The sequence below is a fragment of the Coregonus clupeaformis genome, chromosome 3, assembly GCF_020615455.1.
Source record: "Coregonus clupeaformis isolate EN_2021a chromosome 3, ASM2061545v1, whole genome shotgun sequence".
NCBI lineage: Eukaryota > Metazoa > Chordata > Actinopteri > Salmoniformes > Salmonidae > Coregonus > Coregonus clupeaformis.
Window position 1 is genome coordinate 36107695 of NC_059194.1, and position 144179 is coordinate 36251873.

The following is a 144179-nucleotide window of genomic DNA, read 5'->3' on the forward strand; positions in this document are numbered from 1 at the left end:
TTTCCAAAACATAGCAAAGTTTAAGACATAGATTTCATGTTGTAACGTTAACAGGGTACACAAAAGTAGTTCAAATTAATGTTTTCATTTTATTAGCTAAACAAAACTTGTTTAAACAGCAAAATTGTTGCGGAAATCAGCATTGTTTGCATAGCGATGATGAAAATAAATGTATTTAGGCTGTAATGATCTCCAAAATTCTAATCATTAGGTCATCACACCGTTCATATAGCAACGGACGCTAATAGTTTATCGAATCCCATTGTGACGCAGAGGGGGACACTATTTGGCCGGGGGACATTATTTGGCATGACAGGCCCAATAGCGGTGGTTATGCCTGGAACCGGCCCTGCCACTGAGTGTTAATTTAACTCTTTACAGAGTTATTTTAACTCCTGAAATGATACACTGAAAAATCAACAATAGTTAACACTGGCCAATTTGCTGTGTATGGGATCATCAGTCACTTTCCAAAGCAGCTAAAGAGTTAGAAGTCTGCAGCACGGCTCTCCGTACCATCCTACTCAAGCCAAGTGGAATCAACGCATGCAAGTCCACTAACTGTTTGGACAGAGAGGCAAATCCCACATGCACGGAGGAGTTTAAACACAGCCTGGGATTCCATAATGGACAACTGCAGTAAACCATCACTGTTATCTTTGCAACCACATGGTTCCCAGCCTTACTGGATCACTGGCACACTGCTCATGATCTCATGCTGCCTCCACCAAGGGATCAGCGTGTTTGCAAACAATCTTTGGGCACATAATCTGGGCAAGTTAGTGTGGCATATTTCAAACAATTGATCAGGGTGTTGTTGGATGTTGCTAGTGTATGCTTAGTGCTTGGGTCTTATTGTGGCTGCGACTGGAAAACTGGACTGTATCTGATGGATGCTGCCAATGGTTGCTTGGAACCCAGACAAAAATCTGATCTTGGATCTTTTGTTTGTTTGTTCAAATGTAGGCAACATTTGTTAGTCTGGGACAACACAATATGGAAGCATTGGCATAACTGCTCTCTGCAATGAATGGCCATTTTTCCCCCGTAGAAAATGATTTCTCATGTTATTCCTCAAATAGCCAAAGTTACAGAAACAACAAAACTTCCATTCAGGATACATACTTTTACTTCAGTTTATGTCTATAGGAAATGCACATTTGCTACATTTTAAACTGTAAAATCCCCTCATAGGCCCCTGCTGCTACAATCGTCATGTTGTCTGTGGGAGTGAACATTGGGAAGGCATCAACCAGTGTTTTACTGCATAATTAGAGTACAGTATTGAGATAAATATGGCTCTGTCTGGAGAGTGCTGCATAGCAAGGGGGCGTACAATCAGCCCCCATATTAATGACCCAAAGAACATTATATTGACTAACTTACAGTATATATAACAAATCAGCGTCATGTTTGTTTTTCAAGTGGTTTAAAGTTAGAATCCGTAATTGAAACAATAACAAAGCATCACCCCACCTCTATTTTGGTATAAAGCTAAGGGATGGGCCTGGAGAAATATAACCACTCTCAAATTCATAGACTAAACTATGGATGCAAAGACTGACCATGCATGATAGTTTTAACCATATTGAGGCTATACAGTGTTTGTTTGCATTTATATTGTTTACAAACATTGGAGTAAAATAAGCTTATATTTTGGGTTCTCATGGGGTACGACAGTTAAACTAAGCTCATGAGGTATTTATAAGTTATATTCTTCAAGAATCAATGGGTATATGTCATTAATCATGAAGTCTCAAAAGGTATGTAGCAACTAAGGATTCTAGCTTTGATGGCAAACTAATAGATAAACCTCTTTGAATTCCTTTTATTCTGGGTCTCTGTGATGATAACTACAGGCAGTGCAGATTTTTGCACACAAATAAATATATTGACTAAACAAAGGAAATAACAACAAAAGCCCCACAAGGGATAGTGTTACTGAAGCCCTAAAAAGATATGTGGACAGAGAGGCCTGATGAAAAATCTTGGCTGACTACACAGAGGCAATAACAAGTCCACACAGTTGTGAGAGGCTAGGAGGCAATGGAGGGGATGCCAGACTCCTGGGGGACTCCATAATGTGTTTTTCACCACAGCTTCTCCTCTTCACAAATGTTGTCACACCCAGACGCATCTCCTCCCAAAACTCCGCCTGTCATAATTTCCCGCCAACTTTATTCACCAAGTAGCAAAGTGCAACTCTGGAGTTTGGTACTCTTGATGTATTTTCAATATTCCTCATTCACAAACTAACTCTAGGGAGATGGGAGAGTTGATCCATCCTAACAGTTGTCAGTCACACAGACATAAACCTTTGTTTTGCAGCCTACCCCTCTCAGAGCCACAGCAAGAGGGTAGCTTTGTTAGGTGTCAAGACTCTCCGCCATGAGGAAAGCCAATAAACGCTAAGGTACATTGGAGATAATATAAGGCAAGTACTGGAAACAATAGAACACTATGAAAAATCTGGGCATTTGATCAAGTACGACTGGAGTTTATATATAAATGCCTGGAGCATTTCAAATTTGGAGAATCTCCTATAAGATGGGTTAAAATCATGTATAGTAACCCTAGGTGTAAAGTAGTAAATAATGTCTATTTCTCAGAAAGTTTTAAGCTGTCAAGAGGAGTAAAACTGGGTTGTCCACTTTCGGCATATCTATTTATTATGGCCATCGAAATGTTAGCTATTAAAATCAGATCCAACAATAATATCAAGGGATTAGAAATCCAGGGCTTAAAAATAAATGTGTCATTGTACACTAATGATTCATGTTGTCAGGGTGTCAGTGTGATGCAGTAGGACGAAGTCAGGCGCAGGACACAGAGGTAATCGAAAACGTACTTTACTCGTAGGTAATGTAAATAACATAACCTCCACGCAGGGAGGAAACAAACCCGCTCACCAGACGACAACCAAACACGCTCAACATACAGTGGGAGCCAGAGGGTTAAATAGGGAAGTAATCAATACCTAATCGGAACCAGGTGTGAACAACAAAGACAAGACAAGTAGAACACAGAAACATAGATCGGTAGCAGCTAGTACTCTGGTGACGACGAACGCCGAAGCCTGCCTGAGCAAGAAGGAGGAGCAGCCTCGGCTGAATCCGTGGCAGTACCCCCCCCTTGACGCGCGGCTCCAGCCTCGGGAACAGCCAGGAGGACGCGCCGCAGGGCGAGTCGGATGACGACGGTGGAAATCCCTCAACATGGAGGGATCGAGGATGTCCCTCCTAGGGACCCAGCACCGTTCCTCAGGACAGTACCCCTCCCACTCCATGAGATACTGCAGGACCCCCACCTGACGCCTCGAATCCAGGATGGTACGGACCGAGTACGCCGGTGCCCCCTTGATGTCCAGTGGGGGACGGAGGAACCTTCCGTATCTCAGACTCCTGGAGTGGACCAGCTACCACCGGCCTGAGGAGAGACACATGGAACGAGGGGTTAATACGGTAATTCAGAGGAAGCTGTAACCTATAACAAACCTTGTTCAATCTCCTCAGGACTTTAAATGGCCCCACAAACCGCCGACCCCAGCTTCTGGCAGGGGAGACGAAGGGGCAGGTTTCGGGTCGAGAGCCATAACACCCGCTCGGCACATAACACCCGCTCGATGTCCGCGTCAACCTCCCACACCACCAGTGCCACCAGACACGACGCCGGAAGTATGGGAGTAGGCTCAATGGACCTCTCCTCTGTGTCATACAGTCGGGACAGGGCGTCTGCTATAGCATTCTGGGAACCTGGTCTGTAAGTAAGAGTAAACACAAAACGAGTGAAGAACATGGCCCACCTTGCCTGGCGAGGGTTCAATCTCCTCGCCGCCCGGATGTACTCCAGATTGTGATGGTCAGTCAAAATGAGGAAAGGGTGTTTAGCCCCCTCAAGCCAATGCCTCCACACTTTAAGAGCCTTAACCACAGCTAACAGCTCCCGGTCCCCCACATCATAGTTGTGCTGCGCCAGACTGAGCTTCTTAGATAAGAAAGCACAGGGGCGGATCTTTGGTGACGTACCCGAGCGCTGAGACAGTACAGCTCCTATCCCAGCCTCGGACGGGTCCACCTCAACCTGGAATGTTAAGGAGGGATCCGGATGAGCCAGCACTGGAGCCGAGGTAAACAGGTCCTTCAGATGACAAAAAGCCCTGTCCACCTCAGCTGACCACTGCAGTCGCACCGGTCCCCCCTTCAGCAAGGAGATAATGGGAGCCGCTACCTGGATAAACCTCCGGTAGTACTCGGCAAAACCCAAAAATCGCTGCACCTCCTTCACCGTGGTTGGAGTCGGCCAATTACGCACAGCCAAAATGCGGTCAATCTTCATCTCCACCCCTGACGTGGACAGGCGGTGCCCTAGGAAGGAGATGGACTCTTGGAAGAACAGACATTTCTCCACCTTCACATACAGGTCATGCTCCAACAGTCGACTGAGCACTTGACGTATCAGGGACACATGCTCGGCCCGTGTAGCGGAGCATATGAGAATGTCATCAATATACACCACTACACCCTGTCCGTGCAGGTCCCTGAAAATCTCATCAACAAAGGATTGGAAGACTGATGGGGGGACCGGTGCGACTGCAGCATTCATCAACCCGTATGGCATGACGAGGTACTCATAGTGCCCAGAAGTGGTACTGAATGCTGTCTTCCACTCATCTCCCTCCCGGATACGCACCAGGTTGTACACGCTCCTGAGATCCAATTTTGTGAAGAAGCGCGCCCCGTGCAATGACTCCGTCATACTAGCAATGAGCGGTAGTGGATAACTGTACTTGATAGTGATCTGATTGAGACCCCGGTAGTCAATGCACGGGCGTAAACCTCCATCCTTCTTCTTCACAAAAAAGAAACTTGAGGAGAAATGTGAAGTGGATGGCCGAATGTATCCCTGTCTCCATAGCCGCCGTCTCTTCCTGTAACAGGGGATACACGTGACTCCGGGGAAGTGCAGTGCCTACCTGGAGATTTATCGTACAATCCCCCTGTCGATGGGGTGGTAATTGAGTCGCCTTCTTCAGAAGGCGAGAGACAAATCGGCATATTCGGGGGGAATGTGCATGGTGGAGACCCGGTTTGGACTTTCCACCGTAGTTGCCCCTATGGAAACACCTACACACATCCCCAAGCATTGACTTGACCATCACTTGAGAGCCCTCTGTTGCCATGAAATTGTGGGGTCATGAGAAGTTAACCAGGGAAGCCCCAACACCACTAGAAACGCAGGAGAATCAATCAGATAGAGACTAATTTTGACCCCCATGCGTTTTCATCCAGAGTGGAGCTGTGACCTCCCTAATCAGGCCTGACCCTAAAGGGCGACTCTCTAAGGCGTGTACAGGGAAGGGCACATCAACAGGAACAATAGGAATCCCTAAACTACGGGAAAACTGACGATCAATAAAGTTCCTTGCTGCGCCTGAATCAACGAGCGCCTTATGCTGAGAATGAGGGGAAAACTCTGGAAATACAATATCAATACACATATGCGCAACAGGGAGCTCTGGGTGAGTCGAGTGCCTACTCACCTGAGACGGGCCTCCAGTGCTCTGCCTACTGCCTCGATTCCTGAAAGACCCTCCCCAGCACCGACCAGCAGTGTGTCCTCCGCGCCACAGTTGGTGCAGGAGATGGCCCTCCTTCCGGTCTCCCTAAGTGCAGCACCTCCGAGCTCCATAGGAGTAGGGTCGGAGGTGCTGGGGGATGGAATGGACGGCCCCTGATCCGGACGTCCGCAGGTTGCCAACAGGTTATCCAGCCTTATCGACATGTCCACTAGTTGGTCCAGGTTAAGGGTGGTGTCCCTGCAGGCCAGTTCCCGACGAACATCCTCCCGGAGGCTGCATCGGTAGTTGTCGATCAGGGCCCTCTCATTCCATCCTGCGCTGGCAGCCAGTCCTGAAGTCCTGAGGGCTCCTCTTACCCTGTCTGAGGTGGAATAGACGTTCCCCCCGCCGCTCTCCCGTCTGGTGGATGATCGAATACTGCCCGAAAGCGGCGGGTGAAATCCTCATAGCGTACTGACGCTGCGTCTATTCCTCCCCACTCTGCGTTGGCCCACTCGAGCGCTCTTCCAGACAGACAGGAGATGAGGGCGGACACGCTCGAGGGAGCCGGGTGAATGATAGCCAGGTAGAGCTCTACCTGGAGCAGAAAACCCTGGCACCCAGCAGCTGTACCATCGTATGCCCTCGGGAGCGAGAGCCGAATCACACTGGACCCAGGTGACGAAGGAGTGGACAGCGGTGTGGGTGGTTGTGTAGTTGGAGGAGGTTTAGGACCACCACCTCTCTCCCATCGCTCCATAGTGTTCAACACACGCTCCATTGCGGTGCCGAGAGTCTGGATCATGGTCGCCTGCTGTTGGATACGTTCCTCCATTGATCCGGACTAAATGAATGTACCTGCTGACTCCATATTTAGGTGCTTGTTTCTGTCAGGGTGTCAGTGTGATGCGGTAGGATGAAGTCAGGCACAGGACACAGAGCTAATCGAAAACGTACTTTACTCGTAGGTAACGTAAATAACATAACCTCCACGCAGGGAGGAAACAAACCCGCTCACCAGACGACAACCAAACACGCTCAACATACAGTGGGAGCCAGAGGGTTAAATAGGGAAGTAATCAATACCTAATCGGAACCAGGTGTGAACAACAAAGACAAGACAAGTAGAACACAGAAACATAGATCGGTAGCAGCTAGTACTCTGGTGACGACGAACGCCGAAGCCTGCCTGAGCAAGAAGGAGGAGCAGCCTCGGCTGAATCCGTGACAGTACCCCCCCCCTTGACGCGCGGCTCCAGCCTCGGGAACAGCCAGGAGGACGCGCCGCAGGGCGAGTCGGATGACGACGGTGGAAATCCCTCAACATGGAGGGATCGAGGATGTCCCTCCTAGGGACCCAGCACCGTTCCTCAGGACAGTACCCCTCCCACTCCATGAGATACTGCAGGACCCCCACCTGACGCCTCGAATCCAGGATGGTACGGACCGAGTACGCCGGTGCCCCCTTGATGTCCAGTGGGGGACGGAGGAACCTTCCGTATCTCAGACTCCTGGAGTGGACCAGCTACCACCGGCCTGAGGAGAGACACATGGAACGAGGGGTTAATACGGTAATTCAGAGGAAGCTGTAACCTATAACAAACCTTGTTCAATCTCCTCAGGACTTTAAATGGCCCCACAAACCGCCGACCCAGCTTCTGGCAGGGGAGACGAAGGGGCAGGTTTCGGGTCGAGAGCCATAACACCCGCTCGGCACATAACACCCGCTCGATGTCCGCGTCAACCTCCCACACCACCAGTGCCACCAGACACAACGCCGGAAGTATGGGAGTAGGCTCAATGGACCTCTCCTCTGTGTCATACAGTCGGGACAGGGCGTCTGCTATAGCATTCTGGGAACCTGGTCTGTAAGTAAGAGTAAACACAAAACGAGTGAAGAACATGGCCCACCTTGCCTGGCGAGGGTTCAATCTCCTCGCCGCCCGGATGTACTCCAGATTGTGATGGTCAGTCAAAATGAGGAAAGGGTGTTTAGCCCCCTCAAGCCAATGCCTCCACACTTTCAGAGCCTTAACCACAGCTAACAGCTCCCGGTCCCCCACATCATAGTTGTGCTGCGCCAGACTGAGCTTCTTAGATAAGAAAGCACAGGGGCGGATCTTTGGTGACGTACCCGAGCGCTGAGACAGTACAGCTCCTATCCCAGCCTCGGACGGGTCCACCTCAACCTGGAATGTTAAGGAGGGATCCGGATGAGCCAGCACTGGAGCCGAGGTAAACAGGTCCTTCAGATGACAAAAAGCCCTGTCCACCTCAGCTGACCACTGCAGTCGCACCGGTCCCCCCTTCAGCAAGGAGATAATGGGAGCCGCTACCTGGATAAACCTCCGGTAGTACTCGGCAAAACCCAAAAATCGCTGCACCTCCTTCACCGTGGTTGGAGTCGGCCAATTACGCACAGCCAAAATGCGGTCAATCTCCATCTCCACCCCTGACGTGGACAGGCGGTGCCCTAGGAAGGAGATGGACTCTTGGAAGAACAGACATTTCTCCACCTTCACATACAGGTCATGCTCCAACAGTCGACCAAGCACTTGACGTATCAGGGACACATGCTCGGCCCGTGTAGCGGAGCATATGAGAATGTCATCAATATACACCATTACACCCTGTCCGTGCAGGTCCCTGAAAATCTCATCAACAAAGGATTGGAAGACTGATGGAGCATTCATCAACCCGTATGGCATGACGAGGTACTCATAGTGCCCAGAAGTGGTACTGAATGCTGTCTTCCACTCATCTCCCTCCCGGATACGCACCAGGTTGTACACGCTCCTGAGATCCAATTTTGTGTAGAAGCGCGCCCCGTGCAATGACTCCGTCATACTAGCAATGAGCGGTAGTGGATAACTGTACTTGATAGTGATCTGATTGAGACCCCGGTAGTCAATGCACGGGCGTAAACCTCCATCCTTCTTCTTCACAAAAAAGAAACTTGAGGAGAAATGTGAAGTGGATGGCCGAATGTATCCCTGTCTCCATAGCCGCCGTCTCTTCCTGTAACAGGGGATACACGTGACTCCGGGGAAGTGCAGTGCCTACCTGGAGATTTATCGTACAATCCCCCTGTCGATGGGGTGGTAATTGAGTCGCCTTCTTCAGAAGGCGAGAGACAAATCGGCATATTCGGGGGGAATGTGCATGGTGGAGACCCGGTTTGGACTTTCCACCGTAGTTGCCCCTATGGAAACACCTACACACATCCCCAAGCATTGACTTGACCATCACTTGAGAGCCCTCTGTTGCCATGAAATTGTGGGGTCATGAGAAGTTAACCAGGGAAGCCCCAACACCACTAGAAACGCAGGAGAATCAATCAGATAGAGACTAATTTTGATCCCCATGCGTTTTCATCCAGAGTGGAGCTGTGACCTCCCTAATCAGACCTGACCCTAAAGGGCGACTCTCTAAGGCGTGTACAGGGAAGGGCACATCAACAGGAACAATAGGAATCCCTAAACTACGGGAAAACTGACGATCAATAAAGTTCCTTGCTGCGCCTGAATCAACGAGCGCCTTATGCTGAGAATGAGGGGAAAACTCTGGAAATACAATATCAATACACATATGCGCAACAGGGAGCTCTGGGTGAGTCGAGTGCCTACTCACCTGAGACGGGGCCTCCAGTGCTCTGCCTACTGCCTCGATTCCTGAAAGACCCTCCCCAGCACCGACCAGCAGTGTGTCCTCCGCGCCACAGTTGGTGCAGGAGATGGCCCTCCTTCCGGTCTCCCTAAGTGCAGCACCTCCGAGCTCCATAGGAGTAGGGTCGGAGGTGCTGGGGGATGGAATGGACGGCCCCTGATCCGGACGTCCGCGGGTTGCCAACAGGTTATCCAGCCTTATCGACATGTCCACTAGTTGGTCCAGGTTAAGGGTGGTGTCCCTGCAGGCCAGTTCCCGACGAACATCCTCCCGGAGGCTGCATCGGTAGTTGTCGATCAGGGCCCTCTCATTCCATCCTGCGCTGGCAGCCAGTCCTGAAGTCCTGAGGGCTCCTCTTACCCTGTCTGAGGTGGAATAGACGTTCCCCCGCCGCTCTCCCGTCTGGTGGATGATCGAATACTGCCCGAAAGCGGCGGGTGAAATCCTCATAGCGTACTGACGCTGCGTCTATTCCTCCCCACTCTGCGTTGGCCCACTCGAGCGCTCTTCCAGACAGACAGGAGATGAGGGCGGACACGCTCGAGGGAGCCGGGTGAATGATAGCCAGGTAGAGCTCTACCTGGAGCAGAAAACCCTGGCACCCGGCAGCTGTACCATCGTATGCCCTCGGGAGCGAGAGCCGAATCACACTGGACCCAGGTGACGAAGGAGTGGACAGCGGTGTGGGTGGTTGTGTAGTTGGAGGAGGTTTAGGACCACCACCTCTCTCCCATCGCTCCATAGTGTTCAACACACGCTCCATTGCGGTGCCGAGAGTCTGGATCATGGTCGCCTGCTGTTGGATACGTTCCTCCATTGATCCGGACTAAATGAATGTACCTGCTGACTCCATATTTAGGTGCTTGTTTCTGTCAGGGTGTCAGTGTGATGCGGTAGGATGAAGTCAGGCACAGGACACAGAGCTAATCGAAAACGTACTTTACTCGTAGGTAACGTAAATAACATAACCTCCACGCTGGGAGGAAACAAACCCGCTCACCAGACGACAACCAAACATGAACAAACACGCACAACATACAGTGGGAGCCAGAGGGTTAAATAGGGAAGTAATCAATACCTAATGGGAACCAGGTGTGAACAACAAAGACAAGACAAGTAGAACACAGAAACATAGATCGGTAGCAGCTAGTACTCCGGTGACGACGAACGCCGAAGACTGCCCGAGCAAGGAGGAGGAGCAGCCTCAGCTGAATCCGTGACACATGTTTTCATTTAAATCCACAACTTGAATCCCTCCACAGCCTCATAGAGGATCTAGATACATTTTCTAACCGCTCTGGATTACAATCAAATTATGATAAATGTACTATATTACGTATTGGATCACTAAAAAATAAAACATTTACATTACCACAGTCTGCAAATAAAATGGTGTGATGGTGATGTGGATATACTCGGAATACATATCCCAAATGAAATCAATGATCTCACTCCAATACATTTTAATAGAAAGTTTGCAAAAATAGATAAGATCTTGCTACCATAGAAAGGTAAATATCTCCCGAGTGGCGCAGTGGCTAGCTGTGCCACTAGAGATCCTGGTTCGAATCCAGGCTCTGTCGTAGCCGGCCGCGACCGGGAGACCCATGGGGCGGCGCACAATTGGCCCAGCGTGGTCCAGGGTATGGGAGGGAATGGCCGGCAGGGATGTAGCTCAGTTGGTAGAGCATGGCGTTTAAAACGCCAGGGTTGTGGGTTCGATTCCCACGGGGGGCCAGTATGAAATAAAAAAATATATATATATATAAGAGCGTCTGCTAAATGGATAAACTCTGGATAAGAGCGTCTGCTAAATGTCTGAAATGTAAATACCTGTCTATTTGTGGAAAAATCACTCTGATTAACTCTTTAGTATTAACCCAGTTTACCTATTTGCTTATGGTCTTGCCTACTAGTGAACAGTTTTTTAAATTATATGAGAAAAAATTATTCAATTTGATTTGGAATGGCAAGCCAGACAAAATTAAACAGGCCTATTTATATAATGAATATGAATTAGGAGGACAGTAATTATTAAATATTAAAGTAAATTAGTAAGATTGTCTCACCCAATGTTCAAGAATGGCCTTTTTGCCTTTAATATCACTATTTCTAAAACAAGCCATAGAAAGTTGGTTGCAATTTCAATTTAATCGTCCAGAAACGACAGAACAAATACTGCAACAAATATTGTGGTTAAACTCAAATATACTAGTTGATAAAAAAAACATTCTTTTTTGAAAAAAGTGTTTAAAAAAGGTACAATCTTCGTAAATGTTAACATACAGTGGGGAAAAAAAGTATTTAGTCAGCCACCAATTGTGCAAGTTCTCCCACTTAAAAAGATGAGAGAGGCCTGTAATTTTCATCATAGGTACACGTCAACTATGACAGACAAAATGAGAAAAAAAATCCAGAAAATCACATTGTAGGATTTTTTATGAATTTATTTGCAAATTATGGTGGAAAATAAGTATTTGGTCAATAGCAAAAGTTTCTCAATACTTTGTTATATACCCTTTGGTGGCAATGACACAGGTCAAACGTTTTCTGTAAGTCTACGCAAGGTTTTCACACACTGTTGCTGGTATTTTGGCCCATTCCTCCATGCAGATCTCCTCTAGAGCAGTGATGTTTTGGGGCTGTCGCTGGGCAACACAGACTTTCAACTCCCTCCAAATATTTTTTATGGGGTTGAGATCTGGAGACTGGCTAGGCCACTCCAGGACCTTGAAATGCTTCTTACGAAGCCACTCCTTCGTTGCCCGGGCGGTGTGTTTGGGATCATTGTCATGCTGAAAGACCCAGCCACGTTTCATCTTCAATGCCCTTGCTGATGGAAGGAGGTTTTCACTCAAAATCTCACGATACATGGCCCAATTCATTCTTTCCTTTACACAGATCAGTCGTCCTGGTCCCTTTGCAGAAAAACAGCCACAAAGCATGATGTTTCCACCCCCATGGTGCACAGTAGGTATGGTGTTATTTGGATGCAACTCAGCATTCTTTGTCCTCCAAACATGACGAGTTGAGTTTTTACCAAAAATATATATTTTGGTTTCAACTGACCATATGACATTCTCCCAATCCTCTTCTGGATCATCCAAATGCACTCTAGCAAACTTCAGACGGGCCTGGACATGTACTGGCTTAAGCAGGGGGACACGTCTGGCACTGCAGGATTTGAGTCCCTGGCGGCGTAGTGTGTTACTGATAGTAGGCTTTGTTACTTTGGTCCCAGCTCTCTGCAGGTCATTCACTTGGTCCCCCCATGTGGTTCTGAGATTTTTGCTCACCGTTCTTGTGATCATTTTGACCCCACGGGGTGAGATCTTGCGTGGAGCCCCAGATCGAGGGAGATTATCAGTGGTCTTGTATGTCTTCCATTTCCTAATAATTGCTCCCACAGTTGATTTCTTCAAACTAAGCTGCTTACCTATTGCAGATTCAGTCTTCCCAGCCTGGTGCAGGTCTACAATTGTGTTTCTGGTGTCCTTTGACAGCTCTTTGGTCTTGGCCATAGTAGAGCTTGGAGTGTGACTGTTTGAGGTTGTGGACAGGTGTCTTTTATACTGATAACAAGTTCAAACAGGTGCCATTAATACAGGTAACAAGTGGAGGACAGAGGAGCCTCTTAAAGAAGAAGTTACAGGTCTGTGAGAGCCAGAAATCTTGCTTGTTTGTAGGTGACCAAATACTTATTTTCCACCATAATTTGCAAATAAATTCATTAAAAATCCTACAATGTGATTTTCTGGAATATTTTTTCTCAATTTGTCTGTCATAGTTGACGTGTACCTATGATGAAAATTACAGGCCTCTCTCATCTTTTTAAGTGGGAGAACTTGCACAATTGGTGGCTGACTAAATACTTTTTTTCCCCCACTGTATATGTATGTATATGTATTTATATGTATGTACGTATAAGTACAGTGGGGAGAACAAGTATTTGATACACTGCATATTTTGCAGGTTTTCCTACTTACAAAGCATGTAGAGGTCTGTAATTTTTGTCATAGGTACACTTCAACTGTGAGAGACGGAATGTAAAACAAAAATCCAGAAAATCACATTGTATGATTTTTAAGTAATGAATTTGCATTTTATTGCATGACATAAGTATTTGATCACCTACCAACCAGTAAGAATTCCGGCTCTCACATATGTCACGAACCGGCTCAAGTTCGTAACAAAAGGGAGACACGTGGAGACAAGGAGTACTCAAAGTATATATTTATTAATTAAAGTAAACTAAATCAAATAACAATGGTGTGTGTAATCAGTAATCAGTAGTGTACGTGAGTGTTTGCATGCATAAATGTAATATGGAAAAGTGTTGAAAAGTGCCAAAGCAAACAACCCAAAAAGGCCTCAAAAATATCACAACCAAGATCAAAGTAACTGCCTGGAGAGAGTCTCCCTAATGAATGTGGAAGAGGTCCATTTATCCTGGGACACACCCGGCCCAGGTGTTTCCCATGTAGCTGACGACCCTCCCAACTCCGCCCCACCGGCATCCTAACAAGGAAACAAGAACAAAGAGAGAATACGGCAGACAGAGTGGGAGGGTCGTCACACCCCCCCATAAGACCGGGGACCAACAAGGACCCCGGACCAACGTACCAGCCCCTGCGTCCCAAACTGACAAATTGTACATGTTCACACCTCCACTTGCCCCACCCATCATCCTCCTCTCCAGACCTCAGCAACCTTTACACAGGAAGCAACCTTTAAGAGGAAAGAAGAACACAAGACTAGGAGGGGACAAACAGGAAAGATAGAACATGACAAAATCAAACAATGGTCGGTCACATCAATATTCATGAACAGGGCGCACGTCACCCTGCCCAACCACCTTTCCAAGGTATACCACAGTCGCCTGAGCAAACTCACATTCAGCCAAATTCATCGTGAGGCGACCCGCAGCCAGACGTCCGAACAAGGCCTGAATACGGGACAGATGCTCCTCCCAAGCATCTGCATATATCACTACATCGTCCAGATAAACAGCGCAACCGGCCAGACCAGAGACAACCCTGTTCATAAATCGCTGAAAAGTGGCAGGCGCATTACGCAGTCCGAAACTCATAACCGAATACGAGTACAGACCAACAGGTGTAATAAAGGCAGAGATTTCACGTGCCCTACTCATCAGTGGCACCTGCCAATACCCCTTTAACAGGTCAAATTTGCTCACAAACGTAGCTGCGCCGACTTGACCAACGCAGTCCTCCATCCGAGGAAGAGGAAATGAATCCGGCCCAGTGACATCGTTTACCTTACGGTAGTCCGTACAAAATCTATTTGTTCCATCCGATTTACTGCCCAAGATACAGGGAGAAGCCCAACTGGAGAAAGAAGGATCTGCTATTTTACTCTCCAGCATGTACCTGACCTCAGCATCCAGACAACGCAGTTTCTCTGAAGAAACTCTATAGAACCGTTGACGAATGGGGTCAGCATCTCCAATGTCAATATCATGTTCTATTAAGTTTGTACGTGTAGGTGTATCCAAAAACAACCCTGGAAATCTCCGAATCAAACCAACCCTCTCTTTCCGCTCATCAACAGGTAGATGAGTAAGAAGGCTATCTACAATCTCCAGTGTCTCTGAATTTTTCAATCTACCCTGCAGTATGCAATCGTCAGGACCAGAAACATCTTCCTGCTCCTGCACAGACCTAGCATGACCAGAACTCAGGGAATAAACAATATCAGCCAAAAGAACAGCCTTACCGTCCTCTGTAGACTCCCCCTGTTCAGTCTCAGAGGAACGTGCATAATAGGGTTTTAACAAATTTACATGGCACAGTTGGTGTGCTTTCCTCCGTTCTGGAGTGGCAACTAGATAATTTTGCTCAGTGTACTGGCGCACCACTGTATATGAACCTTGAAACTTGGCTTGAAAAGGAGAACCAACAATTGGCAGCAGAGCCAGAACCTGATCACCTGGACTAAAGTGATGAGGCTCAGCTCGGCGATCATATATGCTCTTCATCCTGTCCTGTGAAGATGATAGCTCCTCTTTAGCCATTTCACCAGCGGCATACAAGCGTCGCCGAAAATCACCCACATATGATAACAGGGACTGAGGAGGCTCGGGAGACTTCCAGTCATCCTGGAGAACAGATAAAAGCCCACGCACCCGATGTCCAAACACTAGGTCATTTGGGCTAAAACCCGTGCTCTCCTGTGAAACCTCCCTAGCAGCTAACAGTAACCAAGGCAACCCCTCCTCCCAATCCTTATCCATCTCAGTACAATAAGCTCTCAACAAAGACTTAAGTGTTTGATGGAAACGTTCCAGTGCTCCTTGACTTTGGGCATGATAAGCGCTAGACAAGTTGTGTTTAATATGGAGTTGTTGGAGAACCTGTCCAAAGAGATTAGAGGTGAAATTAGATCCTTGATCACTTTGAATGACCTTAGGGATTCCAAACAGTGAGAGAAACTGAGTCAAAGCTTAGACCGGAGAGGGTAGGCAACAGGAAACCTAGTGGTCTGACACATCACAGTCAACAAATAATTACTACCCTTTCTAGAACGAGGCAGAGGACCAACACAGTCAATAATCAAATACTCAAAAGGTTTACTGAGTACAGGAATAGGGAACAGTGGTACCGGCTTAATAGCTTGATTAGGTTTACCAGTTAATTGACAGGTGTGACAAGTTTTGATGAAATCAGAAACATCCCTCTTTAATCTTGGCCAAAAAAAATGTCGTAATATGCGATTGTAGGTTTTTCTCACACCCATATGCCCAGCAACGTCGTTGTGAGAAGTTGTCAGCACCAACTCACGAAGCCTAACTGGTACCACAACCTGACTAATCGCCTCCCCCAGAAAACAACTACCATGAGACATCCACTTCCTCATCAGGACCTCCTCTTGGAGAAAATAGCCCTGTGCGACATCTCCCAACTGTTCTACAGGCACAATCTGGTCCCGCAACTCTTCTAATGTAGGGTCAGCCCGTTGCGCCTCGATTAAATCGGAGCGGGATACGGATAACGGGATAACAGGGAAAACAGTAACAGACTTCTTTATGGTATTCTCGTTAGCCAGTTCCGTGACCAAGTCATCAGGGATCATAGAACGCGTCACTGCACACGCAGAAAACACCTCTGGGAAATTCTGCGCACTCTCATCAGGAATCCCTACAATTGAAGGCTTAGTAGAAACCGCTAAAGATGGAAACACGATAGGCCACACACGCTCCCCAGCCAAGTTATTTCCAAGGATCACGTCAACACCCTCAATAGGCAATGAAGGACGCACCCCCACAACAACCTCACCTTTCACCAGTCCACAATCCAACATCAGTTTATGCAATGGAACTGACAGAGTGTTCAAACCTATTCCCCTAATTAGAACACTATTCCCCGAATCAGTCTCCGCAGAGAAGGGTAACACAGATTCCAACACAAATGATTCAGAGGCACCTGTATCTCTTAGGATCTTTACTGGCACTAGGTTCTTACTTCCTACCATAGACACAAAACCCTCCGTAACAAAAGGTAAATAGTCGGGATCAATATAGCCCTTCACATGGCTCTGAGCATGAGACAATGCGTCAGGAGTGAACTGATGTGGAACAGGCGCTGCTAACGCTATAGGCCTCGATTTACCATAAGCACCTGTACTGAATTTACCCCTAGACCTAAGAATCGGACATTCATTTTTCCAATGACCTAATTCTCGACAGTAGTGACACTCTTGACCAAAGTCAGTTTTACCACGGGTATCAGGCTCAACCCCAGTTGAATGAAACTCTGCCCGGAACCGAAGTATCTCGGCGAGCGAGGCCCAAATCTCTGCAAACACCCCCACTCACTCCGAATACGGGGTTCTGCAAAAAAATGTGTGTGAGTCAACACATATTCATCTGCCAAAACCGCAGCTTCAGCGACAGTCTTTATTTTTCGTTCGTTAATGTACGTCGCTATACGATCAGGGATTGTGTCCTTAAATTGTTCTAACATAATCAGATCACACAGCCCTTGGAAAGTCATAACTGCAGAGGCGGAACACCAGCGATTGAACTGTGAAGATAATATTCGCGCAAACTCAACATGAGTCTGCTGATCATCCCTTTTAAAGTTCTAAATCGTTGGCGGTAAGCCTCAGGGACCAATTCATAACTCTGTAACACAGCCGTTTTAACCTTCTCATAACTAACACTGTCTGCTACACTAAGAGCTGAATATGCTTCTTGCGCTTTACCAGTCAGCACACACTGCAACATCAAAGTGCGATCAGAATCAGGCCAACTCCTAGCGTCAGCAACACGCTCAAACAACGAAAAGAATGTCTCCGGGTCCTTTTCATTAAACTGGGGCAACAACCGTAGAATTCCCAACAATATCAAATGTGTCTGGATTACGACCAAAAGAGGAACGACCCCTAGGTAACTCTGGGTCATCTTCCCAGAGCAAACTCTCCCCTGAGAGCTTTCCTTCCCTAACCAACTCTAGTCGCTCTTGTTGCAGCTTGATTTTAGCACGCTCCATATCCTGTTTAAATTCCAATTCCCTTTCATATTTTACACGATCATGCTCCATTTTAGCTTGTTCATGCTCCATTTGTAACAGAAGCAGTTCCTTCTGCTGTTCAAAAAAGAAGACTACTATGACTAACCGATGGAGCGGTCATTGTAACATATCGGGGAGACAACGTGTCCTCAGCAGAGGCTGCCCCAGTGGTAACATCCAGAATACCACTCTCCATCAAATTGGCCTTCAATATTAACCTAATAGAATTTTTTAGACGTTTATCACTAATTTCAACCTTGTAGTGTTCAGCAACCTTCAACAGCTGTTCTTTAGTACATAATTCTAACAGTTCTTCTGATGGAAAGCGAATGAACTCGTCTACATTAGACGCCATAATCAGGGAAAAAAAAATTAAATATATATATATATATCATAATAATCTTTCTCAACCCCTCTGCTGAGCACACCAGACACAAGAGAAATACAATCACACCGAGCACCACAGAAAAGAGCTGGGATATGGAGCTTCCCCAAAACCTACAATAACTCAACCCTAGTCTTCGTGCAGATTTGCGGTGGGTAATTACGCACTGTAGCCCGCTGGCAAGGAATTAAACCCCCCAGCACGCTGGTAGATTTCCCCAAGCCACGGATGTGCCCCCGAGACAACTGCTCAGTCCACTGACACCACACAAAAATAACAAACATTTAACCATGCCCAACGTATCCCAAAACAAAACACGTCACTAAGCCTATCAGGGGAAAAAAGCTATAGCTCCGGGTAGCAAATGTCACTACCCTACCCAATCTCCCACTGAGGTACACAGCCGATTGTACTCACCTCAGACCGATGTCCCAACAGCGAGTAGAGCAAGAGTTTCCAGGCTGGGCAGGGACTGAAACTAACCAATGTACTCTCTCCAACGCAGTACAAAACCCAAAGGCAACCAATACTGGCCTATCAAACTCAAACAAACTAACAAAATTTACAAAGAAAAACCCTACAGAATTGGACATTAACTCCACGTTCTCCCAAACACAACCAGTTCAAAATCCCGGACGAACCCCCCACTTGTCACGAACCGGCTCAAGTTCGTAACAAAGGGAGACACGTGGAGACAAGGAGTACTCAAAGTATATATTTATTAATTAAAGTAAACTAAATCAAATAACAATGGTGTGTGTAATCAGTAATCAGTAGTGTACGTGAGTGTTTGCATGCATAAATGTAATATGGAAAAGTGTTGAAAAGTGCCAAAGCAAACAACCCAAAAAGGCCTCAAAAATATCACAACCAAGATCAAAGTAACTGCCTGGAGAGAGTCTCCCTAATGAATGTGGAAGAGGTCCATTTATCCTGGGACACACCCGGCCCAGGTGTTTCCCATGTAGCTGACGACCCTCCCAACTCCGCCCACCGGCATCCTAACAAGGAAACAAGAACAAAGAGAGAATACGGCAGACAGAGTGGGAGGGTCGTCACACATACCTGTTAGTTTTTCTTTAAGAAGCCCTCCTGTTCTCCACTCTTTACCTGTATTAACTGCACCTGTTTGAACTCGTTACCTGTATAAACGACACCTGTCCACATACTCAATCAAACAGACTCCAACCTCTCCACAATGGCCAAGACCAGAGAGCTGTGTAAGGACATCAGGGATAAAATTGTAGACCTGCACAAGGCTGGGATGTGCTACAGGACAATAGGCAAGCAGCTTGGTGAGAAGGCAACAACTGTTGGTGCAATTATTAGAAAATGGAAGAAGTTCAAGATGACGGTCAATCACCCTCGGTCTGGGGCTCCATGCAAGATCTCACCACGTCGGGCATCAATGATCATGAGGAAGGTGAGGGATCAGCCCAGAACTACATGGCAGGACCTGGTCAATGACCTGAAGAGAGCTGGGACCACAGTCTCAAAGAAAACCATTAGTAACACACTACGCCGTCATGGATTAAAATCCTGCAGCGCACGCAAGGTCCCCCTGCTCAAGCCAGCGCATGTCCAGGCCCGTCTGAAGTTTGCCAATGACCATCTTGATGATCCAAAGGAGGAATGGGAGAAGGTCATGTGGTCTGATGAGACAAAAATAGAGCTTTTTGGTCTAAACTCCCCTCACCGTGTTTGGAGGAAGAAGAAGGATGAGTACAACCCCAAGAACACCATCCCAACCATGAAGCATGGAGGTGGAAACATCATTCTTTGGGGATGCTTTTCTGCAAAGGGGACAGGACGACTGCACCGTATTGAGGGGAGGATGGATGGGGCCATGTATCGCGAGATCTTGGCCACAACCTCCTTCCCTCAGTAAGAGCATTGAAGATGGGTCATGGCTGGGTTTTCCAGCATGACAACGACCCGAAACACACAGCCAGGGCAACTAAGGAGTGGCTCCGTAAGAAGCATCTCAAGGTCCTGGAGTGGCCTAGCCAGTCTCCAGACCTGAACCAAATATAAAATCTTTGGAGGGAGCTGAAAGTCCGTATTGCCCAGCGACAGCCCCGAAACCTGAAGGATCTGGAGAAGGTCTGTATGGAGGAGTGGGCCAAAATCCCTGCTGCAGTGTGTGCAAACCTGGTCAAGACCTACAGGAAACGTATGATCTCTGTAATTGCAAACAAAGGTTTCTGTACCAAATATTAAGTTCTGCTTTTCTGATGTATCAAATACTTACATCATTCAATAAAATGCAAATGATTTACTTAAAAATCATACAATGTGATTTTCTGGATTTTTGTTTTAGATTCCGTCTCTCACAGTTGAAGTGTACCTATGATAAAAATTACAGACCTCTACATGCTTTGTAAGTAGGAAAACCTGCAAAATCGGCAGTGTATCAAAGACTTGTTCTCCCCACTGTATATGTATATCTATATTTGCAAGAAAAAAATAATAGGGGATTGGAAGTGATGCAGACAATTATATTGATGGAAGTTACAATCTATCTGCAATAGTAAAGCTGATTTCTAGTCTATGTCTATAGGCAGCAGCCTCTAATGTGCTAGTGATGGCTGTTTAACAGTCTGATGGCCTTGAGATGGAAGCTGTTTTTCAGTCTCTCGGTCCCAGCTTCGATGAACCTGTACTGACCTGAGCGGGGTGAACAGGTAGTGGCTTGGGTGGTTGATGTCCTTGATGATCATTTTGGCCTTCCTGTGACATTGGGTGCTGTAGGTGTCCTGGAGGGCAGGTAGTTTGCCCACGGTAATGCGTTGTGCAGACTGCACCACCCTCTGGAGAACCTTGCAGTTGCGGGCAGTGCAGTTGCCGTACCAGGCAGTGATACAGCCCGACAGGATGCTCTCAATTGTGCATCTGTAAAAGTTTGTGAGGATTTGATGTGCCAAGCCAAATTTAATAGCCTCCTGAGGTTGAAGAGGCTCTTCTGCGCCTTCTTCACCACACTGTCTGTGTGGGTGGTCCATTTCAGTTTTTCACTGATGTGTACGCCAAGGAACTTGAAGCTTTCCACCTGCTCCAATGCGGTCCCGTCGATGTGGATAGGTGGGTTCACCCTCTGCTGTTTCCTGAAGTCCACGATCATCTCCTTTGTTTTGTTGACGTTGAGTGAGAGTTTATTTTCCTGGCACCACACTCCCAGAGTCCACACTTCCTCCGTGTAGGCTGTCTCGTCATTGTTGGTAATCAAGCCTACTACTGTTGTGTCGTCTGCAAACTTGATGATTGAGTTGAAGGCGTGCTTGGCCACGCAGTCATGCTTGAACAGGGAATACAGGAGTGGGCTGAGCATGCATCCTTGTGGGGCCCCAGTGTTGAGGATCAGCGAAGTGGAGGTGTTGTTTCCTACCTTCACAACCTGGGGGCAGCCCGTCAGGAAGTCCAGGACCCAGTTGCACAGGGCGAGGTTCAGACCCAGGGCCTCGAGCTTAATGATGAGCTTGGAGGGTACTATAGTGTTGAGTGCTGAGATATAGTCAAAGAACAGCATTCTTACATAGGTATTCCTCTTGTCCAGATGGGATAGGGTAGTGTGCAGAGGGATGGTGATTGCATCATCTGTGTATCTATTGGGGCAAATTGAAGTGGGTCTAGGGTGGCAGGTAAGGTAGAGGTGATATGATCCTTGACTAGTCTCTCAAAGCACTTCATGATGACAGTGATGAGTGCTACTGGGCGATAGTCATTTAGTTCAATTACCTTTGCTTTCTTGGGTACAGGAACAATGGTGGCCATGTTGAAGCATTTGGGGACAGCAGACTGGGATAGGGAGAGAATGAATATGTCCGTAAACACACCAGTCAGCTGGTCTGCGCATGCTCTGAGCAGGCGGCTAGGGATGCCATCTGGGCCTACAGCCTTGCGAGGGTTAACACATTTAAATAGTTTACTCACTTTCGACCACAGAGAAGGAGAGCCCACAGTCCTTGGTAGCGGGCCGCGTCGGTGGCACTGTGTTATCCTCAAAGCGGGCGAAGAAGGTGTTTAGCTTCTCCGGAAGCAAGACGTCGGTCTCGGCGACGTGGCTGGTTTTCCTTTTGTAGTACACATACGTCTCGTGGCTGAGCAATTGAATTGCGACTCCACTTTTTCTCTATACTGACGTTTTGCTTGTTTGATTGCCTTGCAGAGTGGCAAGTACAGTTGAAGTCGGAAGTTTGCATACACTTAGGTTGGAATCATTAAAACTTGTTTTTCAACCACTCCACATATTTCTTGTTAATAAACTATAGTTTTGGCAAGTTGGCTAGGAAATCTACTTTGTGCATGACACAAGTAATTTTTCCAACAATTGTTTACAGACAGACTATTTCACTGTATCACAATTCCAGTGGGTTAGAAGTTGACAATGCCTTTAAATAGCTTGGAAAATTAAAGAAAATGATATCATGGCTTTAGAAGCTTCTCATAGGCGAATTGACATCATTTGAGTCAATTAGAGGTGTACCTGTGGATGGATTTCAAGGCCTACCTTCAAACTTAGTGCCTCTTTGCTTGACATCATGGGAAAATCAAAAGAAATCAGCCAAGATCTCAGAAAAAAAATTGTAGACCTCCACAAGTCTGGTTCATCCTTGGGATCAATTTGTTGGAGGAAACAGGTACAATGTATCTATATCCACAGTAAAACTATATCGTCCTATATCGATATAACCTGAAGGCCGCTCAGCAAGGAAGAAGCCACTCCTCCAAAACTGGCATAAAAAGCTAGACTACGGTTTGCATCTGCACATGGGGACAAATAACGTACTTTTTGGAGAAATGTCCTCTGGTCTGATGAAACAAAAATATAACTGTTTGGCCATAATGACCATCTGTATGTTTCGAGGAAAAAGGGGGTACCTTGCAAGCCGAAGAACACCATCCCAACCGTGAAGCACGGGGGTGGCAGCATCATGCTGTGGGGGTGCTTTGCTGCAGGAGGGACTGGTGCACTTCACAAAATAGATGGCATCATGAGGAAGGAAAATTATGTGGATATACTGAAGCAACATCTCAAGACAGGAAGGTAAAGCTTAGTCACGAATGGGTCTTCCAAATGGACAATGACCCCAAGCATACTTCCAGAGTTGTGGCAAAATGGCAAAAAGGACAACAAAGTCCAGGTATTGGAGTCGCCATCATAAAGCCCTGACCTCAATCCTATAGAATATGTGTGGGCAGAACTGAAAAAGTGTGTGCGAGCAAGGAGGCCTACAAACCTGACTCAGTTACACCAGCTCTGTCAGGAGGAATGGGCCAAAATTCACCCAACTTATTGTGGGAAGTTTGTGGAAGGCTACCGAAACGTTTGACCCAAGTTAAACAATTTAAAGGCAATGCTACCAAATACTAATTGAATGTATGTAAACTTCTGACCCACTGGGAATGTGATGAAAGAAATAAAAGCTGAAATAAATCATTCTCTATACTATTATTCTGACATTTGACATTCTTAAAATAAAGTGGTGATCCTAACTGACCTAAGACAGGGAATTTTGACTAGGATTAAATATCAGGAATTGTAAAAAACTGAGTTTAAATGTATTTGGCTAAGGTGTAGGTAAACTTCCGTCTTCAACTGTAGATGCCGGGGACTTCCGGGTTTCCTCGGAGGCGAGGTGGGAACCGTGGATGAGCGACTGTGACTGGGAACAGACTTCCTCTCCCTCCTACGTTCCTGTAGCCGCCCATCAATCCATATGGTCAAGGCTATGAGAGAGTCGATATCCATGGGAAGCTCCTGGACTGCGAGCTCGTCGAACAGGGATTCCGGGTTCCAGGCACTCTCGGTGGCCAAAGTATGAAAATCTACCGTGTAGTCTGCCATACTACGGGAGTCTTGACGCAGTTGAAGTAACTTCCGAGCATCCTCTCTCCCGGACAACGGAGAATTGAACACCTTTCTTACCTCCGTCACAAACTCCTCCAGACTGAGGCATATGGTGGAATGTTGCTGCCACACTGCCGTAGCCCAGGCGAGTGCCCTCCCGGACATCAGCGTTATCAGGTATGCTATCTTGGAGCGATCCGAGAGAAACGAAGAGGGCTGCAGCTCGAAGATGAGGGAGCACTGGGAGAGAAACGCCCGGCAGGTTAATAATAATAATAATAATAATTAATCATTTAGCAGACGCTCTTATCCAGAGCGACTTACAGGAGCAATTAGGGTTAAGTGCCTTGCTCAAGGGCACATCGACAGATTTTTCACATAGTCGGCTCGGAGATTAGAACCAGCGACCTTTCGGTTACTGGCACAACGCTCTTAACCACTAAGCTACCTGCCGCCCTATTGATGGGTATTAATGGATCTTCAGCGTAGCACTCAAGAGGTGTTCTCTGGAAGCCAGGGTAGGCTGGGGAGAAGCTCCGCTGGTAGTAGGGTTACTGAAAGTCAGTGAGGTTACCGTTGTGGCTCGCTGCCTAGTAGATAATCCACGGAATTGCTCCAGCAATGCATTGAAAGCGTGTTCACGGCGTTCTGCCAAGGTCTGGAGTCCTTCCAGAAGGTTTTGAAGTAACTCCTCGTGTCTTCCAATGGTGGCTCCTTGGAATGAGACAGCGTTGCGGAGCTGGTCCGAGTCTGCTGGGTCAGTCATGGCCAGTTCGTACTATCCCGGCTCAGGATAAAACCCAGATGCAGACACAGGAGGCGATAGTACGAATCTCAGATATTTATTATAACACAGGGGGCAGGCAAACGGCAGGTCGAGGGCAGGCAGAAGTTCGTAATCCAGGTCAGAGTCAGGCAGGTACAGGACTGCAGGCAGGCTCAGGGTCAGGACAGGCAGAAAGGTCAGAACCGGGAAGACTAGAAACAAAACTTGAGAACAGGAAAACGGGAAACATGATGGTACAACCTGACAAAACGAACTGGCAACAGAAACGCAGGTATAAATACACAGGGGTTAATAGGGAAACATGGGAGACACCTTGTGGGGGTTGGAGACAAGCACAAGACAGGTGAAACAGATCAGGGTGTGACACTATACATGACCCTAAGCATGATGGGATGTTAATTTCTTAATTAACTCATGAACCACACCTGTTTGGAAGCACCTGCTTTCAATATACTTTGTATCCCTCATAAGTGTTTCCATTATTTTGGCAGTTACCTGTAATACACCTAACAGTGATATATTAAAAGTGAAGTGTGTACATGCCTTCCCAGGGATCGGATTAAGTCCTATTAATATGCTCCAACATGAAAATTGTATTCTGATTAAAAAACATTGTGGAAATATATTGTATATGGAACTCTTTTTCAAGTGCATGTCAACTGAAGCTAAATTACTATTGTGTTCTCCCTCCACATTTGAAATAAAGTAACCCTACAAGAATCCAAATTTTCTATCTGCTATACAATATACTTGAAGAAATGCAACAATCTCTGCCTCTGTTTGTTACATTACCTAGCTGTGTAGTGCATCTTGTGCTCTGGGTGCTTGAATGACAGTAATTGTGCTGTTTGGGGCCACTCTGGGAGATAGTGAAAGGCGTGGAGAGGCTAGAGATGAGTGGATAAAGACCACAGGGTCACAGTCATTTTACTAGAGCTGTTCTGTCTATGTGCAGTACCAACCAAAAGTTTGGACACAGCTACTCATTCCAAGGTTTTTCTTTATTTTTACTATTTTCTACAGTGTAGAATAATAGTGAAGACATCACAACTATGAAATAACACATAGGGAATCATGTAGTAACCAATTTTTTTTTAAACAAATCAAAATAGATTTTATATTTGAGATTATTCAAAGTAGCCACACTTTGCCTTGATGACAGCTTTGCACACTCTTGGTATTCTCTCAACCAGGTGTGCCTTGTTAAAAGTTAATTTGTGGAATTTATTTCCATCTTAATGTGTTTGAGCCAATCTGTGTTGTGACAAGGTAGGGGTGGTATACAGAAGATAGCCCTATTTGGTAGAAGACCAAGTCCATATTATGGCAAGAACAGCTCAAATAAGCAAAAAGAAACGACAGTCCATCATTACTTTAAGACATGAAGGTCAGTCAATATGGACAATTTCAAGAACATTGAAAGTGTATTCAAGTGCAGTCGCAAAAACCATCAAGCGCTATGTTGAAACTGGCTCTCATGAGGACTGCCAAAGGAGAGGAAGACCCAGAGTTACCTCTGCTGCAGAGGATAAATTCATTAGAGTTAACTGCACCTCAGATTGCAGCCCTGAAACTAGTCACATATGTGGAAACTCCTTCAAGACTGTTGGAAAAGCATTTCTTATGAAGCTGGTTGAGAGAATGCCAAGAGTGTGCAAATCTGTCATCAAGGCAAAGTGTGGCTACTTTGAAGAATCTCAAATATAAAATATATTTTCATTTGTTTAACACTTTTTTGGTTACTACATGTGTTATTTCATAGGTTTGATGTCTTCTCTATTATTCTACAATGTAGAAAATAGTAGAGATAAAGAAAAAGCCTTGAATGAGTAGGTGTGTCCAAACTCTTGACTGGAACTGTATATTCCAGGTGATCTAGCTACCTTGCCTGAGCACACTTCATTCCACTGCTTATTACCTGTAGGGAGGACAGTCCACACAATCATGAACTTTTGGAATAGTGTCCAGTGGCTATTTGGTTATCTAAACAAAATCACAGTAGCAGAAGTTTAGGAAACTTTCAGAAAACGTGCCTTTAGGAGATGGCAGTCTTTGTGCTTTCGCTATGATACCCTTCCCGTCCCCTCTAATTAGTTGGATGTGTCACTAAAGGTTGAATGTATCATCTTTGCTGAATGGAACCCAACTCCGCCTCAGCTGATCCACTTCATTTAGCCTCCATTGATTTTATGTTGCCCTAGTTTAGATCATGTTCACCAGGTTACTAGATATGCTGCACTTTGTTTAAGTGGAAAGACCCATGTTTGCCTACAACTTCCTTTAAGGTAATTTGTATACAGTATTGATGACAATCCTCTGTAATTGCCACGTCTCGGTTGACCATAAATGTCTATGTGATACAACATGGTGATTTCCTTTCGAATTCTTACCTATACAATGGGAAGACTTCAAATTAAACATTGTGTACAGAGACAGGGTGACGGTGTGAGTGTATGAGAAGTTGGAGCTGAGGGGAGTCTTAGAAGCTGGGTAATGAATGTTTCTTTGTTGATGTCACTCTCCCTGTGAGTGAGAGCACTTTGTTTATTTTGTGGAAGTGAGAGCTAATAACCTCATCAATGTGGAGCACCGGAGTATGAAGTTTCATCTAAGGAATGGATCCATCTGTGCATCTCTCCCTAATACTGGAAGCATAAAAAACGGACAACTGACAACAAGCATAATGAACCATTGTGAAAAAACCCTGACATAATGAAAACTAAAAAGAACACTTCAATGGATAAACAAGGAGGGCAAATTGGTGAAGAGAAGCTAACATGGGGAAGTTAATTAATGTTTAAGAGTATACATGAACCTGTGGGCTTGTTTGCTGAGCACCCCAGTAATTACTGCAATTGGAGGGAGTTATCACACACACTAAATGCTACTATGTATAGTAAATATGAAATTTCATTTTTTAAATTATTAATACATTTGCAATTTCGAGTCTCATAGCAAAGCGTCTGAAAACGTATGTAAATAAGGAAAACATGTATTTTGTTATGGGGGTTGGTCAGTATGTGGTATTGTGTGTAGATTGATGAGGGGGGAAAAAAACGATTGAATACATTTTAGAATAAGGCCGTAACGTAACAAAATGTGTCACTAATAGAAAATGTTACTCGTTCTTGATACACACGGGAAACTGTTGAGTGTGAAAAACCCAGCAGCGTTGCAGTTCTTGACACACTCAAACCATTGGGCCTGGCACCTACTACCATACCCTGTTCAGAAGTACTTCAAACCTTTGTCTTGCCCATTCACCCTCTGAATTGCACATATACACAATCCATGTCTTAATTGTCTCAAGGCTTAAAAATCCTTCCTTAACCTGTCTCCTCCCCTTCATCTACACTGATTGAAGTGGATTTAACAAGTGACATCAATAAAGGATCATAGCTTTCACCTAGATTCACCTGGTCAGTCTATGTCATGGAAACAGCAGATGTTCCTAATGTTTTGTACACTCAGAGTACATGTAACCAGGTCAAAAATCCTGACCTACAGTTCGCAAAGCTCCCACTTGGGCAAATAGAGCCTGCGAGAAGAGCCCTGTGGTTTCAAGCTATTTGGCATGGAACAGAAATTGTGGGGACCCGGTGTCCAAGTAGGCTACATGTAGCTATGTGTGTGGAAAACATTTAATTACAGGTAAGACATTTAACTAGTTTAGTATAGTTAGTTTGTAACTCACTACTTGCATCTGTATAGTCTGTTTGTTTGTGTGTTGGTCTTGGCTAGCTTAATGTTTCAGTTGTGTGGTGTCGAGACAACGATACTGATATGCTGTGTTGATAAGAAATCCGCTGACACTGTACTTTGATTATAAAGGTTTATTATATGAAAAGATTTCAGTGTCAATTTACAGACGTTTGCAGAGTCTGGAGAACAACTAAACCAATCTCAAATATTAATATTCTCTCCGTCCTTTGTTCAAAACCTGGTATATATCCTATGTAACATAAGATGGGTGGTTTTAGATAGACCAATCCCTGGCCTCTCACATATCCAAGTGTCCTCTATTTCAGGGGGCCCCTGAAAAGCAAAGTAGAGTTCATTTAACCAACAATATGAAAACCTCAGCCAAAGCTATAAATTGTTCAGATACTACATATTTCCCCCCTTCGACACTAATTAAGTCCTGAAAACAAAAAGAATAGGATTATGACACACCTTGTGTAACTTTAGCAATAAAACCAAGTTTATGGAGTGTGAACACATTTTTATGAAGTGTAAACAAATTGCTATGGCGTGTAAGAGTGAAAAACCTGTCTGGCAGCTTTCTTTCCAAATATCCATCAATCAATCAAGACAGGAAAGTTCTCTCACGGCCCCTCTGCCCCAGGCGACCACCTAAGTACTCCAGATCAATTTATAAATCTTTATCAATGCATTTTAAGCTATGATGCAATCGAATACACATGAAAACCTCAGAAAACAAAATACCATCAAAAACCCCTCCACATTCAGGCTGGTCAACCCATCGGACACTCCTTTGGATTCTCTCTGTCCCTGCCTAGACCCAATATCCCTAAGCATCCACGAAAAAAACTAAAACATCTGAGGTCCCCACATGTACCCAACAACAGAAAACATAATTCTTCAAAAAATGTATACAGAAAGAATATGACACAAATTATGTATTACACATGCAAATATGTATATAAATCATTGCAGACACTGGAATGTAGTCCACTACACTGCATCTCCTCAGCAGTGTCGACTTTCAATGCAACGTCGATGATGGAATCTGAACATTTCCACACCTTCCTTGTTCAACTTCCTCCAGTCCATTCATATTGTCCATGTTTGAGTATTTGAAATCCACTCTACACATTCCCCCATATGCGTCTGGATGAAAAGAAAACACCAACCAGTATCTTTTGCAAAGCAACACATGCAAATTAAAACATCAATATCAACAATAATATAAAAATGATATATAAAATGAATCACATTCCATTTCCCCCCTTTGATTCATAAGAAAACACTAAACATCACAACAAAATGCAAAGAAATGTGAAAATTATCGCACAATCAGATATTCAAAATTTCTTAGAGTTACTTCAACCCTAGTTTTCCTAACCTTTTGATCTGACTTTTTTTCCCAATTTTTGAAAAATCTATTTCACTGATTTATCCAAAAATCTCTTTCCCATTAGCTGAGGATATATTTCGATCGGGAAATCCCCACCTGCTTATGACTTCTTTACACAAAAACTTGGCAACCCACTTAGCTTATTTTCGCTTGGTTGCACATGCCTACAGCCATCGTAAAAATCTATCTACAACCACCAGCATATATCTTTTCCCTTCAACTGGTTTTATCATATCAACAAATTTGATAACCAACTCACACATAGGACCTCTCGGTGTAGGAATGTGACCAGGAAGAACAGTCACACCCTTGCGAACATTATTTTTCAGACAGATTGTGCACCTGCCTATGACATAGTCAACCTTTTCAAGCAAATATGGTGCCCAAAAACCATACTCCTTTGTGATCTTTCTCCTAAACTCCCCCCTTGCAAAATGGGCTAACCCATGTGCTTCCTGAATCATCAGACCTAATAGGTCTAGAGGCACTACTATCAACCCCTCATGATTTCTCCAAAGACCCGTAGCATCTTTGACAGCACCTCGGTCTAGCCATAACTGTTTGTCAATCATAGAAGCAGCTCCCTGCATCAAAATCACATCCTTAAGTGTAATTTTGTCTTCCAAGTCCACTCCATGAGTGACCAGAAAAACCTTGCCCAATTTGTCCGCTCCTTCATCAACAGCTTTGTTCCCTTGTGTGACTTTTGACACATCTGTTTTATGAGCTGCACACTTAGCTATCGCTATCTCTTTAGGCTTCATCATAGCATGCAACAGTTTCATTATTTGCGCATGATGTTGTATCGGAGAACCATCCGTTTTCTTAAACCCTCGACCTTTCCATACTGCTCCAAACAAATGACATACACTACAGTGGGGAGAACAAGTATTTGATACACTGCCGATTTTGCAGGTTTTCCTACTTACAAAGCATGTAGAGGTCTGTCATTTTTATCATAGGTACACTTCAACTGTGAGGGACGGAATCTAAAACAAAAATCCAGAAAATCACATTGTATGATTTTTAAGTAATTAATTTGCATTTTATTGCATGACATAAGTATTTGATCACCTACCAACCAGTAAGAATTCCGGCTCTCACAGACCTGTTAGTTTTTCTTTAAGAAGCACTCCTGCTCTCCACTCATTACCTGTATTAACTGCACCTGTTTGAACTCGTTACCTGTATAAAAGACACCTGTCCACAAACTCAATCAAACAGACTCCAACCTCTCCACAATGGCCAAGACAAGAGAGCTGTGTAACGACATCAGGGATACAATTGTAGACCTGCACAAGGCTGGGATGGGCTACAGGACAATAGGCAAGCAGCTTGGTGAGAAGGCAACAACTGTTGGCGCAATTATTAGAAAATGGAAGAAGTTCAAGATGACGTTCAATCATCCTCGGTCTGGGGTCCATGCAAGATCTCACCTCGTGGGGCATCAATGATCATGAGGAAGGTGAGGGATCAGCCCAGAACTACACGGCAGGACCTGGTCAATGACCTGAAGAGAGCTGGGACCACAGTCTCAAAGAAAACCATTAGTAACACACTACGCCGTCATGGATTAAAATCCTGCAGCGCACGCAAGGTCCCCCTGCTCAAGCCAGCGCATGTCCAGGTCCATCTGAAGTTTCCCAATGACCATCTGGATGATCCAGAGGAGGAATGGGAGAAGGTCATGTGGTCTGATGAGACATAAATATAGCTTTTTGGTCTAACCTCCACTCGCCGTGTTTGGAGGAAGAAGAAGGATGAGTACAACCCCAAGAACACCATCCCAACCCTGAAGCATGGAGGTGGAAACATCATTCTTAGGGGTTGCTTTTCTGCAAAGGGGACAGGACGACTGCACCGTATTGAGGGGAGGATGGATGGGGCCATGTATCGTGAGATCTTGGCCAACAACCTCCTTCCCTCAGTAAGAGCATTGAAGATGGGTCGTGGCTGGATCTTCCAGCATGACAATGACCCGAAACACATAGCCAGGGCAACTAAGGAGTGGCTCCGTAAGAAGCATCTCAAGGTCCTGGAGTGGCCTAGCCAGTCTCCAGACCTGAACCCAATAGAAAATCTTTGGAGGGAGCTGAATGTCCGTTTTGCCCAGCGACAGCCCCGAAACCTGAAGGGTCTGAAGAAGGTCTGTATGGAGGAGTGGGCCAAACTCCCTGCTGCAGTGTGTGCAAACCTGGTCAAGACCTACAGGAAACGTATGATCTCTGTAATTGCAAACAAAGGTTTCTGTACCAAATATTAAGTTATGCTTTTCTGATGTATCAAATACTTATGTCATGCAATAAAATGCAAATGAATTACTTAAAAATCATACAATGTGATTTTCTGGATTTTTGTTTTAGATTCCGTCTCTCACAGTTGAAGTGTACCAATGATAAAAAGTACAGACCTCTACATGCTTTGTAAGTAGGAAAACCTGCAAAATTGGCAGTATACTTGTTCTCCCCACTGTATGTGCATATGCTGAATCAATATATATCGTCACTCGCTTTCCTTCTGCTAACAAACATGCTTCTGTTAGCCCCACAAGTTCAGCAAGTTGTGCGGACGCAGGCTGTGGTATTACTTCAGTATTTTCAACAACAAATCCAGTTTATTGGGCTTTAACTACTGCATAGCCAGCACACAATTTATCTCCCACACGATAACAAGACCCATCAGTCCAATACTCCAGGTCTGCCTCACGTAATGGAAGGGCTTGCAAATCTGATCTAAGCCTCCAGTATTTCTCTGCTTCTTGAACACAATTATGTGGCTCACCATCCTCTGAAGTTGGCAAATTCTCGGCTGGATTCACCGTATCACACCTCACTAGGCATAGTCAATGTATATTTTCCATAGTTCAGAAGATTTCTGAGACTATGATGGTTAAGGATTGTTACTGGGTAACCCATCGTAACAGATTATGCTTTGTCATACATTAAATATACTCCCACCATTGCTCTGTAGCACAGTGGTAGCCCTAGTTCTACTTCTGAATAGGCAGTAGAGTAGTAGGAAATAGGTTGAGGATTCCTCCCTGTACCTATCGGCTGACAAAGAACTGCACAAGCATATTTACCTCCAGTAGAAGTAGACACATACAGTGGGGGAAAAAAGTATTTAGTCAGCCACCAATTGTGCATGTTCTCCCACTTAAAAAGATGAGAGAGGCCTGTAATTTTCATCATAGGTACACGTCAACTATGACAGACAAATTGAGGGAAAAAAATCAGGAAAATCACATTGTAGGATTTTTTATGAATTTATTTGCAAATTATGGTGGAAAATAAGTATTTGGTCACCTACAAACAAGCAAGATTTCTGGCTCTCACAGACCTGTAACTTCTTCTTTAAGAGGCTCCTCTGTCCTCCACTCGTTACCTGTATTAATGGCACCTGTTTGAACTTGTTATCAGTATAAAAGACACCTGTCCACAACCTCAAACTGTCACACTCCAAACTTCACTATGGCCAAGACCAAAGAGCTGTCAAAGGACACCAGAAACAAAATTGTAGACCTGCACCAGGCTGGGAAGACTGAATCTGCAATAGGTAAGCAGCTTGGTTTGAAGAAATCAACTGTGGGAGCAATTATTAGGAAATGGAAGACATACAAGACCACTGATAATCTCCCCTCGATCTGGGGCTCCACGCAAGATCTCACCCCGTGGGGTCAAAATGATCACAAGAACGGTGAGCAAAAATCCCAGAACCACACGGGGGGACCTAGTGAATGACCTGCAGAGAGCTGGGACCAAAGTAACAAAGCCTACCATCAGTAACACACTACGCCGCCAGGGACTCAAATCCTGCAGTGCCAGACGTGTCCCCCTGCTTAAGCCAGTACATGTCCAGGCCCGTCTGAAGTTTGCTAGAGTGCATTTGGATGATCCAGAAGAGGATTGGGAGAATGTCATATGGTCAGATGAAACCAAAATATAACTTTTGGTAAAAACTCAACTCGTCGTGTTTGGAGGACAAAGAATGCTGAGTTGCATCCAAAGAACACCATACCTACTGTGAAGCATGGAGGTGGAAACATCATGCTTTGGGGCTGTTTTTCTGCAAAGGGACCAGGACGACTGATCCGTGTAAAGGAAAAAATGAATGGGGCCATGTATCGTGAGATTTTGAGTGAAAACCTCCTTCCATCAGCAAGGGCATTGAAGATGAAACGTGGCTGGGTCTTTCAGCATGACAATGATCCCAAACACACCGCCCGGGCCACGAAGGAGTGGCTTCATAAGAAGCATTTCAAGGTCCTGGAGTGGCCTAGCCAGTCTCCAGATCTCAACCCCATAGAACATCTTTGGAGGGAGTTGAAAGTCCGTGTTGTCCAGCGACAGCCCCAAAACATCACTGCTCTAGAGGAGATCTGCATGGAGGAATTGGCCAAAATACCAGCAACAGTGTGTGAAAACCTTGTGAAGACTTACAGAAAATGTTTGACCTGTGTCATTGCCAACAAAGGGTATATAACAAAGTATTGAGAAACTTTTGTTATTGACCAAATACTTATTTTCCACCATAATTTGCAAATAAATTCATTAAAAATCCTACAATGTTATTTTCTGGAATTTTTTTTCTCAATTTGTCTGTCATAGTTGACGTGTACCTATGATGAAAATTACAGGCCTTTCTCATCTTTTTAAGTGGGAGAACTTGCACAATTGGTGGCTGACTAAATACTTTTTTTTCCACACTGTATAACAAGAAATTCTTAGAGTAGTCTGGTAGTGTGAGTGCCGGTGCCTCTTGTAACCTCTGTTTGATCGTTTCAAATGCCACAAGGCTTTCCTGTGTCCAGGAAAGATTGCTATGGAGTTGACCACTCCCAGTATCCTTAACCATAGCTCTCAAAGGTCCCTACTTCATTCACTGCTCTCAAATCATGAACCATACGATAAGTCTCATCGGGTTTCTTCAAAGGCAACAAATGCGTGTTACTCTGAGGATTTTTTATTGTCTTCAAAACACCTGCTTTCGAAAGTCCTTCAATGTGTGGTTCAATCCCTTGGATTGCTTCATCTTTCAATGGATACTGATTCTTCCATGGAGGTCTGGCTCCTGGTCGAAGTTCGACTTTCACCGTTTGGGCTGATTTCACAAGTCCAATATCGGTACTGTGTTGAGACCACAAACCTTCTGGAACTTGTTGCAACATCTCCTCTTTCATAGGGTCTGATTCCATCTTCACACTGCAAATAGATTCATGTGTCATCCGTACAGCTTGTGGCTGTCCTTGTCCTTGAGCCGAAATCATGATTTTGAGAAATCACTGATCTTCACTCCTCCAAATCGCCAAATTATCTTTCATCGGTACAAAAACAGCTTTCTCTGCTTCTGTCATCATTTCTCCTATATGCTTCTGCTCATAGTCTTCAGAAACCAACAAGGTCACATGTGGCACACTCTTCTCAATCTCAAATTATTTATCCAGATAATCGTCTGTGTTTATCTTCATAGCTGCTCCTTGTGGTCCTAAAATTATGCAACATGAGTTGAGTTGAACTTTCTTTGGTTGATGACTCAACCATTCCTCTGAGTTCGATTGGGCAGCATTCTTGAAATACTTGAGCGTACAATGAAATGGATATTCAGGAAGCCTCGCATCTGGCATGTTTGCCACAATGAATTTCTCCCATATCTTAGCCTGCTTCAAAAAATCTGCACTGAGATTTCCAATCCAAAATACTGAAGAAGGGTCAATCTCTGTCGTCATCAACAATTGGTAAACCTTTTCTTTTGGCACTTCTACCAGACAGCCGTCTGGCGTACATTTTATTGTACAATTCAATCTACACAATGCATCTCTTCCCAACAATGCAATAGGTGTATGTTCCTATACCAGTATGGGTATTGTAATTTTCGGATTTTTATAGCAGAGCTCAATTGGTTCCGTAAGAGGAATCAGCTGTTTCACTCCCTCAAATCCAATTGTCTAAATCAGTTGATTGGACATAGTGTGATGTGTAGCATCTTCAGGCCTAACACAGTTGAAAGCAGCTCCGCTATCCGCCATCACTTCCAATGGTCAGTTGTTTACTTTCACCTCAATTGTTGGATCTTTTTCCGGTCCTGATGCTACCAGCTGACACCCCCCTTTCGGATCTTCTGGGCACCTCTAGAATCCTGGCTCCAGGCCCCTATAAGGGTTCACCGGTCCTCCAAATGATCTTGACTGGCCCCTGTATCTTCCTCTGAAATTCCTCTGGTGTTTCTTCCTGGCCCATTACACTCACGGGCAAAGTGACCAACCTGTCCACAATTATAACACACTTCTGAAGATTGCTGGAAGTATGGATTAAATCTTCCTCCTCTTCCTCTTCCTAAACCTTCTCGTCCTCTTCCTCTCCAATTCTGTGTCTGTCCGGAAACTGGCTGTGGATATGAAACAACTGGTCCCACTAGTGGTGGCTAGGACAATTGCAGTTGGAACTGGTTCGGTTGAAGCTGTAGCAGTGATTGTTGATTTGGTGAACACTGATTCTGCATAACCAAAGCCTATTTCTTCTCCTTCTTATTCTCCACTAGTTGTATTTGATTGAGTTTTCTGAGAGTTTCTTGGTCCTGTTCTTTCTGGTTGTGTTCCATTTTCCTGTATAGATCCACTTGATGGGCTATATGATTTATATAGACACCTTTTGTCATGCTTCCAAGTCCAACCACCTCTGCCAGTTTGCTCCTTACTGGTGAGGGCAGCCCCATCTGCAGTTTAGCTCGCAAAAAAATTGACTGCTCTATTTGACTCACATCTGGATCATTTCCGGTAATATTTCTCCACACTTGATGAACTCTTGACACATAGGCTCTCGGCTTTTCTTGTTGTCCTAGTGGGTTAATCAGAATATTGTCAGGATGCACATTTGTTGGAAACGTATCTTTCAGTGCTCTCCACAGCCTATTTCTACTTGCAGCTAACAACTCAGGATCATTCACCGCAGTCCCCATATATCGATTAAGTCCAGCTCTCTGAAAAATGTCTTCCATACCTGGAATCCCAAGGAGATTAGCCAAAAGTCTCTTAATGTCTCCTATGGCAGACTGTGTTCCCACCGTAATTTCTTCCAACTTTGAAATCCAAGGATATGCTCCATCAGAGTAGGCAGCTTCTCAAGTATATCTGACATATCGGTATTCTGCAAAGGCTTATACTCCAGGTTCTGTCCTCAAATTATCACTGGCATCATCTTCTTCCTTGTGCTCCCTTTTCTTGGCCGCAATGTGTACTTCCTCTCCAATTTTTGGGATTATTTTTTCAGCAGATTTTCCTTCTGTATCTTCAACTTCTTGAGTTGTTATTCCAATTCTCTTACTTCTTCTAAATTATTTGCGTTATCCAAGCATGATATGCATCGATCCATATCTCTTTCTATTTCTTCTGTGCTAGTCATTGTAGGATAAAATCCTCTTGAACATGAAGCACCTTTAATCTCCAAATTTTCATCGCTGTCTCCATCTTCACTTTCATCAGAGGTCGAATTTCTTGTATCCTTCTTCTTCCAACTTTCATCACCCCTTCTTTCCGCTCTAGCCAACCTCCGTCTGATCACAGGGTCATATCCACCCATGATCTCTTCTGAATCACTCTGATCATCATCATCATCATCATCATCTTCAAATTACATCCTCCTGAACCTCACTCTACCTTAGTTTCCAGACATGTCGTTTTCTTCTTACTTTTGGAGTTTGGATTCATCTTAATGGTCGTTTCTGCTTGTCCTCTCTCTATTATTCGTTCATCTTCATCTCTGATGCAATAATCACCCTCCTGAATGATCACTGGAAGTTGAGGATAGACATCCTTAAACTCTATTTCTTCCTCGTAAGGTGGGGGTCTTTTTGCTGAATCCTTATGTGAGAAAGGTGTATTGACTTCTGCTATTAGTTTTTCTGTTATCTTCGCCTCTTTTGCCATTTTCTCTATACCTCTGTCTCTTTTATCTTTTGTATCTTTTATCAGTTTTTGTCAATGTCAGGCCAACGTTTATTTCATTTTCCAGATAACCTTGCAATACCATTAACTAATGGATTACTATTTTGTACTACATCAACAGGAGTAATTACTTTCATAGTTTTTATGTCCTTTTTCCCCATTGTAACAACTCTTTTATATTCCTTTATTGTGAATTATTGTATTATTATTATTATTATTATTATTATTATTATTATTTTAAACTAATTAATTTGTAAACTAAAAAATACTTTAAGCTATGTAGCTTATCATTCCCTCCAATTTTTTTTTTCTTTTCTTCTATCAAATTATTGATTAGTGGCAATCTAACCACATCCGATAAAGAAAGGTAAAGGAAACTAGTCAACTTCAGAGCAATCAAAAAAGAAAGACCTGTAATCCAGCAACACTACAGCACCCACAAACCAATTGCTTAATAAGCACCCAATCACTTTAATTTTACAGAATAATCTCAGTGCTGGATTTCCAACACAATTCTAATCAAAACAAACCATGCACAAAAAACTTCAATGTGTAATTCTCAATCACATCAATTGATCAGTCTGTTGCCAAGTCCCTGTTAAATGGTCACAACATGAAATATTTTAGGCATACACAAACAGATAAATGCCCTTTATCTATAATATCCTGTAAGGGAAAGTAAGTTTGTAGATAGAACAGTACTGGCCTTAATTGGACTGGATCCGGGACAGCCCACGCTGTCGCGTGACGCACTGGTCAGCACCTCCTCTCTCTCTGTCTCCTCCCTCTCGTCTCTCACATCACAGGAGAACAAAAGAAGCAGACAAAAATGTAGTATTTTATGTATTCACTGGGTTATTTCAACCATACAATACCCTTTTAGACATACCTATGTTCACATTCGCGCTGAGAAATAAGCAAACAGCTTAACTCAGGAATATTATAAATAGCGCAATAACATTTTTATTTATTTATTTTTAATCCGTCAACATAACTCTCATTTATAAATTCAATGGATCGCAATCAAATAGTTTCATAGTTAAGCAACAGCCACTTAACAAACAGAAAACTTTATTCGTGTGTACTCAAATCTCCCCCTTTCTTTTTCAGCTCTAAGTCTGCGTCTCCCAGCAGCTCAGTGCAGGCAGGGGAGTGGCATATTTGCTCTGTGTAACTCTAAACTCATAAAATCCCACACATGCGCAGCTCATTTACTAGTTCGATTTCAAGGTGAGAGGAGCTCTCCCACAGTAACTTTTCTCTAAGTCAGACAGCAGACAGACCAGCTGTCCCTCCGTTCTTTCCAACACAGACAAACAGTAACACTGAACAAAACGCACAAAATATAGAACACAAATCCTACTTCGAAGTTTTTTAATGTAACTATAGTCTATTTTCTCTCTCCTCTTTCTTCACCCATTCTACTCCAATCCGCAGATTTTATACTCATTTTCTTATCCATTACAAATCATCTCTATACAATCATAACGTCCTCCCGGGGGCTCATAGATTTTAACAATCATAACGTCCTCCCTGGGGCTCATAGATTTTAACAATCATAACGTTCTCTCAAATGGAGACTCATAAGGTTTTAACCGTAATTAACACACACTCTCTTTCTCTCACACACATAATCAACAAGAAGGCATCCATTCATACTGCATGCTTCCGTCACTCCTATTTCCTTTATAGTCCTTCCTAAATTTGTGCTACCTTGAGTTGCAGATATTCAATGAGAGGCTACTTCGGATATATACCTCGTCAACTATATACCGAGAGGTAACATACAACTGAATGTGTATTCTACAATCTCCAGTCCCTTGGACTGACCTGAAAATGCACCTAGTGACTCTCCAGGATTTGTGGCCCATCTTAATGATCGCCTCGTTTGAGGGCTTCCGTAGATCAGCGACGTCCTAACAGTATAAATTTTTCCTTAGTTCCTTGTCCTATTCCTTCATTCTATTCCTTTCCCCTTTAATTTTATTCAAGCCAATTTCCCTGGGCCCAGTGTTATCAATTTATTTTTTCCTTAGATCTTGTATTATATTCACACTCCCCCCTGTTTGCGTTGTTTTCAACGCAAACAAATGTAGAAATTTAGAACGGATTCTCATCCCACAGCAAATGACAGCAAAGCGCACACACAAGTTCTTAACGGTGCATCCCCCAACGCACACACACAGCCACACGAACTGACCAGTGCCCAAAGTGGTGAGAAAGCTCACCCTTATCCGCCGGACTCTGGAGCGAGAGTCAGCTCCGGAGCCCATGATGCAACGCTGAAATAGACGCAACACGTCCCAAAATCCTTGTCGCCAATTCCTGTGGTGTCGAGACAACGATGCTGATATGCTGTGTTGATAAGAAATCCGCTGACACTGTACTTTGATTATAAAGTTTTATTATATCAAAAGATTTCAGCGTCAATTTACAGACTTTTGCAGAGTCTGGAGAACAACTAATCCAATCTCAAATATGATTATTCTCTCCGTCCTTTGTTCAAAACCTTGTATATATCCTATGTAACATAAGATGGGTGGTTTTAGATAGACCAATCCCTGGCCTCTCACATATCCAAGTGTCCTCTATTTCAGGGGGGCCCTGTAGTAATGCTTTCCAGATGTTTCAGCAAAGTAGAGTTCATTTAACCAACAATATGAAAACCTCAGCCAAAGCTATAAATTGTTCAGATACTACTACTACTCACGTGGCTGCTAGCACCATAATGAAAAGGGGCATGAGGGAAGCCCTACAACATTACGTTTTTCTAATTACTGAGAACGCTCAGGACCAGGCAATGTTGAAAAGTAATCTTTAGACATGTTGTACTTTTCTTCAATATAGGTTTGTAATTGACTTAAACAAGCAGACAACAAGAAAATTGCATTTGCTGTGAGCCAATGGGGTAACCATGGTCACCATGGGTTGTTTTCCCCCAAGACAGGTGGGGCTGCAACGTTCTATTTAATACAGACTGGGACTATAGAGTGTAGACACACATGTTATTGGTGTGTGTTCAAGTGTATTGGAAAGTATAATCAGAGGACATTTGCTTGAAACTGGGCAATACTCACAGTGAACCTCACTGGGTATTCAGTAGTGATGAGCAGAAATGCAACAAAGGGTTATTTTACAGATTATTTGCAAATTAATTATCCTGCAGAGAGAGAGAAAGACTTTAGCAGAAGAAAAAAAACATACACAGCTGCATTTATCACGATTGGGAGCGGACTGGAGTGCTGGATGCTGTGATGAGGGGGAAAAAGTGCTAGAGCTATTGTTAAAATAACATTTTAGTCTGAGCTTGTACCTTCATAAAGCAATATGGCCCAGGAGGCTGTGGTATATTGTGATTATTTCATGTAAGGGGTGTTCATAGATACGACTGTTCCATAAACATGTTACATTCCTGAAGATTTTAGGATCGACACGTGTTCATGCCAACAACAATTCTGAATACTGTACATACAGTACTGAATACATTCGGAAAGTATTCACAGCCCTTGACTTTTTCCACATTTTGTTGTGTTACAAAGTGGGACTAAAATTGATTTAATTGTACTTTTTTGTCAACAATTTACACAAAATACTCTAATGTCAAAGTGGAAGAAAAATTCTAACATTTGTAACAATATATATATATATATATATATATATATATATATGAAAAATAAATAAGTATTCAACCCCCTAAGTCAATCAATACCTGGGCAGCGATTACAGCTGTGAGTCTTTCTGGGTAAGTCTCTTAGAGCTTTCCACACCTGGATTGTGCAACATTTGCACATTATTAACTTAAAAAATCTTAAAGCTCTGTTAAATTGGTTGTTGATCATTGCTAGGCAACCATTTTCAGGTCTTGCCATAAAATGTCAAGCAGATTTAAGTCCAAACTGTAACTAGGCCACTCAGGATCATTCACTGTCTTCTTGGTAAGCAACTCCAGTGTAGATTTGGCCTTGTGTTTAGGTTATTTTCCTGGTGGATTCATCTCCCAGTGTCTGAGGGAAAGCAGGCTGAACCATGTTTTCCTTAAGGATTTTGCCTGTGCTTAGCTCCATCCGTTTAATTTATATATTGTAAAACTCCCCAGTTCTTAACGATTACAACCACAACGATTGCATAACATAATGCATCCACTACCATGCTTGAAAATATGGAGAATGGTACTCAGTAATGTGTTGTAGTGGATTTGCCCCAAACATAACACTTTGTATTCAGGACTCAAAGTGAATTGCTTTGCCACATTTTTTGCAATATTACTTTGGTGCCTTATTTCAAACAGGATGCATGTTTTGGAATATTTTTATTATGAACAAGCTTGCTTCTTTTAACTCTGTCAATTAGGTTAGTATTGTGGAGTAACTACAATGTTGTTGATCCATCCTAAGTTTCCTCCCATCACAGCATTTAAACTCTGTAACTGTTTTAAAGTCACCATTGGACTCATGGTGAAATCCCTGAGCGGTTTCCTTCCTCTCCGGCAACTGAGTTAAGAAGGACTCCTGTATCTTTGTAGTGACTGGGTGTATTGATACACCATCCAAAGTGTAATCAATAACTTCACCATTCTCAAAGGGATATTCAATGTCTTTTTTCTTCTTCTTTTTTTTTACCCATTTACCAATAGGTGACTTCTTTGCAAGGCATTGGAAAACCTCCCTGGTCTTTGTTGTTGAATCTGTGTTTGAAATTCACTGCTCGACTGAGGGACCTTACGGATAATTGTATATGTGGGTACAGAGATTATATAGTCATTCAACAATCATGTCAAACACTATTATTGCACACAGAGTCCATGCAACTTATTATGTGACTTGTTAAGCAATTTTTTACTCCTGAACTTATTTAGGCTTGCCATAACAAAGAGGTTGAATACTTGTTGACTCAAAACATTTCAGCTTTTCTTTTTTTATTAATTTGTAAACATTTCTAAAAACGTAATTCCACTTTGACATTATGGTAAATTGTGTGTAGGCCAGTCACAAAAAAATCTCAATTTAATCCATTTTAAATTCAGGCTGTAACACAACAAAATGTGCAAAAAGTAAAGGGGTGTAAATACTTTCTGAAGGCACTGTATTACTATAATTCACATCCATTGATGCAGAATGCACAATTTTGTCAGGCATCATATTGGACGGATCAGAGGTAGGCATCATACTAAGAACAGAGAGAAAGCCCTGGAGTTACCCAGTGAGGGAGTGAGGAGAGAGAGGCACCATTCTCGTGTGTGCAGCCTGATGCGTAAAGAGCTGTCAAACACAGAGGGAGAGAGTGGCAGGGATCGGTGAGCAATTCCTGCAGCGATCCTTCACACCAGGGACCACACATTACTTCAGTGGACTTCAAGGGGAGTGCCCGCCACTGATATCTGTTTAGTGAGTTTGGCAATGCACTCAATGGTTTCTTCTTTTCACCTCAAATACTCTTCACACTTTCTCTCTCAGCTAGGGCCAGTCAATCTGAAAAAGAATAACACATTTACATAAAATGAAGAGGCGATCTGAGTCCTCATGTTGCACCAGAGTATTCATTTCATGGATTGCTCGGAAGCACAGAATCAATGGTTTGGCTACCTACCAAGGACACATGGTTATACAGTATTTTCAGAACTAATGGTTGCATTGTCACAGTAGGGAGGTCTGCTTAATTGGTTTCTTTCAGTCAATCTGTCACAGGGATTTTTCTCCTCAGAGGGACTGAGAGCTACATTGTGTATGGTTTCAAAATGTCCTTGTAATAAATGCATGGTTTGTGTTTAGAATACATGCTATATTCACAAGTCTGTGGTATTAGATGTAAGATATTTCACTGTTGTCACAGATCCCCCCGGTACTGCTAATCATTCAGTTCATCAGCGCCAGAGGTCTACATCACCGGCCTTATAGGCCTTCTGACCTGGTTCATTACCACCAACACCAGACTGTTTTGTCTCATTACGCACACATGGTTCCCATTCCCCCTGATTAGTATGTTTATATATGTGCCTTCTGTTCCCCATTGTCCTTGTCGATTATTGTCCCATGTCCGTTGGTCTCGTTTACCAGTTTACATGCCAAGTTTATATGTTTGTTTTGGGCTTCCGCCGTGTCGTTTTCCATGGCGTACCTTATGTTGGGTTGAATAATAATAAAAAAACATGACGTATTCCTTCGCCTGTCTTCTATCAGTATACAATGTGACAGAATAATCGACCCAAAATGGAGATAGCTGGAAAGGCAGAGCTGACAACCATCGTAGAGACAGTCCAGCATCACGAGGACTGTGGACAGCGTGCTGGCAAACATCCTGCGGTTGAAGGGGAAAGTGCAGTCCCTCCAGTCTCCAGTACTGGTTCCGGCACCAGCCCCAACACGACCACTACCTGCCTCCGTCCCATCTGAGCCGATCCGCGGAATACCCCTGTCCCTCCTGGAGCGCTTTGACGGCGCGCCAGCGAGATGCAAGGGATTCCTTCTGCAATGCGACCTGTACCTCGCTTGCTACGCCGAGGCAGTCTCCGGGAGAGACACGGTTGACACAGTCATCTCAGCACTGACCGGAAGGGCCCTGGACTGGGGTGTTACAGTCTGGGAAACGAGCCGACCCGAGGTCGAGTACTATGAGCGCTTCATCCTCCTCTTCCGCTCGGTGTTTGATCATCCTGTGGAGGGCCAAGAGGAGGGTGAGCGTCTACTCCGACTATGCCAGGGATCTAGGACCGCCTCGGAGTTTGTCCTGGAGTTCCGGACCATCGCGGCCTCCACCGGATGGAACGAGTCGGCTCTGGAAACCATTTTCCACAGCGGACTGCAGGAGGAGGTACAGATGGAGTTAGCCTGCCATGATGACAACCTGTCACTCGACCAGCTCATCAGCATGGCGATCCGGTTGGACAACATCCTGCGGTCCCGACGAAGACCTGCACGGAATCCGGAGCCCTGGCTACACCTGCTACGTGGCCAGAGCCGACGGAGGAGTCTGGGTTGTTCGCAGGAGTGTCAGGGGAGGTGTCTCGTGGTGTCTGTCAACACCACTATGGTGGATAGTCCGGACCACGCCACTCAAGTGGATTTACCAGAGGAATACCAGGATCTGGAACGGGTTTTCTCTAAGACCCAGGCTACACGCCTGCCTCCTCATCGCCCCTGGGACTGTGCCATTGACCTGCTGTCTGACGCAGTCCTCCTGAGAGGACACGTCTATTCCATCTCCTACGCGGAGACAGAGGCCATTGAGACCTACATACAGGAGAGCCTCCAGCAGGGTTTTATCCACCTCTCTACATCACCAGCATCCTCAAGCTTCTTTTTTGTTAAGAAGAAAGATGGGGGACTGCGCTCTTGCAATGATTATCGAACACTGAACAAAGCCAAGGTTAAGTTAAGCTATTCTTTACCCCTCATCCCAACCATCATCGAACAAATGCACGGAGCACAGTACTTCACGAAACTGGACTTGAGGAGCGGCTACAATCTGGTGCGCATTCGTGCAGGCGACGAATAGAAAACTGCCTTTTCCAACTCCACGGGGCATTACGAGTATCTCGTAATGCCCTTTGGCCTGTCTAATGCTCCTTCAGTCTTCCAGGCCTTTTTTAACGAAGTGTTTTGGGATATGCTGGGACGGGGTGTAGTGGTTTATATAGATGACATTTTGATCTATTCTGCTGACCGAGCCCAGCATGTCTCATTAGTCAGGTCTGTGTTGAGTAGACTGTTGGAGCATAATCTCTATGTTAAACAAGATAATTGTTTGTTTTTACAGCGGCCCGTGTCCTTTTTGGGCAGCCTCATGTCCACAGAGGGAGTGGAGATGAAGGAGCAACGTGTCAGCGCAGTCAGGTCATGGCCCATCTCCAACTCCGTGAAAGCAGTCCAGCGATTCCTGGGATTCGCCAGCTATTTCCGGAGGTTCATCCGGGGCTTCAGCACAGCCTCTTACCTCCCTGCTGAGAGGAGGTCCCCAGCGGCTTTGTTGGACGGCGGAGGCGGAGAGGGCGTTCGAGACGCTGAATGCACACTTCACCACTGCTCCCGTGCTGGCACATCCCGACCCCTCACTCCCCTTCATCATCGAGGTGGATGCCTCCGAAATAGGAGTCGGGGCAGTGCTGTTCCTCTGAACCCCTCCAAAACTGCGGCCCTGCGCCTTCTACTCCAAGCAGCTGAGCCCCGCCCAGAGGAACTACGACATAGGGGACCGGGAACTCTTGGCGGTCAAGAAGGCTCTGAAGGCGTGGAGGCACTGGCTGGAGGTGTGGAGGCCCTTTCCTGGTGTGGACGGACCACCGCAACCTGGAGTACATCAGGGCAGTGAATAGGCTAAACCCGAGACAGGCCAGGAGGGCTCTATTCTTCACCAGGTTCCAATTCACGCTTTACTATAGGCCAGGCTCGAAGAATGTGAAGGCGGACGCCCTGTCTCGCCTCATTGACGCAGAGGAGAGGCAAGGAGAGGAGACCCCCATCGTCCCTCCGTTCAGTATCATTGCGAGGCCCTGCGCATGGAACCCGCACCTGAAACGGTACCCGGAGAACCGCGCCTACGTGTCCACTGGTGTGTGGGACCGCCTCCTTTCCTGTGCGCACACAGCGCCTGTGTCGGGTCATCCTGGGATAGGCCGTACCATTACCTGCCTGACCTAGAAGTACTGGTGGCCCACCTTGGCTAGGGACATCCGGGTTTACATCACTTCCTGCTCCATCTGTGCTCAGTCTAAGACACCCAGACACCTCAGTTATGGAAAGCTCCTTCCCCTGCCGGTTTATCAACGACCCTGGTCTCATCTCTCGTTGGAGTTTGTCACTGACCTTCTCCCCTCCTAGGGGAACCCCACCGTTCTCGTCGTTGTGGACCGGTTTTCCAAAGCTTGTCGCCTCCTTCATCTGTCTGGGCTTCCGTTGGCCATGCAAACCGCGGAGGCTCTTTTTACACACGTCTTCCGGCCGTGGTCCTCAGTTCACCTCACGCGTATGGAAAGCATTCATGGAACACCTGGGGGGTCACGGTCAGTCTCACCTCCGGGTAACATCCTCAAGCTAATGGGCAGGTGGAGAGGGTCAATCAGGAAGTGGGCAGGTTTCTGAGGTGTTACTGTCAGGACCGGCCGGAGGAGTGGGCGGATTTTCAACCTTGGCCTGAGTACGCGCAGAATTCCCTCCTCCGCTAACCTCACTCCTTTCCAGTGCATGTTGGGGTATAATCCGGCCCTGGCACCTTGGCATCCGAGCCAGACCGAGGCCCCTACAGTGGATGAGTGGTTTTGGCGTGCTGAGGAGATCTGGAACGCTGCACACACTCGTCTCCAAATCAAAATATATTTTATATTTGAGATTCTTCAAAGTAGCCTTTGCCTTGATGACAGCTTTGCACACTCTTTGCATTCTCTCAACCAGCTTAATGAGGTAGTCACCTGGAATGCATTTCAATTAACAGGTGTGCCTTCTTAAATGTTAATTTGTGGAATTTATTTCCTTCTTAATGCATTTGAGCAAATCAGTTGTGTTGTGACAAGGTAGGGGGGTATACAGAAGATATCCCTATTTGGTAAAACACCAAGTCCATATTATGGGAAGAACAGCTCAAATAAGCAAAGAGAAATGACAGTACATCATCACTTTAAGACATGAAGGTCAGTCAATACAAACAATTTGAAGAACTTTGAAAGTATCTTTAAGTGCAGTCGCAAAAACCATCAAGCGCTATGATGAAACTGGCTCTGATGAGGACCGTCACAGGAATGGAGTTACCTCTGCTGCAGAGGATACGTTCAGTAGAGTTACCAGCCTCAGAAATTGCAGCCCAAATAAATGCTTCACAGAGTTCAAGTCACAGAAACATCTCAACATAAACTGTTCAGAGGGGACTGTGTGAATCAGGCCTTCATTGTCAAATTGCTACAAATAAACCACTACTAAAGGACACCAATACGAAGAAAAAACCTGCTTGGGCCAAGAAACATGAGCAATGGACATTAGACCGGTAGAAATGTGTTCTTTGGTCTAGAGTCCAAATTGGAGATTTTTGGTTCCAACCGCCGTGTCTTTATGAGACGCGGTGTGGGTGAACTGATGATCTCCGCATGTGTAGTTCCCACCACAAAGCATGGAGGAGTTGTTGATATGGTGTGGGGGTGCTTTGCTGGTGACACTGTCTGTGATTTAATTAGACTTCAAGGCACACTTAACCAGCATGGCTACCACAGGATTCTGCAGCGATACGCCATCCCATTTGGTTTGGGCTTAGTGGGACTATCATTTGTTTTTCAACAGGACAATGACCCAAAACACACCTCCAGGCTGTGTAAGGGCTATTTTACCAAGAAGGAGAGTGATGGAGTGCTGCATCAGATGACCTGGCCTCCACAATCCCCCGACCTCAACCCAATTGAGATGGTTTGGGATGAGTCGGACAGCAGAGTAAAGGAAAAACAGCCAACAAGTGCTCAGCATATGTGGGAACTCCTTCAAGACTGTTGGAAAAGCATTCCAGGTGAAGCTGGTTGAGAGAAGGCCAAGAGTGTGCAAAGCAGTCATCAAGGCAAAGGGTGGATATTTGAAGAATCTCAAATATAAAATATATTTTGATTTGTTTAAAACTTTTTTGTTTACTACATGATTCCGTATGTGTTATTTCGTAGTTTTGATGCCTTCACTATTATTCGACAATGTAAAAAATAGTAAAAATAAAGAAAAATCCTTGAATGAGTAGGTGTGTCCAAACTGTTGACTGGTAGTGTACGTGTTTGTTTTGGGCTTCGTACACGTCGTTTTCCATGACGTACCTTATATTGGGTTGAAAAATATAAAAAAACGATTACGTATTCCTGCTCTTGTTTTCTATCAGTATACAACGTGACAACTGTGGTTGTTTCAAATAGCACAGTGTTTGTTTTGGATATATGTCAGTGTTTATAGATGGGAAGGAACCTGTTTGAAGAGCACTCACTGTTCTGACAGAGAATAGTAATTGTGATGGCACGTTTACATTCTGTCTCGTTCAGTCCATCTCCCACATTATCATCCATATTACTCAGAGCTAGCACTCTACCCCCTTTCACCATTCTAATGCAACCTGTTATCGTCTTTATTGGCACCAAAAGTATCTTCCATCTGCTCAATATGATAGCCTGTAGTTCCATTACCATTCTTAATACATTGCTGAGACACACATGGGGTCAGCCTCCAATAGTCTTAATATCTCTAGGCATAAACCAACTCCATCTCATTGTGAGAACTCTCATTGACAAACTGTCTGCACACAATCTGGGCTCATTGACTATCTGGGCTTGCAAATACAGACTCCATGCCCCAGTGCAATTAATGGGTCTATCATCAGTCCAGGCCTATCTGCTGCCTGCATGAGAATGATGTTAGTCATACAGTGTGGGGTGTTCTATGAAGGTTGATAAGTGTGGATTTCCTTTAGTGGGACAAACAAAATGTCAATAGTATCATTGCTGGTAGCTGGACTATAGAGGGAAGAGATGTTTTAGTCACTGACTCACTGCAACTATTAATCTCTCTCAGGTTGATTTAGTTAGCATGGCATTAAGTTGAGCAGCTGGCTATGTGTTTGGCAATGTGACTTGAAATCTTTATTTTGTAACTAAAGGAACCTCAACTAAAGCCTTGTTCACACTGGCAGTTTGAACTGACTCAAACTGCCAGTGTGAACTCAAATCAATTTTTTCTTTGCATATCGGATTTGAATCTGATATTTTTCCTGCAGTCTGAACAGCTAAAAAGCACATGGAAACCTTCGTAGGTGGTTTAGAATCAGATTCAAATTTGAGTTATTTGCCCTCAAGTGGTTTTTAGACTGTTATTTGGCATATCTTGTTGCTTGCTAGCTACTCTGTTAAGGGTTTGACAAGAACATGTGGTAGCTAACCAGCTTGTTAATCGTTTACAAACAAATTAGTGAATGTGCTAGCAAGCTAAACAGCTACCTACCTAGCTAGTTGACTGCTGTGGCTAGCCAGAAAGGACTCATTTTGAAAGTTGGATAATCTTATCCTTTGAGGCTTTAAAAATGTTCTTAAACTATGATTTCTAACATTCAAAGCAACTGGGAGTCTTCGATGTTGTCACCTTAGCTTGCTACACAACAACTTCTGACGGCGTGAGAGGAAGCACCATCACCAATCGGCCTACGCGACTGCACACACCTGCCATTACCATGACAGTGTAGCCATGTCAACAAATGATTACAGTCTAAACACACTCAAATCTGATTTGTTCACATCTTGCTGTTTGGACAGTCAGCATTCCAAAACAGATTTGAAAAACAAAACAGATTTGAGTATTAAAGGGCAACTCTGCCACTGTTCAAAAGTATATATTTTTATTTCCAGCACCAAACCAGTGTCTACATATGTGAAAACAGTGCATTTCTATGATCTGTGGTTAAGAAGAAATGTCCTAGAAAATGCTTCTCTGTGACATCACAGGGTAGGATTAAAGGTAAGAAAACTAGTTTTTTTGCCAGAGAGAGGGTATTTTCGTATAGTGTTTGAAAATCACTGTTTTTAAAAAGTTGTTATAATGTACAACATTATATATTTTTCTACAAAACATAGAAATACGCAGTTTTCACATATGTAGACGGTGATGGAGATAATGAATATGAGGTTGAAAAGTGGCGGAGTTACCCTTTAAGGCCTGCAGTGTGAACAAGGCCTAAGTAATTTGAACTCAACTGTCCCTCCAACTATATAATTTCTCTTCTCTATTGTTCTCTGTTCATTGGCAACTAAAGTCTTGCAATTGGGTCACATTAAGTAAATTGAATTACTGGTGAGGTAGTAATTCTCCATCTCTAAACAGGCTCAATAACCAAAACACCCAATTAATCCCTTGAATTGCCTTATTAACAGTTGAGTAGAAGTTCAGTAGGGATCAATGGAGAGCCACTGTGTGTGTGTGTGCGTGTGTGTGTGTGTGTGTGTGTGTGTGTGTGTGTGTGTGTGTGTGTGTGTGTGTGTGTGAGTTAGTGTGTGTGTCCTACGCGTGAGTATGTGAGTTTGTGTTTGAACTAAAGTCCCTGGCAAATATGAGGCAAATGGTAATGGATCCATGAGGCTCATTATATCCAAAGAGTTTTGACAATGCTTCAAAGCAAGGTTAATAAACCACATCCTCATCAAATTATGTCCAGACAATTATTTTTCATGATTTGTTTATTAATTTAAAAGTATCATGCAGCTCCACAAATAGGCCTACCGGCTGTGGTTAACCCTCCTGAAGTTGTGGGGAATCAACTGTCCACAAACACTTATTGAGTTCAGGCCGCCTGCTACTCACAGTAATAATAATATCTTTCTAATGTGTCCTTCTAGTTTATGCCTTTATTTTGCCTTTTAACCTGGAACCTGAATATTGTCAGAATATCCTAATAATATAACAAGCTATACACGAACAAAAGCTCTCCAAAACACTGACCATGTATGAAGGATGAATATGATCACGTTCCCAGGTATAACAACCCAGTATAATATACCTGGAACTGGTTAATATTCAACATTCACAGTGATCGATTAGCTCAGGATTCTGTAGAGCCTGTATAGGTAGAGCTCGTTATATTATTTAACAAATATTTATAAACATTTGTGGAGAATTTGCAACTTTTTCCCTCAGTAATTTCCTCCGAACAACAACATTAAGCTGGCACCATGTACACATACAGTGCATTCGGAAAGTATTCAGACCCATTCACTTTTTCAACATTTTGTTACGTTACAGCCTTATTCTAAAATAGATTCAGTTATTTTTTTTCCTCATCAATCTACACCGAATACCCCATAATGACAAAGCGAAAACAGGTTGACATTTTTGCAAATGTATAAAAAATAAAAAACAAAAGCCTTATTTACATAAGTATTCAGACCTTTTGCTATGAGACTCGACGTCGAGCTCAGGTGCATCCTGTTTCCATTGATCATCCTTTAGATGTTTCTACAATTTGATTGGAGTCCACCTGTGGTAAATTCAATTGATTGGACATGATTTGGAAAGGCCCACACCTGTCTATGTAAGGTCCCACAGTTGAAGGTGCATGTCAGAGCAAAAACCAAGCCATGAGGTTGAAGGAATTGTCCGTAGAGCTCCAAGACAGGATTGTGTTGAGGCACAGATCTGGGGAAGAGTACCAAAACAATTCTGCAGCATTGAAGGTCCCCAAGAACCCAGTGGCCTCCAGCATTCTTAAATGGAATTAGTTTGGAACCACCAAGACTCTCACTAGAGTTGGCCGCCCGGCCAAACTGAGCAATCGGGAGAGAAGGGCCTTGGTCAGGGAGGTGACCAAAAACCCGATGGTCACTCTGATTGAACTCTTTGGCCTGAATGCCAAGCGTCACGTCTGGAGGAAATCAGGCAACGCTCATCACCTGGCCAATACCATCCCTAAGGTGGTGGTGGCAGCATCATGCTGTGGGGATGTTTTTCAGTGGCAGGGACTGGGAGACTATTTGGGATCGAGGGGAAAATGAACGGAGCAAAGTACAGAGAGATCCTTGATGAAAACCTGCTCCAGAGCACTCAGGACCTCAGACTGGGGCGAAGGTTCACCTTCCAACAGGACAATGACCCTAAGCACACAGCCAAGATAATGCAGGAGTGGCTTCGGGACAAGTCTCTGAATGTCCTTGAGTGGTCCAGCCAGAGCCCCGACTTGAACCCGATCGAACATCTCGGGAGTGACCTGAAAATAGCGGTGCAGTGACACTCCCCATCCAACCTGACAGAGCTTGAGAGGATCTGCAGAGAAGAATGGGAGAAACTCCCCAAAGACAGGTGTGCCAAGCTTGTAGCGTCATACCCAAGAAGACTCAAGGCTGTAATCGCTGCCAAAGGTGCTTCAACAAAGTACTGAGTAAAGGGTCTGAATACTTATGTAAATGTGATATTTCAGTTTATTTGTAATAAATTAGCAAACGTTTATAGAAAACAGTTTTTGCTTTGTCATTATGGGGTATAGTGTGTAGATTGATGAGGGGGAGAAAACTATTTAATCCATTTTAGAATAAGGCTGTAACGTAACAAAATGTGGAAAAAGTGAAGGGGTCTGAATACTTTCCGAATGCACTGTATAAACATGGATACCAACAGTTCTGGAAATAGGCAGAGAGTCTACCACCCTCCCCCCTCTAGAGAATACAATAACATGGGTGAAAAATTGTTCACTGTTCATTAACCCTGCAACACATTTCATTTGTGATGTTTCCACAGGCCAATAAACCTCCAATCACTTTCCACCATATCAAAACACAACTCCAACTCCCACCACTCTGTTCAAGGGGTACATTCAACATAAAGGTCTCTAATATGCTTTCATACAGTAAAGTATTCCCTTACTCCTCTTACACAACCACTCCATCTCATTTCCAACTGTACTTTTTTTATGTAGCCTACACACAGCACACGTTTGACCTGTGCACTCAGTAAGCCAACATACCTGGATGTACAGGGTCTGAAATATAAAATACATATCATAGTCATACATAATGGAAGAACCTTAATGCGACAAACTACAATACTGTATGCTCACCTGCTGGTACACACACACAAGTTCAGCAGGCAAGTAAATGCTAACATTTCTAATGGTCTGGTTTAGGGATAAATGGAGGGCTGTGCCAGACGGTGTACAGCACTTTAACATGTTTTCCTGTTTTGCCACCGAGTAGCTTACATTACCCTCCAGACCTCCACACACTGAACATGTTGTAACATGTCTGGGGTCCACCTGGGTCATATACCTAATTCTCTCACCAGGGACCAGGGCCCTGATCCACCCCTCACTTCTAGCAGACAGCCAAGATGCTCAGTCACACTCAACTCATTCTCACCTAGACTGTCAAATCTCCCTCTGCTTAGTCCCTTAGCCCCTGCCTCAAATGTAACAGTGCCTCTTAATTGAAGCTGATGTGGCCGAGGAAACTACGGAAAGCCATTCATTTCCAATGGAAGAGAAGCAAAGGGGGAAGGGGACCATTGGGCGACTCAAGCATGGGCGAGGGATGTGAACAGGGTGGGATCAAAATTTGGGGAAAGCTGAAATACTCTGTGACATTGCTGCGTGCTTGACCAATCAAAGCTAGCTACTGGATTGGTTGTTGATACCTAGCACTACCTAGCGTGCTTGCTAGCTTGCTAGCCCCCACATGAGGGCAAAGCTACATGGGTTATTTTCTGCTTATGCATTTTCATTTCGATGCCAAACCCACCACTGTGTGTGGCCAAAGTGCTCTATTTTCATGGCATCTGACCAAAAAGTGATAGTTCCAATCCAATAATTTTGACACATATATTTTTTGTATATATCCTTTTATTTAATTTTTTTATTTTTAACTTTTATTTTTTTATTGAATATTTAAAACATGCAATAAACTTGCAGTGAAGCCGCTCAACAACTACATAACATTAGTCATCTACAGTGAGGGAAAAAAGTAATTGATCCCCTGCTGATTTTGTACGTTTGCCCACTGACAAAACATGATCAGTTTATAATTTTAATGGTAGGTTGATTTGAACAGTGAGAGACAGAATAACAACAAAAAAATCCAGAAAAACGCATGTCAAAAATGTTATAAATTGATTTGCATTTTAATTAGGGAAATAAGTATTTGACCCCTCTGCAAAACTTGACTTAGTACTTGGTGGCAAAACCATTGTTGGCAATCACAGAGGTCAGATGTTTCTTGTAGTTGGCCACCAGGTTTGCACACATCTCAGGAGGGATTTTGTTCCACTCCTCTTTGCAGATCTTCTCCAAGTCATTAAGGTTTCGAGGCTGACGTTTGGCAACTCGAACCTTCAGGTCCCTCCACAGATTTTCTATGGGATCAAGGTCTGGAGACTGGTTAGGCCACTCCAGGACCTTAATGTGCTTCTTCTTGAGCCACTCCTTTGTTGCCTTGGCCATGTGTTTTGGGTCATTGTCATGCTGGAATACCCATCCACGACCCATTTTCAATGCCCTGGCTGAGGGAAGGAGGTTCTCACCCAAGATTTGACGGTACATGGCCCTGTCCATCGTCCCTTTGATGCGGTGAAGTTGTCCTGTCCCCCTAGCAGAAAAACACCCCCAAAGCATAATGTTTCCAACTCCATGTTTGACGGTGGGGATGGTGTTCTTGGGGTCATAGGCAGCATTCCTCCTCCTCCAAACCCGGCGAGTTGGGTTGATGTTAAAGAGCTCCATTTTGGTCTCATCTGACCACAACACTTTCACCCAGTTCTCCTCTGAATCATTCAGATGATCATTGGCAAACTTCAGACGGGCCTGTATATGTGCTTTCTTGAGCAGGGGGACCTTGCGGGCGCTGCAGGATTTCTGTCCTTTTGTTTTCCAATTGTTTTCTTGGTGACTATGGTCCCAGCTGCCTTGAAATCATTGACAAGATCCTCACGTGTAGTTCTGGGCTGATTCCTCACTGTTCTCATGATCATTGCAACTCCACGAGGTGAGATCTTGCATGGAGCCCCAGGCCAATGGAGATTGACAGTTATTTTGTGTTTCTTCTTCATTTGCGAATAATCGCACCAACTGTTGTCACCTTCTCACCAAGCTGCTTGGCGATTGTCTTGTAGCCCATTCCAGCCTTGTGTAGGTCTACAATCTTGTCCCTGACATCCTTGGAGAGCTCTTTGGTCTTGGCCATGGTGGAGAGTTTGAAATCTGATTGATTGCGATCCATCAGCCACCGGCCCAAGCTCCCAACCGCCAGGCCACCAGCCCTCCAAGATCCCCCCACAGTTCCCCATCAGCCTCAGGCAAAAAGGCATTAGCTGTAACAACACTGCCCCTAAGTGTCATTCAAACTTACTTTTTGTTATGTTTTATTTTGACTTTCATCTTTGACCATCATTCTATCCCCCGCCCAACAACTCCACTCCCACTTGTCTCCAATTCCACATCCCAACCCTCAGCTTCCCTCAGCCCATCCCACCTTTCTCTGCTGGCCACCCTCTTCGGATTTCTACGCACCATATATCTTTCAACTATGCTGTGATGTTTAACATACAATTTCAATCTATCTAATCGAATAGAATCCACAGATTGTGAGTTGAAGATAAATACTTTTACTAAAAGTATTAGTATATTAGTAATTGACTGAGCCGGTCTCTCCAGATCTCCCAACAGTCCTATTTCTAGGGTCAGTTTTAAATCAATGTAATGCATTTTCAGCCATTCCTGAAACTGAGACCAGAAACAGGCTACCTTAGGGCAATACCAAAATAAATACTGTATCCTCACAACAAAATCTGCAGAGCTTCGATGATTGTATGCCCCAAATATTCAACATTTTGTTGGTGGCAAGAATTCTATATAATAATTTTAGCAGAAAAGCACGAAGTCTTGAATATTCCGTCGTTTTATACATCAACTCATACACCCTATACCATGGAATCGGTACATCAAAAATGTCTCCCCAACTATTTTGCAATCTGTCTGGCACAGCTGTCAATATCCTGGTCCTCAAATGAAACTGGTATACTTTCCTATTTATGCTATTTTTATTCCTCCGCCAGTTTTGATCCTTTATATTGGGCAGACAGACCAGTTCCCTACCTCCTCCCGCTGCCACCTGCTTCCTCCATTTTTGGGGTAATGCTGTAATCACTTGGTTGTAATCTTGGATTGAGCAGACCTTACCATACATTTCTGTTAACTCCATGAAAGACATAACTCTACCATTCCAATTTACAATATCATTTAAAAACAAAATACCCTTTTCAAACATCTTTCCCATAAATACAGGTATTTTATCAACCAGCACATTTGAGTTCAGCCATAATATTTGTTCTATCTTTTCAGGGGGATGCAATTGAAACTGTACTTTTTATTTATTGGTTTTAGATCACAACAGAATCACAACAAATTATATATAGAGAGAGTCTACCACCCTCCCCCAACCTTAAAATAAAAGAGTTAACCTAAAACAGGCAAACAATCAGCATTTCATAAGACACTGTAATTGGTACTATGGTAAAAGTCTTTGTTGACCCTAATACATTATAATAAGACTAAAATAATACAAATTGGTGTCCTTTGTTTAGCTTTGGCTTGGACAGTGGAAATGTATCTGAAGTGTTATTCTTTTCATTTATATACATATTTTTTGTTAGTTCAATCTCCTGATATCTACTGTACATTGCGTTTTCACCATCTTTTCATGCATGACACACACATGCACACACACACACGCAGATACGCACCCACTCATCCACACACACATTTGCACTTCTACACTCGCATACAGTGCATTCGGAAAGTATTCAGACCCCTTCACTGTTTCCACATTTTGTTTCATTACAGCCTTATTCTAAAATTGATTAAATCGTTTTTTCCCCTCATCAATCTACAGACAATAACCCCTAATGACAAAGCAAAAACAGGTTTTTAGAAATTATTGCAAATTATTACAAATAAAAAACACATCACATTTACATAACTATTCAGACCCTTTACTCAGTACTTTGTTGTAGAACCTTGGCAGCGATTACAGCCTCAAGTCTTCCTGGGTATGACCCTACAAGCTTGGCACACCTGTTTTTGGGGAGTTTCTCCCATTCTTCTCTGCAGATCCTCTCAAGCTCTGTTGGATCGATGGGGAGCGTCGCTACACAGCTATTTTCAGGTCTCTCCAGAGATGTTCGATCGTCCGGGCTCTGGCTGGGCCATTCAAGGACATTCAGAGACTTGTCCCGAAGCCACTCCTGCATTGTCTTGGCTGCGTGCTTAGGATCGTTGTCCTGTTGGAAGGTGAACCTTCACCCCAGTCTGAGGTCCTGAGCGCTCTGGAGCAGGTTTTCATCAAGGATCTCTCTGTACTTTGCTCCATTCATCTTTCTTTCGATCCTGACTAGTCTCCCAGTCCCTGCCACTGAAAAACATCCCCACAGCATGATTCTGCCACCACCACCATGCTTCACCGTAGGGATGATGCCAGGTTTCCTCCAGACGTGACGCTTGGTATTCAGGCCAAGGTGTTCAATCTTTGTTTCATCAGACCAGAGAATCTTGTTTCTCATGGTCTGAGAGTCCTTTAGGTGCCTTTAGGCAAACTCCAAGCAGGCTGTCATGTGCCTTTTACTGAGGAGTGGCTTCCGTCTGGCCACTCTACCATAAAGGCCTGATTGGTGGAGTGCTGCAGAGATAATTGTCCTTCTGGAAGGTTCTCCCATCTCCACAGAGGAACTCTGGTGCTCTATCAGAGTGACCATCGGGTTGTTGGTCACCTCCCTGACCAAGGCCCTTCTTCCCCGATTGTTCAGTCTTGGTGGTTCAAGGCCATTGTGTTCTTGGGGACTTTCAATGCTGCAGAAAGGTTTTGGGACCCTTCACCAGATCTGTGCCTCAACACAATCCTGTCTCGGAGCTCTACTGACAATTCCTTTGACCTCATGGCTTGGTTTTTGCTCTGACATGCACTGTCAACTGTGGGACCTTATATAGACAGGTTTGTGCCTTTCCAAATCATGTCCAATCAATTGAATTTACCATAGATGGACTCCAATCAAGTTTTCGAAACATCTCAAGGATGATCAATGGAAACAGGATGCACCTGAGCTCAATTTCGAGTCTCATAGCAAAGGGGCTGAATACTTATGTAAATAAGGTATTTCTGTATTGTACCAGTTTTCCGCTTTGTCATAATGGGCTATTGTGTGTAGATTGATGAGGGAAAAATATGATTTAATCAATTTTAGAATAAGGCTGTAACGTAACAAAATGCGGAAAAAGTCAAGGGGTCTGAATACTTTCCCATTCACACACACACGTTTCCACTCACATCCAACCATTTAAAACATACATTTGATCTCCTGTTAGGGCCTATAAATGTCATTTTTTTATTGCATCTCAAATAGAGTAATTTGGTTTCTTATTCTTTGAGTTATCATTTTATTAATTGTTTCTTTCCAATTGCTTATTTTTGGTGCCAGCGGGTTAAGCCAGTTTCTAGTTATCTGTTGAAGTGCTGTTATTCTCACAATTCTGAAGAGGTACTTATCAGAGTTGAGGACAAGTTACATTTTACATTTTAGTCATTTAGCAGACGCTCTTATCCAGAGCGACTTACAGTTAGTGAGTGCATACATTTTCATACTGGCCCCCCCATGGGAAACGAACCCACAACCCTGGCGTTGCAATTGCCATGCTCTACCAACTGACCTACAGGGGACAAGTTACTACACTGCTCAAAAAAATAAAGGGAACACTTAAACAACACAATGTAACTCCAAGTCAATCACACTTCTGTGAAATCAAACTGTCCACTTAGGAAGCAACACTGATTGACAATACATTTCACATGCTGTTGTGCAAATGGAATAGACAACAGGTGGAAATTATAGACAATTAGCAAGACACCCCCAATAATGGACTGGTTTTGCAGTTGGTGACCACAGACCACTTCTCAGTTCCTATGCTTCCTGGCTGATGTTTTGGTCACTTTTGAATGCTGGCGGTGCTTTCACTCTAGTGATAGCATGAGACGGAGTCTACAACCCACACAAGTGGCTCAGGTAGTGCAGCTCATCCAGGATGGCACATCAATGCGAGCTGTGGGAAGAAGGTTTGCTGTGTTTGTAAGCGTAGTGTCCAGAGCATGGAGGCGCTACCAGGAGACAGGCCAGTACATCAGGAGACGTGGAGGAGGCTGTAGGAGGGCAACAACCCAGCAGCAGGACTGCTACCTCCGCCTTTGTGCAAGGAGGAGCAGGAGGAGCACTGCCAGAGCCCTGCAAAATGACCTCCAGCAGGCCACAAATGTGCATGTGTCTGCTCAAATGGTCAGAAACAGACTCCATGAGGGTGGTATGAGGGCCCGACGTCCACAGGTGGGGGTTGTGCTTACAGCCCAACACCGTGCAGGACGTTTGGCATTTGCCAGAGAACACCAAGATTGGCAAATTCGCCACTGGCGCCCTGTGCTCTTCACAGATGAAAGCAGGTTCACACTGAGCACGTGACAGACGTTAAACAGAGTCTGGAGACGCTGTGGAGAACGTTCTGCTGCCTGCAACATCCTCCAGCATGACCGGTTTGGCGGTGGGTCAGTCATGGTGTGGGGTGGCATTTCTTTGGGGGGCCGCACAGCCCTCCATGTGCTCGCCAGAGGTAGCCTGACTGCCATTAGGTACCGAGATGAGATCCTCAGACCCCTTGTGAGACCATATGCTGGTGCGGTTGGCCCTGGGTTCCTCCTAATGCAAGACAATGCTAGACCTCATGTGGCTGGAGTGTGTCAGCAGTTCCTGCAAGAGGAAGGCATTGATGCTATGGACTGGCCCGCCCGTTCCCCAGACCTGAATCCAATTGAGCACATCTGGGACATCATGTCTCGCTCCATCCACCAACGGCACGTTGCACCACAGACTGTCCAGGAGTTGGCGGATGCTTTAGTCCAGGTCTGGGAGGAGATACCTCAGGAGACCATCCGCCACCTCATCAGGAGCATGCCCAGGTATTGTAGGGAGGTCATACAGGCACGTGGAGGCCACACACACTACTGAGCCTCATTTTGACTTGTTTTAAGGACATTACATCAAAGTTGGATCAGCCTGTAGTGTGGTTTTCCACTTTAATTTTGAGGGTGACTCCAAATCCAGACCTCCATGGGTTGATAAATTTGATTTCCATTGATAATTTTTCTGTGATTTTGTTGTCAGCACATTCAACTATCTAAAGATAAAAGTATTTAATAAGATTATTTCATTCATTCAGATCTAGGATGTGTTATTTTAGTGTTCCCTTTAGTTTTTTTGAGCAGTGTACTATACTATTCTCATCTTTTGTTTCTTCTCCGTTAATTCTGTATATGTTTCCCAGCACATTCTTAGCGTTGACCTTTTTACATGTCTTTGCTATATATCTAATTAAAGGATGTATATCACTAAGCATCATAAAACAGAGTTCTGGAGGTTGTACAGTATGTTTTTGTATCTATCCCCTTGTCTGTGAACATCTGATAATTATTGGTCAGTCCTTTTTCAGCCCATAATTTAAATGTATCCTCAATCATACTTGGCTAAAAGTCGCCGTCCATTACAATAGATTAGGTCTGTTTGAATGCATTTTGTTTTGGTGATCTTTGTCCAGACCTTTATGGTGTTATTTATACAGTTATTTTCTTTCTTTCTAGTGTGTATATTGATTGTCTTCATAAATATAGTTGTACCTACTGTTTTTTCCATTTGTTGGATTTCCATCGGTCTCCATTTAGCTATTGATGCCGGGTTCATCCATACAATAATATATTTTAGTTGGGCGGCTATGTAATATTTCATTAGGTTTGGTAATGCTAGTCCCCCTTGCTTGTTTGCATTATTTTATTGTTTTAAGTTTGACACAGTCTTTTCTTCCTCCCCAAATATATGTACTTAGTAGTTTGTCCCACTGTAAAAAAATAAATAAGGTATTACTTGCTAAACAAAATCTCTTTCTCTGAGCAATTATATTAGTATAAAATAATATAATTGCCAATTTGTTGGCATACAATATAGCTCAGTATTTTAAATATTTTTTTGACACAATCATTTTTGCTTATTTTTATCAAGGGTGTCAATAATTGCGGACCCCACTGTATACCTTTGTTTATTCGATCTGGTCACTAACATAGGCTTACGGCATTGCACCAAATTATTGTCTCAAAAACATCTAATATGTGTTTCAGAACCAAAAAGTTGCGCATGTAGACTGTTGACCTATGACCAGTCATCAGCATTGGCGCGCAAAGGCGTGTATACATATTCAGATTAGTGACCAGAAAAGCAATTTTCTCCTGTTTTGCCTGGCAAAAACAGAGTTGCCTATGTTCATATTGTCCATATAAAATATAATTTAGCAATCTGCTACAGACACATATTTTCCAGAACAATAGGCTATCTGGAGATTTCATTGATCATTTTCATATCTCAGATAAACCTAGTTTTATTATTACCTGACTTTAGCTTGAAACTTACTGATTCATGTTACCATAACAGAACGCATAATGTACTTTACATGTATAAGTAATGTATATGTTGGGGTCAATGAAGGGTAGATGGGAACTAGGAATATGGAAAGTTACGGAGAGCAGAAGCTTCATTTTCTGTTCCATGTTTCTGAGGAGACACATGAAAGGCAATTGTTAGTCTCTGATAAGGCAGGCCAGTCGCGGAACTAGGGAGGAGTGAGGAATGCGTCTTGAGGTCAAATCAACAGATGAAGTGAGAAGAAACCTCTGGGAGGGGGAGGCCCATCACAATGTCTCTCCTACTGCAGTACTATCTCACACATACATTCCAAGCTCACAAAGGTGTTAGTAACAGGCAGGGCTGTGACTACACCAGTGAGAGGAACCAATTAAATTCCTGACTAGCAGCAGAGATGTATTGGTTGCCTAGATGTGTAAGGAGTTGACCACGCCTATTAGAAGGTTATAAATATATGTGCTTCTGTAATCATGCCTTGTCTTTGCAGCTGTATGACCCAGTGGGTGAAGAAACTTGGTTTGAGCTTTTTCTAGCTGTTCAGAACCTAATAGTTGGCGTTGTCAACAGGATTCACCACGATTTACAGTCGAACTGGAGAGTCCGAATCAGTGGAGCAGGAGCCCTCTGCGTCACAATGGGATTCGATAAACTATTAGCGTCCATTGCTATATCAACGGTGTGATGACCTAATGATTAGAATTTTGGAGATCATTACAGCCTAAATGATGTTCCTTTCATCATCGCTATGCAAGCAGGGCTGATTTCCGTGACAATTTCGCTGTTTAAAGTTTAAAGTTTTGTTTCGCTAATAAAATGAAAACATTCATTCGAACTACATTTGGGTACCTTGTTAACATTAGAACATGAAATCCATGTCTTAAACATTGCTACGTTTTGGAAATGGCAAAGAAAAAGTGAAATCTGTTTGACACATTAAAGTTATTTACCTTACAGATCACGAAGTCAGCTAATTTCCACTCCATTCATATGAAAATCTGTTTTGATTTCACTGGCTTGTCTGGCTGTCATATTTTTATTTGAACCTGCCCATCACTTATCTACACTGAAATAATATAATTTTAGTAGTGCTCTATTATGATTTTTTTAAAATCTATCTCGCATAGCTCATTAGTACACCCTTGTGGTTGAATATATATGCATCTATTATAGGTCCTAGGATTCAACAATGAATAATGTGAACAAATAAATACCATCAAAGTATACCTTACAACTTACATTAATGAACACCCTGTGAAACAGCTGTGAAAACCAACCTGACAATGTTTTAAGATTTTAAAACATAAACTTTGAGTTATTGGTACAGTTGTGTCATTAATTTATTTTCACAGATTTCTTGTACACTCACATGGCAATCATAGACTAAAATACTGAATTCTGGTTTGTGGAATATAGAGGATGTGGTTGCTGTGTGGGTGGGAGGTTCTGCCTGTCACTTGTTCTCAACAGGCAGCCAGTCTCGGAAGGGGGACTTGAAGAGGGAGACTGCAAAGTCGAGGCATTGCTGCTCTCTTTGTTCTGAGTGTTTGCTGTGCTATTGAATATGTTGAATATATTGAAATATGTCTGATTATGTACCATGGAAAAACAAAAACAAATTGTACAAAATAAATATAACAAACCATTGGTGACAGAATATAACCTTTAACAAGCCCAGCTTCCAGTGCCCCAGTTTCCAGTGCCCCAGCTTCCACCAACCCCTAGTGGTAAGATCCTGCATTAGGCTTCTAGGTCATTCAATGTATAATCAGCAAGTTGATGGTAAATTTGACACACATTCAAGTATGTGGGTGAAGAAAAGCTTACAGTTAATGCAAGTACTAATCTTCAATTGTAGAGACTGCATGAAATCATAACCAAATGACAGTTGATATGACAAGAAAATACCACACCCATCTGATCTTGACATACTTGATTATTAGTCACATTACCAAAGTGTAACAGTTCTTTTTTTTCTATTAGCAACTTCAAGAGCCAGTGTCTTTGAAAATACCCTACAAGGTACGTAATGTTTCAAGTCTGATAAACAAGCCTACTTTCTCAAAGTTTTGTTCCCACCAACTGTATGGGATGGACAGGAAAATATGTTATGTGTGTACTGTAAATGTGGTAACGGTTTGACATCTGTGATATTCTCTGAAGTTGCAGATGCAGAGGACTTGAGGCCATGTGCCACCTTAAGCCAGAGCAACAGTAAGTGTCTGGTTGTAATTTATTAGGGTAAACAATTGAATTGTATGAAGTATTATAGCTTTACAAACCTTTCAAAGCCACTCAATAGAATACAATTACCATCACATTTTTGCATATGATGTTATTTAAAGTCTTATTACTACGTTGTGCATAATGTTAGGTGCTGTGTATGGGTGAAACTTGTACTGACAACAGTAGTGAAATCACCATATTCTTCTGGGGTAAAACACAAGTGTGATGCCATGTTTGTAAATATCTGTATGTATTTGCTATCAAACTAAAAGCATTAGGATGTATTTTTGTTGGGATTCATTAACCTTCCCACTGAGCTCCTGACTGACATCCCTTCACTTTTGGTTCTGTGCCAGTTTCAAAAGCATGCAAAGTATGTCTTAATGTTTTTCCTTCTGTTTTCTCAGTTAGTCCAAGTGGCAGCCAGGAAGAAGCTGGCCAAGACAGAGCATCAGAATCAGGTTTCTTTAGCCATCAAGATATTGATCTTGAAATCGTAAATGTAGAAAGTATAGCACCATTAATTTAAATAGCACCATTAATTTGTACTTTTATTTTAGACAAAGAGCTGCCATCCCTGCTTGATGAGCCCATGGCTTCTGAGATGCCCGCTGGATACATTAAAGGTATATTATGCTAGCCTATATGTTACAAAATGTTGCTTCTCTTGTATTATCAACATCAATTCCAAATTGTATGGCTGTCAGCAGCTATATGGTTATCAATACTACTAATATATATGAAGGGTGGATATTTTGATCGAGGTATTTCACATGGCCTTGATACATGTCCTGCCTGGAACTCATGGCTTGTATCGTAACTCTGCTTGCAGCTAGACTGTTGAGTATTTATTATTTTGCAGATCTTCAAGCAGTGGAGATGAGGATAATGGTGGAACTGGAGATGATCCGTACAGAGTTCAAGACCGCTCTGAACCAAGTTATGGAGGCCATAGAGGCCCGGCAGCCAAAGGAGTCAGAGTCCTTGGGGCAACTTGAAATGCTGCAAAACACTGCAGAAACAAATGAGGAACTGAAGGATATCTGGGAAACACTTAAAGACTCACAATATCGAAAGGAAATTGTAGGGATGGCCATTTAAAATGTATCTGTTTGTAAAGTTTTTGAAATCTATATTACGTATTTTAACAGCAATTGACAAAAATAATTAGCTGTTTATCAAGAGCCACTTGAATGCGACCATATTTGAGAGAAGATTGCAACCTGCAATATTATTGAATCCAAATATCTTCATGTCAATGAAATGCAGTTGTCATATATGCCATATGCCTATTTAGTGTTTGGATAGATTTCTCAATTAACCCTTAACTTATCTTAAGAAGAAACGACAAGTTTTAGCCCATGATTACATGATACACTGCAAAAAAGATTTCTCATAACTGTCAATCAGAACTTAGCTGAGGAACACACAAATGAGTGGGATTTTTATTTCTTTATTTTTTATCAGATCCGATACCTGACCCTCTGCTGTGGCCAAGACCTGGGCTCAGGAATCAGATGAATGGAACAGAGGAGCTGTGGACAGGGGAGTTGTCGACAGGCTACTGCTTGAAGGGCAGGATGGGGAAGAGGGCCTTTAATGAACTATCAATCTATGATGCTGTCACAAGTAAGTAAATGCACAAGTTTAGAACGTTATTTATTATTATTTAGTAGATAGCATTATTGGTCAAGTGATGGTAAGTCAAATGTGTATTTATTAAAATGTCAAATGAATTAAATCAGTAACAAGGCAGTTACAAACTAAATGTGAAATCCTACCACCAGTTAAGATCGGAGAGAGAGGACAAAAGAAAGGTGAAGGAGAGAGGTCTCATGGCCAAAACTGCCTATGAGGAAAGAGAGGGACAATACCCAACCTCTGTCTCAGCCAGCATACAGTATATGCCATTGTCACCCCTCCGCCGTTCGCCCTAGGCTACAAAGTTAAACAGGTCATATCTAGTATGCCACCAATATATCCCTCTCGTAAACGGGAAAAATAGCGATATGGGTTGCGAGAGGCGGAGGATGGGCACATTACAAGCCCCAAGTACGTATCCAAATTCAGCATCACCATCAGCCACTAAGCGTGAGCGAAACGCGTAGTATTATAAAAGAAGCACCGGACCCAGTAAAGGAGGGACAGGAATTTATCCGTTTCTTGAGAAAACAGGGTAGAATATTTGGGATCCATTCTGGTGATTGTATGCTCGCATTGTATGCTCGCTCTTGCCAAGGGCCATGTTGCCTACACTTGCACAGGGATATCGAACGCCGACGTGGTCCTCCGGATATGACGCGTGTGACCCAGCGACAGCAAATGACGCAATTGAGGGATTCTTAACCGCAGTTGGGAATATATTGTTTCAACCAGATGCAGGTAAAATTAGTGAATGTAAACAGGGTCCGAAAGAAGGCGTGCGCGATTATGTGGATCGGATGGATGCTGCGTTACGTACTAATCTGGTAATGGGGGATAGGTAAGATAAAAATGCAGGAATTTGTACATTTGCTTTGATGGCAGGTTTGAAAACTTAACAAAACAGCTATTGCAGGGGTAGTGGACCAACATTCTCACTGGAATGAAATAGTTCAGGCGGCCTTGAGTGAAATCTAATTCCGCTCATTTCGCAGCAGTGCAAGTCACTAACAGTGGTTTTAACGGCCAGGGTATGACGAAGAAACAGGGAGGAAAAAGTAGCAAAGAAAATACCAAAGTGCAGGGCGATAGATCCCTGTTTTAGATGTGGGGCCGTCGGACATTGAAGGAATGAGTGTACAGTAGTACTGGTGCCTATCACACCCGCTCCCTCTGGAGAGAATGCTGTGATGCAGTTGTTTGTCGCTCTAACAAAGGAGCAACCATAGACCCTCTTGAGGGCAGTGGGGCAGGGGCACTCAACATAGGAGTGTCTGGCCTGCATTCGGTCGATTGTCATTTGGCGAGATTACAGTTTCTATGTGGAGGGGGACGTAGGAGGCCACGTCTCAAACAACTTTGTAATATATACCGGCACTCAAATATCACTGATTCCGTACGATGAGAAATTTGCTAAATTTGCGGGGAAAAGTATAACATTCAGCAGGGTAACAGGGGCAGAATCGAAAGCGATACAGCTATTACCTGTCACGCCCTGATCTGTTTCACCTGTCTTGTGCTTGTCTCTACCCCCCATCAGGTGTCTCCCATTTGTCCCCATTATCCCCTGTGTATTTATACCAGTGTTTTCTGTTTGTCTGTTGCCAGTTAGTCTTGTCCCGTCAAGTCCCACCAGTGTTTTCCCGTATTTCCTGTGCTCTAGTTTTTGCTTTTCCTTGTCTTCCCAGTTCTGACCTTTCTGCCTGTCCTGACGCTGATCCTGCCTGCCGTCCTGTACCTGCCTGACTCTGTCACGATTTAACTGGATATGAACCCAAATGCAGACAACTACACCGAGCCAGAGAAGGTTTAACAGGTTTATTACAAAGTTAAATTGTCCAGGTTTCCAAAAATAGGGGAAGAGCAAGTCCAGGTCTACAGGGAGGGTAACAGATCCAGGTTCTGAGCCAGAGTGGTACCGTAACGTCCTAGTGTCCGTGGTGAGTCCAAAAGGGAGGTCCAGTAGTGGAAAGCAGGATGGTGGTGGCAGGAGTGAAGCGGAGGCAGGAGTCAGGTTCCAATAATCTGTGGCACAGGATAAATGTAAATAGAACAGGCCAAAAACACAAAGAGCGAAAACAAGCAGGTTGAGTCAGCAGCGAGACTAACATGGTCGTCTTGACTATGATCTGACGATGAGTGGCAAGTTTGACCGGGTCTTTAAGGCTGAGGTGATTATGGTGAATGAGCTGCAGCTGGAACCCGGAGGGGGAGAGCAGAGAGAGAGAGCTACCTTGCAGCAGTAGGCCTAACAGTACCCCCCCTCTACGGACGCCACCCGGCGGCCGACAAGGTTTATCAGGATGTAACCGGTGAAAATCACGGACCAGAGCAGGATCCACAATGAAGCTCCTGGGAACCCAGGAACGTTCCTCAGGACCATAACCCTCCCAATCCACCAGGTACTGGAAACCACGACCCCGGCGGCGAACATCCAGAAGTCGCCGGACAGTGTAGACAGGACCCCCACCCACGACCCTGGGCAGAGGAGGGGGACGAGAGGGCGGGCACAGAGGGCTAACAGACACAGGCTTAATCTGGGACACATGAAAAGTGGAATGAACCCGTAGGGAGGCAGGAAGCTGTAGTTTAACCGCGCAGGGGTTAACAATAGACAGTATTTTGAACGGTCCTATAAAACGCGGCGCCATCTTCTTAGATTCCACTTTTAATGGAAGATCACGTGACTTAAGCCATACCTCTTGACCAGGAGCGTAACCGGGAGCCTGGGACCGGTGACGGTTGGCTTACCTCTGCATGTACGACAAAGCTCGGGACAGAGCTACCCTGGCCTTTCTCCAGACCTTGAAGCAGCGGCGCATGTGGGACTGCACCGAGGGTACCGCCAGTTCCCTCTCTTGAGAAGGGAACAGGGGAGGTTGATGACCAAGAGCACACAGAAAGGGAGACAAACCAGAGGAAGCGTTAGTCAAGGTGTTATGAGCATATTCCACCCAGGGGAGCATGGAGCTCCATGACCCAGGGTTAGACCCTGTGACACAGCGGAGAGCGATCTCCATCTCCTGGTTCGCTCTCTCGGCTTGCCTGTTGGTCTGGGGGTGACATCCAGAGGACAAGCTGGATGTGATGCCCAAAGCTTTACAGAAAGCTTTCCATACCTGGGAGACAAACTGGGGACCCCTGTCAGAGACAATATCAGTGGGGAGACCATGAGAGCGGAACACATATTCAACCAAAATATCAGCAGTTTCTCTGGCAGTGGGCAGTTTAGGTAGGGCCAAAAAATTAGCAAACTTAGAAAAACGATCAATTACAGTAAGAATGACAGTCTTTCCAGACGAGGGGGAAGTCCAGTGACAAAATCCAATGCAATGTGGGACCAGGGACGGCTGGGTATTGGCAGAGGTCGTAGATGACCAGCGCTGGCCTGGGTGGGAGTTCTTACTTCGTGCACATACCGTACAAGCAGCAATGAAGGCTCGAGTGTCCGCCTCCATCCTGGGCCACCAGAACTTCCGTCGCAAAAGTCAAGGGTCCGAGTAACTCCAGGGTGACAGGTAAGGGGAGACGAGTGAGCCCACTGAAGTACCTGGGAGCGAACAGACTCAGGGACAAACAACCGGTTAGGAGGACCGCTCCCAGGGTCAGCTTGTAGATGTTGAGCCTGTCTAACAATCCCTTCGATGTCACATGTAATGGCAGCAATACTGCAGGTAGGAGTCAAGATGTTATCAGGGTTACTACCAGTATCAACAGCAGAATGAACACGAGACAGGGCGTCAGGCTTGACGTTGCGTGACCCAGGACGGTAAGACAGTGAAAAATTGAATCTACCAAAAAATAGTGCCCACCTGGCTTGACGGGGATTGAGCTGCTTCGCTGACTGGATGTATGCAAGATTTTTATGATCCGTCCAAACGATGAAGGATTGTTCCGCCCCCTCCAACCAACTCAAGAGCCAGCTTAACGGTGAGCAGTTCACGATTGCCAACATCATAATTCCTCTCTGCCTGAGAAAGTTTTCGTGAAAGAAAAGCACAGGGATGCAGTTTGTTATCTTCAGGTGAACGTTATGACAACACCGCACCTACCCCAGTGTCGGATGCGTCCACCTCCACGACAAACTGGCGGTCGGGGTCAGGCTGCATCAGAATGGGAGCCGAGGCGAAGCGATGTTTCAGCTCTTCGAACGCTGATTCGGCCCCTTCATTCCAAGCGAACGGTAGTGAGATGGTGAGAGCGGTGAGTGGCGCAGCAATGCGGCTGTAGTCCTTGATGAACCTCCTGTAGAAGTTCGCAAACCCCAGGAATCGTTGAAGTTGTTTGCGGATGGAGGGGGCTGGCCAGTCCGTGACAGCAGAGATCTTAGCTGGGACCATCCGCAACTCCCCCTGAGCTATTATGTAACCCAAAAAAGAGGTTTCAGACACATGAAATTCACATTTCTCCATCTTCACAAATAGTTTGTTCTCCAACAACCTTTGCAACACCTGGCGCACATGCAGTTCATGTTCCTGGGAGGACTTTGAGTAAATCAGGATATCATCCAGATAGACAAAAACAAAACGATTCAACATGTCCCGAAGGACATCATTCACTAGTGCCTGAAAAACAGCAGGGGCATTAGACAAACCAAAAGGCATAACCAGATTCTCAAAATGTCCCAAGGGTGTGTTGAAGGCAGTCTTCCATTCATCGCCTTTACGAACGCGCACCAGGTGATACGCATTTCGTAGATCCAGTTTCGTAAAGATAGTTGCACCATGAAGGAGGGGAAAAGCAGAAATAATTAAAGGCAGAGAATATTTGTTCTTAATGGTGATGTTGTTAAGTCCACGGAAATCAATACAGGGTCTGAGGTTCTTATCCTTCTTCCCAACAAAAAAGAATCCCGCTCCTACAGGTGACGAGGAAGGACGAATAATACCTGCCGCCAAGGAGTCCCGAATGTAGTTCTCCATAGCCTCCGTCTCCGGGCGGGAGAGATTGTACAGGCGACTGTTAGGGAGAGGGGCTCCTGCCTGGAGGTCAATGGCGCAGTCGTATGGCCGGTGAGGAGGAAGAGAAGTAGCTCTGTGTTTGCAGAAAACGGATGCCAGGTCATGATACACGTCAGGGACAGCAGAGAGATCCATGGACTCCAGTGGAGGTTGAGGAACAGTGCTGGCAGGGGTCTGAGCAGAACACAAACAGTTAACATGACAAAATGTGCTCCATGAAACAATTCTACCTGTCACCCAATCAATGTGTGGATTGCGTCTTATGAGCCAGGGGATACCAAGGACCAGGGGGGTCTGTGGGCAGTCAATTATGTGAAATTGAATGTTCTCCTGATGATTACCCGACACTCTGAGACAAACAGGGGCAGTCTGATGAGTAATAGGGGTCAACATTGTCCATTTAGACCCTTAGCCTGCAGCGGACGGTCCATAGGAACAGTCTCTAAATCCATTTGTTGAGCCAACTCTCGATCCAAAAAGCTTTCATCGGCACCAGAGTCAACCAACGCACTAACAGGGAAATTCTGGGACTGCCACTGGAGGGATGCCTGGAGCAGAATGCGGGGAGAAGAGGAAGAATCCGCTGCTCGGCTCACCAAAACTTCTCCCATTAATGATGAGCCGGCCCTTTTCACGGACGAACTGGGCAGGAAGGAACGAAATGACCAGCTTCTCCACAATACAGGCAGACATGAGCCTGAATTCGACGTGCACGCTCCACTGAGGACAACCGTGCACGACCCACCTCCATGGCTTCGGGTTCAGTGCTCCTAGTATTGACTCGGGAATACTCGGCCTTCTACGTAGGGAAGAGGCGGGTAGGAGTTGGTTGACGACAGACAGGTTGCTTGGAACTAACACTCCTCTCCCGGCGGCGCTCCCAAATCCGATTATCCAACCTGATGGTGAGTGAAATAAGATTATCCAGCGTAGGCGATTCATCATATGACACCAATTCATCTTTCAAAGTCTCAGACAAAGCATTAATGAACACTCCTTGTAATGCCTCGTCATTCCAACCACTCACTGCCGCTAAAGTCCGAAACTCCACTGCCATCTCCGCCACACTGCGAGACCCCTGCCGAAGAGAAAACAACCGTTTAGCAGCCTCCTTGCCCCGTACGGGTTGGTCGAAAACCTTCCTCATCTCAGTGGTGAAGGCAACGTAAGAGTTGCAAACGTCCGACTGACTCTCCCAGACAGCGGATCCCCAAGAACGAGCGGAACCGCTAGTAGAGTTGATAAGGTAGGCAATACGGGCTCTTTCTGAGGCGTAGGTGAGGGGCTGTTGTTCAAACACTAACGAGCATTGAGTCAAAAAATCACCACAGGTTCCCATGTTCCCGTCATAGCGCTCTGGAGCAGGAACAAAAGGCTCTCTAATCTGGGCTGGAGGAGCAGGAAAAACAGGCGGAGTGGGAGAAGGAGCAGTTTGTATGCCATGAACGAGGGGTGCATTATTAACTTGGGTAGTAAGGGCAGACACTTGGTTGGTGAGTAATTGAACCTGATTAAGCAGCATCTGACTGTTCTCAGAAATAGTCCTAAACAAAGTATCATGTTGGCCAAGTAAAATGCCCTGATTGGCTATGGCAGTCCGAATTTGAGTGCACTCTGGGGTGGTATCTGAGCTACTGTCTGCTGGGTTCATGTTTGGGTCAGATCATACTGTCACGATTTAACTGGATATGAACCCAAATGCAGACAACTAAACCGAGCCAGAGAAGGTTTAACAGGTTTATTACAAAGTTAAATTGTCCAGGTTTCCGAAAATAGGGGAAGAGCAAGTCCAGGTCTGCAGGGAGGGTAACAGATCCAGGTTCTGCGCAGGAGTGGTACCGTAACGTCCTAGTGTCCGTGGTGAGTCCAAAAGCGAGGTCCAGTAGTGGAAAGCAGGATGGTGGTGGCAGGAGTGAAGCGGAGGCAGGAGTCAGGTTCCAATAATCTGTGGCACAGGATAAATGTAAATAGAACAGGCCAAAAACACAAAGAGCGAAAACAAGCAGGTTGAGTCAGCAGCGAGACTAACATGGTCGTCTTGACTATGATCTGACGATGAGTGGCAAGTTTGACCGGGTCTTTAAGGCTGAGGTGATTATGGTGAATGAGCTGCAGCTGGAACCCTGACTCCCGCACACCAGACTTCACTCCTGCAATTAAGAACAGACAGAGGGGAGGGGGAGAGCAGAGAGAGAGAGCTACCTAGCAGCAGCAGGCCTAACAGACTCTGATTTGGATTACGACTCTTTGCCTGCCTGGACTTACCTTTTGCCTGCCCCTTGTACTATAATAAACTCTGAGACTCGTACTATCCACCTCCTATCTGCCTCCTGTGTCTGCATCTGGGTCTTAGCCTGAGCCATGATAGTACGAACTGGCCATGACTGAACCAGCAGACTCGGACCGGTTCTGCGATGCCGTCTCCTCCCACGGAGCCACCATTTGAAGACACGAGGACTTACTTCACAACCTTATGGAAGGATTCCAGACCTTGGCGGAACGCCACGACTGTGCTTTCCATAGAGCTGGAGCAAGTCCACATATTTTCTATTAGGCAGCCAGCCACTACCATAATTCCAATGACTCTCAGAAACCCCGCCACCAGCGGCGCTTCTTCCCTGCCTATCCCGGTGTCCCGAGAACCTCGCTTACCTCCTCCGGAGCGCTACAGTGGAGAATCTGGAAACTGCCAGGCTTTTCTCTCCCAGTGCTCCCTCATCTTCGAGCTGCAGCCTTCTTCGTTCCTCTCGGACCGCTCGAAGATAGCGTACCTCATAATGCTGATGTCCGGGACATAATGCTGATATCCGGGAGGGCACTCACCTGAACAATGGCGGTGTGGGAGCAACAGTCCACCGTTTGCCTCAGTCTGGAGGAGTTCGTGGCAGAGGTATGAACAATTTTTGATTCTCCGTTGTCCGGGAGAGAGGCTGCTCGTCAGCTGCTCCAACTACGTCAAGACCCCCGTAGTGTGACAGACTACGTGGTGGATTTTCGCACAATTGCAGCTGAGAGTGGCTGGAACCCGGAAGCCCTGTTTGACATGTTTCTTTATGGATTATCGGAGGTGATTAAAGACGAGCACACAGCCCGGGAGCTGTCCATGGACCTCGACTCCCTCATAGCCTTGACCATCTGAACGTTGTGCGGCTATGGGAACGTAGTAGGGAGAGGGAGTCTGTTCCCTGCTGCCCTCGCTCGTCCTCGATTTCCACCTCGCATCCGAGGAATCCCGGAAATCCCCGTAGTCTACACTTCAGAGTGAATTCGATGTCACCTGAGTTCTCTCGGAAATCACAGAGTGTTGCCGACTCACCTCCTCCGGAGCCTATGCAACTTGGCAGAGCTAGATTGTCTCCTGCTGAACGATTACACAGACTGAACACCAAGAGCTTCTGTATTGTGGGACTACATCATTACATTTGTACCTGTCCTGTACAAAGATCTGGTTCATCAGGAGGTGTGTGTACGCTGGTGGGCATTACGGAGAATGTCCAGTCTCCCCTTACTTGTCCACCTCTCCATGCCATCCTGCTGTGGTGTGACTGGTCCAAATCTCTCCGGGTACTCATTGACTCTGGGGCCGACAAGAGTTTTATGGACGCAACCCTTGTGTCTGAGTTGGGAATCCCCACTCAATCCCTCTCCATTCCTATAGACGTCAGAGTGCTGGATGGTTGTTCTATTGGCAGAGTCACCCACAACACGGTTCCTATCAACCTGCGTGTGTCAGGCAACCATAGCGAGTCGAACCAGTTTCTACTTATCGAATCCCCTCAGGTACCCGATTTGTTGGGGTTTTCATGCCTCCAGAGACACAATACCCTTGTGGACTGGACTGTGGGTTCGATCAAAGGTTGGAGCCCGTTCTGCCACTGCTCATTGCCTGAAGTAAGCGCAGCCTGCCCCGGGACGTCTTCCTGCAGGATTGGGTAAAGCCTTGAACCTCTCCGACGTTCCAGAAGAAATACCAGGACCTCCTGGAGGTTTTCAGCAAGGCCCGTGCCACCTCGCTTCCTCCGCATTGGTCCTATGACTGCGCCATCAAACTTTTCCCAGGCACCACACCGCCTCGGGGGAAACTTTATTCCCTGTTGGGTCCGGAGACCAAGGAGATGAAAACGTACATTGAGGACTTCCTGGCAGCAAGGTGTATCCATCCGTCTGCCTCCCCCGCCGGCGCAGGGTTCTTCTTTGTGGAGAAGGATAAAACCCTGAGCCCGTGTATCGACTACCAGGGCCTGAATGACATCACGGTAAAAAAACGTTACGCGCTTCCACTCATTGCCTCGGCTTTCGAGCATCTCCAGGGGGCTACCATCTTCTCCAAGTTGGACCTCCGGAACGCCTACCATCTGGTACAGATACGGGAGGGGGACAAGTGGAAGACTGCCTTTAACATGGCTAGGGGCACTACGAAAAACTGGTGATGCCATTTGGACTGACAAACGCTCCTGCCGTGTTTCAGGCCCTGTTAACGATGTTCTCCATGACATGTTGAACCAGTTCGTGTTCGTCTACCTCAATAACATTTTCTCCATATCCGACAAGTCCTCCAGCGTCTTCTGGAGAACCAGCTGTTTGTCAAAGCGGAAAAATGCAAATTCCATCGCACCACCAGCTTCTTCCTTGGATACATCATCGCCGCTGGCAGTATACAGATGGATCCTGGAAAGGTGAGAGCGGTGTTGAATTGGCCTCAACCCACCTCCAGAGTGCAGCTGCAACACTTCTTGGAGTTTGCCAATTTCTACTGCCGGTTCATCCGGGGTTACAGCACCCTGGCTTCCCCCCTTTCAGCACTCACCTCTCCCAATGTCCCGTTCACGTGGACTCCAGCTGCAGACCGGGCGTTGTTGGACCTCAAGCACCGATTCACAACCGCCCTCAAGCAACAATTCACGACCGCCCCCATCCTAATCCATCCGGATCAGTCCCGGCAGTTCGTAGTGAGGGTTGATGCCTCGAATGTCGGAGTGGGGTCTGTCCTGTCCCAGCATTCGGCTCAAGACCAAAAGCTGCATCCCTGAGCTTTCCTCTCTCATCGTCTCAACACCACTGAAAGGAATTATGACGTGGGTAACTGAGAACTACTCACAGTGAAGATGGCGTTGAAGCAGTGGAGGCACTGGTTAGAGGGGGAGGAACACCATTTCATAGTGTGGACGGATCACAAGAACCTGGAATATCTCCACACCACCAGGTGCCTCAACTCCAGGCAAGCTCGATGGGCTCAGCTATTCCCTTGGTTCAACTTCACCATCTCCTAACGCCGGGGTACAAGAACATGAAGCCAGATGTGTTTTCACACCTTTCTGGCCCCGCTGCTACACCATTGGACCCCGAGACTATCTTCACTACCTCTTGTCTCGTGGCTGCACTCATCTGGGGTATAGAGAACCAGGTCCATGAGGCACAGCATTCCCAGCCGGACCCCGGGGGAAGGGGCCCGGTTAACCAGATGTTTTTCCCGGACTCTGCCCGTTCCCCGGTTCTGGAATGGGCTAATTCCTCAGGACTGGCCTGCCATCCTGGCTTCCGTCCGACACTGGCCTTTGTACGACGACGTTGTCGGTGGCCCACCTTGGTTCCTGACGTCTCCGCATTCATCGCCGCCTACACCGTGTGTGCTCAGAACAAAACTCTGCGGCAAGCTCCGGCTGGCCTCCCTCAACCTCTTCCCAATCCTCACCACCCCTGGTCCCATATATCCCTGGACTTTGTCACAGGTCTCACTCCTTCAGATGGCAACACCACTATCCTCACTGTGGTGGAAAGGATTTCCAAAGCCACCCACTTCATTCCCCTTCCCAAGTTACCCTCAACCAAGGAAACGGCCCTGCTCATGGTGCAGCAGGTCTTCCGGATCCAATGACTTCTGGTGGACATGGTCCTCAGTTCTCGTCCCGGTTCTGGAAGGCGTTCTGCAGCCTCATAGGGGCATTGGCCAGCCTGTCCTTCAGTTTTCACCCCCAATCCAACGGCCAGTCGGAGCGAGCCAATCAGGACCTGGAGATGATTCTTCATTGCCTCGTCTTCGCCAACCCTACCACGTGGAGCCAGCAACTCGTGTGGGTGGAATACGCTCGCAACACCCTTGCCTGCTCGGCCTTGGGTCTCTCGCCATTCGAGTGTTCCATGGGTTATCAGCCCCCGCTCTTCCCTGAGCAAGAGAAAGAGGTCAGCATACCTTCTGCCCAGATGTTCGTCCGTCACTGTCACCGTACCTGGAAGAGAGCCCGGGTCACTCTTCTCAAGACCACCTCCAGGTATCGATGACAGGCGGACCGCCACCGGGCCCCTGCTACCGTCTTGGGCAGAGGGTATGGCTGTCCACTCGGGATCTGCCCCTCCGGGTGGAGTCCCGCAAACTTTTCCCCCATTTTATCGGCCCTTTCCCCATCTCTAAGATTCTTAGCCTCTCTGCTGTCCGTCTCCTGTTGCCCCGCACCCTCCGTATTCATCCCACATTCCATGTGTCTAGAATGAAACCCCTGTCTCACAGCCACTTTGACTCCTGTTTCCAGGCCTGTGCTCTAGTTTTTGCTTTTCATACTCTTCACAGTTCTGACCTTTCTGCCTGTCCTGACCCTGATCCTGCCTGCCGTCCTGTACCTGCCTGACTCTGATTTGGATTACGACTCTTTGCCTGGCTTGACCTACCGATTGCCTGCCGTCCTGTACCTGCCTGACTCTGATTTGGATTATGACTCTTTGCCTGCATGGACTTATCTTTTGTCTGCCCCATGTACTATAATAAACTCTGAGACTCGTACTATCCGCCTCCTGTGTCTGCATCTGGGTCTTAGCATTGTTGTTAACACAAAATGTTAATAGTGCGAGATGGACAAAATGGGAGTTAACATTAAATGGGGAAAAATCTACAATTCCATAAAATTGGTGCAATCCTGCATCGTTAATGCCATTGCCTGGGGAGGGTGAATCGTACATATTTGACCCTATCGCGAAAGAAGAGGTTCTATTCACCAGCGAAAGAAGAGGTTCTATTCACCAGTGATACCCTACAGTGCCGCAACTAAAGGAGTGAAGTGGTCAGGGAAGGTTCTAGACACCAGCAGGCCAAGGGCCTGGGGAAAGATAGCTTGTTTGGGTAATTATACTCTGGACAATATCATGAGGGGTGGAATATGGGAACCAAACTGTTCTTACGGTCAAGCGTCAGGGGGAAGAAGAGGCAAATCAGCAGATGAAGGCACACTTACAGACTCGTTTAGGGGCTGAACTAGTGACGGAGACAGAAATTCATCAGTGCAAATGGTATGATGAGGGAGTCACAGGACAGTCCTATGGGGTGTTAGTGGCAGAGTATGGCAGGACCGATATCAGTGCATTCTATGGAGTCCCAAAAACCAAGGCATTAATGTTACAGGGAATTGGGAAAGCTGAATTGAATGTGACTGAGGCGGAGATCTGTGTGGCTCATAGATTAAGGAAGTGAGTAATAGAGTCTCTGGGGAACGATACCACTCCTCTGTGTGTGGTGATTCAGGGGATAGCTCGCAGTAGAGGAAGGTCAGCTAACTGTGCACAATATAGAGACTATTATGAGGATAAATTGAACGACATGCATGCCCGGATCATGGTGGTAGTAGCAGAGACAGTGTTGTCATTTCAGTCGCTATTGTCAACTTTCAGTGAGGGGTTCCGAGAGGAAGGCACAACTCTTGAGAGACTAGCCACAGATCCCTGTATACAGGAAGCCACCTCACCGGAAGGGAAGATTGCTGTGGTAGTAGCAGCACATCTGCTGCAGAGTGTAATTAAGAAACATGTGTCTCAGAGTTTTGTACGGTTGGACACTCTCCACACGCCACTAATCTCTCCCCCATTCCTAACGACCAGAAAACACTTGACCTTCCTTCCAGAAGATTGGGACCAAGTAACGGTAAAAGGAAAGTGTCAGAAGGTTGCTGCTTATCAACCATTGGGACACAAAGTTTACAGTGTAACGAGAGTGTTCACAGAGGTGGGGTGTAGATCGGCCTTGGGACGAGAGATGTGTACCTAACCTGAGCACAGGGAAGTATTATCCACAGATACCGACTGTAGCAGTTGGGTTGGGAGACTGGAAGGGAGTATCTGAAAGATTCAGTCTTGGACCTATCGACCACCATGGCAATAGGAGATCAGGAGCAGGGGACAGATGCAGTGCAATAGCTATTCTCACGGCAGTAACTGTGGGAACAGTCACTGAATCAAATCAAATCACATTTTATTTGTCACATACACGTGTTTAGCAGATGTTATTGCGGGTGTAGTGAAATACTTGTGCTTCTAGCTTCGACAGTGCAGTAACATCTAACAAGTAATAATCAACAATTTCACAACATACAGTGGGGAGAACAAGTATTTGATACACTGCCGATTTTGCAGGTTTTCCTACTTACAAAGCATGTAGAGGTCTGTAATTTGTATCATAGGTACACTTCAACTGTGAGAGACGGAATCTAAAACAAAAATCCAGAAAATCACAATGTATGATTTTTAAGTAATTAATTTGCATTTTATTGCATGACATAAGTATTTGATCACCTACCAACCAGTTCCCGCTCTCACAGACCTGTTAGTTTTTCTTTAAGAAGCCCTCCTGTTCTCCACTCATTACCTGTATTAACTGCACCTGTTTGAACTCGTTACCTGTATAAAAGACACCTGTCCACACACTGAATCAAACAGACTCCAACCTCTCCACAATGGCCAAGACCAGAGAGCTGTGTAAGGACATCAGGGATACAATTGTAGACCTGCACAAGGCTGGGATGGGCTACAGGACAATAGACAAGCAGCTTGGTGAGAAGGCAACAACTGTTGGCGCAATTTTTAGAAAATGGAAGACGTTCAAGATGACGGTCAATCACCCTCGGTCTGGGGCTCCATGCAAGATCTCATGGGGCATCAATGATCATGAGGAAGGTGATGGATCAGCCCAGAACTACACGGCAGGACCTGGTCAATGACCTGAAGAGAGCTGGGACCACAGTCTCAAAGAAAACCATTAGTAACACACTACGCCATCATGGATTAAAATCATGCAGCGCACGAAGGGTCCCCCTGCTCAAGCCAGCGCATGTCCAGGCCCATCTGAAGTTTGCCAATGACCATCTGGATGATCCAGAGGAGGAATGGGAGAAGGTCATGTGGTCTGATGAGACAAAAATAGAGCTTTTTGGTCTAAACTCCACTCACCGTGTTTGGAGGAAGAAGAAGGATGAGTACAACCCCAATAACACCATCCCAACCGTGAAGCATAGAGGTGGAAACATCATTCTTTGGGGATGCTTTTCTGCAAAGGGGACAGGACGACTGCACCGTATTGAGGGGAGGATGGATGGGGCCATGTATTGCGAGATCTTGGCCAACAACCTCCTTCCCTCAGTAAGAGCATTGAAGATGGGTCGTGGCTGGGTCTTCCAGCATGACAACGATCCGAAACACACAGCCAGGGCAAGTAAGGAGTGGCTCCGTAAGAAGCATCTCAAGGTCCTGGAGTGGCCTAGCCAGTCACCAGACCTGAACCCAATAGAAAATCTTTGGAGGGAGCTGAAAGTCCGTATTGCACAGCGACAGCCCCGAAACCTGAAGGATCTGGAGAAGGTCTGTATGGAGGAGTGGGCCAAAATCCCTGCTGCAGTGTGTGCAAACCCGGTTAAGACCTACAGGAAACGTATGATCTCTGTAATTGCAAACAAAGGTTTCTGTACCAAATATTAAGTACTGCTTTTCTGATGTATCAAATACTTATGTCATGCAATAAAATGCAAATTATTTACTTAAAAATCATACAATGTGATTTTCTGGATTTTTGTTTTAGATTCCGTCTCTAACAGTTGAAGTGTACCTATGATACAAATTACAGACCTCTATATGCTTTGTAAGTAGGAAAACCTGCAAAATCGGCAGTGTATCAAATACTTGTTCTCCCCACTGTATACCCAAATCACACAAATCTAAGTAAGGAATGGTTAAGAATACATATATGGACAAGCAATGACAAAGCGGCATGGACTAAGATACAGTAGAATATTATAGAATACAGTATATACATATGAGATGAGAAATGCAAGATATGTAAACATTATTAATGTGACTAGATTTCAATTTCTTAAAGTGGCTAGCGATTTCAATAGGCAGCAGCAGCCTCTAATGTGCTAGCGATGGCTATTTAACACTCTGATGGCCTTGAGATAGAAGCTGTATTTCATTCTCTCGGTCCCAGCTTTGATGCACCTGTACTGACCTCGCCTTCTGGATGATTGCGGGGTGAACAGGCAGTGGCTCGGGTGGTTGATGTCCTTGATGATCCTTTTGGCATTCCTGTGACATCGGGTGCTGTAGGTGTCCTGGAGGTCGGGTAGTTTGCCCGCGGTAATGCGTTCGGTAGACCGCACCACCCTCTGGAGAGCCCTGCGGTTTCGGGCGGTGCAGTTGCCGTACCAGGCATCTGTAAAAGAGGGTTTTAGGTGACTAACCAAATTTCTTCAGCCTCCTGAAGTTGAAGAGGCTATGTTGCGCCTTCTTCACCACACTGTATGCGTGGGTGAACCATTTCAGTTTGTCAATGATGTGTACGCCAAGGAACTTGAAGCTTTTACCTTCTCCACTGTGGTCCCGTCGATGTGGATAGGGGGGTGCACCCTCTGCTGTTTCCTGAAGTTCACGATCATCTCCTTTGTTTTGTTGACGTTGAGTGAGAGGTTATTTTCCTGGCACCACACTCCCAGAGCCCTCACCTCCTCCCTGTAGGCTGTCTCGTCATTGTTGGTAATCAAGCCTACTACTGTTGTGTCATCTGCAAACTTGATGATTGAGTTGGAGGCGTGCTTGGCCATGCAGTCATGGGTGAACAGGAAGTACAGGAGGGGGCTGAGCACGCCCCCTTGTGGGGCCCCAGTTTTGAGGATCAGCGAAGTGGAGATGTTGTTTCCTACCTCCACCACCTGGGGGCGGCCCATCAGGAAGTCCAGGACCCAGTTGCACAGGTAGGGGTTCAGACCCAGGGCCCTGAGCTTAGTGATAAGCTTGGTGTTGAAGGCTGAGCTGTAGTCAATGAACAGCATTCTTACATAAGTTTTTCTCTTGTCCAGGTAGGATAGGGCAGTGTGCAGGGCAATGGTGATTGTGTCATCCGTGGATCTATCTATTAGTTGCTTTCATAATCTTTTCTCTGCGAACGTTGGCAAACATGCACACCTGACTCCAGTTCACCTGAGTGCCAGTGAACTAAACCACTTTAAACTACTTTATATGTAATGTCTGCTTTTTTACTTTTTACCAATCTACCAATAGATGCCCTTCTTCGTGAGGCATTGGAACAACACCCTGGTCTTTGTGGTTGACTGTTTGAAATTCCCTGCTCGACTGAGGCCTTGCAAATAATTGTATGGGGTACAGAGATGAGGTAGTCATTCAAAAATCATGTTAAACACTATTACTGTACACAAATTTAGTGCATGCAACTTAGTATGTGACTTGTCAAGCAATTTGTTTTTCCTGAACTTATTTAGACTTTCCATAACAAATGGGTTGACTGAATACATTTCAGCTTTTCATTTTTTATAAATTTGCAAACATTTCTAAAACATAATTCCACTTTGACAATATGGGGTATTGTGTGCAGTCCAGTAAAAAAAAAAAGCTTGATTTAATACAATTTTTATTCAGGCATTAACACAACAAAATGTGGAAAAAGACAAGGGGTGTGAATACTTTCTGAAGGCACTGTATCTACTGTATTCTAGTCATTGAACACAGGTCACTTTAATAATGTTTACACACAAAACACACCATTATTTATATATTTTACATTTTAGTCATTTTAGCAGACACTCTTATCCAGAGCGAGTTACAGTACCAGTCAAAAGTTTGGACACACCTACTCATTCAAGGGTTTTTCTTTATTTGTACAATTCTTTACATTGTAGAAAAGTAGTGAAGACATCAAAACTATGAAATAACACATATGGAATCACGTAGTAAAGAAGAAAGTGTTAAACAAATCAAAATATATCTTATATTTCAAATAGCCACTCTTTGCCTTGATGACAGCTTTACACACTTGGCATTCTCTCAACCAGCTTCAACTGGAATGCTTTTCCAACAGTCTTGAAGGAGTTCCCACATATGCTGAGCACTTGTTGGCTGCTTTTCCTTCACTCTGCAGTAGACTCATCCCAAACCATCTCAATTGGGTTGAGGTCGGGGGATTGTGGAGGCCAGGTCATCTGATGCAGCACTCCATCACTCTCCTTCTTGGTAAAATAGCCCTTACACAGCCTGGAGGTGTGTTGGGTCATTGTCCTGTTGAAAAACAAATTATAGTCCCACTAAGCCCAAACCAGATGGGATAGCGTATCGCTGTAGAATGCTGTGGTAGCCATGCTGTGGTAGCCATGCTGGTTAAGTGTGCATTGAATTCTAAATAAATCACAGACAGTGTCACCAGCAAAGCACCCCCACACCATAACACCTCCTCCTCCTCCATGCTTTACGGTGGGAAATACACATGCGGAGATCATCCGTTCACCCACACTGCGTCTCACAAAGACACGGCGGTTGGAATAAAATATCTCACATTTGGACACCAGACCAAATGATACATTTCCACCGGTCTAATGTCCATTGCTCTTGTTTCTTGGCCCAAGCAGGTCTCTTCTTATTATTGTTGCCCTGTAGTAGTGGTTTCTTTGCAGCAATTCAACCATGAAGGCCTGATTCACACAGTTCCCTCTGAACAGTTGATGTTGAGATGTGTCTGTTACTTGAACTCTGTGAAGCATTTATTTGGGCTGAAATTTCTGAGACTGTTAATTCTAATGAACGTATCCTCTGCAGCAGACGTAACGCTGGTTCTTCCAATCCTGTGGCGGTCCTAATGAGAGCCAGTTTCATCATAGCGCTTGATGTTTTTTGCGACTGCACTTGAAGAAAAGTTCTTGAAATGTTCCGTATTGACTGATCTTCATGTCTTAAAGTAATGATGGACTGTCATTTCTCTTTGCTTATTTGAGCTGTTCTTGCCATAATATGGACTTGGTCTTTTACCGAATAGGGCTATCTTCTGTATAAGCCCCCCCCCCTCCCCTCCATCACCCCACTGCGTCACAACACAACTGATTGGCTCAAATGCATTAAGAAGGAGAGACATTACACAAATTAACATTTAAGAAGGCACACATGTTAATTAAAATGCATTCCAGGTGACTACCTCATGAAACTGGTTGAGAGAATGCCAAGAGTGTGCAAAGCTGTCATCAAGGCAAAGGGTGGCTACTTTGAAGAATCTCAAATATTAAATATATTTTGATTTGTTTAACACTTTTTTGTTTACTACATGATTCCATATGTGTTATTTCATAGTTTTGATGTCTTCACTATTATTCTACAATGTAAAATTTTTTTAAAATATAGAAAAACCCTTGAATGAGTAGGTGTGTCCAAACTTTTGACTGGTACTGTGTATATGTATGTTGATGGGTGTGGATGTCCGGTTCAGGTCCCAGGCTCCCAATGACTGTACTTTTTTTTTTTTTTTTACAAGTTCATTGCAATTTGCTCTTTAGTGCCATCTGTTCAGTACCTGATAAAGCAGAGCCAGGAGACCTGGGTGTTCATTTCAATGCCCCAGGATGGTTCATTTACTTTGTGCTGTGAAAGTCTTGTGATGAAATCCTGCAATTTCATAGCTGCAGCCCCCCCCCCCAAAAGCAAGCAATGTAATAGATGGCAATGCAATCCATGCGCTAGTCACGAAGCCGAACACCCGGAGCTGCTGTTGGCCAAGCAGTAGGTAGCTGAACTGCTTGTTTTGAACAATATATTATTGAGTAAATTATAGAGTAAAATGTAAACCAATTAACCTATGTTTTATGAACATTTTAAACATAATCCTTGATTCATATAAAGCAAGACCATTAGACAATCCCATGGCCTGAATTACTACATAAAGCTGAAGCCGACATATGTTTGACTAGAAAAGCTATATGTGTTCTTTTTTATTTAATGTTGATGAGATGTTGTTTGTAAAATGTATGTAATTACATCAACTATTAGTATAGCAAAAGAAACAACCATTTGTTGTTACAAGCTTGGAAAACATCAAGCAGCAGAGCAGAAATAAAACATATGCTCCGTTTCTTCTGACGTTTTGAAATGCATTCATTGAGCCCAAAATATAATCCTACAGAGCTCTAGAGATTAAGATATTTTATAATTTAAAACATAACAAACTTTTGAGATTAAATGCTGACATGGCTTTTCCTGAACATTCCTCAATTACTTTGCCAAAAGCTTGCAAAATTTCCAATGGACCAGAAGCCGAAGTGCTGCCCAAAACAAATTCTCCCTAAAGCTGTCATATGTTTCAGAAGCCAGCACTTTCAGTGCACATGTTCACATACAGTTACGGCAAGCATTGTATACAGTGTCCATTTTAGGACAGCATCCTCTGTGTATGAAAGTTGAGCTTAACTCATGGTTGGTATCACAATATGCAGATATACACCAAAACAAACCCCGAAATTTAGTTGCTTTCATAATCTTTTCTCTGGGAACGTTTGCAAACATGCACACCTGACTCCAGTTCACACAGTGACAGTGAAATAGACCACTTCATATGTTTTTTTCTATAAGAACACTACGTTACTGCTGATATGGCCATAAGCATTGTCAAAAGATTTGAAAGTAGTCTTATTCACACCTTCATTAACTCTATCGGTGAGCATCTACTTTAGGAAGCTGCACTCACTATAGCATATAGTACCACCAGAGATTGTTCTGAGAAAAGTTTTGAATTGACTGTTTTGTGTTCTCCAAAAGTATCTGATCAGATGTATTCTCCACTGGCTACAAATGTTTCAGAGTTGAGGCAATTCTCAAAAGGCAATAAACAGAAAGTATAAGCATGAAATTTGATGTTGCAACATCAAAATCGTATGTTTTATCTATGAGAGCCTGGAAAACAAACAAAGAAAAGTGAACCAAATCCAACAGTTGGCAAAGACCTGTTTAAACAAAGTCAACTCCAAACAGGGAAGAAATATTATTTTAAGTTGTCCAAGTTGACCTGTGTTCAATTAGATCCTTGGAAAATCAGAACTCTTTGTATCAGACTCCCTTGTTACCCCTACCTAGTCTTTCTATCTCGCACCTTGTCAAAATAATCATGTAGCATCTTCCACCTGAACTGCAATTTGTAAACAATGCTAAATATCAAGTCAAAGCAATCACTGACTGAGAAGGATTAAGGTCGTTACATTTGCAATGCTGCCAAGCGGAAGGAAAGCACGCCTCTTAACTATGCTGTGATATTTCAGTTTCAGTGAGCTGTGCAGGTGGTCTTTTAAAACAAAATGTCAAGTGTACTACAATGGATAGGCTATACAAGCGATTAAGTAAGAGCCATAATGATTGCCAGAAAGTCATGGATAGAGGGATGATTTACACAAATTTGGGGGGTTGCCCTCGATGACAAAATGTTTTGACCGCAAGGTGGGGGGGCCCCCAACCAAATCTCGCTTAGGGCCCCCAAATGGCTGTTTGTTGGCACTCGTGTTAAATAGTATTTTGGTTCAGAGAATATCCTATTTTTACCATTAAAACTGAAAATGATATTTTCCTGGGTTTGGTGAATTGTCAAGTATGTACATGTATTCATAAAATAATTTATATTTAGAACATTTTAAGCCCTTCTCATTGTTATTATAATTAGGTCTGTACATGCAGGTTACAAATTAATTCAGGAATAATTTAATAATATGATTTTATGCTTTAAATGTGACAAATTCACAAATTCACCACCCCTTCAATTATTTAATTCCGGACGTTGACAATGAATACACGGTTATGAATTATTTAACAATTTATATAAGAGAATTACACAGTAAGTGGATTGCCTGTGTGGGAGAATACATCTCTATCAGCATTTATCACCATAACAAATTGGATAAAACTAATCTGAAGGTCAAATCAACTGGCAACAGCTGCCTTCCTCCTAACTCTGTCCCACAAATCTTCTTAGTGTAATACACCAACACATTTTGAAACTGCCATTTCCTTCAGTTGAACATAGTCACACAATCCGTTAACTAAACATCAGTGTGGGAAGACTAATAACTGCATATTTATGCAGAGGCATTACACATTCATTCAGATGGAAGCAGGGGATACCAATAAGAAAATGGGTTAGCTATTAGGTTATGGGAAAACACCTTTAGATTATTTCCATATGATATCAGCATTCTATGGGATGACTTTGGTGCGCTAATGGGGTATACCTTAATGGACAGATGAGGCAGAGTATGGTCTGCAAAGTGATCAGCTCTGCATTCTAATGCACCAGGGTACATATACAGTGCATTCGGAAAGTACTCAGACTTTTTTCAATTTTGTTACGTTACAGCCAAATTCTAAAATGGATTACATGTGTTTTTTTCCTCATCAATCTGCACACAATGTCCCATAATGACAGAGCAAAAACAGTTTTTTAGAAAGTTTTGCAAACGTATACAAAATAATTTTAAAAATACCTTATTTACATTAAGTATTCTGACCCTTTGCTATGAGACTTGAAATTGAGCTCAGGGGCATCTTGTATCCATTGATTATCATTGAGATATTTCTACAACTTGATTGGAGTCCACCTGTGGTAAATTCAATTGATTGGACATGATTTGGAAAGGAACACACCTGTCTATATGGTCCCACAGTTGACAGTTCATGTCAGAGCAAAAACCAAGCCATGAGGTCGAAGGAATTGTCCGTAGAGCTCCGAGACAGGACTGTGTCGAGGCACAGATCTGGGGAAGGGTACCAAAACATTTCTGCAGCATTGAAGGTCCCCAAGAACACAGTGGCCTCCATCATTCTTAAATGGAAGAAGTTTGGAACCACCAAGATCCTTCCTAGAGCTGGCCGCCCGGCCAAACTGAGCAACCTGATGGTCACTCTGACAGAGCTCCAGAGTTCCTCTGTGGAGATGGGAGAACCTTCCAGAAGGAAAACCATCTCTGCAGCACTCCACCAATCAGGCCTTTATGGTAGAGTGGCCACACAGAAGCCACTCCTCAGTAAAAGGCACATGACACCCCGCTTGGAGTTTGCCAAAAGGCACCTAAAGGACTGTCAGACCATGAGAAACAAGATTATCTGGTCTGATGAAACCAACAGTAAACTCTTTGGCCTGAATGCCAAGCGTCACATCTGGAGGAAACCTGGCACCATCCCTACGGTGAAGCATGGTGGTGGTAGCATCATGCTGTGGGGATATTTTTCAGCGGCAGGGACTGGGAGACTAGTCAAGATTGAGGGAAAGATGAACAGAGCAAAGTACAGAGAGATCCTTGATGAAAACCTGCTCCAGAGCGCTCAGGACCTCAGACTGGGGTGAAGGTTCACCTTCCAACAGGACCACGACCCTAAGCACACAGCCAAGACAAAGCAGGAGTGGCTTCGGGAAAAGTCTCTGAATATCCTTGAAATATAATTTGATCTCTGAGAAATTAAGCTAATTGATTGCATCCTAATTGGCCATTTTTAATTCATAGGATTAATATAATATTCAATAAATATAGTACCTAACATCAGATTTGGACAAAACTTTTTAGTAGCAATGACTTAGACAAATACCCACCAACCCTCCGCACCCCATTCCAAAAACTATTGTGAAACTCATGTAATACCTTGCTAAAACCAAGTATAGAGTTTATTTGTTATAATTCATTGGTATTAGATTTAAAAGGTGATCGAATAGCTCCTGATTTGTAATGTCATTAATGAATTTATTTTTAAGCAATGTTTTTAAAAAAATGTAAAAGTGAAAAGGTTGGTTTACTTTTAAGTTTAAGTTTCCCACGTATCTCGTTAAAGTTTTGACCAATGAGGTAACTTGTTAAGTTGTGGCCAATGGGAGAGTGGACTGGTTGCTGGGAAAGAAAAGAAAGGGAAAGGTTGAAAGAAGGGAGAGGAGAGACGTTAGAGGGGTTGGTGAAGGAAAAACGACCAAAGGAAACAAAAAAGAGAGAACAAAACCATACCTACAGAGTTTTTTTAAAGGGAAATCCTGATTTTATTTCTATAAGAGAGTGTTTATTATTTCGTTAAGAAAGACCTAGTGGAGACTGATGCTGCCGTCGCATTGTGGAGACATTCGACATCCTAGAGGTTAGCCTAGCATCGTTCAAGACTTGGAGAGAATTGCTTGTGAAGATCAACGAGTTCGGGTTTCCAACGGATGTCTGTTGCTGCTACCGAGTACTGGCTGCATTGATAGCTGTGTTCGCTGTGGATCTTGTGAGGACACCTGCACGGAACTACTATATTTTGCTGAGGCATTATCTACAAGTAGTGAGTAACTACAAATGTGGGGTGGACTTCGGGACTTTATGTATGTCGTAATTTTTTTATGAGCTCCAACGCGCGCCCAGGGTTTAAGCAAGCTTGCAAATAATTTGGACATGGGTTGTGGAAAAATCATTGGGGTTTATTATTTTTATTTCTTTTGATGTGATACATTGAAAATTTGATTAATATAGATCTTGAACCTTATGTCTGTTGTATTGGTGGAGTCACTTACTGTTTCAGTTTCATTTAATGCATGGGAAAGCATATCCTTATAATAATAACCAAGTCTATAATCATTCTATCTGAAGTTAATACCCTATTTGTCATTCACCCTAGCAAGTTTACAATAGGGATTCTTATTGGAGATGTCCTTCTCACCTAATATCCATGCTGTTCAGATATTCTAAATAAGGTAATATTGTGAGAGTCAAATTCGAGCCTGGTGAGAGGGTTACATTTTTGCAGGCTCGTCCGGGATCTTGGTTATTGTTGATGGGATATTTTTGACTCCCCATTTGACAATTTTGAATTGAAATTTTGGATTTTCTTCTGACATTGCTGTATAGGCATAAACCTACAACATGCATGTTGAAGAGATTGTTAACTGGTGTAGAGAGAAACAGCTAGCTACTAATCGTGCAGTTGTCCTTAGCAGTGTTACAGATGATGTGTCTGATGAGGTTCTGCTGGAAACGCTGACTTATGTTAAGGCTTTTGGTAAAATTATACTGCGTGGTCGTTGTTCTTATTCAGCTGGTAAAAAGCAGTATGTTTTGGTAGAGATATCAAACAACCTTAACGAAATAGCTGTGCCAAGTGTTGTTGGGATACCTGGAGAGTTGGGTCCCTGGCCTGTACATGTAGTTTCACAAGTCACATCTCCAGTTGAGAGAGAGGGTGAAGATTTCCAGGCAAAGCTATTATCCTTTCTGAGATATGAAGGGAAGACTGTGGCTGATGTTAAAGGCCTGGTAAGTCCCTCTGGTGCTGACCTCAACGCTGAACTGGTTACTGCCAGAAGTTCACTGGTAGAAAAATGCAACAATGTGCCATCTGAGACTCAGAGTTACCGTAAGCTACGTATGTTCTCAGGTGTGAAGCCCACTCCTAGTGGAGAGGAAGAGTATGACGCATGGGCTGAGCAAACCACCCATTTTCTAGAGGAATGGCAGTGCACCGACAATGTAAAAAAACAGAGAATAATAGAAAGTCTTAAAGGGCCTGCTGCTGACATTGTGAGGTTCTTTAGGACCGGAAACCCCCATGCTACAGCGATCGAATACATGAAGGCTCTAGAAACCGCATTTGGTACCACCGAAAGTGCACCTGATCTCATGGTAAGGTTCAGAAACACATTCCAGAGTGAAGGAGAGAAGCTTTCAGCTTACCTGTTGAGACTTGACAAATTGCTGCACACTGTATATCGAAAAGGAGGCATTGAGCTGTCAGAGATGAATCGCACACGCATTGGCTAAGTAGTGAGAGGTGCATCCTCACATGACATGGTTGCGCTTCATATTCGCATGACCTATAAGCTGCGTGATCCACCAACCTTTACTGAACTGCTGCAGGAAGTAAGGGAGGAGGAGGACATGATTCAAGACAGGAACACAACGAAGAGTGTTGTGAAGTCATCAGCTGTTGCTCCTGTTGCTACAGTTTGTGAAGAAGCTAATACTGAGATAGAAGTGCTGAGAAAAGAGCTAAAAGGTTTGAAAAATGAAATGACACGTCTCATGAACGTCACAGCAGCTCACTCTGACACACAAAGGTCAGATGTTGCATTTAAAAGCAAAAAGAAAAGGGTAAATCCATCACAAGAACAGACACAGGCCGACAGAAACCCCGGAGTGTTATGTTATAGATGTGGAGAAGATGGCCATTTCAAGAGAAACTGTGAAGGTGAAGAGAACTTGAGGAAAGTCAACACACACCTGATCAAACAAAAACGATATATGGGAAACTACAGAGGGACCCAGTAAAGGAGCGGCCTGACGTCCCGGTGAAGATACGTTCCACAAAGTGCCACAAGTATGAAGATATGAAAGATATGCTACCTACAGGTTTAGTTGGCCCAAGTTCTGTCGTTTCTGTACAGATTGAAGGTGTCTATGCTAAAGCTTTACTAGATAGTGGTTCTCAGATTACTCTACTTTACAGATCCTTTTATGACAAGTACCTGACGCATTTGCCATTGATTCCTATAGGAAACTTAGAGATATGGGGCCTTAGCTCTGAGCAGTATCCATATGATGGCTATTTGTCGCTCAAGCTTGAGTTCTCGGGATCAGTTGTGGGCGTAGCAGAGACCATTGAAGCACTTGTGTTGGTATGTCCAGATCCGGCCATGAAAGGTGACGTGTCTATTCTGGTCGGCACAAATACGTCTGTAGTGAAGAGACTTATGACTGCTTGCAGAGAAAAGGAAGGTGAAGGTTTCCTTAGCACACTACAAGTTCATCCTGCTATCAAGGAGGCATATGAGAGGATGAGAGAAAGCTCAACTGATGATGATGAGAAGAGAGGAACGGTCTGGTTCGCACAGACAAAACCTGTCACCCTGCCACCTGGTGGGCAGGCGAGAGTTACTGGAATTCCAAAGTTTCCTGGGATACCTTCTACTCAAACCCTTCTGGTAGAGAGGCCTGAAGAACCCCGGTTCCCTCAATAACTACTAAATCCAGACGGTTGCAGTTGTGTCGTCTAGAAGAATCACCCTTACTGTCAGGAATGTCTCGACAAAGGAGATCACTCTGAAACAAGTTATGCCTATTGCTCATCTGTTTCCTGTATATATTGCTCCTGGGTTTCCATTGAAAAGAGAGCAGGATTCATCTGAGAAGTTGACGTCTTCTTCATTCAACTTTGGAGATTCTCCAGTGCCTGAGGAATGGAAGAAGAGGTTATGTGAAAAGATGATGGAACAGAAAGAAGTGTTCTCAACACATGAGTTTGATGTGGGTTGTTCAAAGAGTACTCATCACACCATGAGAGTTACTGAAGACAAACCGTTTAGGGAGAGATCTCGCCGCTTGGCTCCAGCTGATGTTGAAGATGTAAGGAAGCATCTAAATAACTTGAAAAGTTCTGGGATCATATCTGAGTCGAGAAGCCCCTATGCATCTCCTATTGTGGTGGTGAGGAAAAAGAATGGCACCATACGCATGTGTGTTGATTACAGGACCCTCAACAAGCGCACTGTTCCCGACCAGTACACAGTCCCACGTGTGGAGGATGCTCTGACATGTTTGAGTGGGAGCAAATGGTTCAGTGTGTTAGATCTCCGAAGCGGATACTTTCAAATCCCAATGGGTGACACAGATAAAGAGAAGACTGCATTTATCTGTCCAGTTGGAATTTACCAATTTGAGTGGATGCCAGAGGGTGTGTCCGGAGCACCTGCAACATTTCAAGGTGTCATGGAACAGACAGTTGGAGACATGAATCTACTCAAAGTTCTTGTTTACCTTGACGACTTAATCGTGTTTGGAAGGATGCTGGAAGAACATGAGCAGAGGTTCCTCAAGGTGTTGGACCGCTTGAAAAGTGAAGGCCTAAGACTGTCCCTTGACAAGTGTCAGTTTTGCCGCACATCTGTCAACTATGTTGGACATATCATATCCCAGAATGGAGTAGCCACAGACCCATCAAAAATTGAAGCTGTCACCACGTGGCCAAGGCCTGAAACTGTGACTGCTCTCCGTTCTTTCCTAGGATTCTGTGGATATTACAGGAGATTTGTGAAAGACTACTCTAAAGTGAGTTACCCCCTGAATCAGCTCTTATGTGGATATCTTCCCGCAGGCAAGAAAGGGAGAAAGTCCAAGGAAGAGGTGAAAGCCTACCTCAACAACTCAGAACCATTTGGATCAAGGTGGAATGAGAAGTGTGAATTGGCATTCGAGACATTGAAGGAAAGCCTCACAAAAGCTCCTGTGTTGGCTTTTGCTGATCCTCAGTTGCCATACGTTCTACATGTAGATGCTAGCCGCGAAGGGTTAGGTGGAGTACTGTACCAAGATCAAGGTGAGGGTCTGCGTCCTGTGGCATTTGTGAGTCGAAGCCTGACCGCTTCTGAACGCAATTACCCAGCTCACAAGTTAGAGTTTCTTGCGTTGAAGTGGGCCGTGGTTGATAAACTACATGATTACCTGTATGGGGTCAAGTTCGAGGTTAGAACAGACAACAACCCATTGACATATGTCCTCACGTCCGCAAAACTGGATGCTACTGGTCATCATTGGCTGGCTGCGTTGTCTACCTATGACTTTAGTCTCAAGTACAGGCCAGGCAGGCAGAACATTGTTGCCGATGCTTTATCTCGCCGCCCTCATCAGCAATATGCAGTGGAACAAGATTGGAGAGACATTCCTGCATCCGGTGTTAGAGCCATGTGCAAGATGTCTAATGTTGTTAGAATAACTCCTGGATCATCTTATAGTAGAGTGATTGATCAGTTGGGAGCCTCTATGCATGCTGTGCCTCAAGCATACTGTAACCTGAGCATGCTGACGTCTAACATGCCCAGATTGAGCACTATGGAACTTTCTGCATCGCAACAAGAAGATCCTTGCTTAGGAGAGATGTGGGTTGCTCTTAATAAACATGATATCACCAGGGTGACCAAGACAAAACATCCACTCATCTCTTTGCTCCTGAGAGAGTGGGAGAAGCTAAAGATGGAAGATGGAGTTATGTACAGGATCACACATCCGCCAAACAAGACTCGTCGTGCTCAGTTACTTCTTCCAGAGAAGTTCAGAACTATGGTTCTCACGTCGCTGCATGATGACTCAGGTCATTTAGGATTTGACAAGACATATGGACTTGTCAGAGACCGGTTCTACTGGCCACGCATGAAGATGGAAGTAGAGGAGTACTGTAAGTCCTGTGCTCGCTGTGTATAGAGGAAAACACTTCCAACGATAGTTGCTCGGCTTGGTCATATGCAAAGTGATGGACCTATGGACCTTGTGTGTATGGATTTCCTGTCCATTGAGCCTGACTCTAGTAACACAGCAAATGTTCTTGTCATTACGGATCATTACACAAGATACGCTCAAGCTTTTCCTACGAAGGATCAGAAAGCATCCACGGTCGCCAAGGTATTGTGGGAGAGGTACTTCATCCATTATGGTCTGCCCAAGAGGATGCATAGTGATCAAGTTAGAGATTTTGAAAGTCGACTCATCCATGAGCTACTGAATATGCTTGGAGTGGAGAAGTCAAGGACAACACCATATCATCCTCAGGGAGATCTGCAACCCGAGAGATTCAACCGAACCTTGTTGAACATGCTTGGAACTCTTGATCCTACACGAAAGAACAAACGGAGTCAGTATGTTGGGCATCTAGTGCACTCGTATAACTGTAGTCGGAATGAAGCGACTGGCTATTCGCCATATTTTTTGATGTTTGGACGTGAAGCAAGATTGCCTGTTGATATTTGTTTTGGAGTCTCGAGTGATAGCTCTTCAGAGAGAACTTACCTCAAGTATGTATCTGAGATGAAGAAACAGTTACAAGCTACTTACAAACTTGCTGAGAGCACTGCTGGAAAGCAAAACCAAGAAAACAAACAGCGATATGATAAGAAGATCCGCTACACGCAACTTATGCCTGGAGACAGAGTCCTCATACGGAATCTAGGACTGCAAGGAAAACATAAGCTGGCAGATCGCTGGGCCTCTACGCCATATGTGGTGGAAAGTCAGATGTCAAACTTACCTGTGTTTCGTTTGAAGCCTGAAATTGGAGATGGACCCATTAAGATTCTTCATCGAAATCACCTGCTACCACTGGGGCAGAAAGTGCGCATAGAACCTGTGGTTAACATAGAACCAACACCTGGTAGAAGGACCCTGCAAAGAAGGAGGAAGAGAAAGGGACATGAAAAGTTTCCTGGAAACTGCACTCCTCGGAATGATGAGAAAGTTGAAGAGGATGAGAATCCAGAAGATGAGAAGGATTTTGACTCAGAAGATGAGGACATCGGAGTATGGTATGAAGTGCCAAATACAAACTGTATAAGCCGAGATGTGGAAGAGATGTCGGAACCATTTAGCTTGGACTTAGACATAGTTTGGAATCAAATGACAGGGGAACCTGAAAGAGCAGACCAAGTTCTGGAAGTAAAAGAGTCCAGTCAAGAAGCTGAGGTCGCAACTGGAGTTGAAGTAGATGATAATGAGGCATCTAACTCAGTTGAAGAGATTACAGAAGAGGAACGAGAAGTTCAGGGAGAAGTGGAAACTTCTGAGGAAATGGAAGGACCAGGGATAAGAAGATCTCAGAGAGTAAAGAAAGCACCTGTATTACTTACCTATGATAAACCTGGAGTTCCAAGTATAGCCCCAGTTGTCAGATATTGTTCCACATTGTACAAGTGGATTGGATAAGGGAAACACAAATGTATCTCATTTTCAATTATCTAACAAGTTTTGTCTCAGCTGTAGGTTGTAGTTAAGAGTTGACACATTTACTTGTCATTACATTTCACTTGTGTTTACAAGTCATGAGGACATGCCTATTTTGGTGGGGGAAGAGTGTAATACCTTGCTAACACCAAGTATAGAGTTTATTTGTTATAATTAATTGGTATTAGATTTAAAAGGTGATCGGATAGCTCCTGATTTGTAATGTCATTAATGCATTTATTTTGAAGCAATGTTTTTTTTTAAATGTACAAGTGAAAAGGTTGGTTTACTTTTAAGTTTAAGTTTCCCACGTATCTCGTTAAAGTTTTGACCATTGAGGTAACTTGTTAAGTTGTGGCCAATGGGAGAGTGGACTGGTTGCTGGGAAAGAAAAGAGAGGGAAAGGTTGAAAGAAGGGAGAGGAGAGACGTTAGTGGGGTTGGTGAAGGAAAAACAACCAAAGGAAACGATAAAGAGAGAACAAAACCATACCTACAGAGTTTTTTTAAAGGGAAATCCTGATTTTATTTCTATAAGAGAGTGTTTATTATTTCGTTAAGAAAGACCTAGTGGAGACTGAAGCTGCCGTCGCATTGTGGAGACATTCGACATCCTAGAGGTTAGCCTAGCATCGTTCAAGATTTGGAGAGAATTGCTTGTGACGATCAACGAGTTCGGGTTTCCAACGGATGTCTGTTGCTGCTACCGAGTACTGGCTGCATTGATAGCTGTGTTCGTTGTGGATCTTGTGAGGACACCTGCACGGAACTACTATATTTTGCTGAGGCATTATCTACAAGTAGTGAGTAACTACAAATGTGGGGTGGACTTCGGGACTTTATGTATGTCGTAATTTTTTTATGAGCTCCAACGCGCGCCCAGGGTTTAAGCAAGCTTGCAAATAATTTGGACATGGGTTGTGGAAAAATCATTGGGGTTTATTATTTTTATTTCTTTTGATGTGATACATTGAAAATTTTATTAATATAGATCTTGAACCTTATGTCTGTTGTATTGGTGGAGTCATTTACTGTTTCAGTTTCATTTAATGCATGGGAAAGCATATCCTTATAATAATAACCAAGTCTATAATCATTCTGTCTGAAGGTAATACCCTATTTGTCATTCACCCTAGCAAGTTTACAATAGGGATTCTTATTGGAGATGTCCTTCTCACCTAATATCCCATGCTGTTCAGATATTCTAAATAAGGTAATATTGTGAGAGTCAATTTCGAGCCTGGTGAGAGTGTTACACTCAATTATATGTTACTAATAGATGATTTGGATTTGGATATGAAGCATGAAAATGCTAATAAAGGTACCATTGACTTGTGACGTTAAAATACTTTCAATTTCAAAAGCATTAATGGAAATTAATTTCACTATCATTTGAATGTGTAATGAAAAGATTTACACCAAGTGTGAAGTTTAATTTTTTTACTCAGAATTAAATATCAAGTAGGATCAGGTAAGTTTTACAACAGTGAAACAATCAACATCGAAATTTCACTATCAATCGTGTTACTAGTATGCAAATCAGACACATTTCAGCATGGAATTAAACATCAAAACACAAAAAAAAATTGTTCCACAAGTGCATCTGTTGTACATGACTAATCAAATGACCTGTGAAGTCAGTTAAGCATGTCAGCAGGGATGGAAATTAAGCTAACCCGAGGCTAGTACTTTTCAGACTGGGCTAGTAGACAATGTGCCAAACTAGCCTGACACAGCAGTGAAATGGCTAGTAGAAAATGTGCCAAACTAGCCTGACACAACAGTGAAATGTTGCCTTTACAAACATTGCATGCCCCAGATTTAGGACCTGAATGTTACCGGGGCTAGTAGAAATCGTGATCTGCTGGCCAGTGCCCAAAATCCTTATGTTCCATCCCTTCATGTCAGTCCCTTTCAGACGATCCCCCTATCACTGTTGGTCCTCCTCAGTGACCTCACGGCTGAGGGTTTTAACTTTCCTCTTGAGAATTAGAATCAGAAGTACAGTCGTATAGCTCATCACAATACTTCACCTCTTTGACTGTCCTAATCATCTAGTTGAGCATTCCAGATAATTCCTCCATCCCAGCAGAAATGTCTCATCCACATAGCAGGATTTTAGATGTGCAGATAGACCAAAGCCCAGTCTATTTTACAGTTACTATAGTCAAGTGTGTGGCTTATGGTATTTGAATATAGATGTTACCAATTTAGTAATCAACTTAGCTAGTTAGTAAAAGTAAAAAAATATATAACTTTCAGATGGGCGGACTGGATACCCAGTGACAACATCCACCATGGCAGAAGAGGAAGATCCAGACTGTTGATTGGGAAACAAACAATGAGGCAACGAATTGTGTGTTGAGGGACCACTTCTTACATTGTCCAAGGTGGGTTTGTGTTAAGATAAACAATACATTTTCTGTCTCTAGTTATGCCAAATCGATGCATTGTATGATACACCCACTGAGCTATAATGGATACACTGAGAGCAACAGGCGGCAAAAGAGCTGAGTGCATTAAAACTCATGTTACGCTGATTCAGTGCTCTTGTCTGCATAAAAAACAAATATCAATCCAGGTTGGATGTGATAGGAGAGATGAGGTGTGCACTGTCGACCACCCCCCATGGCTTTGAGAAGCTCCGACATTACATGCACACCCATCTCATTAGTGGTGGTGAGATAAGAGAAGTTATGTCAGACTAATTTGTAATTGACTGTCATAGCCCCACATTAAATGTATATGATGGTGAATTGACAATACAATCAGAAATACTGTTAGAATGTTTTGCAATTGACTGCCATAGCCCCAATTTAAAAAGTAAACATTGGCTGTTAAAAAGTTTGGAAACCCCTGGGTCAGTAACTCATCAAATGTAATACAACAATGAATTTGTAGATACATCTGTGCAGTATGTTTGTCATGTTTGTGTTCATGACTTCAGATTGGGTGTTGAGGGACCACTTGTCACATTGTCCAATGTGTGTTTGTGTTACGATAAACAATGCACTTTCTGTCCAGATAAAGATGGTGATACAGCATTGAAAAAGACCTACCACTGTCTTTGTTTTCCAGTCCAACAGGAGTGCATCCCTCAGACCATCCGGTGCATGGACATCCTGTGCCAGTGTGATCCGAGCGAGAGCGTCTAGTTGTGGAGACTACAGCACATCGAGCCTGTAGACGGACAGGTCAGTAACTCATCAAATACTGTATGATACAATATTGTGTAAAACACTGATTTTGTAGATGCATCAACATGTTTACTTTATGTCCCATTTCCCATTTTTAGACATGAGGCATGACATGTGGAACATCAGGCTCTCCCCACAACAAGCAGTGCATAATCAACGCCACCCTCAGTGAGGAGATCTGCTGGAAGTTATGTACTCTCTCTCTCACTCTGGTGGTAAGACATCATTTCAACATCACAGATATAAATTCCCACTGTGGCCATGATAAAATGCAATTTGAATTGTGTTGTACTACTCAATAAAACTTTGAGGAGATGCACTCAGACCAGCCTTTGTGATTTAACTTATGTTAACTACATTACTTTAGTTGGCTGCTTTGTGCAAAACTTGAATGTAATATAACCTTTTCTAGGAGTCTATTGTTTGTGTATGATCTTTAATAATTGTTCACTTGTTTTTCAACAATGCCAGGTACAGGCAGGGATGACTGGGGCCTTCAACAAGTAAGACACAGGGGGTAAGAATTTTTTGACCATTGGTATCCCTGAAAACAGGTACTGACAGGAGGAGCAATATGAGTGTGTCAGAGGTCATCATGCTGGATGGGGATGGAGGCTTCGGTGGGATACACAATGAAGAAGCAGGTGTCCCTTCCAGTAATGTGGAGCTGACCTTAGACCTGGTGCCAGTAAGGATGGTCTTCACGGATGTGGTAAGACTCCCTCCTTGATATAGAAATCCTTCAACTTCACTGCCTCTTCAATGGTAAGGTCCCTTGCCCCATAGGGACACCATAGGGACACTTGACCTCCACTACTGTGGTGCCCACCAGACCATCTGGTGAGGCACCCAGGATCCCAGACCCAGCAACCCGAAGCCCTGACTCCTCCACATCCATTACCTGGAGGTTGGTGGTTGGTGGCACCTTAATTGGGGAAGACGGGCTCGTGGTAATGGCTGGAGCGGAATTAGTGGAATGGTCTCCACGTGTTTGATGCCATTCCATTTGCTCAGTTCCAGACATTATTATGAGCCATCCTCCACACAGCAACCTCCACTGCTTGATGCCCTCCTCTTTGTTATCTGTGCCCCACTTTACAGACAACACCCCATCCAACGACTGTGATCTGAGGACCCTTTTTAGCAGCGACAGAGTAACGCGCTTGGCCCTAACCACTGCTCCATAATTGCTGGCCGTCAACCTCCCGCTCCTCATGGTGTGCCAGTTGAGGTTGTCCAACTGTTGCCTGCCGTATAGCCTTCTGCTGCTCCACCGAAGGCGCCATGCCAGCCAGGATGCCTCCATTCCCCAGGTGCCCTTGTTTTTTAACAACGTCCGGTACAGACATGGATGACAGGGAGTGTAGCGGTTGTTCTGGCTCAGGTTCAAGGAAACATGCCATTCCACTGAACCTGCCCAGGAGACGGTTCCTTAGCCACTGAAGATCCTCCTCTGTGGGCTCTCGGAACAGATGGTTGTAGTCTTCAGCCGGAAACAGGTCCTCCACTGACTGCACCTGGTTGGGCATGGCTGGCTTCCTCCACTCGTATTCCACATTTCTACGGACGATATTGTGAACCGCCACAAATAGGCAGCATGGCTACACTTCTGAGCGCCACGGAGGCATTCACATGTGGTAGACCGAATCCCCTGGTCACCTTTAAAGATCTGCCAAGAGGAAGGATGTTAAGTGCCACATGCCTTTCAATGCATGCCTTTGAACACCTTGAAATGCATTTGATATAAGAAATGTGCTATATAAATAAAGTTTCATTTCACTGATGACATTACAGCTGTAGAATATTTAATAAACTGTCATTTTCACATGAGGACAAGTTCAGTTTTTCCATAACCTTTTAATTGATAACTTGGGATTTTAATCACTTGACATATCAATCACATAATGGGAAGGATCCTATAAATCAAGACTGTGAATGCATGTACCACTCCGAATAAATAAATACTGTGCCTTTGAAGATTTGTCTCTGGTCATGAGTCTGCAACACAGACTGGATGTCTAAACAAAGTCAATTCTGAATGTCAATATATTTATTTGATTCATTCTCATCAGTGATAACATTCTAGAACTGACTTATCACTCATCTAAGTCTGGTATCCAGGATCATTATATAATTGATTAAGTGGCTCTATCCTTGTAGAATGTTGACAGCTGTATAGAACACATTGTATTGCTAAGATGCTCAAACTTAACTTAATATATAAACTTTATCCCTCATGCTGGCCCTGCCCAAACCTGTAAGTTGCCCCTAACTATAGCTGCACATCTCCACATGGCCAGACTTCTAGTGGTCTTCTCCCCTTTTAATGCTCTTATACTCATCCTTGAAAAATGCCATGAGGTCTGAAATGGACACCAAAGTCGACATACTGTACAAACAATGATCTAGGCTAAGTAAAACTAAAACTAAAAGTATCTACTACTCTGCTAAATAGCTAGCTAAAGTGTAATCAATGGCTAGCTAAGACAGAGAAAGGGGACGGAGAAGTTCAAAACTTTTTTTGATTCACTTCAATAAAGCACATGGATTCATCATGGATTTGGCACAGGTCTCTGATCGCGCTGGTGAACAGTAGCTGACAGTGTTGGCTAGAGATGACGTGCTGGAGCTTCCTGCAGGAATTTGTAGTCTTGCTGAGATCTTCTCTGTTGGTACTTAGCATTTCGATGTTTTTAGAGTAAAGTGAGGCGAATATATTGATAAAACTCACCTTGTCCGAGAGAGGATTATACGGTTATCAAAACATCACACCAAGGTAACCCTACACCAAACACATACTTAATTTGAAGTGTGTCAAATTCACTATGTGAAAAATGAATGGTGGCACGACTATTGTAACCATTTCTGTGTTTGACCTCTAGGTTTTATGGGTATTATGACGCGTCCACTGTGGCGGACTATGGACTCATGCCACGTTTACATCATGACGTATTTAATTACGCCATATGTCATCTTCAGAGTCTTGCCCCGTTACTGAAAAGACAAGTGTAGTGTTTGTAATGTAAGATGGAGGAGAGCCTGTCTATCGACAGACATCGCAAAATATTACATTTTCATTCATAAATTGTTTCAGTTGATAATAAAACACGTTTTTGTTTAGTTACTTTTTCCTCAACTTGTTGCTCTAACTTTATAGCAAGTCAAGCTAGCTTGCACTACAGAGCAGCTAACTAGCTAGCTAGCTAAAAGCTAGGACAGGTTGAAGATACCATTGTAGCTAGCAACCTCCACCTAATAATTATCATCAAAAACAAACATTATTACCATCACAATAAACTTAAACGAGAGGTAACAGTCATATATAATTGGTTTAACAGCCAATGTGTATTATTTAACATTACTATTAAAATAGTACTCACTTATAGGAATGGGTAATTGTTTACAAGTTGCTAGCTATCCCATAAAGCCATTACCAAAAGCCATATATTTTCATCTTCTTCAGCGGTTTGGTATCTTCCTGTTCTTCAATGGACTGTGGCTGGACTGAAGACGACGCAAAGTTTGAAAATGTTTAAAGTTAGCAGCGTCTGTCTCGCAATGGAGCCTTCAACCGCAAGGGGGCGTTACATTTCCACTCCGTTGTGGGCGTCCCCATTGAAATGCATGACATCCGGCACAACATAACGGAGTGCTTATGGGTAATGTGAACAAGGCTTTAATGCCAAGTTCAAAACAACTGGGAACTCAGAAATCTCTGACTTCAGTACGTTCAAGACAACTGGGAACGGGAACAAAATGAGCTCCGACTGGGAAAATCGTTTTGAACAGTCATCCAACTCGGAATTCCAAGTCGTTAACTAGGGCATCTTTCTAGAACTCAGATTTCCGACCTGAACATCAATGACATCATGATTTGTTCTCGGTTTTTTTTCCATGTTCCCAGTTGTCTTGAAAGCACCATATGAGTTTTGACGACAAGCTATTTTGAATACATTTCATTGGTCAAGGGGTTGTGAAACTTTCTTACAGATATAACGATTCATGTACAAAAAAATGAAATCTCAACATTCGTAGTGACGAGGTTTTCATCAGACAGCGACGATATAATAATATAAATCTATGTAAGTTAAATAATTTGGTAAAATGTCACGGAGTAAAAAGTAAGTTACTTATTTGAGTAAGACTACAAGTACAGCCCACAGAAAGTAACTGTATAAATGTACTAGTTCCTCCAAAGGTTTTCTTAAGACTTGTACCGTGTTACTACCCACCTCAGAGGGCATCATTCCTGTGTAGATTAGAGAGAAGTCAGTGACTGGCTAGGACATCTTAATAAGGTTTTGAATAGTGCCGGGACGATACCAGTATCACGATACTCGTTAGTATAGTGGCAATGAAACAAAATACAAAGTGATTTACCTTGTTTAGGAAAACAGGCCTATTGTTTAAATCAGACATCATTATGTTGTCATCCAGAGTCACATGTATTTATTTTCCAAGCAATAGCACATAATATTTTACATTCATCAAGTTTTTAAAGGACCAAAGCGTTTTGTATGCTTCGTGTTTTCATTTTTGCCAAGGAAAACAAATTGCTATACTGGTATTGTCCAGGCCCTTCTTTTTAATATAGAGTATACTGTAAATGTGTCGTGCTCAGTGGGCTTTTACTTTGAGACCAAAAATATATATATTTATGGACCAGGTGACCATAAATATCTCTGCTGTTTCTGTGAATCATAGAGGGGATATTCACCAAGGAGTTCATGTGGCTGCAATGGAAAGAGAGTAAGGGTGAAGGCCAGCCCAAGGGGAGTTAGAGAGGGGCTCAACCACTCTTATGCCTCAGTGGCTGGTTGTGTCGATGGGACACCGGAGGAAGAATTGAATGCTCGCTCAGGCAGAACTAAAGGGTATAGAATGGGCCAGTGGAACAGAGAGATGAGAGGGAGCAGGATAACTGTAAGGTGAAGGGAGGGATAAAGTAAATGCAAGGTGCTTACAGCAGGATTGGGCTTTATTGTGTCATCCGGGCTGTAATGTCCTACATTATGCTGCCTCTCATCTCTAGCATTATTAGGTAAATGTGTTTGACTACATTTTTCCATCACTTCTTTCTATCAGGTGCATATTTTCCAATTGTATAGGTATTCTAACAGTCAAATTCTAATAGTTAATTACCAAAAATATGTTTTAGCAATGAATGATCCTTCTAAGGATGCTCTCCTGCATAAGAGGGTGCATGTGTAACAGTATGTAAAGTATTTAAATAAGAATGATGGACAAGCAGTGGTGGAAAAAGTATCCAATTGTCATACTTGAGTAAAAGTAAAGATACCTTAATAGAGAATGACTCAAGTAAAAGTGAAAGTCACAGAGAAACTTGAGTAACTTGAGTTTTTACTTGAGTAAAAGTCTAAAAGTATTTGGTTTTAAATATACTTAAGTATCAAAAGTTAATGTAAATGCTAAAATATATTTAAGTATCAAAAATAAAAGCATATCCGTGCCCCCGTGGAAATCTAATTAGCATAATAACAAAATCCCCATAACAATCTGTCAGTTTAAGCTAGAGATAGAGTGGTTTGCGAAAGTATTCACCCCCCTTGGCATTTTTCCTATTTTGTTGCCTTACAACCTTCACTTAAAATTGATTTTTGGGGAGTTTGTATCATTTGAGTTACACAACATGCCTACCATTTTGAAGATACAAAATATTTTTTATTGTGAAATAAACAAGAAAAAAGAAAAAAAGAAAAGAAAACTTGAGCGTGCATAACTGTTCACCCCCCCCCCAAAGTCAATACTTTGTAGAGCCACCTTTTGCAGCAATTACAGCTGCAAGTCTCTTGGGGTATGTCTCTATAAACTTGGCACATCTAGCCACTGGGATTTTTGCCCATTCTTCATGGCAAAACTGCTCCAGCTCCTTCAAGTTGGATGGGTTCCACTGGTGTACAGCAATCTTTAAGTCATACCACATATTCTCAACTGGATTGAGGTCTGGGCTTTGACTAGGCCATTCCAATACATTTAAATGTTTCCCCTTAAACCACTCGAGTGTTGCTTTAGCAGTATGCTTAGGGGCACTGTCCTACTGGACGGAGAACATCCTTCCCAGTTTTAAATCTCTGGAAGACTGAAACAGGTTTCCCTCAAGAATTTCCCTGTATTTAATTCTGACCATTTTCCCTGTCCCTGTCGATGAAAAACATCCCCACAGCATGATGCTACCACCACCATGCTTCACTGTGGGGATGGTGTTTTCGGGGTGATGAGAGGTGTTGGGTTTGCGCCAGACATAGCGTTTTCCTTGATTGCCAAAAAGCTCAATTTTAGTCTCATCTGACCAGAGTACCTTCTTCCATATGTTTGAGGAGTCTCCCACATGCCTTTTGGTGAACACCAAACGTGTTTGCATATTTTTTCTTTAAGCAATGGCTTTTTTTCTGGCCACTCTTCCGTAAAGCCCAGCTCTGTGGAGTGTATGGCATGGACAGACACTCCAATCTCAGCTGTGGAGATTTGCAGCTTCTTTAGTGTTATCTTTGGTCTCTTTGTTGCCTCTCTGATTAATGCCCTCCTAACCTGGTCTGTGAGTTTTGGTGGGCGGCCCTCTCTTGGCAGGTTTGTTGTGGTGCCATATTCTTTCAATTTTTTTATAATGGATTTAATGGTGCTTCGTCGGATGTTCAAAGTTTCGGATAATTGTTTATAACCCATCTGTACTTCTCCACAACCTTGTCCCTGACCTGTTTGGAGAGCTCCTTGGTCTTCATGGTGCCGCTTGTTTGGTGGTGCCCCTTGCTTAGTGGTTTTGCAGACTCTGGGCCTTTCAGAACAGGTGTATATATTCTGAGATCATGTGACAGATCATGTGACACTTAGATTGCACACAGGTGGACTTTATTTAGCTAATTATGTGACTTCTGAAGGTAATTGGTTGCACCAGATCTTATTTAGGGGCTTCATAGCAAAAGGGGTGAATACATATGCACTCACCACTTTTCCGTTATTTATTTTTTTGATTTTTTTTTAACAAGTTCTTTTTTCATTCACTTCACCAATTTGGACTATTTTGTGCATGTCCATTACATGAAATCCAAATAAAAATCAATATAAATTACAGGTTGTAATGCAACAAAATAGGAAAAACGCCAAGGGGGATGAATACTTTTGCAAGGCACTGTATGTGTGTTTGTACCTGTGTTTGTGAGACTCTTCACAGTCCTCGCTGTTAGATAAGTTGTGATTTTATTATCTTTTTTTATCTGATTTTAATGCTTGCGTGGGTTATTTGATGTGGAGTAGAGTTCCATGTAGCCGTGGCTCTACAGTGCCTTCGGAAAGTATTCAGACCCCTTTACTTTTTCCACATTTTGTTGGCTTACAGCCTTATTCTAAAATTGATTCAATAGTTTTTTCCCCCTCATCAATCTACACACAATGCCCCATAATGACAAAACAAAAATATGTTCTGTCATGTTGGATGGGGAGCGTTGCTGCACAGCTATTTTCAGGTCTTTCCAGAGATGTTCGATCGGGTTCAAGTCCGGACTCTGGCTCGGCCACTCAAGGACATTCAGAAATTTGTCCCGAAGCCACTCCTGCGTTGTCTTGGCTGTGTGCTTAGGGTCGTTGTCCTGATCGCCCCAGTCTGAGGTCCTGAGTGCTCTGGAGCAGGTTATCATCAAGTATCTCTCTGTACTTTACTCTGTTCATCTTTGCCTCTATCCTGACTTGTCTCCCAGTCCCTGCCGCTGAAAAACACCCACACAGCATGATGCTACCACCACCATGCTTCACCGTAGGGATGGTGCCAGGTTTCCTACAGATGTGACACTTGGCATTCAGGCCAAAGAGTTCAATCTTTGTTTCATCAGACCAGATAATCTTAGTCTTTAGGTGCCTTTTGGAAAACTCCAAAAGGCTGTCATGTGCATTTTACTGAGGAGTGGCTTCCGTCTGGCCGCTCTAACATAAAGGCCTGATTGGTGGAGTGCTGCAGAGATGGTCGTCCTTCTGGAAGGTTCTCCCATCTCCACAGAGAAACTCTAGAGCTCTGTCAGAGTGACCATCGGGTTCTTGGTCACCTCTCTGACCAAGGCCCTTCTCCCCCGATTGCTCAGTTTGGCTGGGCAGCCAGCTCTAGGAAGAGTATTGGTGGTTCTAAACTTCTTGCCACTGTGTTCCTAGGGACCTTCAATGCTGCAGAAATGTTTTGGTACACTTCCCCAGATCTGTGCCTCAACACAATCCTGTCTCGGAGCTCTACGGAAAATTCCTTCAACCTCATGGTTTGGTTTTTGCACTGACATGCACTGTCAAATGTGGGACCTTATATAGGCAGGTGTGTGCCTTTCCAAATCATGTCCAATCAATTAAATTTACCACAGTTGGACTCCAATCAAGTTGTAGAAACATCTCAAGGATGATCAATGGAAACAGGATGCCCCTGAGCTCAATTTCGATTCTCATAGCAACGGGTCTGAATACTTATGTAAATAAGGTATTTCTGTTCTCTTTACTTAGAACCAGTGGCAGGTCAATAGAATGGCGCCAGAGAAGATGGCTGCCATTTTACAGCCCTCTAACCAATTGTACTATTATGTGTGTTTTTCCGCGTTATTTGTAATTTATTCTGTACATAATGTTTCTGCCATCGTCTCTTATAACCAAAAGGAGCTTCTGGATATCAGGACAGTGATTACTCACCTCGTATTGGACAAAGATTTTTTCTTCAACAAGTCAGATGCGAAGGATATCCTACAGACACCCGACAAGGTGCAAATCCCCGTCATTTGCATGAGAAAGAGACAGAGATATCGTGGACGTAGGTCGGGGTGCCTTGTAAGGATCCGACGGCGAGCGAGTAAACTGCTTCTTCCATCAATCCTATGAAAACTATTACAGACTACAAAGGGAAGCACAGCCGCGAGCTGCCCAGTGACACAAGACTTCCAGACGAGCTAAACCACTTCTATGCTCGCTTCGAGTCAAGCAACACTGAAGCATGCATGAGAGCACCAGCTGTTCCGGATGACTACGTGATCACGCTCTCCGTAGCCAATGTGAGTAAGACTTTTAAGCAGGTCAACATTCACAAGGCCTCAGGGCCAGACGGATTACAAGGACGTGTACTCCGAGCATGTGCTGACCAACTGGCAAGTGTCTTCACTGAAATGTTCAACATGTCCCTTACTGAGTCTGTAATACCAACATGTTTCAAGCAGACCACCATAGTCCCCATGCCCAAGGACACTAAGATAACCTGCCTAAATAACTACCGACCCGTAGCACTGATGTCTGTAGCCATGAAGTGCTTTGGATGGCTGGTCATGGCTCACATCAACACCAATATCCCAGAAACCCTAGACCCACTCCAATGTGCATACCGCCCGAACAGATCCACAGATGGTGCAATCTCTATTGCACACCACACTGCCCTTTCCCACCTGGACAAGAGGAACACCTACGTGAGAATGCTATTCATTGACTACAGCTCAGCATTCAACACCATAGTGCCCTCCAAGCTCATCACTAAGCTAAGGATCCTAGGACTAAACACCTCCCTCTGCAACTGGATCCTGGACTTCCTGATGGGCCGCCCCCAGGTGGTAAGGGTAGGTAACAACACATCTGCCACACTGATCCTCAACACTGGGGGCCCCTCAGGGGTGCGTGCTCAGTCCCCTCCTGTACTCCCTGTTCACCCATGACTGAATGGCAAGGCACGATTCCAACACCATCATTAAGTTTGCCGACGACACAAAAGTGGTAGGCCTGATCACCGACAACGATGAGACTATAGGGAGGAGGTCAGAGACCTGGCCGTGTGGTGCCAGGATAACAACCTCTCCGTCAACGTGACCAAGACAAAGGAGATGATTGTGTACTACAGGAAAAAAAAGAGGACTGAGCACGCCCCCATTCTCATCGACGGGGCTGTAGTGGAACAGGTTGAGAGCTTCAAGTTCCTTGGTGTCCACATCACCAACAAACTATCATGGTCCAAACACACCAAGAGAGTAGTGAAGAGGGCATGACAAAGCCTATTCCCCCTCAGGAGACTGAAAATATTTGGCATGGATCCTCAGATCCTCAAAAAAGTCTACAGCTGCACCATCGAGAGCATCCTGACTGGTTGCATCACTGCCTGGTATGGCAACTGCTCGGCCTCCGACCGCAAGGCACTACAGAGGGTAGTGCGTACTGCCCAGTACATCACTGGGGCCAAGCTTCCTGCCATCCAGGAACTCTATACCAGGCGGTGTCAGAGGAAGGCCCTCAAAATTGTCAAAGACTCCAGCCACCCTAGTCATAGACTGTTCTCTCTGCTACCGCACGGCAAGCGGTACCGGAGTGCAAAGTCTAGGTCCAAAAGACTTCTCAACAGCTTCTACCCCCAAGCCATAAGACTCCTGAACAGCTAATCATGGCTACCCTAACTATTTGCACTGCCCCCCCACCCCCACCCCATCATTGTACACTGCTGCTACTTTGTTAATTATTTATGCATAGTCACTTTAACTCTACCCACATGTACATATTACCTCAACTACCTCAACTAGCCGGTGCCCCCGCACATTTACTCTGCACCGGTGCCCCCCTGTATATATAGCCTCCCTACTGTTATTTTATTTTACTTCTGCTCTTTTTTTATCAACACTTTTTTGTTGTTGTTTTATTTGTATTTTTTTATAAAAAATAAATGCATTGTTGGTCAAGGGCTGTAAGTAAGCATTTCACTGTAATGTCTACACCTGTTGTATTCGGCGCATGTGGCCAATGACATTTGATTTGATTTGATTTGAAATATTGAAAAAAGTAAGGAGCCTAGACAGCTGTCCTGGGGAACGACTGATTCTACCTGGATTAGGTTGGAGAGGCTTCCATTAAAGAACACCCTCTGTAACACTGGTAACTCTCAATCCACAATATAGCAGGGGTTGTAAAGCCATAACATACGTTTTTCCAGCAGCATACTATGATCAATTATGTCAAAAGCCACACTGAAGTCTAACAAAACAGCTTCCACAACCTTTGTATTATCAATTTCTCTCAGCCAATCATCAGTCATTTGTGTAAGTGCCGTGCATGTTGAATGCCCTTACCTATAAGTGTTCTGAAAGTCTTTTGTCAATTTATTTACTGTAAAATTGCATTTTGTCTGGTTAAACATACATATTTCAGAAAGTTTACTAAGGGTTGGTAACATGCTGATTGGTTGGCTATTTGAGCCAGTAAAGGGTGCTTTACTATTCTTAGATAGCGGAATGACTTTTGCTTCCCTCCAGGCCTATAACAAGTACTTTTGGGTGTCAGGGAAAATGTATGGAGTAAAAAGTACATTATTTTCTTTAGGAATGTAGTAAAGTAAAAGTTGTCAAAAATATATAGTAAAGTAAAGTACAGATACCCCAAAAGTAGTACTTTAAGTACTTTACAAGTAAAAGCAGAATGATTAACAGTTGATGGACACTCAACAGCTCTTAAGACATTATAAACACTCATTCTGAGATTTTTTTAAATGGCTATTTCAGGGATATTTGAAACCTTTTATCTACTTCCCCAGAGTCAGATGCACTCTTGGATACCATTTTTATGCCTCTGCAGTTTGAAGGAAGTTGCTAACTAGCATTAGTGCCATTGCTAACTAGCATTAGCGCCATTGCTAACTAGCACTAGCGCAATGACTGAAAGTCTGTGGTAACTGCTAGCATGCTAGTAGATACCATAGACTTCCAGTCATTGTGCTAACCCTAGTTAGCATTGGCTCGCAAAACTACACTACATGACCAAATGTATGTGGACACCTGCTCGTCGAACATCTCATTCCAAATTCATGGTCATCATTATGGAGTTGGTCCCCCCTTTGCTGCTATAACAGCCTCCACTCTTCTGGGAAGGCTTTCCACCAGATGTTGGAACATTGCTGCGGGGACTTGCTTCCATTCAGCCACATGAGCATTAGTGAGGTCGGGCACTGATGTTGGGCGATTAGGCCTGGCTCGCAGTCGGTGTTCCAATTCATACCAAAGGCTTTCGAAGGGGTTGAGGTCAGGGCTCTGTGCAGGCTGCTGAAGTTCTTCCATACCGATCTCGACAAATATTTTCTGTATGGACCTCGCTTTGTGCACGGAGGAATTGTCGTGCTGAAACAGGAAAGTGCCTTCCCCAAACTGTTGCCATAAAGTTGGAAGCACAGAATCGTCTAGAATGTCATTCTATGCTGTAGCGTTAAGATTTCCCTTCACTGGAACTAAGGGGCCTAGTCGAACCATGAAAAACAGCCCCAGACCATTATTCCTCCTCCACCAAACTTTACAGTTGGCACTATGCATTCAGGAAGGTAGCGTTCTCCTGGCATCCGCCAAACCCCGAGTCATCCTTTGGACTGCCAGATGGTGAAGCGTGATTCATCACTCCAGAGAACGTGTTTCCACTGCTCCAGAGTCCAATTGCAGCGAGCTTTACACCACTCCAGCCGACGCTTGGCATTGCGCATTGTGATCTTAGGCTTGTGTGTGGCTGCTCGGCCATGGAAACCCATTTCATGAAGCTCCTGACGAACAGTTCTTGTGCTGATGTTGCTTCCGGAGGCAATTTGGAACTCGGTAGTGAGTACAGCAACCGAGGACAGACAATTTTTATGAGCTTCGCACTGCAGTCCCATTCTGTGAGCTTGTGTGGCCTACCACTTCGCAGCGGAGCCGTTCTTGGACCTTGACGTTTCCACTTCACAATAACAGCACTTACAGTTGACCGGGGCAGCTCTAGCAGGGCAGAAATTTGATAAACTGACATTTTGGAAAGGTGGCATCCTTTAACGGTGCCACATTGAAAGTCACTGAGCTCTTCAGTAAGTCCATTTTACTGCCAATGTTTGTCTATGGAGATTGCATGGCGGTGTGCTCGATTTTAATACACCTGTCAGCAACAGATGTGGCTGAAATAGCCGAATCCACTACTTTGAAGGGGTGTCCACATATATTTGTACATATGGTGTATGTCTAATATACTTCATACTGGTTGCAGAGACATAAAAATGGTATCCATGAGTTCATCTGACTCTGGGGAAGTAAAGGGCTTCATTGCCAAAATCCTGAAGAATGTTCACAGAGTAAACTTGCTTGAGCTGGAGGTACATTTTAAATACGGCTAGCAAATGCTTGAGATGGTTTATCCTAACATAGCAGTCTGAAGTGGTATTCATTAAAAAACGCTGATTAAAGAGCAGGAAAAATACCACTTAATTACTGCCACCTCTTGTTATCACTGTTTTATTATCCTCCTAGATTTAGAGGCCTTCAAATAATCCCATGGAGCTATGTAAAGCACAGCACCGCATGCATGAAACAGATATAAAATTGGCTTGTCTCTGTATTAATATGTCTGCTTTATACTTACCATGGAGTCTGGCGTTAATGATACGCCGAGGCTTAATGAGGGAATGCTTATCCCAGATACTCCACCTCAGTTTTGAAGCAACATTAAAAATGGGCCAGAGAGCACAAGAATCCACTGCAAAGGCAGTGGAAAAGTCTTGATTTATATGGAAACAGAATGTGATACTTTCATTAAGCCAGGGCTCCAGCACTCTGGGCTGCTCGGTCGCTCGATTTCTCTAGCTGGCAGGTCGCCAGGTATTACAGCCAAGCCCAGAGAGTTAATAAGCTTAGTGCCTACATCATACCTTTTTTTACCATCTAATCAGAAAATTGATTTAGTCCCTCAACAAGCTGAGGGATGTGATTCTTATTTATTTACTTGTTTACTTATGGAAACAGCCCTGGTTTAGAAAGTTTAAGGCCAAGTTTAGCACCAAATTGACTGTGTGACGGAGTGGTCAGAAATGGACAATAGTTCTGCTAGTAGTAAGGTTCAATATGATATAAAATATGTAGAAGGGATACTGTCTCCTGGTACTTGCTATAAACATTTGGATTAGTTGGTAGAGCATGACGTTTGCAATGCCAATGATCGTGGGTTCGATTCCTGCTGGGGAATTGCGAGACCAGCAAACAGCGGCGACAGCCTAGACCAGCTGGACAAAGACTCAGGAGGGCAAATTACAAATGAGTAAGTTGTTTTTCTGTCGGTAGCTAGCTAGCAATATACACTCTCTTGTTCAGTACAGTACAATTTGGTGATTTGGCCATGACGGGGCTTGCTAGTACAACTATAAGGCAAGCTAGCTAACACTAGCTAGCTAGCTGTGTATTTACTATACCTAAAATGTACTGTAGTCTAACTTTATAGCTAGCTAGCTAACTAGCCTAGCTAGCATCAGTGCCTCTCATTAGGAGCAAAACTGGAGAAATGTTTTGATGATGATGGCGGAGATTAAATAAATGACTTTGACTTCATGACTCATATTAGTCTTGGAGTAATCATTCCTCTTTCACCCCAGCTGCCAAACTAACCCTGATTCAGATGATCATCCTACCCATGCTAGATTACAGAGACGTAATTTATAGATTGGCTGGTAAGGGTGCTCTCGAGCGGCTAGATGTTCTTCACCATTCGGCCATCAGATTTGCCACCAATCTCCTTATCGTTCACATCACTGCACTCTAGACTCCTCTGTAAACTGTCCATCTCTGTATCCCTGGCGCAAGACCCACTGGTTGATGCTTATTTATAAAACCCTCTTAGGCCTCACTTCCCCTTATCTGAGATACCTACTGCAACCTTTAAACTCCACATACAACACCCATTCTGCCAGTCACATTCTGTTAAAGGTCCCCAAAGCACACACATCCCTGGGTCGCTCCAATTTTCAGTTCGCTGCAGCTAGGGACTGGAACGAGCTGCAAAAAACATTCAAACTGAACTGTTTTATCTCCATCTCTACATTCAAAGATTCAATCATAGACACTCTTACTGACACTTGTGGCTGCTTTGCGTGATGTATTGTGGAGTCTACCTTTTTCCCTTTGTGCTGTTGTCTGTGCCTAACAATGTTTGTACCATGTTTGTGCTGCTGCCATGTTGTATTGCTACCGTGTTGTTGTCATGTGTTGCTACCATGTTGTGTTGTTTTAGGTCTCTCTTTATGTAGTGTTGTGGTGTCTCTCTCATTGTGATGTTTGTTTTTTACTACATTTTTATTTTAAATCCCAGCCCCTGTCCCCTCAGGAGGCCTTTTGCCTCTTGGCAGGCCGTCATTGTAAATCATATTTTTTTCTTAATTGATTTGCCTAGTTAAATAAAGGTAAACAATTTTTTTTAAATAATAATTATAATAATAACTATACCTGTGTGTTGTCGCTAGCTACCTAACTAGCTAGCTAACGTGTGTCTGTGAGATGATTCATATTCTACACCATGCTGCTCCAGTAGGAATACAGACAGTACACAACGATTACCCATGAATGTGTAATAGCATTTTTATCTTTCTCTCACAGACAATACTGCTTGGATACAAATAAGTTGATTACTCTCAAGAGATATGAACGGTGTAGTCACTTCTCAGTACTATTGTAAAACATATGATATAAAACACCATTATACAGTTAAACTCTGAAGTTTACATCCACTTAGGTTGGAGTCATTAAAACTCGTTTTTCAACCACTCCACACATTTCTTGTTAACAAACTATAGTTTTGGCAAGTCGGTTAGGACATCTACTTTGTGCATGACACAAGTAATTTTTTCCAACAATTGTTTACAGACAGATTATTTCACTTATAATTCACTGTATCACAATTCCAGTGGCTCAGAAGTTTACATACACTAAGTTGACTGTGCCTTTAAACATCTTGGAAAATTCCAGAAAATGATGTCATGGCTTTAGAAGCTTCTGATAGGCTAATTTACATCATTTGAGTCAATTGGAGGTGTACCTGTAGATGTATTTCAAGACTACCTTCAAACTCAGTGCCTCTTTGCTTGACATCATGGGAAAATCGAAAGAAATCAGCCAAGACCTCAGAAAAAATTGTAGACCTCCACAGGTCTGGTTCATCCTTGGGAGCAATTTCAAAAACGCCTGAAGGTACCACGTTCATCTGTACAAACAATAGTACGCAAGTATAAACACCATGGGACCATGCAGCGGTCATACCGCTCAGGAAGGAGACACGTTCTGTCTCCTAGAGATGAACGTACTTTGGTGCGAAAAGTGAAAATCAATCCCAGAACAACAGCAAAGGACCTTGTGAAGATGGTGGAGGAAACAGGTACAAAAGTATCTATATCCACAGTAAAACGAGTCCTATATCGACATAACCTGAAAGGCCGCTCAGCAAGGAAGAAGCCACTGCTCCAAAAGGGCCATAACAAAGCCAGAATACGGTTTGCACATGGGGACAAAGGTCGTACTTTTTGGAGAAATGTCCTCTGGTCTGATGAAACAAAAATAGAACTGTTTGGCCATAATGACCATCGTCATGTTTGGAGGAAAAAGAGGGTACCTTGCAAGCCGAAGAACACCATCCCAACTGTGAAGCACGGGGGTGGCAGCATCATGCTATGGGGGTGCTTTGCTGCAGGAGGGACTGGTGCACTTCACAAAAAAGATGGCATCATGAGAAAGGAAAATTATGTGGATATATTGAAGCAACATCTCAAGACATCAGTCAGGAAGTTAAAGCTTGGTCGCAAATGGGTCTTCCAAATGTACAATGACCCCACGCATGCTTCCAAAGTTGTGGCAAAATGGCTTAAGGACAACAAAGTCAAGGTATTGGAGTGGCCATCACAAAGCCCTGACCTCAATCCTATAGAACATTTGTGGGCAGAACTGAAAAAGCATGTGCGAGCAAGGAGGCCTACAAACATGACTCAGTTACACCAGCTCTGTCAGGAGGAATGGGCCAAAATACACCCAACTTATTGTGGGAAGCTTGTGCAAGGCTACCCGAAACGTTTGACCCAAGTTAAACAATTTAAAGGCAATGCTACCAAAAAACTAATTGAGTGTATGTAAACTTCTGACCCACTGGGAATGTGATTGAAGAAATAAGAGCTGAAATAAATAATTATCTCTACTATTATTTGACATTTCACATTCTTAAAATAAAGTGGTGATCCTACCTGACCTAAGACAGTGAATCTTTACCAGGATTACATGCCAGGAATTGTGAAAAACTGATTTTAAATGTATTTGGCTAAGGTGTATGTAAACTTTCGACTTCAACTGTATGTACAACAGTTAGCAATATCTATACCGCAATACAGTTGTGAGCATACTAGGCATTCTATATTATACTACAACATCAGTTTAACTGAATATGGATGTTGTGTTGGTTGACTGTTCCAGGCAGTTCCTCTTCTTGTGTTGAGTAATGGCAGCTGGTTTAGCAGGCTTTGACACTGTGGCGATGTTTGCAGGAATGTTGGGTTTGGGGAGCTGTGACTCAGGCTCCTTGTAGACAGTAGGGAACCCTGAGGGCCTTCTAGTCCTACAGAAAAGGCCTTAGGATTTATTAAAACATTTATATATACACATATTAAAATACAATTTCGTTTTAATTTCATTTTTAATGTTTTCAATAATTGTAATGATCTTCTGAATTCATCTCTTCAGTTTGTGTTGGAAAGAGAAGGGTTATTACTGAAGATAAAAAAATATCCAATCAGGATTTTTATTTGGTGGTCTCTTGGTAGAAAAATTTAGCTCATCCAGCAATTGGCTAGGCCTTCAGAAGCTGGAGTCAAGGGCTGCGGTCCAAACGCAAAGTATTTGTCATCATATCCGAGTGTACCTTAAAATTCCCTTGCCCAAGCAAGGAAGAATGATGATCTGATAGAAAGCATGGAAGTTGTGCCTATTGCCAACCTAACGCTTTTTATGTTCTTAGCAAGCTAATGTAGCACTCTTGTCAGGTAGCTATCTACAGTTAGCCATAGCTGGCTAGCTAGCTTTATAGTTTGTTCATTTATTCCAATACATTTTAGAATTCCCGAAAATATGTTTATGTAGCCAGCAAGCTACGTTTTAAAGGCTCCTCACTATAAGTCTGACCCACTCTGAGCTTCATTTTTCCATTTGCAACTACTAAAATGAATGTCAGCTATAAATATTTTTTAGCTAGCAAGCAAGCGTAGTAATTTCTTCTCACATGCTGACAGATGCCGTCCTGTTGATTAAATTTGGCACTTCGCGGACACGAGTTTGACACGTGACTACAGTTTGAATTGAATTGTGGGTCATATCAACCCTGCAAGTGATCAGAGATGTTCACTCACTCGCTCGAGCTAAATCGAGGGCAGAGGGGGCCAACTTTTTGTGAATTGGACCGCCACTTAAGATGGCAATCAAACTGTATCCGGTTTTGACAGGGATTCCCCCAAGGGATAGATGGAAAAAACGAAACGGATGAGAGATAACAACCTCAAGATGTTTATCTATCAACACAAAGAAGCTAAAGGAGGAAAAATAACATGCTAAATGCCTGATTTCAATCATATTTTAAGAGATAAAGAGATACGTAGCTAGCTTGTAAACTGAGCCTTGGAGATAAGTGAAGAATTACCAGTTTTTAAAAAAGAAAAAGAGACTGGAAAACTGAAAAACAAAATGATGTGCTGGTAAGCCTTACTCCTGATCAGAATATATATATATATATATATATATTGTATTTATCTTATACATTAAGGTATTTACCTTCTAAAACAAGAAATAGCTAGCACAAATTAGCAGTTGACAGTTGAGCATCAGTGGTCACCATGGTAACTACATCAAAATAATGCAGAGAGGTAGAATATCCAGCCAAATATCACACAAAAAGCAAAGAAAAAACATAATAAAAATACTATTTATTTTGTACATAATGTTTCTGCCATCGTCTCTTATAACCAAAAGGAGCTTCTGGATATCAGGACAGCGATTACTCACCTCGTATTGGACGAATATTTTTTCTTCAACGAGGCGGCCGCGAAGGATATCCTACAGACACCCGAAATGGCCCAAATCCCCGTCATTCGAACCAGCTGTTCCGGATGACTATGTGATCATGCTCTCCGTAGCCAATGTGAGTAAGACTTTTAAGCAGGTTAACATTCACAAGGCTGCAGGGCCATACGGATTACCAGGACGTGTACTCCGAGCATGTGCTGACCAACTGGCAAGTGTCTTCACTGACATTTTCAACATGTCCCTGTCTGAGTCTGTAATACCAACATGTTTCAAGCAGACCACCATAGTCCCCGTGCCCAAGGACACTAAGATAACCTGCCTAAATGACTACCGACCCGTAGCACTGATGTCTGTAGCCATGAAGTGCTTTGAAAGGCTGGTCATGGCTCACATCAACACCATTATCCCAGAAACCCTAGACCCACTCCAATTTGCATACCGCCCCAACAGATCCACAGATGATGCAATCTCTATTGTACTCCACACTGCCCTTTCCCACCTGGACAAGAGGAACACCTACGTGAAAATGCTATTCATTGACTATAGCTCAGCATTCAACACCATAGTGCCCTCAAAGCTCATCACTAAGCTAAGGATCCTGGGACTAAACACCTCCCTCTGCAACTGGATCCTGGTCTTCCTGACGGGTCACCCCCAGGTGGTAAGGGTAGGTAACAACACATCTGCCACAATGATCCTCAACACTGGGGGCCCCTCAGGGGTGCGTGCTCAGTCCCCTCCTGTACTCCCTGTTCACCCATGACTGCATGGTCAGGCACGACTCCAACACCATCATTAAGTTTGCCGATGACACAACAGTGGTAGGCCTGATCACCGACAACGATGACACAGCCTATAGGGAGGAGGTCAGAGACCTGGCTGTGTTATGCCAGGATAACAACCTCTCCCTCAACGTGACCAAGACAAAGGAGATGATTGTGGACTATAGGAAAAAAAATAGGACTGAGCACGCCCCCATACTCATCGACGGGACTGTAGTGGAACAGGTTGAGAGCTTCAAGTTCCTTGGTGTCCACATCACCAATGAACTATCATGGTCCAAACACACCAAGACAGTCGTGAAGAGGGCACGACAAAGCCTATTCCCCCTCAGGAGACTGAAAAGATTTGGCATGGGTCCTCAGATCCTCAAAAAATTCTACAGCCGCACCATTGAGAGCATCCTGACTGGTTGCATCACCATCATCATCATTTCCTGTAGCACTAACTCCAAAAAGTTTTGGGACACTGTAAAGTCCATGGAAAATAAGAGCACCTCCTCCCAACTGCCCACTGCACTGAGGCTAGGAAACACTGTCACCACCGATAAATCTACAATAATCGAGAATTTCAACAAGCATTTTGCAACGGCTGGCCATGCTTTCCACCTGGCTACCACAATCACCACCTGGTATGGCAACTGCCATTGAGGACCTCTATACCAGGCGGTGTCAGAGGAAGGCCCTCAAAATTGTCAAAGACTCCAGCCACCCTAGTCATAGACTGTTCTCTCTGCTACCGCACGGCAAGTGGTACCGGAATGCCAAGTCTAGGTCCAAAAGACTTCTCAACAGCTTCTACCCCCAAGTCATAAGACTCCTGAACAGCTAATCAGGGCTACCCACACTATTTGCACTGCCCCCCACCCCCCACCCTCACCCCCCACCCCATCTTTTTACGCTGCTGCTACTCTGTTCATTAGTTATGCATAGTCACTTTAAATCTACCCATATGTACATATTACTTCAACTAGCCGGTGCCCCCGCACATTTCCTCTGCACAGGTACCCCCCTGTATATATAGCCTCCCTACTGTTATTTTATTTTACTTCTGCTCTTTTTTTCTCAATACTTTTTTGTTGTTGTTTTATTTTACTTTTTTATAAAAAAATAAATGCACTGTTGGTTAAGGGCTGTAAGTAAGCATTTCACTGTAATGTCTGCACCTGTTGTATTCGGCGCATGTGGCCAATACAATTTTATTTTATTTTATTTAATGGCAAGAGAGTGAAGAATAACCTTGTATTCCATACCAGATCCATAAATACATGGAGGAATACCATATGTGACAACTGCAAACATGTTGCAAGAGAGGGCTTTAGCCGTGGGGGTCACCTGATATTGTGCAAGGATGAAAACCTTGATATGGACAACACTATGCTCACAATAAGCTATTACACCAGAGGGACAGTGTTAATAGAATGAAATGAGGCCAGTCTCAACACCTTCGAAGAGATCTTTTCTAGACTGAAAGACCAGGTGGAGAGAGACACACCCAGCATCAAGGACAAAGAGGATCCAGATCCAGAGCAGGAAGAGAATGCAGAGTCTCCAGAGGTGTCAGAGGTCTTAAAGAAGCCCCAGCCAGCCTGCACCTCACCACCCCTGCCAGGCCCCCCAGGTATACCAAGCTGAGGTAATCCATGGCCCTGTTAGAGCTAGACTTTGAACCCAGTACCATCCAGCAGCTCAGAGAAGAGCTCAACTAGCTCTTCTCGTCGGCAGGGCCCTGATCATGTTTCCCAACGTCCTATTCATCCTTTCGCAGGACCCGTTCCCCATCGGATGGTACAGTGTGGTGTGAGACTTCTGAACAGCTGCAACCCTCAAGAGTTTGGCTATTAGGGCGCTCTCAAAGTTGGCTCCCTGATCTGAGTGTATATGGTGTGGCATCCTGTAGACACATAAATAGCTGTTCCACTTAGCAGACTGGTTCGGACACAAGAAAGCATGATCCAACTTGGTAAAGTGGTCAGTAACAACTAACACATCCAGGGACTTGTTTGAATAATCTTCTGCAGACCAAAAGTCTATGCACACTAGTTCCAGAGGCTCATTTGTTATTATGCTCTCCAGAGGATCTCTGGCTTCCGGATCAGGAGTTTTGCTCACAACGCATCTCAAGCAGCACTTCACATATTCCTTTACCTCCCTCTCCAGGCCATGCCAGAAAAACCTCTGTCTTGTCAGGTAGACTGTTCTCTGTTGTCCCTGGTGGCCAGCTTCACCATGGACACCCTTCAACACCATTGCTTTCATGGAGGCTGGAACCACATACAGATACGTTTTCCTCTTTGTAACCACATTCTTCAAAACACGATACAGTACACCCATCTTCATGGTCAACTTGTCCCAACTTCTGAGAAGACACAAAACCTCAACACTCTCATGGGCATGCTCTCTCTGGGATGGTCTTCTCCCCCTCTCCACAAAGAAGATCACTCTGCTCATCACGTTGTCATCACGCTGCTTAATCATCAGTAGATCGTGTGGCCACAGCCTGCGGAAGTTGTGGCAACAGCAGTGCATGTGAGCCCACATCACCCACCCAGCACCTGTGTGAATGAAGAAGGGCAGCAACTTCTTGTCTTGATAAAGCAACAGATGGGGGGTCAACAGTAGCCTGGCAGCTAATAACCACCTCATTGGTGTCAGAGGCTTTGTCAAAGGGGTGGTTGGACCAGCGAAACACATCTTGCACTCTGTCTGTGTGCACAGCGTTAGCTTCAGGTCTCATACGAAACCCTTGTCAGGCGATGGAGTGCACTGGGTCGTATGAAAGGCTCTCTGCTCAAAGCATCTGCAACAACATATTTTGGCCCAGGGATGTAATTGATGTCAAACTCTTACGGCGCCAGCTTGGCGACCCATCTCTGTCACAAGCATCGAGCTTCGCTTTGGTCAGGATGTATGTCAAGGGATTATTATCCGTCCATACCGTGAACTGCTGCCTCCATAACCAGTGGTGGAACTTGTCACAGATAGCCCATTTCATGGCAAATAACTCGAGCCTGTGCACAGGATACCTCGACTGTGCATAACTGAGGGACTTGCTCATGAAGGCTATAGGTCTCGCTGTAGCTCCCCGTTCCTGTACTTGGGACAGCACAGCACCTAAGCCGTTGCTGGTTGCGTCCACCAAGAGTAGAAAGTGTTTGTCAAAGTTGGGGTGGGCCAACAAAACCTGGTCCAGTAAGGCTTGCTTTAGCTGGAATAAGGCGTGTCTGCATTCTGCTGTCCAGTCGGCAGCCGTCAACATCCTGACAGGCGAGCGTCGCTTCTTTTTCCAGCGTGGAGCCTTGTGTCCAGTTGTCAAACAAAGAGAGGCTTTGCGATGGTCGAGCAACCTTCAATGAACTGGTGGAAAATACACCACCATCCCAAGGTCTGAGATGGAATGTCAGTGCCATCTTCCATCAGATAAGCTTCTGTCACTCCTGTAATGGCCCTCACCTTCTCAGGGTCTGTAGCTACGCCATCCGCACTAATGATATGCCCCAGAAACTTCACAGATCTCTGCAGAAAGTGAGACTTTTTGGCGCCAACAGGCTGTGAGCCTTGAGACGCTCACAAACCATTTCCAGGCGCTGTATAACCAGGCCAAGAAAGTTCTGATACCCAAATATGTTTAGCATCATCCTCATAAAAGTTGCAGGACCATTACATAACCCCTGTGGCATACGGTTGTATTAGTACAATCCCTATTTTTATTTTACCTTTATTTAACTAGGCAAGTCAGTTAAGAACAAATTCTTATTTACAATGACGGCCTACACCGGCCAAACCCGGACGACGCTGGGCCATTGTGCGCCGCCCTATGAGACTCCCAATCACGGCCGGTTGTGATACAGCCTGGAATCGAACCAGGGGGTCTGTAGTGACACCTCAAGCACTGAGATGTAGTGCCTTAGACCGCTGCGCCACTCGCAAATGTCGATGTAAAAGCTGTGAATCTCCGGTCATCCTCATGCACTTCCACATTGTAGTAGCCAGAGGTAAGGGCCATTGTCGAGAAAAATGAATTGAGCCTGTTGAGGGACTGGGTGGGCGTCTTTGATGGTGCAAGCATTGAGCAAACGAAAATCAGTACAGAGACTCAGGTCTCCAGACAAGGACGAGGAGTGAGGTGAACTCACTACTGGACTTCCTAATGATTTCATGTTCTTCCATCTCATTTACTGCTTGCTTGAGCTTCTCGTAATGATTTGGTGAAAGGCGTCGGTATGGCATCCAAAAGGGTTTCTCATCACTCAGTCAAATGCGATGAAGACATCCAGTAGCTTTTCCACAATCTATCTTGTGCCTGGAAAAGATGGACTGGTACTCAGCTATGAGCTGGATAAGTTTCTTCTTACCAGCAGGAGATGCTTGACAGGAGTCGACATCAATATCAGTCAAACCTAAGTCACGTAAGACCCCAGGACTGTTTGAACTGTCAGGTCCGTCAGTATCGTCAACTCGGCTGCAACCGTCATCAGTCAGAGTCAAGTCATCTTGGCAGTCCGTGAGTATGTCAGCTGTTCTCTGCATGTGCTGCTGTAAAGCTGCTGGTGAATCATCATTCACACTCGAACAGTCAAAGTCCTCTAGAGCCATGCAAAGAAAGACATCGCCTAGAGTGGTGTTTCATTTCAATGTCACTATATTCTGAAAAGGGTTTATCACTCTAACAGGGAGCCACCCATCCCCCTGCAACATAGCTACCGTCCTCCCTACCAGGATTGACCTTGGTGTTGACCTTGACCTGCTGGGCTCAATGATAACAGCACTGCCAGCTGATAGATTCTGATTCTTTCGTAGTCTGCCCAAGACTCAGTCCTCCTGCATAGGCTCTAGAGTCAAGGCCCCTTTCAGTCTCACAGTTCCAACTTTGTCAGGTACTTCACTGTTTTTATATGTTTTTTTATTTCACCTTTATTTAACCAGGTAGGCCAGTTGAGAACAAGTTCTCATTTACAACTGCGACCTGGCCAAGATAAAGCAAAGCATTGCGATAAAAACAACAACAACACAGAGTTACACATGGGATGAACAAAAACATACAGTCAATAACACAAAAGAAAATCTATATACAGTGTGTGCAAATGTAGTAAGTTATGGAGGTTAGGCAATAAATAGGCCATAGTGCAAAATAATTACAATTTAGTATTAACACTGGAGTGATAGATGTGCAGAAGATGATGTGCAAATAGAGATACTGGGGTGCAAATGAGACAAATAAATAACAATATGGGGATGAGGTAGTTGGGTGGGCTAATTACAGATGGGCTGTGTACAGGTGCAGTGATCGGTAAGCTGCTCTGACAACTGATGCTTAAAGTTAGTGAGGGAGGTAAGAGTCTCCAGCTTCAGAGATTTTTGCAGTTCGTTCCAGTCATTAGCAGCAGAGAACTAGAAGGAATGGCGGCCAAAGGAGGTGTTGGCTTTGGGGATAACCAGTGCGATATACCTGCTGGAGCGCATACTATGGGTGGGTGTTGCTATGGTGATCAATGAGCTAAGATAAGGCGGGGATTTGCCTAGCAGTGATTTATAGATGACCTGGAGCCAGTGGGTTTGGCGACGAATATGTAGTGAGGGCCAGCCAATGAGAGTGTACAGGTCACAATGGTGGGTAGTAAATGGGGCTTTGGTGACAAAACGGATGGCACTGTGATAGACTACATCCAATTTGCTGAGTAGAGTGTTGGAGGCTATTTTGTAAATGACATCGCCGAAGTCAAGGATCGGTAGGATAGTCAGTTTTACGAGGGCATGTTTGGCAACATGTGTGAAGGTGGCTTTGTTGCAAAATAAGAAGCCGATTCTAGATTTAACTTTGGATTGGAGATGCTTAATGTGAGTTTGGAAGGAGAGTTTACGGTCTAACCAGACACCTAGGTATTTGTAGTTGTCCACAAATTCTAAGTCAGACCCGCCGAGAGTAGTGATTCTAGTCGGGCGGGTGGATGCAAGCAGCATTCGATTGAAGACCATGCGTTTAATTTGACTAGCGTTTAAGAGCAGTTGGAGGCTACGGAAGGAGTGTTGTATGGCATTGAAGCTCATTTGGAGGTTTGTTAACACATTGTCCAATGAAGGGCCAGATGTATACAAAATGGTGTCGTCTGCGTAGAGGTGGATCTGAGTCACCAGCAGCAAGAGTGACATCATTGATATACACAGAAAATAGAGTCGGCCCAAGAATTTAACCCTGTGGCACCCCCATAGAGACTGCCAGAGGTCCAGACAACAGGCCCTACAATTTGACACATTGAACTCTATCTGAGAAGTAGTTGGTGAACCAGGCGAGGCAGTCATTTGAGAAACAAAGGCTATTTAGTCTGCCAATAAGAATGTGGTGATTGACAGAGTCGAAAGCCTTGGCCAGGTCGATGAAGATGGCTGCACAGTACTGTCTTTTATCGATCGCATTTATAATATCGTTTAGGACCTTGAGCGTGGCTGAGGTGCACCCATTACCAGCTAGGAAACCAGATTGCATAGAGGAGAAGGTACGGTGGGATTCGAAATGGTCGGTGATCTGTTTGTTAACTTGGCTCTCCATCTCTCCACATTATCCATCATGTTGATTAGCTTGCTCTCCTCACCCCCGTCACACACAGGAGTATAAACCTTCTTCCAGAAATCTCAATTTGTCTTCAGGTGGTGAATTAAGTGCTTTAGGAGATTGCTGCCCAAGATGAGGTCATCACTCTGGCCCTCAACCACCAGTGTAGGCACAGGAACACAACAGCCGTACACCTCCATCTCCAGCTCACATACTCCCAAAGGCCTCGTCTTCAACCACCCACAACCAACCAAGACTACCTTCAATACTTCTGCATGCAACAACTCAGGTAAGACCCTAGAGCTCAAGGTACAAGCCATCGACGCACTGTCAAGCATAGCTCTCACTTCCACTTTTCCTCCTATTAACACCTTGGCATAGAATAAATCATAATACGGAGAATGTCTCTGTGTGTTCTGTGTTGTGATACTCTTCTCAGTCTCCATTTTGTCATAAACACTTCTATAGACTACAAATCAACATCTCTCACTGATTGGGACTCTAAAAAAGGCCTAACACTCTCCCCTTCTACATGCAGGCCTACTAGTTTTCCGGGAGCTGAGCAGTGATTACTGTAGGGACTCCACCAACTGTGCTCAGGGCTGCGGCCTTGGGGCACTGAGAGCGTGCGTACCCAGCTACATGACAAAGAAAGCAGAGGTGATTGGCCCTGCAGTGAAAGTAAGTATCGTGTCCAGCATCCCCACACAATTCACATGGACCATTTGACCTCAATTTGTTCCTATTCCATTTTTGGAACTGACGGTTAGCCTGTTGTGGCCTCTGCTCCAGCACACGTTCCAGCATTGCAAGGATACGTTCCATCGGCTCAGCTGAGCCCTGAGTAGCCTGGTCTGGGGAAGGCAACGTATTAGGTGATTCCGTTTGGGGCCTCACAGCAGGCATGGTGAGCGGCCTGACAGCACCAACTTCCTGCTTCATTGTTGCGATGGCTGGGGTCACCTTAGCTAAGTGAGAGTACATCCGCACCCTCCTGTATTCATCCAACCTCTCATGAACATCTGCAGTGGTCCACTGCTGTAATAGCTTGCATTTAAAGATAAGTGACAGTTCAGCATTAGGGCAATGTCTGATGAACATGACTGTGAGCTCACAAGATGGGTCTTCAACACTTTTCAGCAACCTCCATAGCCCTGTTTAGTCTGAGCCAATAGTCAAATGGTTGTTCATCAGTCAGAGGTAATGGGGCATAAAAGTCAGCGAGGGACATGCTTGAAAATCAGTGTCACTAAAATGTTGTTTGTCAAAGATGGAACTTGGGCCTTTAGATAAATCAACAGAGGGATTGCTGCGTATGCCCATTTTAACAACATCGCGGGCCCTTCCCATAAGCCTGCCCATAACCTCATCTGCTTGGTCCACCACAAATACGCCCCTCTTACGCATGTAAACCATGACCATATCCTCCCACTCATACACTGTACACTTTTCAGAGCCATCCCCCCTAAAGTCTCCATGATATCAGACTTCAATACCAGGTTCAGGCCCGACACATCCATACCCCTAGAGCTGCATGCATTCCCCATAACATTGTCCCAAAATGGTCCAACAACTGCCTTGGACTCCAAACAGGAGGCAATGATCTCACCAATGGAAGGACGAATCTGCTGTACGATGTCTGCTATGAAATCCATGGAGACCTCCCCACTCCCTGTATTTGGCAAACCTCTTTCATTCACATCCTTGGGTGTTTCCCTGTGGAAACTATCATCAAACCCCACAAAACCCTCCAGTTTAGGCATGGGTGTAGAAGCAACTGGAAATCTGACTGAACCCCTACCAACAGATGGTGACATATTAAATGTCAGGAAACCCCTACCTCTCCCAACACCTTCCATCTTAATAATGGGAAATCAACACACCAAAACAAAAATGTAAATGGCAAAAAAATAATTTCAAAAAATAAACTCACATCAAAATGTAACCTACAGTGCTATGAAAAACTATTTTCCCCCTTTCTAATTTTCTCTACTTTTGCATATTTGTGATACTGAATGTTATCAGATCTTCAACCAAAACCTAATATTAGATAAAGGGAACATAAGTAAACAAACAACACAACAATTATATTTATTTAATTTATTTCATAAACAAAGTTATGCAACACCCAATTCCCCTGTGTGAAAAAGTAATTGCCCCCACCTTTAGCTGCAATGACTCCAACCAAATGCTTCCTGTAGTTGTTGATAAGTCTCTCACGTCGCTGTGGAGGAATTTTGGCCCACTCTTCCATGCAGAACTGCTTTAACTCAGTGACGTGTGGGTTTTCAAGCATGAACTGCTCGTTTCAAGTCCTGCCACAACATCTCGATTGGGATGTCACTGAGTTAAAGCAGTTCTGCATGGAAGAGTGGGCCAAAATTCCTCCACAGCGACGTGAGAGACTTATCAACAACTACAGCAGCTAAAGGTGGCACAACCAGTTATTGAGTGTAAGGGGGCAATTACTTTTTCACAAAGGGGTATTGGGTGTTGCATAACTTTGTTTATGAAATAAATAAATATGTAATTGTTGTGTTATTTGTTCACTTATGTTCCCTTTATCTAATATTAGGTTTTGGTTGAAGATCTGATAACATTCAGTATCACAAATATGCAAAAGTAGAGAAAATTAGAAAGGGGGCAAATACTTTTTCATAGCACTGTATATCTAGTACACTGGTAAAGCCCACCCCAGTTATATCAGATATACATTAGAACAGCAAATAAACAAGTAACACAAAAGTTAAATTGTTTATCCATGAAAATAAGTCCCAATCAATATAGAAAGACTCAATAACAGAAATCATCTACTTAAGTAATCAAAAAACGACGCACTAGCAACGTCTTCTCTCATTCTCCATCGGCAACCATGGTGAACTTCTGAGATGGAAATCCAGAGAAGGATGATCCGATACAGAAGAACGGTCATGGCACTACTGTAACAGTACTCTTCTTGCATTGTGTACAATCCTCGACACGGACTCCAACTTGTAGCACTAGTCATGGAGATTTATTCTGATAGAAACAGCACAAAATTGCACGTCATGCAATGCACGGCTCACCATCCAACTCTGCACTCACGCACGCTGGTTTGGTGCTTGTTCACTGGGGAAAGTAGTTACCAAAATAATACAACAATTACAATACACAATATAATATTTTTTATAATGTACCTGATAGAAACAGCACAAAATTGCGTGTCATTCAACGCACGCCTCACCATCCAACTCTGCACTCACGCACTGTACAAAATATACGAAACCCCCCCACCAGACACAGTAAGTTGCTAGCTAGCATTAGCTGGAATCCTCTACAACAAAGTGCACAACAAATATGCACAAAAAATGCTGCATTTTATGTGTGATCTTCTAATAATATTTGCAATCAAATTGATATAAATTGTATATTGAAATCATCACTTGGGAGTATACAAATCACTTTTGACGTACAGTGCTTTGCAACCAACAACCTACCGCTGGTTTGGTGCTTGTTCACTGGGACGATTCTAACGTGAACATCCTCCCTCGTAAGCAAGCCACTCAAACCAGCCAATAAGATGCCATGTTGAGTAGGTGAAGGCAAGACAAAACTAAAACCAAAAATCCATTGGCTTAACAATAAAGTGTCAAGGGGAATCACCAATATAACCCTGTTACACTAAGGCAATGTCAAAGGTGGCTCCAGCAGGGAGTTTCCAGACACCAGGGTGTCATCTGCACTCTTCTGCCCCCCTCCCATCATCAGAACTGGTAGAGATTAAGCAGATGCTACTCAGCATCTGCAATAGACTTCTACTTCAACAGTAAGCAAGACAAGTTAAGGGTAACATTTTAGTTTAGTTTTTTTAACATGATATATTTCTATTTCTTTATTATTATTATTATTATTATTAATTAATTAATATTTTCTTATCTTCCTTGATTTATTGTGGTTGTTGATTACTTACTTTATAAGAGCATTGTTTGTCTACTTTATAATTGGTTACCTAATAGATGCTATTTTATCTGTTTAGTTTAGTTTGTTTGTTTAGAATGTGTTCTTTCAATATCAGTTGCTGGAATATACAGGGCCTTTATTCTTCAGCATTGGCCTGAAGAGTAGAGAATAGAGTTCAGGGGTGAAAATAAGGCGGTATGGTCCGGTACGGCATCCCGGCAAAATAAATAGTGGGGGTACTCTGTATAGGTAAAACATGAGCCTATCACAATAATGAAAACAAAATGTCAAAAGCACTGTAGGCTGTTACACCATTATGTATCCTTACCGCATGTCTGAGGCATGAAAAATGAGCGAATGGACTTGAAAATGGGTGGTAGGCCTATAGCCTATGCTCCAAAAGGCAATGTCGTTCGACAAGAACACTGACATTTTGCCAAGGCAGAGATGAGTGGCTTCCACCGAGACCCGCGTGGACAGCATTGGAGCCATTAACTAATGCCAAATGGCATTACACGTTTTGTGTAACAGATGTCTCTTTCCATTCACCACTGTTAGGAAGCTGGAAATATGTTGCAAGTGGATAAATTTGCGCGGGTAGCCTAGTAAAGTGATTGATTGAAATGATTGTTTGACAATCAGATGAAAACATGACTGTTTGTGTTTATGCCACAATAAAAGGTAATACATTTTAAAAGTATCACGACTCAGGATATGACGCAGATGCAGACACAGGAGGCGGATAGTTCGATTCTCAGAACAAAGGGGCAGGCAAAAGGCAGGTCGAGGGCAGGCAGAGGTTCGTAATCCAAGGCAGAGTCAAAAAAGGACAGAACGGCAGGCAGGGTCAGGGCAGGCAGAAAGGTTGGAACCGGGAAGACAAAAAAACTAGAACTCAAGAACAGGAGAAACGGGAAAAACGCTGGTAAGACCTGACAAAACAAGACGAACTGGCAACAGAAAGACAGAAAACGCAGGTATAAATACACAGGGGATAATGGGGAAAATAGGAGACACCTGGTGGGGGGTGGAGACAAGCAAAAGACAGGTGAAACAGATCAGGGTGTGACAAAAAGTTAAATGACATCTGTATGACTAGGCCCACAGAGATGCTATTGAGTTAATAGGGATTCTAAATATTAATCTATGATTTGGCAGGATTAGGCAGCCGCCTGGAGCGGCAGTTTGACGAGGGCGGCGTTTTTCGAGCTAAACTGACAAAGACGCACATCCAACAACACATAACACCTCACATTATTCTGCCCAAAAACAATGATAACTTCTCTCACTCAGTGGCATGAGGGCTATTTAGGTGAGCGCTGATGCCGCCCGATGATAAGCAGTACCCACTTTGCCAATGGCAGGGGCGCAGTATATTTTTCTTGTCCATGCCCAGTGCACCTCTCCATGGTGCTGTTGGAGAGAAGCAGCGCTGCTGCACGCCACCAACGCTCCATCAAATTAATTGAACATAAATTAGGCCTATGTAGCCTACAATAGAAAGAGTAGTAGTCTGTGGTTTTTGTGTAGCCCTAGATTGGAGATCAAATGTATTACAATGTCATGAGACACTTTTTAAATCATTAACTTATTCATGAGGAGAGAGTGTGCAGGAGAAAGTCAACACTAAAGGCAAGCAGGCAGACATCAGCTTTGGAGCGGCTGCGGCATAATCAAACAGAGGTGGACAGCAAATTTCAACAATTGTCTTCATTTTAATTCGACTTCACTAACAACAAGAGGGCTTTCATTGAGGCTATTTCTTCCTTTAAAAAAATAAACTATTTTTCACAGAAGCATTTATGCTATCCATACATTTGTCGGCATGCACTCCCCAAATACCGCCATGTCTGGGAAGGGCTTGGTGTGTTTAGCTAAAACCAGGTGTAACATGTACGCTGGGAGTCGGGAAGCAAGTACAGGGAGTTAATTTAATAATAAATTAAACAAAACAAACACAAGTAGTGTACAGACATGAAACACAAACACAGAGTCAATAACGCCTAGGGAAGGAACCAAAGGGAGTGACATATATTGGGGAGGTAATAAGGAAGGTGATTAAGTCCAGGTGAGCCCGATGACGTGCAGGTGCGCGTAATGATGAATCCCAGGACCGGTGACCTCGAACATCGGAGAGGGAGTATACGTGACAGCCGCATGACGATGCCGAGAAGCGGGACAGTCCCGAGGACCAGGGGCGGAACAGTCGCTTCTACTGAGACCCGGGAGCCGGTCGCTTCTGCTGAGGCGCGGAACCTGTCGAACTTGCTGAGGCATGGGAGCGTGTAGAGTCAGCTGAAGCATGGGAACCTGTTGAGTCAGCTGAAGCATGGGAACCTGTTGAGCCAGCTGAGGCATGGGAACCTGTCGAGCCAACCGAGGCACTGGAACCTGTTGAGTCAGCAGAGGCAACGCAGGACTACGCCAACCAGCGGGACGGTCCCGAGCACCAGGGGCGGAACAGTCGCTTGACCTGAGACCCGAAACCCAGTCGCTTCTACTGAGGCGCGGAACCTGACGAACTTGCTGAGGCATGGGAGCGTGTAGAGTCAGCTGAAGCATGGGAACCTGTCGAGCCGGCTTACGCATGGGAACTTGTCAAGCCGGCTGAGACATGGGAACCTGTCGAGCCGGCTGAGGCATGGGAACCTGTCGAGCCGGCTGAGGCATGGGAACCTGTCGAGCCGGCTGAGGCATGGGAACATGTCGAGCCGGCTGAGGCTTGGGAGACTGCCGAGCCTACAGAGTCTTGTGAACCTGGCGAGCCAGCTGAGGTATGGAAGCCTGACGAGCTAGCTGAGGCATCCTCGATAGACTCGGCAACGGACACTTGACGGGCCAACCAGGTCTTGTGAACCTGACGAGCCAGCTGAGGCTTTCCCGGTTGCGGTACCCGGACCTGACGTCACCTACACTAACAAAAAACACTCCCTGATGCTTCCCTTTGGTGAGGAATTATTCTATAACGTATACGCTGGGAGTCGAGAAGCAAGTACAGGGAGTGAATGTAATAATAATTGAAACAAAACAAGAAACACGAGTAGCGTACAGACATGAAACGCAAACACAGAGTCAATAACGCCTAAGGAAGGACCCAAAGGGAGTGATATAATTTATATAGGGGAGGTAATCAGGAAGGTGATTGAGTCCAGGTGTGCCTGATGATGATGTGCAGGTGCGTGTAATGATGACTCCCAGGACCGTTGACCTCGAACTCTGGAGAGGGAGTATATGTGACACCAGGGCTCAAATTAAGTGAAGGTATGCCATACCATTGTTAAAGAAAAGGGCAAAAAGGATACCCATTGTTAGCTTTATATTTTGAAATAAATAAATAAAAAGTATCCAGATAATATAAAGTGTTCTATGACAATGCTTAGCTATGAATGCCTTGTGCTACAAACAAGCTTTTAAATGCCCACAAAATATTTGAGGAGAAAAAAAATGTACTTTGCTAGTCTGTCCCTATTAATTGAGCTTTTCACTTTCTGAAAAGAGAAGATGTTTAAACCCAGGCAGCTTTTAGGGAAGCACTTGTTGGGTTAAGCAACGGACGAGTAGCCAGCAGTTGAAGCTTACATTTTTCTGCGTCGGTCAAGTCGCTTCTGTCTGGGTGGATAGGTCACTTTTGACAGTGCCATGCTTAGATTCATACTGCTGTCTAAAACTTAATTATTTGCAAACAGCAACCGTTTCTTTGCAAACAAGACACTGGTTTGACATTGGAGAAATGTGGTAAGAATGCCTATTTCTCTGTCCATTCTTCCCTGACACTTCTATTTTCATTATCCACCTTTCTTTTGAGACTTTTTCAGAGCGACATTTTCTCTTGATTGCAAGCTGTTTTCAACGCACAAAGATATACAGTGGGGGAAAAAGTATTTAGTCAGCCACCAATTGTGCAAGTTCTCCCACTTAAAAAGATGAGAGAGGCCTGTAATTTTCATCATAGGTACACGTCAACTATGACAGACAAAATGAGGGAAAAAAATCCAGTAAATCACATTGTAGGATTTTTTATGAATTTATTAGCAAATTATGGTGGACAATAAGTATTTGGTCAATAACAAAAGTATCTCAATACTTTGTTATATACCCTTTGTTGGCAATGACACAGGTCAAACATTTTCTGTAAGTCTTCACAAGGTTTTCACACACTGTTGCTGGCCCATTCCTCCATGCAGATCTCCTCTAGAGCAGTGATGTTTTGTGGCTGTCGCTGGGCAACACAGACTTTCAACTCCCTCCAAAGATTTTCTATGGGGTTGAGATCTGGAGACTGGCTAGGCCACTCCAGGACCTTGAAATGCTTCTTACGAAGCCACTCCTTCGTGGCCCGGGCGGTGTGTTTGGGATCATTGTCATGCTGAAAGACCCAGCCACGTTTCATCTTCAATGCCCTTGCTGATGGAAGGAGGTTTTCACTCAAAATCTCATGGTACATGGCCCCATTCATTGTTTCCTTTACACTGATCAGTCGTCCTGGTCCCTTTGCAGAAAAACAGCCCCAAAGCATGATGTTTCCACCCCCATGCTTCACAACAGGTATGGTGTTCTTTGGATGCAACTCAGCATTCTTTGTCCTCCAAACACGACGAGTTGAGTTTTTACCAAAAAGTTATCTTTTGGTTTCATCTGACCATATGACATTCCCCCAATCCTCTTCTGGATCATCCAAATGCACTCTAGCAAACTTCAGACGGGCCTGGACATGTACTGGCTTAAGCAGGGGTACACGTCTGGCACTACAGGATTTGAGTCCCTGGCAGCGTAGTGTGTTACTGATGGTAGGCTTTGTTACTTTGGTCCTAGCTCTCTGCAGGTCATTCACTATGTCTTCCATTGTCACGATCGTCATACGAAGCAGACCAAGGCGCAGCGTGAAATGCGTACATCTTTTATTTCAGTACTTTCCAATACACAAAACAACAAAACGAAACATGAAGTCCTCGGTCATACACACAAACCAACAGGGAACAAGATCCCACGAATAACAAGTGCACACAAGGCTGCCTAAGTATGGTTCCCAATCAGAGACAACAAGCAACAGCTGATTCTCGTTGCCTCTGATTGAGAACCACCCCGGCCAACACAGAAACACATAACCTAGAACATACCATAGAAACACGACACATAGACTCTACACAACGAAACTAACACCCTGGCTCAACATACAAGAGTCCCCAGAGCGAGGGCGTGACAGTACCCCCCAAAAGGTGCGGACTGCGACCGCGCCAACATAAACCCAACAGGGGAGGAACCGGGTGGGCATTCCTCCTCTGAGGCGGATCCGGCTCCGGGCGTGACCACCACCCTCTAACAACCCCCCCGTAGCGCCCCTGGTCTGGTCTGGCCCCGCTGGCTGGAGCTGGACTGGACATCGGTGGAGCGGATTGCTTAGGCTCCGGTGTGGAGCAGCTGACCGGTACCTGACCAGGCACCGGTGAAACGGGCACATGCTGTGCCGGACTGACGACGCGCATCACAGGCTTGGTGCAGGGAGCAGGAATGGGCCGGACCGGGCTGACGACGCGCACCACTGACTTGGTGCGGGGAGCAGGAACGGGCCGGACCGGGCTGGCGATGCGCACCACAGGCTTGGTGCGGGGAGCAGGAACAGGCCGGACCGGACTGACGAAGCGCACCATTGGCTTGGTGCGGGGAGCAGGAATGGTTTGGACTGGGCTGACGAAGCGCACCATTGGCTTGGTGCGGGGAGCAGGAATGGGTCGGACTGGGCTGACGAAGCGCACCATTGGCTTGGTGCGGGGAGCAGGAACGGGCCAGGCCGGGCTGGCGACGCGCACCATTTGCTTGGTGCGAGGGGCAAGAACAGGCCGGGCCGGGCTGGTGACGCGCAGCATAGGCTTGTTGCGAGGGGCAGGAACAGGCCGGACCGGGCTGTGGAGACGGACTGGAGGTCTGGAGCGAAGAGCTGACACAACCCGTCCTGGCTGAATGCCTATTTTTACACACTCTGTGTGAGGCATCAGCACAGGATGTACAGGGCTGTGTACTCACACTGGCACTACAGCACGTGACACTGGCGCAGGATATCCGGGACCGAGCAGGGGTACTGGAGGCCACGAGCGTTGAGCCGGCACACTCCGTCCTGGCTGCATGCCCACCTTAGCACGACACGTGCGTGGTGCTCACACAGGACGTACCGGACTGTGCCGGACCACTCGCGGCACAGTACGCAGCTCCGCATACCTCGGAACCTGCCCAGTCTCACGCTGCCTAGCCTGAGTACGGGGAGTTGGCTCTGCTCTACCTCTAGGCTCCGCCAACCTCCCTTCCAGCCCCCAAACCCGGTGGCCTCCTCTCCTAATCCCCAAACTCGCCCTGTAGCTGCCTCCAGCAGCCCCGTCAGTCCCATGCCGTGTGCCCCCCTAAAAATGTCTTGGGGTTGCCTCTTGCGTGTCCGACGTCGGCCCGGTTGGCGCCGCTGCTCCTCTCTATGGCGCGCCTCCCCCGTCTCCTCCCACGGACGGCGATCCATACCGGCCTGGATTTCCTCCCAAGTCCAGGACCCCTGCCCGTCCAAGATCTCCTACCAAGTCCAGGCTGTCTGCTCCTGGGCACGCTGCTTGGTCCTGTTTTGGTGGGATCTTCTGTCACGATCGTCATACGAAGCAGACCAAGGCGCAGCGTGAAATGCGTACATCTTTTATTTCAGTACTTTCCAATACACAAAACAACAAAACGAAACGTGAAGTCCTCGGTCATACACACAAAACAACACGGAACAAGATCCCACGAATAACAAGTGCACACAAGTCTGCCTAAGTATGGTTCCCAATCAGAGACAACAAGCAACAGCTGATTCTCGTTGCCTCTGATTGAGAACCACCCCGGCCAACACAGAAACACATAACCTAGAACATACCATAGAAACACGAAACATAGACTCTACACAACGAAACAAACACCCTGGCTCAACATACAAGAGTCCCCAGAGCCAGGGCGTGACAGTACCCCCCCAAAGGCGCGGACTGCGACCGCGCCAACATAAACACAACAGGGAAGGGGCCGGGTGTGACCACCACCCTCTAACAACCCCCCCCGTAGCGCCCCTGGTCTGGTCTGGCCCCGCTGGCTGGAGCTGGACTAGACATCGGTGGAGCGGATTGCTTAGGCTCCGGTGTGGAGCAGCTGACCGGTACCTGACCAGGCACCGGTGAAACGGGCACGGGCTGTGCCGGACTGACGACGCGCACCACAGGCTTGGTGCGGGGAGCAGGAAAAGGCCGGACCGGACTGACGACGCGCACCATTGGCTTGGTGCGGGGAGCAGGAATGTGCCGGACCGGGCTGACGACGCGCACCACAGGCTTGGTGCGGGGAGCAGGAACAGGCCGGACCGGACTGACGACGCGCACCATTGGCTTGGTGCGGGGAGCAGGAACGTGCCGGGGCGGGCTGGTGACGCGCACCATAGGCTTGGTGCGGGGAGCAGGAACCGGCCGGGCCGCGCTGGCGACGCGCACCATTTGCTTGGTGCGAGGGGCAGGAACAGGCCGGGCCGGGCTGGCGACGCACACCATTGACTTTGGTGATTTTATCAGTGTAATCAGATTGAAAATATTAGGATATGTTATTCACGTTTCACTGATTATACAGGATACTAACTAGGCGTGTTAAACATTTTGTTTAATCTGTAGCATAGGCCTTGGAATTGGGCTGCTATTATGTTCTGTTCTGCTAACTATTAGCTGAGAAAAACATGGTCCAAGTCAAAACCTATTGCTGACCTCTGCTGTATTATTTTCTAGTTTAGAAGGGTTAGGAGGGGGAGGTGGCAATTGTTAGGGTGGCAGAATGTACAGGGCCATTCTGCCGCCCATACATTTTTTGGGTGCATGCTCGTGCACACACAGGAGGTCCCTTACCGAGAAGAAATTAAATTTACTTTCAGCCCTGATAGAGATCCTGATTTTATTGAAATCATTAATAAGACAGACATTATAATATTGACGGAAACATGGTGTAGAGCCGATGTAGCTACCCACTGTCCGTGTAATTACAGCGAGATCATTGTACAATGTGGTCCTCTGTAGCTCAGCTGGTAGAGCACGGCGCTTGTAACGCCAAGGTAGTGGGTTCGATCCCCGGGACCACCCATACACAAAAATGTATGCACGCATGACTGTAAGTCGCTTTGGATAAAAGCGTCTGCTAAGTGGCATATTATTATTTATTATTACAATCACAAAAAATTAAAAACATAAGACAGGGGAGAGACTTGGGGAGGTTAATAATTTGATACAAATCAAAAATTAATGATTCAATACAAACCCTAAAAATGGGAAACAATCACATCTGGTTGAAAATCTAAAAATAATTAATTCCATCCAAAGAGATGTATTTCTCTGTGCCATATACTGTATGTATAGCCATCTGAGTCTCCATACTATTCAGGTGACATATTCTCTAACTTTGAGTTAGAGACCTGCCATTTTCAAGCCAAGGTAATGTGCTGGTATGTGGTGACCTTAATGCCAGAACAGAAACACTTCTTGATATAACCATCACACAGAGAGACCACTTTATAATTGACCACAATTTCTTTAACCATTTGAATATGCCCCCCAGAAATACCAAAAATTGAAGGATCTGCTGCAGCTCTGCCGAAGCATGGGTCTGTACATTGTCAATGGTAGGGTACGAGGGAACTCTTTAGGAAGTCATGCCTATTGCTCATCTCTTGGCTGTAGGCTATTTATCTGACATACAGTGAGGGAAAAAAGTATTTGATCCCTCTGCAAAACATGACTTAGTACTTGGTGGCAAAACCCTTGTTGGCAATCACAGAGGTCAGATGTTTCTTGTAGTTAGCCACCAGGTTTGCACACATCTCAGGAGGGATTTTGTTCCACTCCTCTTTGCAGATCTTCTCCAAGTCATTAAGGTTTCGAGGCTGATGTTTGGCAACTCGAACCTTCAGCTCCTGCCACAGATTTTCTATGGGATTAAGGTCTGGAGACTGGCTAGGCCACTCCAGGACCTTAATGTGCTGCTTCTTGAGCCACTCCTTTGTTGCCTTGGCCGTGTGTTTTGGGTCATTGTCATGCTGGAATACCCATCCACGACCCATTTTCAATGCCCTGGCTGAGGGAAGGAGGTTCTCACCCAAGATTTGACGGTACATAGCCCCGTCCATCGTTCCTTTGATGCGGTGAAGTTGTCCTGTCCCCTTAGCAGAAAAACACTCCTAAAGCATAATGTTTCCACCTCCATGTTTGACGGTGGGGATGGTGTTCTTGGGGTCATAGGCAGCATTCCTCCTCCTCAAAACACGGCGAGTTGAGTTGATGCCAAAGAGCTCGATTTTGGTCTCATCTGACCACAACACTTTCACCCAGTTCTCCTCTGAATCATTCAGATGTTCATTGGCAAACTTCAGACGGGCCTGCATATGTGCTTTCTTGAGCAGGGGGACCTTGTGGGCGCTGCAGGATTTCAGTCCTTCACGGCGTAGTGTGTTACCAATTGTTTTCTTGGTGATTATGGTCCCAACTGCCTTGAGATCCTTGACAATATCCTTCTGTGTAGTTCTGGGCTGATTCCTCACCATTATCATGATCATTGTCCCTGACATCCTTGGAGAGCTCTTTGGTCTTGGCCATGATGGAGAGTTTGGAATCTGATTGATTGATTGCTTCTGTGGACAGGTGTCTTTTATACAGGTAACAAGCTGAGATTAGGAGCACTCCCTTTAAGAGTGTGCTCCTAATCTCAGCTCGTTACCTGTATAAAAGACACCTGGGAGCCAGAAATCTTTCTGATTGAGAGGGGGTCAAAAACGTATTTCCCTCATTAAAATGCAAATCAATTTATAACATTTTTGACATTAGTTTTTCTTGATTTTTTTGTTGTTATTCTGTTTCTGACTGTTCAAATAAACCTACCATTAAAATCATAGACTGATAATTTCTTTGTCAGTGGGCAAACGTACAAAATCAGCATGTGATCAAATACTTTTTAAAGGACTAATAACTCCTATCTTTAGCTGTGTGAACAGTAACCTGGGGATGGTACTTTGTAGTATTAAACGTTCAAGACTTTTAGACTTCCTTGTTGAACAAAGTGTCCTGACCAAAAGCCAAATTGGACATCTGATCATATTCACAGCCTGAACTCCCTTATTGACACCCATGTGAACCAAAATAAAAATCAAATATTCTCCTGCTTTGTTGATTTAAAAAAAGCATTTAATTCCATTTGGCATGATGCTCTCCTGTACAAACTTATATGATTTTATCAAATCTATGAATACAAACAGTAAATGTACAATAAAAATGAAGCAAACAAATAAACTACATTACTCAAGGTCAGGGAGTCCGGCAAGGTTGCAGCCTAAGCCCCGCTTTATTTAACATAAATTAATTTGCAAAACTATTAGAAAAGCCCAGAGCACCTGGTCTCACCCTGCATGACACGGAAGTTAAATTCCTTCTGTATGCAGATTATCTAGTTCTGTTGTCACCCACAACATCATCTAAATATCCTACATCAGTACTGTCAGACATGGTCCCTGACAGTAAACTTCAAGAATACAAAAAACATGATTTTCTTAAAACACAATTTCAGAAATACAAAGACATAGAACACACAAAAGTATATTCTTATCTGGGCTTAAAGATAAGCTCCACAGGTTATTTTATTTTATTTTAACCAAATTGTTGATATCCACTTGGTAGTTACGATCTTGTCTCATCGCTGAATGGGCTCGGGAGAGGCGAAGGTTGAGACATGCAACCTCCGAAACGTGACCCGCCAAGCCGCGCTGCTTCTTAACACACTGCTCGCTTAACCCGGAAGCCTGCCGCACCAATGTGTCAGAGGAATCACTGTTCAACTGACAACTGATGTCAGCTTTCAGGCACCCGGGTCGCCACAAGGAGTCGCTAGAGCACGATGAGCCAAGGAAATCCCCCCGGCCAAATCCTCCCCTAACCCAGATGGCACTGGGCCAATTGTGTGCCAACCTATGGGGCACCCGGTCACGGGCTGTAGTGCCGCTTCAGCAATGCAGTGCCTCAGATCGCTGCGCCACTCGGGAGGACCCAGCTCCACGGGTAATTTCTACTTGGCTGTAAATGAACTGCAAGAGAAAGCAAGGAGGGCTTTTTTCGCTATCAAAGACAAATTAAAATTAACTTACCAATTAGAACCTGGCACAAAATATTGAAATCTACAATATGTAGTGAATCAAGATTATTTATTTTTTTGGACAATGGGACAAACATCCAATTGAAATCCTGCTTGCAGAATTCTGCAAAATCATTCTAAGAGTACATAGGAAAGCCACAAATAATGCATTCAGGGCAGAATCAAGCCAATATCCATTGCTAATTCATATCCAAAAACGAGCCATCAAATTCTACAACCACCTAAAATATATTACCTAATGGGAAAACATGACAAAATCTCAAAGCAAACTGAAATGCTATTTGGCCCTAAACAGACAGTACACGATGGGAGACTATCTGACCACTGTGACTGATAGAAAATGGAGGAAGAAATGTACAATGTGCAGAGAGAGGCCACCATCGGCAGTCCTGGCTCTCAAGCAAAGACAGTTAATGTGCACACTGCCCACAAAATGAGGTGGAAACTTTGCTGCACTTCCTAACCTCCTGCCAAATGTATGACGATATAAGATGTAAGGTGTGAGTAGTTCAATAAATCTATGAGCTATTTTATCTTCATTTATAAGCTATTTTACATTTTATTTAGTGGACCGATACAATCGTTTTTGTGTTTGTTTTTGTACATAGTTAATAATTTAACATTTTAAATGTCTTTCTCTTTTGAAGCGTTTGTGTGTTTAATGTTAACTGTTAATTTGTTATTGTTTATTTCACTTGCTTTGGGAATGTTAACATATGTTTCCAATGCCAATAATGAACCAATCACGTTTTGCATTGGGTGGGACCATTAAAAACTTAAATTCTACCAAATAAAACAATGGCAGAGCAACAAAAGCATTTCTGTGCAAGCTGAAAAAGAGCACTGATTATTTTGGAGTGATTATGGAACGGAGTGGAAGGCTTCAGGGAACCGGGTGCATAGTCACAGATCACCAGTATGTACTCGTAACCTGCGCTACTCTTCTCCAATGGTCCAACAATGTCCATTGCAATTCTCTTGAATGGGTATTACTCGCACTGAACAAAGAGGAGCCTGGTCAGACCTATGGACAGCACTGGCTTTCTGGCATGTAGGGCGTTTTTGTACATCAGTGTACATGGAGGGCCAAAATAAATGGGAACCTGAGGTAGGTCTTATGTTGCCCTAGATGGCCTGCCCATGGAACTGTACATGCAAGATTGAGCACAAGTGGCCTACAGCTAGACGGCACCACTAACTTCCTGTTATCTGCTTCTGACCCAAGGTAGCGTAAGTGGTTGTCTACTATCTAAATCCCCCCACATGAAGATTGGCTGTCCCCAGAGAAGGCCTTGTCAAACAAAAGTTTAATGGTTGGATCAGACTTCTGAAGTGTAGCAAAAGTTTACGGAACATCCCATTGTACCTCTAACCCAGACACATCAGCAACAGGAACAGGGGTCCCCAAATACTTCTCAAGACGCAGCTGGTGGCGTGACCTTCTGGGCCCTTTGGTTCCACCCTTGCACAGACTATCACACAAGTCAGGCAGAGGTAGTATACCAGCTCATGTTCCTTGCCCTCCTTGACCCACAAAAGTTCCCCAGATATAGGGAAACTGTAAGGGTTGGGGTGAGGTGTGACCCAGGTGCTGGATATACAGTAGGCAGTAGGCAGAGATGGTGAAACAAGGATCTTTACTGGTGGTCCCGAATCCAAAATAACTGACTTTTCACGATAAAATAAAGGTGGAGCAAATAAGTCTCCAAAAACCGTCTGACAGCCAAAATACGAAATACTACCTAAGACTGAAACAAATAACGAAACAGGGAGAACACTTCTCAAGTACCTACATTTACATTTACATTTTAGTAATTTAGCAGACACTCTTATCCAGAGCGACTTACAGTTAGTGAGTGCATACATTATTATTACTTTTTTTTTAATTTTTATACTGGCCCCCCGTGGGAAGTACCTGTACAGAGATATCCAATCAGACACTGGGTAGTACTGCTGGACATAGAGAAACTTGCAGAGAAAACTGATCAAGGGAACACAGGGAAGTGAGGGCATAAATACACAGGTGAACCGATAGACACAGGTGACACCAATAAGATGATGATTAGTCCCGACTGTGAGTGAGGAGGTGCCTAAGGTTGTCGGAGGATGACACCTAGTGGCTCGCTCTGGAACTGCGACCCCCTCCTGTAACAGGAAACCTTCCCAATACTGCGTTCGCAAGTCTCGAGGAAAGTCCAGGAACACCACCAGACAGGCGCGACTGTCAGCCTTGGCTTTGATCTCAATCTAGAAAGTACTTCTCTCAGATATAAAATTAAAGGGCAAACTATAGGACCCTGCCACTGTCATTTTCATAACGAAGGACCGGAGGATGGACTGTTTTCAAATGATCATCATTGGGTGAGTGGCATTTCTTTTTTTATTGCAGTTCATTTGCTGTTGCTATTAATCTCTTTGATATAATGCGTGTGAAACATTGTTGCATTTGAACGTTAGATCACAGGTTATTTTGTGCGCTGAATGTGATAAAATATGTTTGCAATGGTCGTGTTTTTGCATTGCTATGATTGGGGTCTACTGGTTTATTATTTTCGAGTGAATGGGCTGCTTATTTTTTAACATTATTTGAAGCTGCGTGTGACTGCTATAGGCACTCTCTTTCAGCATGGTGCCGAAATAGCGGAGAAAGGGTGCCTGTTTTCTTTGCTCTGACTCGCAGTAACTTTCCACGGTCCTGAATCAATAGTTAAGGCTATGTGTGGTTGAATTTATTCCGCCACTATGTGAACGTGACTGTTGTCTTCAGTAACTGTTCTGTGAAACGATGTGTAGCTTTTCGGCCTTATATATCACATGGCGTATGAATGCATTTCTAAAGGGTTATAGAGTAAGCTAAACAACACGATTATCAAAAAAAGTTGGTTATATGTAGTTAGCTGCAGATTCATGCATTGCAGTAAAGTTATGAGTTGGGAATATGGTTAATTGTTTAGCTAGCTAGCTACATGTCTAAACAAAAGACTTCACTATGCAAGTAACCATTTCACTGTACCATTTACACCTTCTGTATCCTGTGCAGGTGGCAAATAAACTTAGATTTTATTTCATATAGTGTGTGTTTACAAGAGACGGTAATGCGAAGAACAACATGACCTGCACCAAAGTCAAATTAGGATATAACGTTAGGCCAATGAGACAGTGTCCAAGTTCTAAGATTCTCCGGCAGAATGCCCTGCTTTTATTTCGTCACACTCACAACCGTAAGCTATTTTCTGTAATTAGCTTGCCAATAACTTGTAAATAATTATCTTGTATTTTCCTGTAATTATGAATTAAAATTAGCTCAAGCTAAGACACTGACAGCTATAATATGATCATAATTTGAACTGGCTAGCCAGCTAACTTAACAGGCTAGAAACTAACCAAAACATTGTTTAGAAAGTTGTTTTTAGTTGCCTGGTTTGCTAGATTGGCATATCCTAAATTCATTTTTAAACGGATGGGTTTGTTGGTGTTAAAATACACCAGTTATGGTATTTTGGACCACCAGGCTGTTGATGTCATGCAGCCTGTTGTTTTTGTGTTTATACTTTTTCACAAGGAGAAGTTTGATGTTGGACGAAAATATAATGTTCATGATGTCACTGCGACAACTGTCTACAGACATGTCGATAGAAATAGTATAAACCAGCCTTTAGTCTTGAAATATTTGGTTGTTTAGCACATGGCTTCACATGTGAATCCTTAAAGAGATGGGTTGGGCTAAGACTTAAGAGGGTGAGAACAATGCTAAATAGGTGTAGACAAACAAGAGCTCTCCAGTAGGTGTAGCAAAAACATTCAAGGGCCATTCTTTCAAAAGTGGGGATACAAGTTTATTAACTCAAAGCAGAATTACTTTCCCATTGTTCCTCAGCTGTAGTGTATGATATATCATTTTCTAGCTCTGAGTCTCTACTTTTATCCAATGTAATAAAATACTATTTCAAATGTTGCTACATAGGACCGAATCCAGGTGGTCGGTCACTTATGTATTGTATTTTTCTTTATTTATTAAGGATCCCTATTAGCTGCTGCCAATGCAGCAGCTACTCTTCCTGGGGTCCAGCAACATTAAGGCAGTTATATACTGTACAATAAAAAATTTTACATGACTACATTTCATAACACTTTACACAACACATTAAGTGTGTTCCCTCAGGCCACTAATCTACTGTCACATATCTACAACACAAAATTCATGTGTACAAAATCCATGTGTGTAGAGTGTGTGTCTTATCATGTGTATGACGAAATGGCGCCGGAGAAGATGGCTGCCGTTTTACAGCCCTCTAACCAATTGTACTATTATGTGTGTTTTTCCGCGTTATTTGT

General features: G+C 44.3%; 1 non-coding gene across 1 annotated transcript; it reads left to right on the forward strand.

The window, feature by feature from the left end:
• Positions 1 to 10880: 10880 nt before the first annotated feature.
• trnal-uaa lies at positions 10881 to 10961 on the forward strand. The gene has a single exon. It is a non-coding gene; the product is annotated as a tRNA-Leu (tRNA).
• The last annotated feature ends 133218 nt before the right edge of the window (positions 10962 to 144179 follow it).